The following is a 107,574-nucleotide window of genomic DNA, read 5'->3' on the forward strand; positions in this document are numbered from 1 at the left end:
TGCACCCATGGCGGGAGCTACACAGATGCAACACGAAAACCATCCCAAATACAAGGGGTGGTCATTTCACATGTGGAGCCCAGGTGGGACCACTTGTGAAGTAACTACCTTACCCCTGTTTTTGCTGTCGTGCTGCACAGGTGCAGCTCCCACCACGGCTGCACAAGATCTTTTTCCCATATGGCGGAGGGCCCATCATCACCGGCGTTATACCGTTAAACTTTCGACTTTGAAATCTTCAGTACTCACCTTCAAAGCCTCGGTGAAGGGGAAAAAAAAAGATGGAAATGGAATAGTACTCACCTTCTCCATTGCCAGCCTCGCTCGAATCTCTATCAGCCGCATTAGCTGCTGCAGAGACGAAATAATCTCTGAAACTGGGGGATCCAGGGGCAAAATCACGACCATCCTCAACGGAAGAACCTCTTTCTCCTCCACCGTTGTCATCATCGGCACCGCCACCGCCACCATTGTCTTCTTCTTTTTCTTCCTGGTGGTCCTCATCTTCTCCCTCTCTATTATCCTTCTCCACGGCTGGTCTCTCTGTTTTCTCTGCCTCCATCTTCGACTTATTATCGGATTCTGGAGAATTCTTCTTGTCTTTTTCATCGTTTCCGGGTGTGGACTGCCCCTTGTCCGACCCTACACTGTTGTTCTCAGGCGCCGAAGACACGCTCTTCCGGTTTTGGCTGTAGTGGGTGTCGGTGTGATAATTATGGGCATCTTCTCCTTGGTCGTTGAGAAGTAGTTTAGAAGAGAGGGCGGCGTCATCCTTTACTATGGTACGACCATTCCTACGCTGCCTGATCTCATCGAACCTGCGGCGGAAGGGTCGAAGCCCTATGGGAGCATTATCGTCGTCAACCTCGAGCTTCGAACTCCCACAACCCATGGAGACCAAGGAAAACGGAGAGATGGAGTGGTTGGAGGAGGAGGAGGAGGAGGGTAGGAGGTGAAGAGATTCAGAGTTGATTTTAGGGTTTAAAACGACGTGGGGACGACGAAGGTAGGTTATCATGAGTGAAGATTGAGACGACCACGAATGAAAGCTGGATTCCATGTTGGATTCTCTGTAATTTTGGTTTACAGTTAAACTCGGTTATTTTTAGGGTTTTTTGAGGTGTGAGGCTGGTTTTCATTGGCGGGTGAGAACGCGTGGGAATCCATTCAAAGTCTGTTTTCCTGATTAGCAATTAGATGGTAAGGTAGTTTAGAAACTCGACAACCTGTTTATGCATTTCTTCTTGAATTTTTATCCTCTCAATTACACTCCCTGTACTTGACGGCAAGTATATCTAATAGAGGGAGGTAGATCCCTCTATTAAATCCCTCTATTACATAGATATATTTGACGTCAAGTATGGACAGTGTAATTGAGAGGATAAAGATCTGAATCATAGATTTAAAAATAGAACTGGGATCGGGCTAAGATTCGAATCGAAATCAGAATCGGTTGAGCCCAATCTTGATTCTCTCACTTTGGAAGTGGGTAATCCATTATGGGTTTCTAAGGTTCATGCAGAATCTTCTTAATTTTGGCCAATTCTCGATTGATTCCAACAGATCTGAAACGAAATCGGATCAAAGTCGATCGGTGAACCTATCCATATTGTCCTCTAATATACATGTTGTTGTCGTTTGATAATGCAAAATCAACCTATAATGCATACCAAGCACAGTCCTGATAACAAAGAAAATAATTCCCAAAATCAACAAACTTTCCAACGTATGTGACAAAACAAATGTGTCTTAGGATGCCAAATGTCCCTCGATGAATGGCTGTTGTAGATAATTTCTTCTTCTACCCAAGTCTTTTTGTTATATGAAGTTACTATAAATCCACTAGAATAGGCCAATGCAAACTTTGAGTTGTGAGATTTTTCCTTCCCCACCCCCGGCCCCGGCCCATTTTCTAAAGTTTAAAATTAGTTTTGAAAAAAGTTTTCCCATGAGAGTACCATTTCCCTCTCGCATGGGAATCTTTATTATTTTTTCTCTCAGATTATGTGGGTCTCATGTATATGAATCTGTCATCCGTACCACCATTGGTGTGGTGTTACTGGTGTATAGATTCCCTTTCCTTCAATTTTATTATTAGAGATTAAACAAAAAATGAACTAACTAGAATAGAAAACTAAAGGAGATGATGGATTCACTCCTACAAGCTGCAAAAATGGGATCATAAAATGACAGTATTTCTTATGTCCCTTAAATATGGGAATGTCCTTGGCATCATTGTTTGGTTGACTCAGTAAGATCCTTTACTAGTTCTCGATTTGGGCCGGGGGGGGGGGGTTCTTTACTGTAGGTTAGTTCAAAACAAGCGGGAAAACCATCCCAAATAGTTCTGTGACCATGCCAAGCATCAGTAGAGTTAAAGCTAAGTTTTTCTTCACCTAAGGTGAAAGAGGAATCTGTTTACAAATGGCTACTATAGCACTTCGATGAGTGTCTAAGAATACTGAAGGGCATTTTGGTTTTCCAACATAAGGGCAGATAATTATGACGATAGATTCATGGATGAATCTTTCTTTTGTGGGTAAAGTAAAACTTCCCCTTAAATCAGATATGAAAATTGTTTCTTCATAATTTCCTTTTTCATTCTAAAAATCTTCTTCATCTACTATTGAGTTATGGATAAATTCTCAAGGAGACAATTTCCCTTCGACCATGGTGCACGGATAATCCCTCACCCATGGATTTGGGTGTCTTGGGATAGGTATTTGAAACAATTGTGACGGCATTATCAACTTCATATAGTACGGAACAGAGCAATGATGACCCTAAATGGGTGGTAGAACCCTATATTCTATAGGTTGAGGAAAACTTTCTCCAATTCTCACGTTTGGTCTAGGTTTTCAATACTATAGCCTGGGACACCAATACTAATGGCAAAAAAATGGGAGACGACTAACTCTTAATGTCTCAGGTGTTGAAGGCAAACAAATAAAGGTAACACTAAAAACTAAATAGGATGTTTAATATAAGGGTGTCAATTGGTTTGATTTTAGTTTCGATTCAGTTCAAGATGTAATATGAACAAACCGAAATAGAATAATTTTCATAACATCAAAATCAAAACTATTTGATTCGTATATGGTTTAGAATATTCAGTTCAAGTGAAAATAACCTGTAAACACAAATAAGGTTGATAAGAAAATTAAAACTTTATGAAAATACAGTCCTACAATATCAAATCTGATATCTTTTGTGTTTTGTCCAGTTTGGATTTATATGAGTTATATTGTATTTGGTTCGGTTAAAAAAGATGGTTTTCAATTTAGAACCAAAGCATACCCAAATATTTTTTTTTTGGGGGTTCGATTTGATTCAATTTCAAGCGGTCGGTTTCGATTTTTGGTTTCAATTATAAATTGTCACCCATATTAATATGAAAATACAGTCCTACAATGTCATCTTCGCTATGTCAATTAACCTATGCAATTGTCCATTGTATTCCTCACATGCGTTTAGAGTTCATAACCTCATCCAAGGTTTCAAAAATGTGTTTTTCTCCTCTCAGGTTCCCTGCCCGGTCAGGTTCGTAGGTTCCTCTCATAGGGAGGGCAGAAATGATGACCTCACCCCAGTCGGATAGTGTGTTCAGGCAGGGGGTGAGGTCGTCATTTTTGATCCCCTATGAGAGGAAACTATGAACCTATCCGGACAAAGAACCTAAGAGGGGTTAAGTCCTTCAAAAATCAGGATCAGATGGAACAAATCGGCATTTTGGCATATCCCTTCAAAACTGGGTTAGGGCATATTTAGGGATGTAAATGGAAAAATCAGGATCAGATGGAACAAATCGGCATTTTGGCATATCCCTTCAAAACTGGGTTAGGGCATATTTAGACCGATTCTATGACCTATCCGGTTCCCGATTCATGGTTCTTAAAGCCTGCCATCATCTGCGCGGGAAATTAATTCTTTGGAGTAAATTTGCAAGGATTCCCCGAGTAAGATGCAGCACTTTTTTTTGAACCCCGTTTGGTTCAAAAACTTCGGAGTGTAAAGTTTGTAAACAATGTTGAGCGAGTCATCCTCGACCTCGCGAGTCACGAATCCTTTCCTCCTAACATCGATCTCTGGATTCTGGAATACATCTGCCATAGCGCACCGAATACACCGAAGAAGACCTAACTCACTTGCAACGCCCGGTGGCCGTCTTCTACTCAGGTAACGACCGACCGCATACACACTCGCTTGCTCCTTCTCTTTCTGGTCCTATTTACTGTGTTGTGTTCAAATCTGTTTCTCACCCTCTCTCTCTTCAGCCAACACTCCAGTTTATCGGGAATGAGTCTTTGGCGACATTTTTATTTTCCAATCCTATCCCTCTCTCTCTGACTGTGTTTCTACAGTTGTCTCTCGAACAGGTGAACTCCTCACGGTGTCCGCAAGGAGATCATCACCCCACCTTCCAACCAGGTGAACTTCTCATAGGCAAATCTTGAAAGAATTTTTCTCTCTCTCTCTCTCTCTCTTTTCCTGGGGTTAGGGTGGGGATGGGGGAGGGGTTTAGTTAACGGATAAATATGCTCGCGCAAGATTGTCTTGCCTATTTTCTCTGGATATTAACCGCTGTGTGTAGTCTATGTTTATGTGGGCGGCTTTTCTCTTCGTGTTTTGCGGATGTTAAAACAGAATGCTCGTTCATGCTAACCTGATATGGATTTTCCCCTCTCTTTTTACTGTTCTCTAGGAAAAGCACAACCATTAGTCTTGCTATCCACCCGAACCTTTGGCCTTTTCATGGGTTGTGAATTGTTAGTTGGTTCTGCATTTTATAGGTCCACCTATAACTCTATGTCTGTAATGTTGAAGAAAACAATTGCTGCTGATGGCTTTTTCTCTTGCTATCTGTATCACCCATTACTGAAGTTATGCCCGTACCTCTACCTGTGCTATCTCAAAATTTTTTAGCATTTCATTTGCAATGTGGGATGGAGTACAAATTGGTTCCTGTTTATTGTGGGTGTTGTTGTACAGCGCAGGGAATACAGAAGCTAGGTGGAGATTAGGACCAGAGTGAAGAAGCATGAGTTCATGACTTGGAAGGACTGGTGTGGAAGACGATAAAACTTACCTCCACCAGAAATGCTAATGCCAAGAAGTGGCTTATCAAGGTGTAGCAAGTAATCTGCCTCTCAAAACCATTCTATTTTGTTTCTCTGGATTAAAACTGCAAAACTGGTTAGATCTTGTTATTCCTATTCTTGTTTTGTTTTCCTTTTGATGCATTATTTGAGCTTGTCTCAAACAAACAGAGAAAAACACAATGAAGCTAAATTGTTTTCCCGTTCAATTATGTTGATTAATCGAATTATCTTTTACTTTTTTCCTTTCTCTCTTCTGATTAAAAAATTGTGTTCCTTAACAAGTTCTGGTTGATCAATTAATTTATTATCAAGAATGGCGGTTACATGTAAGATATGTTTTTAAAAGAGTACAAGTGGTTCAAAATTGATATGAAGATTAGATAGATATATTCCGAGTGGTTTTTATTAGTTGAGGCAGTATAAGTAGGGCCTCCTGTGTTCAGTTGTGAGTGATTGTAGTGGGGTGAGGAAAATAAGTGGTAATGAATTGAAGAGTTGAAGTTGAAAGCTGAGTTCAGTTTGTGGACTGTGAAGTTGAAACTATTCTTGTGTGTTCAATTGCGAGTTTGATATGTGTACTGTGAAATTGGAAGTGTTATTGTTTGTTCAATTGCAGCTAGCTAAACAAACAAGTAGCCTTAGATTTTTGCAGAGAAATTTCAAGCTTATGGAAAAGTCTTGTTGTTGGGAAGTGTGGGTAGTTGAATGAATCAAAGAATCCTCCATGAGAATCTGCTATGGCACAACCCTTTGGAAAGCTATCATGAAAAACTAGGGACATTTTCTTTAAGCTGTTAGAAACTTAGAATGCTGTTGGTTTGTGGAGCATGTAATCCATTTGGGGGCATTTGGTGCATGGTCTCAACTTCTTAAGGTTGTGTTTTCTCAACTACTCAATGTTGCAAACAAGAAGGAGATTCTGGCAGCAGATTATTTGGTTATGTGTGAGAACCAAGGGTGGCTAGATGTTGGGCTCCTACGTATGAGAGAAATTTTAATGACTTGGAAGTATATCTTGTTCTGCATCAGTGGAGATTTTGGAGAGGGCTATCTGGAGGGAAGGGGAGGATATAAGAGAATATGCTGCTTGGAAAAATTATCACTATCCATTTTCAATGTCAGTTAATTCTGATGAGCCCAACATCCATCATTAAGCACAAATTTGACTACAGGGTTCATAACGAAGAGTTACATTTTCCTTCGAACCAGAATTCTGCATCACATTCTAATGATATACCTTTATCATCATTCAGTGGCATTGTCTTTTAAATGTTTGTCTTCTTTCCCTTGGAGATATTTAACTTGTTTCCAACTATTTGTTTGCTAATGGAGTGTGGTTGGCTCATGGAGAGAGGTGCAGGTGCATCGGAATATTTTTTTTGGATGGTGCTATGGTTGAATGTAGGTTTGGTGTTGTATGTTATAATGGTCCAGTTCATGGTAAATAGAGGATTTACAACTGATGTTCAAATGGCTTATTGTTGAGAAAAACAATCCATTTCCCACCTGTGTGTAAATTAATGGAGAAAAATATCGACCAAATAAGCACAAAACCAATAACACAAATAAATAAATCAAACCAACCACAAAAGAACACACCAATTTTTAACGTGGAAAACCCTTCTAAGGTGAAAGGGAAAACCACGGGACATAGTCATAACTAAAATTTCCACTATACTATACCTGCGGACTACTCGACCTTGAATTTTGTCTTGATCTGTATTGTGGATTGGCTGCTATTGCTTTTCTCATACTGCTGGTTTCTTGTACTGCATATTTTTTCGCTGCTTGTTGTGTTTGGTCACTTTTGGTTATATGTGTGACCTCTACTACTAATTATTAGTTGTTTTAGTATCTTGTTGGTAATCTGAAGGATTGTTGCTGATATCTTACATCATCTATTGTTGGTTTGGTATATTGCTTGCGATTTGCTTACTAGAGTGTTCCTTTCGCATCTGCGGTTGGCATTGTGATCTCCATACTTGTTACTTGTTACTATATTGTTGTGTCACTTGCTTTATATATTTATTGCGTCATTCAAAGTCTTCTATTGACTCTATTAATATCCAATTCACTGCCATTAAACTTAATGGTGAATCCAATTACCTTCTCTGGGCACAACCGTAAATGTATATATCAATGTAAAAGGGAAATGGAAATACTTAATGTCAGAACCTGCCTCTTCTGACTCCATAGTTGTCAAGGCGTCGCCTACACGTCCAGGCACTTTGGTCGACTTGGGCGGCTTGGATGCCTTCTTGGTGTCACCTTGATTTTTTACCCTCTCCAACGCCTTGGGTTGCCTAACCGCCGTGCCAACTATGGCTGACTCCAAAGAATATGAGGAGTGGATGCGTGAGGATAATACACTTCTGATGTGTATGACTTTTATAAAAGCTCTTTTCTTTCAAACAAGGTGATAAGTCTGTAGGTGAACATTACAGTACCCTAAAGGGCATGTGGGAAAGACTCAACGTTTATCATCCTTTCATTACAGACTCACATTTATTGAACACCCAACAAATTGAGTTTCAAGTAGCAAAATTTCTACCTGGTTTAAATTCTGACCTCCAACTTATTAAAGGTCAAATATTTCGTGGCGAAAGAGTTTTCTCCATGAATGAAGCATTCTATCGTATTCAATGGATTGCATCTCCCTCTTTCACTAAGTCTGACTAATCTTCCTCTTCTAAGGACAACTACAATTTTGTTGTGGGTGGTTGTGGTTGTGGTTTTAATGGAAGATGTCGTGGGTCAGGGGGAGGTTGAGGATGTGGCATTGGTGGTGGTAGAGGACAGCAAGCTGACCAAGCCTTACATCAGTGTTCGCATTGTGGCAAGGTCAATCATACAGTTGGCAAGTGTTGGGTTAAATATGGCAAACGTTGGTAGGCACAACAACTAGGTAATACTTCAGTGATAGAGGGAAGTTCTAATATGGTGTCATGACTGTCATCAAATGACACTAATGCTGCTTCATCCGGAAGTGGTCAATCTGCATCTGTGTCTTGTGAAGATTTAGTCACCCAATTACTTAAACGTATCTAACAGTTTGAGTTCTAATACGGTGTCATCAAATGACACTAATGCTGCTCCATCTGGAAGTAGTCAGTCTGCATTTGTGTCTTGTAATGATTTGGTCTACCCAATTACTTGAACGTGTCCAACAGTTTGAGTCATCCACCTCATCTACTGCTACTTTAGCCCATATAGTTACTACAACGTTACTTGCTTCTTTGTCTCCTACTTCTTGGGTTATTGATTTTGAGGCTACTTCTCATATGACTAGTTAGTCAAATGTGTTCTCCTCCTTTCATAAAACTAGTCATCCTTCTCAAGTTATTCTTGCTAACGGGACTTCTACTCCCATATCTGGTCATGGTATTGTTTCTTCCACTTCAGCTTTATCCTTGTCTTCTGTATTCTATGTGCCTCAGTGGCCTTTGAGTCTTCTTTCTGTGAGTCAAATTACTAGTCTTTAAATTGTTCAGTTACGTTTTTCCATCATCTTGTGTGCTTTAGCATCTGCAGCAAGGAAGACGATTGATGGAGGGCATAAGAAGGATGGTCTTTACTATCTTGATGATTTTTTGTATTCTACAATCGCTCTTGCTTTTTCCAGCAGTATTTTCCCTCTTTATTGGCATTATTGGTTAGGGCATATTTCTCTCTCTAAGCTTTAGTAGATGAGCCCTACTTGCAAGTCCATTTTCTGTATTGAGTGTGAAGCTTGTGAGCTGGCAAGCATCATTGTCTAGTGTTTGACTGTTTCCCTTTTGTGATGAAAAGTTTGGAGTCATTATAAGTTGTTTTACTTGAATTACATGTGTTATAGAACTAAACATTGTGTGGCATCATTGTATAGTGTTTTAGCCTATTACATGTGTTTTAGTGGTAAGCATCACTGTTTAGTGTTTCCCTCTTGTAGCATCTTTGTAAGTTGTTTTACTTGAATTACATGTGTTTTAGTACTAAACATTGTATGGAATAGGCCATGTTAGAGAATGTATACAACGTACACTACCAACCTAGGGTCTGAAGTCAAACTATCATTTTGGGTGTGTTTTTTTAAAATCTTAGTGTTCCACTCTGTTTGGAGGGCCTAAAATAGGGTGTCCTAGAAGTTTTAAGACCTAATTTGGCCATTTAGGCCTTGAAACCAACCATTGAAAAAGTACAAGTTTTAATTGAAATTTCGGTTTTGGTCGAAATATTTCGGTTTCGAGCCTGGTCAAAACCGGACTTGAAACCAAAACCTGGAACCTTGCTTAAACATGACAACATTTTCACTCGTCAGTTACTAATATGATGTTATTGTCTTAGTGTGGAATGAACATTTCAGTCCCCAGATGTTTCCCTATCTTAACCTTTTATTGTTTTACAATCTTCAATTAAATTTAACCTTTTGTTTTCCTACATAGAAACTCCTTGCAAGTTGTTTATTTATGTCTGATATTTCTATTTATTTGTAGTCTGGTTGAGGTGTAATCCAATTTCCATGGTCTAGGTGAATTTGTTGGATTTCTTTTCAATTTCGCTTCTTTTTTTGGGTTTTTTTGTTCTGCTTCTTCTTTGCCCACTCTCTCTCTTTTTTGTTTTTTGTTGAGGGGGGGGGGGGGTTACAAAGTTACCTAATCCTCCTCAAAAAAGTCCATGCCTGTGTTTCCTGTTAAGGTGGTGGGTTTAATGTGCAAAACCTCAAAGGGTCTGTTTGCTGGATCTGGAAGACATAAAACTAGGTTTTAGTATCACAATATTGAATTTGACCACTCAGGCTAGTTTGAGAAACTGAGATTCCCCCTTCCATTCATTCATTAATTTTTCAAGTAAGAAATCCTTGATGCTGTCGGGGTCCAGAGAATTGGCGAGAGATGAAAAGACAATCCCTATAGTGTGAGGTCCTCTGGAGATCCTTTCATGAACTACCAAATTTGCCCCTCAATGGGTTTATTGGCACTGCTGGAAAACTGTGGGGCATTCTTAAGTTGAATAGGCTATAGTTTTGGGCGGGAACTCAATCATTTTGGGTATCATGGATTATGGTCAGCTAAGAACTCATCTTTCATTGTTGGGAATCTTTGCTACTTCCAGATTCAGTCAAAAAGAAGGATAATACTGAAATTTATGATATGATGTTGGGCCATTCTGGTATGGAAAATTGAAATTTAAAAAGCTGAGTAATAAAAACTATAGAAAAGGCCGACAAACTTCATCTTTCATTGTTGGGAATCTTTGTTACTTCCAGATTCAGTAAGAAAAAGGATAATACTGAAATTTATGATTTGATGTTGGGCCATTTTGTTATGGAAAGTTGAAATTTAAAAAGCTGAGTCATAAAAACTATAGAAAAGGTCGACAAATTGCAAGCCCTCAGCTGAAACCAGAAGATGGACATTCTTGAAGAAGAATTCAAAGAAAATATAATTATTTTCCCAATCTACATACCTTGATAATCCATGAACTAATAACTTAATCTTGTAACCTTTTCTGTTCTGTAAATGCACGTCAAGATACCACAAATGTCTCATCTGTTCTGTATCCTGTATCAAACTCTATTGTTTCTGTTTGAGAAGTGTGCATTGTGCATGTTGACCTCTACCACATGGTGTTACTTCAATCTATTGTATCAGTTGTCATAATTTTTTCATTACATGAGATCTCTAAGGGATGAAGATTTAAAAAAAATAAAAAATAAAAAACCGCATCAACAATGTTCATATTGATTAGAGGTTGAATTGCTCTTCTTTTTTTTTTGGTGATGAAAGCGTAATCACACAAACCACACCAATCCCAAAAGGTTAACCGACTTTTAGGACCGTCGAATGGTGGATATGAATTGTTCTTTTTTGACCATGTTTCTGTGGTTCTATTGAGACATCAATACTGGCTTTATAATCAAGTAGTACAGAACTGTTAAAATATGAGTTTCTGGAAGAGGGTAAATTCTAGTTGTAAACAAGCAACAATATAGACTGAGACACTTAAGACAGCTGGCAGCCTGCGATTGATAGTTTCTGGCCTTTCCCCAGTGATCTGTTCATGAGCTCATCAAACCGACTTCGATAGGCATGAGATGGAGCAGCATCTTGAATGAGCAGGAGCCCAATTGCTGTTGACCAATTAACAGTTCAAGCAACTCATACGGTCAACTGGCATACCTAAAGCCACTGAACATGAGCTTGATTGGCTGATGGTAGAGTATCTTACATCAGGCTTGATTGGTTGATGTAGAGCATCTTATATCTGAAGTGATCATTTTGATCCTTAGCTTACCTACTTAGTTCACCATTAGACTGAAATATTTTAGCTGACTGATTTGAAGATATACTCTTTGTAGGATCCCTGATGATTATGGATATGGTGGTTGGTGCATGGGGAGGCTTGGAATATCCATCACCTGTGACGATTGAAGACCCTCCCCAGGCCTTATTTCATCAGAAAGGCAGGCATGAGTAAGTAAAAACATATCAGTTCAGTTCTTAGTTAGTAAATACGTATTATATGCGTACCCGAATTTTTAAATGTATAATACTCCCATCCCTGTATTTTCCCGTATTTTTATAAAAAAATGTATTTTTTAATCGATTGAGTATTATATTAGTATAATACGCATATTATACATTTAAAAAAAAAAAAAAAAAAACCCAAAAGATTAGAATTTAGGAAACGATTTCACTTTCCCTTTCGTCCCTTTCGATTTGCGTTGAACATCCAACTGTAGCAGGCAACAGTAGCCGCCCTCCATCTCCAATCATCCTCCCCATCTCCGTTCAACAAAGCGGCACTTAAGTCTTGTACTCTACTCTTGTTTCTCTGGTCTTTGAACTTTGATGGTGGTAGTGAAGCAAATGAATCTGGTGTGATATTGGCGAGAACGGCTCAATCTCTATTCTATTTTATTCTTGTTTTTTTGTCTCTTGTAGCTAATGTGTACAGTGGAGATCCATATCTGGAACTCTCCTTCTTGTCTTGTGTTGGTTAAGTAGTGGGAACTCATCCCCCTTCACAAGAACACATCTGGTTAAAAATATATGGTTATCTCATTATAGATAGAAAGAAATGTAATGTTGGAAGAATGATTTAATGATAAGCTAATCAACTTGCTCATCTCATTTTTAGACAATCTGCATTCATTTCTTGTAGATTATTGATATTTTGGTATGTTAAATGATAATCTTAGAGATGTTATATAACATATTATATTATTGTGTTTATTTTAGTTCATAAAATCATGATATTATTTTGTTTATTAGATGGTGAATACATGTTATATAATGAATATATGTCCGTTTTTTTTAAAGTATTATTGCCGTCTATGTCGTATTATATCCGTATTAAATGCATACCGTATTATTACCGTATGTATTTTATGAAGCCGAATTTTTGAAAAGTATTATTATCGTCTAGTCCGTTTAATTTTCGTACGTATTCGTTCCCGTTCAATTGCCGTTCCCGAACTTACTAACTAAGGTTCATTTACATTTTGTTAAGAATAGATATGTCCTTGTTACATAGTTTTCAATCTCTTTTTCTGGTTAGTTCAAACGCTTCTTTCTTCTTTCCTTTTTAAATGTACAGGGTGCATACAAGTATTAGGTGGTTTTGGAACTGGTCAACATACATTCCCCGACTGGAAGCTAATGTTTTTGAAATTCCAATAATGCCCCCACATGATCATAAAAATGACCATATTGTTCATTTTTTGTTTTTCAAAATAAAATCTTCTTCCCTGTGTAAGAAACCTAATTGGGATTTCTTTTTATGCGGATTGACCCGCTCAAGTGATGCTACAAAAAAGTCCAATTATAAGTGTTAAGTGTGGTCTACCACGACGGCCAACCCACGTGATTGACGAAGGCAAACCTTAGGTCCATAACCCAAATCATTAAAAAATGTAATCCCCATCACTTTCATTCTCTCTCTCTCTCTCTGTCTCTCTCCCTCTCACATCGCCCTCTTGTCTCTGAACATGAAAGTGAAATGTAATTAAAAAGGGTGACGTGAAGAACTCCAACACAGCCTTACATGATTCTTAAACCACCATCACAAGAAACTCTGGTCGGCAATGATTTTCCTAATTTTCCTCTTCTTTTTTATTTTTTGTTTGTTATTATATATATATATATATATATATATATTTTAAGGTCAAGTACTTAAAATCCATACACTGGTCAGATGGATTGATTACTTGAAAATATAGCTTTCATATTAGTGAAATGCCGTCCCTACCCTTGTTTTGTCATACACGTGGCACCCTTATAAGGGGGGTTTTGTATTGTGATTCTTCAATTAATTGGGTCACCAGGAAGTCAGATGATTGTGACGATCTAATAAACTGTTTAAAGTTTTTTCAAGCTGACCCCTCCTAAAGGATCTGAAGGAGGTTAGTGTTCATATGATTGTATATTAAATAGGTTATAGTTTTGAAATTGTTTCCTTTTCGTAAAAAAGAAGGGATATGGAAGCTAGTTTGGTTTTATGGTGTTTTTTGAATGTGGTATTCATAAGAAGATAAGTCAGAGAGCCAATGGCCGGTGTGGGTCATGACCCATTTCATGTCATCCTCCAACATTTGAATCAAAACTTGAAAAAAAAAACCAATAATATACAGATAAAAACAAACGAGTCTAGAGAGATTGGCATGATTAATTATGCTGTCAATCAACTAGTACATATCATGAGAGAATCATATCTGCTTCCCCTAAGAGCAGGGTTTCAAGTATCGGATGAGGCCAATTCCAATTCTGGTCTTTCTTGCTTGGCCGATCATTGTACGGATTCTAGGGTTAGGGTATGTTTTGGCTGATTCTGACCCATTTTTTTCACCAATCCTTATCAATTCTGATACGATCTAGATAAGAATATGTCTAAGGCATATGTAGTGGACATGTTGCAACCTTAGGTTATAAGAATAGAGATTAACCATAAAAAAGTTAACGTCTAAGGAGTCGTTCCACTTGGCTCAGGGGTTTAAAATCTAAAACTGGCCTCCGAATCGGGTCCAATCGATTCGGACTCAGCTGGATCTATCTGGAGCTGTCGGAATTGGCTAGGTTCAGGCGAAACCCAAGAACAGCTGAACGGAGAGGTAGATTTGAAGTAGCTTGAATCCAGATGGACTTAGCATATTCTGATTCAAATAGGCCGAATTGCCTGATCAGATTTCATTTTTAAAAACCCTAACCTGGCTAGGATCATGAAGATGATCTGATTATAACCACTTATTAGGGTTAATGTGGTGCACGTTTTCTAGAGGTTTGAAAGAATGTGAGTGTCTAAGTTGAGGAGTGAGGACAACACACACAACCCCGTCAAATTCTTGCTGGCCCAGAGGCCCACTGTGATGGTAGGTGTATAGGACATACGGAATGGTGGTTTTCTTCTCACCCTGTTGCATGGAAACATATATAAACCTAACTCACGGACTTCTGCTACTTTCAAATCCGTAGTACCAAGTAGTCTTCTATACTAATCTGTCAATTTTCGTTTCTTAATAAGAATTGCTGCTAAATGTCTCTGTTTTTAAGTTTATAAAAACCAAATTTAGTATAACCTATTTTGACCATTTCTATGAACATTGCTGATTAGACGAAATAAGATGGAATATTGCTGTTTGTCATCAACGAAAGGATTTAGTCTGTAACAGAATTTTGTGCAGATATGGGACCTTTTGGTTGGGAAGAAAACAGGGGAAGGGTTGTGTGTTACTTGGAGATCCGATCTTGATAAGAGAATTATTCTGTGATTGGGTTCTTATGAGGAATTTCACCTTTTTATTTTTTTTCCCCAATGTGAAAGATGGGAGAAAGAAACCCCATGTGCAGAGATTCTTGCTTCCACAAAAGAGATCTGTTTTTGACATAGTTGGGAACTTTGGATATGTGCTTGCCCCCTCTTTCTTCCTATTTCTTACGCTTTTCCCCTACTTACTTTCTCCCTGTTTCCTTACGCTTTCCCTACTTTCTTTCTCCCTACTTTGGATAAAACTCTTGTTCTAAGAAAATGGTTTGCCTTTGCATAAAAAAGGCTCTTTGATTCTATGGCATAAGTAACCCTCTCTCTCTATACGTATAACGGCCTTAAGAAGTTAAGAGACATATGGGGATATCAGATTAACAGTCTCGGTTAATGGGTTTGATTGCAGAAGTACCCAGTTCTTTCACATGACATCAATGGGGTTTCGGATTTCGGAAGAACCTCTGCAAAGTACTTCTTAGATTATTTTAATTAGAAGAAAGGAAAATGTAGGTAGACTGTGGAGAGATCCAGGTAATACCCAATTGTAATAGGATCTTAGTAATACTTCTTCATTGAGACTGGCAATTGCTCCACGACTCTACTGGTTAATTTTGTTCTTTCATTTGTCCATTTTGTAAGTGGTTATAATCAGATCATCTTCATGACCCTAGCCAGATTAGTGTTTTTAAAAATGAAATCTGAGCAGATTGGGAAAATTGATGGAAGTAAAATTTTGAGATGATTTACTTTGATTGTTATTTTCATTGCGAGGTGGAAAATAAAACCTCAATTTCTGGTACAGGACCAACCAAAAAGAGCTTTCATGAATCTCTTCTACAATAAGATGAAGAAAAACTGTTGCAACAGCTGTTGCTTTCTTCATGATCAGATCCACTGGAACAGACTTCTGTGATGCCACTCGAATCGGAACATGAGGAAGAAGATGGAGGAGGAGGAACTGGTTCATTCTTGTCTGTGACTCTCATGAAATCAATGAAACTAGGCCGACCCATCCCGAGATTCTCAACTCTGTTCTCCTTCCAGGGTTTGGAGAAGTTCTCTTCTTCATTTTTAGTACTCCTTTTCTTCAAAAATATGCGGCAGAGAACCCAATTTTCCACTTGCACAGTAGAATTCTGCATGATTTAAATTCCAGAAAAAAAAATTAAGAAAGAAGAGATTTGGAATTAATTGTAGAATCAAGAGTAACCCCGCAAATGGGTTCTCTTCCAATTAAAGAACGAAATATATTATAGGGATAGAAACAAAAGGAGCACGGCACTGTTCCATTCTCTGGTTGCACAGAATTGAATAACTCACTTGGGTTGGGTTATTCTTTTGTGCGAAAACGGGAGATGCGGTCATGGTAGAAGTAAGTCTGTATTCATGCATGATCCAATCGGTTCTAGACCCATGAGGTGGCTTTCCTCTGTAGAAAACCAGAGTTTTCTTCATCCCCACTACTTGGTTGGTTTTTGAAGCTATGATTTTCCTGTCCATTCCAGTAGCCTTCCAGTAACCAGAACCTGTTGCTCTGTTGCATCTGTTCCCATTGGGATACTTGGCTTCTTTGGTGCTGAAAAAGTACCTCTCTTGCTCTAAATCACCTGAACATGAAGAAAAAGGAAGAAACCCCCCATTTAGAGAAAAAGAAATTCACCAAAATAACAACTCGTGAAACCACTCCCAGCAAAGCCCATTCGAGTTCATTCTGGAATGCAAAAACTCAACCCATTTGCAGGCTTCATGGTCTTTTTGATTCAGTTAGCCAGAAAGTTTATAGTGGCTTAGAACCATACTGGAATGGCATTGTTAAAGCTCTGTTTCGTTATTATTTGAAATTGGGGAGCATTGATTATACAGATTTTTTTCCCCACCCTCTTTTTATGTGTGTGAAGGAGCTAACCTGGCAAATCCCATGGATCGTGCTTGCAGATATCGACCTCAGGGATGATTGAAGCGGGCAATGGGAAAGAAAACACCTTGCGCTTCAAATACTGAACCACGAGCTCTTCGTCAGTTGGATGGAATCTGAAACCTGGAGGTAGTTTAACTACTCCGTTCTTAACAAAATTACGTTTCTCCATGTTGATAGATAAAACCAAATACTCTCTATATTAAAGATTGCAGACTCACTCACCCACCCTAGAGAACTGGACCTCTCAACTCAGCTCAGTTTGGGCGGTGGAGTCAGTTGATTTCTTACAATCTTAACATAATCAGATTCAGAGAAACACAAAAGCAGAGAGACACACAGAGAGAAGAATTATAAATGATAAGAACAAGAAGATGGGGAAAAGGGAAGAGACAGAGAGTGAGAGAAAGAAAGGAGAGGTTGGGTTTATAAGGAAAAGGGTTGATTCTTTATAGTAATGGCGTTGGAGGGGTGGAGAATGGAATAGGACGACGACGACCTATTTGGCGTAAACGAGACTCAAAACCTTCCTTTTGACGCCTCTTAACAACAAACGTTTTCTATGGAGTATGGAGAGAGAGAGAGAGAGAGAGTGAGTGACAGGGAGATTAAAAAATAAAAATTCTTAAGGGGGGTGTCTTGTTTCCCTCGCCAATCAAAAGTGGTTAAAACACCGTTTTTATAAGCTTAAAACGCAACTGAAGCAGCTTAGTCCATGTGTGTTCTCTCGACGTGTTCTTCTCCGCTTCTTCTTCTTTTTCGTCTTTTTCATATAAAGAAAGAAAAGAAAACCGGCACCACTAGTGGGTTCTGCTACTGTTTGTTTTGCGGCTCTTAAAAACCTTCTTAATCTCTTTTTAATGAGCCTTCCAAAATGATCTTTAAGAATTTACAGAGACCTCCTTACTTATCAGCTTCAACAAACAGTACATCTCTGCAGTTTGGGCCTTGTGGGGGGTTTTTTTTTGACTTTTAACAGGTAAGGTAAATAACGAAATTTTTGGACGGTGGAAGGGGTATTTTTGTCTTCTAAAGTGTATATCTTATCGCTGAGGTCACCTTTTGTCATGCTTACAGGTGGGAGTTTCGGGCAATCTTTCCTTATCAAATAAAGTACGTAATTACCCCTACAGCTTTCTCCTCTCTCTCTCTCCCCGGCCTCCTCTGTGTATTTAATACAATCTCTTCTTTGGTGGTGCTGACTGCTGACTGCTGAGCACGTATGCCCAAGACGTCCTTTTTGAAATTAGTTTACCCTTTTTGTTCCTTTTCTTCCTTTTTATTCCCTTTATAAGAAATAAGAGTCCGTGAAGAAATTGGGAAGGAAAGAAGACAAGGTTGAAAAACTTAGAATCGGATAAATCATATTCGAAATCAACACTTAAATCTGTCGGATGTGATTGGACTCAGTCTAACTCAATCTGTTAGGAAGCAAGGTTAATAGGGATCAACATAACATAGGTTAATTCTGATGATTTTGATCTGATTTTTAAAACCATAAACTAGGGTGAATTTTGTGTTTTTTTTTAATCATATATGATATAAAATATATTTGTGTATGATCACTAAGAAATTGCAATTTTATTATAATATTTTACATCACTTATGTTAATAATTAAAATTAATAAATATAATGTGTATAAATATATAAAATTTTAAGTATAATACAAAAATGAAAAATGTCATAATATGACTCAGTTGTAAAAAAAAATCAATATTTTGAAAAAAAAATAAAAAATTCACTACTTGTTATCTAAAATTTGATTATAACTCGCATATGATTCTATATGATCATTGAAAAAAAGAAAACATGTAAAACTTAGGGAAATAGTTTTCTGTATAGGAGTGTGGGCTACACCAGCATTCCCATGAGTCTATCTCTCTCCTCTAAATATGAAAAGATATCTCTATCCCTTGTTTTGAGGAGGAGAGAGATAGACACAAAGGAGCGTTGGCGTAGGCCACACTCCCGTACAGAGAACTTTCTTCCTAAAACTTATTATGTAAGTGAATAAATATAACTTAACTACTTGTGTTCTTTACAACCAAAGTTAAAAAAGTTTTCTGCACTATTCAAATGTAAGGGTGATATGGTACTTCCATTTGTTGGATACATAGGGCGTGATGCAGATTCTAGACTAATGATTTGATGAATTTTATTGTCAAATCCAATCATTTTTTTTTTGACAAAAGGTTTCGTGCATGGCCATGCATGGTGCACAATTGTACTTGCAACCATTAGAAAGGAATGAAGGATCGTGTACTGTACATGATTATGTCTATCCAACAGTAGAAAACATGATTGTGCACCATGTACTTCCGTGTACGAAACCTCTCCCTGTATTGTTGTTGTGACTATTTCTTTAATAAACACTGTTGTTGGTAGATTTTTAAAGCTTTCTTACACCACATGAGCTGAAACTTAGACATATGATTTCAGCATCTTAAGCCCTATTAACCGAAGGATTTGGGCTCCATCTGATATGTTATGTACAAGATTGCAGAGCTGTACGTAAAAACACTTCTTATAAATCATAGATCCCACAAAAAAAAAGGAGAAATTTCAAGCCTGTCCAGCAACAAAGTGACTTGCAAGGTGTGGAATGATATGGTGCAACTACGGTGCAGCCTTGTTCCCTACGTCAGCACAATGACGGAGGATGCAAGCCGGCAATTGCTGCCAATGGAGTTTGCTGTTCTCTTCTCACCAAGGTCTCTCTTTCCTTCTTGCCCCTTTTCCTTCCCTCTTCGATCCCCAGGTTCCCTAGAGGAGTTCTATGTTTCTATTCCCTCTGTGGCTCTGTAGTATTGTACTCCTCTTTATACATCACCCCTCAACCCTTGAAAAAAAAAAAAAAAAAAAAAAAAAAAAAAATTCCAGGATTTGATGCCTACATTATCATGTTATTATATGGTAAGAAGATATGGGGGGAGAGGGAGATTTTGATTGTTTTCTATGGATTATATATGGTCGTTTGAAGTAGATGCCCTAACGTTGAGGTGCGTTCCTCCAAATTGACAAATGCGCTGTACAAGGGCTTGGTTTACTCTCTATCTTATGGTCCAGGTTCTTTTAAGAAAGGGCATGTGGGGTATTTTTGTAATTTCGAATGGTATATATTGAGTGGGTTGGAACCTTGGGTGGGGAATTAAAAAGGGTGAGTCCCACCTGCACCCAAAACGACAGACACCACGTTGGACTTTGGTTAAGTGACAAAATGCCACCCTCATGGGATGCCCCTTCCAAGATTTCCTCATTCCTCTATTTTAAACAGTACCCGATTTTTCTATTCAGACTTGGAGGAGGAAAGAATCTTTTTCTTTGATGGGCACTTACATATCCTGTATTTACATATCTAACCTTCTATTTAAATAGAGTTTGCGTGAATTAAACTAAAATTTTATACATGGTTAATCTAAATTTTAAATGATTCTCTACATATCCAACGGTAGGATGTAACATATCAGTGATGGTGAAGAGAGAATCTCCTCACCTTAGAGATTTGACCCTTTAATTACCATGTAAAAGGGTATTTTCACCTATGTACAATAAAAAATGGGAATTACAACTGACATAGAAGTTCAAATTTGTTTTTTTTTTTTTTGATTGGTAAAACATAGAAGTTCAATCACAAGATTAGATCACTAGTGGTGAAGGATTCTTCCTTCTCCAAAGTGAAGAAAAACTCACTCTTAAATATTTCCTTTCTGTGTTACATACATTTTCCCCTCTATTATGGGGGATTGGAGAAATTTTCATAACTCCCCAATCATTAAAGTGCCTTTCTTTACCAAAAAAAAAATCATTAAAGTGCCCTTTGAAGATGCCGTACCAGACTTGCCTGACGTCCTACCATCAGTAATTGATAATTGAACAAACGAAATAAGAATTGGTTTGAGTCCAGGTGCAACATGGAACCAATGCCCTTACGTCCTACCATCACTAATTGATAATTGAATAAACGAAATAAGAATTGGTTGGAGTCCAGGTGAAACATAGAACCAATGCCCTCAAAAAAAGAAGGGGTGTGGGGATTTAGTCTTATATCGGGTGTGTGAGTGTGGTGTGTTGTGTATATTTGTCATTTTACGGTCCTAAAAGTTGGTGAACCTTTTAAGATTGATGTGTAATTTGTGTGATTTCACTTTCATATAATAAAAAAAAATTTAAAAAAAAAAAAAAAAAAAACCATGGAACCAATGCCCAATTCCAATATAAAACGGTCTCATTCCCAAATAGCTACTGAGCATTGCCTATGTGAACGTACTAGGTGGGGTTTGTGAATCCTGGGATGGTGGATGAACCGTCCTCTATGGGTGGAGGAAAATTTTGCCTTAATTTTTTTAATAAAGGTAAAAAAATTCTATTATTTCACATGTGTACTCGAAAAAATGTTCAAGACATTTTAAAAATCCTATTTTATCTTTGATAGAAACAATTTTTGGAAATAAAACAAGGAACAATTAAAAGAAAGTGTTAAGTTCTAAATACACCTAAGAGGTGATATTTAGGCTGCCGCTATTAAAATTAAGAAAAAATGATCGCTATGCAGCCGGTGTCATGCATTCACTCACAGTCTCTTCTTCTTGATACACACGTACTCTTTCCTCCTTAACATATGGGTCCTCCTGTATTCAACCATGTGGCGTTGTCCCCTTCCATACTCCCATTAACTGAGCATGGAGGATTCCATTCCATGTTGCGGGTGTGTTGACCCCTTGTTCTATTATTAATGTCTTATTTGTTCTTTGCAAATAAATGTCCTCTAATTAGAAAAAAAAATTGACGCATAGCAATTAACTTTTTTTTGTTAGAGGGTTCCCATGATGCCCGTATGGGGAGAAATTTACATACCACACCAATGGCCATGCTAGTGTGGGGGAGGAATCTCTCTTTTTTTTTGGGATTAAAAAAGTGGACCTTAATTTGGATGTTCAAGATAAAATCCATATTAGCTCTCACATGGCATAAAACATCTAGTCAAAAGATCTTCTGCACTTGGTTTAAACGAAGGGAGGCAATTTCTCTTCACCCACGGTGTAGGAAAAAACTCTTCTGCCAATGGTTTGGATGTCTTGGGATGGGTATTGGGAACAATAAAAAGGTCATTATTGACTTTATACAATAAAAGGGCAGCGTAATTATGATCCTAGATAGGTGTATTTTTCCTTCACCTAGGGTGGAGGAAAATTTTCTCTTAGATGATGGCTTGGGACGAAAGATACTGCACAAATACTCTATGAAGAGTCAAGTAGGAAGGTGAGATGGACCACATATCATTTTCATTTCAATTGGGAATTCGAATTTTGCCTCTAAATTGGTTTTGAAATATCACAGTTGCCATAAACTCCTAATAAATAATCCTTTCTAGAATTTCTGAACCACACTTAAATGCAGCCTTTTGTATATTCCTGTATATTTTGTCCAAGTGACTCTGAAGTCTGAACCACTTGCATGGTTTCCAGGATCGGGATTGAGATCCCGATTCCGGTTGATTTGGTTCTTCTAATCTTTATATTAAAAAACCCTAAATGTCAAGAACTTATGATTTCGAAACCAATCCAGGCCGATTCTGATCTGATCTAGATTGGAATTGCGTGTTTTGAATTCCTGACCCCTTGAGAGGTTATTATTGCCATTGCGTGCCATACTGAGCCATAAGCCGTCTTGCCTGACTATTGATAGGTCAACCATGTCAACACATCATCAATAAATGAAGGTTGGTTCAGTTTTGGATGATGAGAGCCCAGAATCCAAGTAGGAATGATTTGGCTTGGATTCACATTAATATTTGGTGTGACAATGATTGGTTCCTTACAAATTCTTGCATCTCAATAGCAACTTCACTTCATAACTTGGTCTCAATTCATAATGGTCCTGAGAATTGAATTATGGATCAGATCAATCTCACTACTAGAACAACTGAGTCTTATGGATTTACTTATTGGTCTTTGTGTTTCGGTAATTATCGATACGGATTAGTGGCCCATAGAATAGGATAGCGTAAGTATAAAAAAAAGTCTTCGGTTAATAATCATGAATTTTAAGAATAAAAAATTGGATTGGTAAATCGATGATCAAGCAGATTCCCATCGATTCTACTCCCGACTCTGATCAATTTTGATCGCTTTAGATCGGAATCAATGCTGATCGATTCATTTTTTTTTTTTTTTTTTTTTTTTTTTGTTCTAAAAACTTGTTGATTGTACATCATGATAAAGGCCACTTGGATGGACATCGAGGTAAAGTATTCGACATTATATCAATATTGATGGTAACATGATTTGCTATTGATTCAGGGAGTTTCACTGTCGACTCCAGGGTTTCAAATCTGATTTGTTTCATTTTTGAAATGTTCAATTACGAGATTAAGGATGAATCGTAATTTTGTAATGAATGAGATTTTAAAGGGCATCAGAGGAAAGAAGGAAAGGAAGAAGAGAAAGTGTAACGTGGGGCGGTTGAGGGGTTTGGTTAAACTAGGGGTGCCTCTATCCTCCACTCCACCACCATTGTTGACAAATAACAAATCCAAAAAAAAAATGCCCTGATTTCGTATGGAGAAGGTAAACCCCTCCTCCGTGAATTTGTTTATGATCCTTTATAAGGACAAATACGATTTTGCCCAAGAAAATGGCAAAAAAATTCAAAAGAGAAGATAGAAGAAGAATTAAGAGATTCTGGTCTCTCTCTACCACTTGATAGTGTAGAAAGAAAGTCGGCGCCAAATTGCGGCTGCTTTTGATTCTTTTGCTTTCCTTTCATGTTTTTTGTTGGGTTAGGTTGGGTAGTCAAAGTAGTTTGCGTGTGGGTGTTGAAGAAGGTTTTAAGGGACAGAAGGAGAAACGTCAAAGATTGCAATTATTGCGTTTTGAGTAAAAAATGTTTTTAAGTGGACCAATTTCTTTCTAAATCTGCCTCTTATGGATACCAAGATAAATAAATATTGGGGAAGAGTTTTCTATTAAAGAGTGGGGTCTTTGTGTTGGGGGTCAATAAGATCATACATAAGAGCATCAATAAGGGTAGGATTTTTATTTTTCATGGGGCCGAACAGTCATTTGGCCATATCATGCGTCTAGGTACAAGAGCCATGCTCTAAAACAGTTTTTTTTCTATAAATATTTTTCTAAAGGTTTTTATTTCAATTTAGATCGTTTTTTTTTCTGTTTTCTTTCTCGTTTTTTAAATTAAAGATTTTAAAAGCTTTTAATCGAGATCGGGGTCTAGGGTTTCAAGAATTGGGATCAGGTCGCCAAGATTAACATTCGTCGGAGCCCGATCCTTGTACAGAAACTAGGATTAGATCACGTTTTGGCTAATGCTAACAAATTCCCATCAAAATTAGATGGAACCAATATGGATCCTAATTCTAGATTTTAAACTTTACCCCAAGTCTGCAATAGCTAGGGGTGAGAGGAGTCACCCATCACTCAGCAAAAAGACTCAATCGGGGTCTGGATTAGTCGATTCCAATCCAATCCAGATTGGAATTAGTGGAAATCAATCTAAACCTAGTTTCCATACAAGATCGATCCGGTTCAAATCAATTAGAATTGAGATTAACCTCTGACGATTTCGATCCAGATTGGCCGATTTGAGCCAATCCAATCCAATTTTGCAAAACTTTGCTTGAAGCCTCTAGAATGCACATCACATGGAATACCCCTCCTGTCTCCCAAAAAAAATATTCTCTTACAACCAATAATAAATTAACCAACTAATGCAAAAGTGAGAGAACTTCTCAACCATCTCAATGCTTTTTTCACATTCCACTAAGTCATTCAAGAGTTTCTTTTCTCAACGGAGTTGTTTGGTTGTCTAAGACCGTTGCTTGTCTATTTGGTGAATCCAACATATGAGATGATAGAGAATAAGATGGAAGGTCAAAGTCTTTCTTCCCTTCAATAAGCTGCCTCTCTCTCTCTCTCTTTTTGAATTCAAATTCTTAGTACCCCACCAAAAACAAATTACCTTTACTAGAGAGTTTAATGCGTATTGCTTTCATTTAATTCTGTTTTTGGATTATTTACCTTTTTCTTTTTATAGGATTACCTTTCTTTGAAGGCATTTATTTTATTTTGAATGTGACGGAAGGCGGTGACGAATGTGGTCCAAACCCACATCATATAGTGTGTGACTGGTTTTCCAAGGGTTGAATTTCTATTTTTTTTTTCGTGGTTGTTTTGGAGATTTCGATTTCAAAGGAATCCCACAAACGTAATTTTTAATTGAAAAAAATAAAATTTAGAAGGATGTTGAGTTAATTTCCGATTTTTTTTTTTAATAGAAATTGCCGATTTTGAAACTTTAGTTTCTAATAGGTTCGTTCAAGAGCATAGAGCTGGAATTTTGTAAGCATGTGGAGTTTGCAAAGTGGTAAAAATTTTTATTTTTTTTTTGATTGAAAAAATGGTAAAATAAAGTATTAAAAATTTTAAGATTATTAAAAAAATAAATACGGATATATATGAGGGTATGCCATTACATAGGAGAGTATATGATCGAAATTGAGTTTAAACCTTGACACGCAGTCTATCCAAATCCCTACCCGAAATATCCAACAATCAGATTTTCCACATCATCTTTTCACATGGCATATATAAGTGTGAAACATTAGAAATTTTTTCTATAATTGCTTGATTATTGTTAAGTTTGATATCATTTTAAATCGATAATGCATTTCAAGTAATCATACCAAATGCAGCCTTAATTTAAAAATTCTCAAGATATTGGCTCGTAAGGATTTGCAATATGGGACTCTCAATGACCGTAAAATAAAGAGTGCCCAACTGAATCTTGCTATGGTAAGGCTGTGTTAAATACAGGTTGAGTTGTCAGCATAGCTTCACCTATATTAATTACCTTTTTCTTTTCATCAAAATAAAAAAAAAAAAAAATCCCACTTTACTAGTCCATATACTTTCAACGTTTAATTGTATAGTTCATTCTCTTTAATCACAATTTAGGGTTGAGATCTTAATGGGATGGGGTGATTGGGATCCAAAAAATGTTATGATTGAGAAGATGAGACGACAAATACATGTTAAGGGAGAAAGAAAAGAACGCCATCCAATTGTGAGTTTTATAAATTTTTAAATTTGTTTTGATATGAATTTGATCCAACGAATTTCTTTAATAAGAACATATAATTTCTTTTCTCTTCTACCTCGAATTTAGATTGAAAATTGTTTCTTAAAAGACAATATTATAAAAGCGATGCACTCGCAAAACTAAGGAGAATTCTTTTGATTGTTTAATTATCAAGAGGAGATTCGTCCAATAAATATGTATACAAAGGCAACCAACAGGGATAGGATTCTTCATTTAAGAGGGTGGGGGCGGGGGATCGGTAAATGAATTCACTTGGGGCCCAACTTCCGTGATTCTAATATGCCCGTTTCAGGAGGCATTCTCATGTTCTCATGGTCCCCAATTTGAGTTATGAGGAACACCCCCAACAAGGAGTTTGCTCAGGTCATACTCTCATGTAGATGCGGTCTAGACTAGATCCCTACAGCAATGAAGGTGATGCAAATGATGTTCCAAGCATGACATTCATTGCAAGGCGTAGACATGTTTCACCTCCGAATGGGATCCTGCCTTGCTCTCCCCCCTTGACCACCCTTGAAACTTTATTCAAGTTAATTAAGTGGAAGGAATAATGCATGAACCATGGCTATTGTATTTCCTATTCAATAAAGCCCAATTGATATTGTCATCTCCCCCCCCCCCCCCTCCTCTTTTAGTTGTAGTCCAAGACTATTGTATTTCCTATCTAAGACCCCTCGCAAAAAAAAAGAAAAAGGAAATAGGTTCTTTGAGCTGCTGAGGTCGATAACGTTAGCGCCTCTATTTTCATTTCTCCTCTTCTCATTGGTGTCTTCCCCCATATCATTTGCTCAAAATACTTTCTTACAAAAAATTATATATATATAATCCAACAAAAAGGAAGTAGCTTCTGCCAGATGGTATGAATATCATTAGGTTACACTGATGTACATAAAATTGTCCACCAAGTAAATAGGCGATACGTGGACGAAGGCTAGTCATGAGACACAACTGAAAAGGACCTGACAAGCAGTTCCTTGTGCAACACGATTTCAAACAAACCCGAAACTTGTCCAGTAACTAATTCCAAGTAACTGACACACCACTACAGTGAATATTCCCCAAATCAAGGGATACATGTTTCCCACTCTGCACACACACAGAAATACACGATTCAAGGAAGACGCCAACTGCCACGATCTAGCAACTGTCTCTGCCGCTATTTCATTAATCGCCCCTTCCTCTTTTAAATAGAAAAGGGAGACCTAGGTACAAGGGCATCATTTTTTCACTGACTTATTGTTCTCTTTGTACTTCCTCTACAAATTTATTATTGTACGGATTTGACTTAGGCATCAGAGAATCCTTTCTCAGAATCCACTCCAAACCTCTTTTGTGTTTTTTTTCTTCTTGCAAGTCATCCACATCTTTGAATCCGTTTCCGACGACAACAATTACTTAAACTTTTTTTTATTTTTTTGGAGGGGGGGGGGTGAAAATTAGCTTACTTACAAGGTTATGATGAGGAGCTACAAAGATTCAGGATGAGGGTTGACACAAAAATATTATATCATCATTCTAGGGAAAAGGAAGTTGGGAAAAGAAAAGGCAGGAAAATTGACATAAGGATGTGTGAAACACGACGCAAGAGCACTATGAGATTTTCTTCAAAAAATGGCCATCCAATACTAAAAAGCATTGTTTCTAAAATAGTTTTTATAGTCTCTGTCAAGAAAGAAGCAACAACAACACTTTGAGTAAAACTCTGCAAAAGTGGGTTTATATGTATATATGTGTTTCCATCAAAAGGATACAAAATGGATATCATAATGCCTAACTTTATCTTTCATACAAAACAATTAAATACGCATGCGCCTCTGCTTGCTTGGTGATGATTGGGTTAAAAAAGAAATGCTAGCTAGTTGTTGCAAATAATTGTTTGGTCTGGTCTGGTAAATCCCAATCTCATTTTTTATATCATCATATATACTCTCGATCACTCCCTTTTCTATGATTCTATGTTCCATAATTTTTGAGGGGATTGTTTGGAGTTTAAGAATTTGAGATGAAAGATTTATAATATTAAGAGGATTACTAGAGGAACATTGTTGTCTTTATTGCAAATGAAGTTTTAAGTACTAATATGTTTTTTTAAAAAGACTTTGATTGTTGTATCTTCCACACGATTTGAACCCATGACCTCTCTAATATTGCTTTTAGTAAAGCAAAGGAGTATGAATATTTTAGTCCCACACAATGCTTATAGAAAAGCTAAGAGTGAAATATATATTGTATAATGGGAACTACAAGGGGGTGGTTATTTGGTAGAAAAACTCGCAATACGCCAATACTCTCGTCTCTGGGGCTGGGGGTTTGGGGGTTTTTTTACACAATAGTCTTTAATGTGTGAAGTGTCTTTTTGCTTATTGGACAACACTTGTATCTGTTTTTTTTTTCCCAACACCGGGTAGGTATTTTCGACACCGATTGTGGTTTTCCTGACGTCAGTATGTGGTTTGTTGTTATATGTCGATTAGAGAATGTTCAAAGTCAGGATTTGTTAGGAACCTTAATGAAATATATTACTCTTTGTCCGATGTTCGACGTTGATTGCATCTTTTCCGATGTTAGATGAGTGCCGTCTGACACGTTGCTAGTGCCGGCGATCATATGTTACTTGCTGTCCATAAAGTTTTGGATGCCAACATTGGTTATTTATTTATTTTATGTTTTCTCTCTTAGAGAAACACATCCTTTGGGCTCATTTTGGACATGTGTTTCAAGGGGCATCTCTCCTCTGTAAATAGAGGATGTCCTATATAGACTTTAGAGTATGATTACAAGTGTTTTAGCTTCTCTCTCAAACCCCTACTCTATATTTTTGCCTTCAGTTTCACTGTTTTTGAGAAGTGTTATTATACTCTTGTTCTAGTTGATTGAGTACAACCTGAGTGTGTCATGACAGGGCCCAATAAGTGTGTGTAATAACTATTGAAAGGGCCGGTTGTGACTATTTCATCTTGGAGGTTGATTTGAATTACCTGGATTGCACCATAAGACATCTCCAATTTTATGGAAGGTGACTGGTGGCACGACTCAACCTCACAGTTCATCGTATAGAGCTATATATCCAATCCTTGATTCCCAACTCTCACATGGAAGGGATGACCTAGTATCAGATTGAAGCCACTAAGAAAATGACTACCTGCTGCCAAATAGAGACCTTGGATCAGAGTGAAGCCACTTGTGAATGGCTACTTGATCTGGAGTGGGATACCATGGATGTCGATTTGAAAGCGTATGATCTGTTATGATCCCACATCAGTCATACGGGAGGTTAATCCCACGGCAATGTTCAACAAGAGATTTGGTGTGGGTTAATGCCACTCATTTGTCATCTCATCCATCACAATTTAACATTGGAATTTTCTTCTACCTTCGAGTCATCACATCACTTCACCATGGCCACCTCTAAACCTTGAGTTAACTAGAACCCTCATCTCTACCTCGATAAAAATGTTCTCACCAACCTTGAACAACTGAGTTCCTGATCATTTGAGGCTCTATCCACAGCAGATCCAATTTTAACCATTTTTTCCCCAATTCTTTTCCAATATTTTGTAAACATATATGGATCAAATTCAGATGCTTGACCTCTCTTTAGGTAATATTCCGTTATCCACACCTTGGACCACCGAATTAATTGGTGTTTGAATTTCCATAATTCGATGAATCTGTATGATATATTTGTATTAATGTATTAAACCTTGTCAATAATTTTATAACTAATAACTTTATCTAATAGCAATTTGAGGACTACCACGCTTCAATCAATAGTACTTCTCGTTATCATATGTTTTAATAATTATATGGGAAGCAGTTTTCTGTCCGGGAGTGTGGCCAACACCAGCACTCCCATGTGTCTATCTCTCTCCTCCTTAAAACAAGCGGACAGATGTGTCTTTTCAAATGGGGAGGAGAGAGATAGACTCATGGAAGTGTTGGCATAGGCCACACTCCCGGACAGAGAACTTTCTCCCTAACTTATATAGGGTAGTTATCTATGTAACAATGGAAGGTGATGGTTTCGAAAATCACAAGTTAAATATGAGGTTCTATTTTTGAGGGTTTTATTTTAGGCTGCATTTGATATGCATTTTTCAGGTCGATTTCACATTCTCAAACGATAAAAACAACTATTTTTATCGTCCAAGAATGCGAAATTGACTTAGAATGCATACTAAACATAACCTTAATCTAAACAGTCAATTTTCACTGAAAGTTGGGAGAGTGCATAGTAATCCCAAGAGTACCAGTACACATGCATGGACATACACGAAAAATGTGCTAATATAAAAATGTGGTATTTGATTGAATTGGACTTTGAAAATTGACATGTAACTAATAAGCAATGTCCTAAGCTCTCTATCTAACCGTTGAAATGGTCATATCATCTATCCACGTGGTAAAATAGATATCTCGTGGCATTTGGTAAAATAATAGATTTTTATAATAATAATAATTCACCTACTATTACACACAAGTCATTAGAAAAATTTTCTAATCGCTTCGGTCCAGCCCAATCTCACCTGGGGGTTTGGGCTGGGCCGCGGGGGTACATTTTTTCTTAATCTGTTTAAGATAAAAATAGAAAATTGATGCTCTATTTCCTATACACCTTAATTAACCTTCCTTTGCCGGTCTTAATCATATGGAATCATAGTCCCATACAGCGATTTAGATATTGGGATCGTATCGATCGATATTATTTCTAATGGTAGTGACCGATATTAGTGGTATCAGCAGAAAACTGATACGTATCAATTGATACGGTAAAAAAAGTTGGGTTTTTGTTCCCGCAAGAAAATAGGGAGAAAGAACACTAACAGGAATATGTACGGTGTGATGCACTGTCCCTGTGCCCAGACACAAGAGTGTGCGGAAATGTTTGAAAAAAAATGCTTTTGAAAAAAAATATATATAATTTGTTACTTGAAAAAGATGTAGAAAAGATCGTGACTACATCAACTTTGCACCTGATCATAAATTTCTTTAGTTGGGTTTGTCCTGGTAGAGAGGAGAGAGTATACAGTGACTGCTGGTATTGAATACTGTGGGTACAGTTTGCCATGAAACCTTAACCTTTAAGGCTAACTAAGAAACCCTTGTGAACTTGGTGGCCAGACTTGAAACCCCATTCTGACATGAAGAGAGTCAGGGGGTGGAGAGATATATCCTTGAAGAAAATACCAATTTCTCTCGTTTATGGCCACATTTTTTTTCCCCCTCTCTTGAGAATGAGACTTATGGGGGTAAAAATGTGGTTTTTAAGACGTTTGGTCTATAAAAACCAAATCAAAACCGATAACTATCATGCTTCGGTCCTCAGTTTCTTCTACTTGTCCCTTATCGATCTGGTTTTCGATTTTTCATATATACAAAAGAACATAAGTGTAAACTAATATTGAATTGTATTGAATTTACAGTTTCTTCTAATTTTGATCTAAATGGTTTTTCCATATATTTTATTGTAGCCTATATTTTATTGGTTGTGAACAAATGTCTAGCACACTTGGTAGTTTGTGGTGTGTAAAAAACCCCATAGCGATCTGGAAGCCCATAGCTATCTGAAGGTCGGTTAGTTTTAGTCGTACAATGGTTCCAAAATGATACAGATTTTAATAGATCAGTTTCGGTCGATTAAATCGCATCGATATGCTTTTTGACACCCTACATCGGAAGCATGAGTTTTGCACATTAATTGGGAGGATCTAGGGGTGTAAGTTTGGCCCTATTACCCCAAGCCCGCCTTAAGCCTGAACTGGGCATGAACTGGATTTTTCAACCATGAGGGTGGGTTAGGGTTGAAATTTTCAGGCCCCGGATCAAGGGTGGGCTGGGTCAGGATTGAGGTCTCGATTAAGCCCAGCCCGGCTATGCTTTACTATATATTTTTACATTTTACAATTTTTGTTTAGTATTTGATTATCTGTTGGTTGACCAAAAAAAAAAAAGGTAATTATCTATTGATAAAAAATATTTACAAATTTAAGAATGGATTAAGTTTTGGGAAAATTATAGTGTGACCCTTTGAAGTTTATCTTAAATATAGAGCGAACCCTTGTGTTTTCAAATTATACAATCGCACCCCTTGAGTTTAGGTTAATTGTTATAGTCAGCCCCACTCCGTTACTTAGGTGTTACGATGTTAGTTAAGTTTACTTTCAAATGACTAATATAGTCCCGAATGAGGTGTGAGCTTACCATTTTGGCCATAGGTATCCCTAAAACTTCACACCCCCTTCCCTGCTACTCTTCGTATCAGTCATCCATACCTGCGATGATAGGAAGGTAATTCTACTCGAATCAGTCACCTCCTTCTTTCAATTCTCGTTTGGTTCCAGTTTCGCCATTAATTATTCCTCGACGGATTTGAGATATCTATGGTTGCAGGTGAATGTCGAATCTTCCCAGATCTATGGTTCCAATTTCTCGGTTTTCTTTTCAGGGAACGGCGACGATCTCTTCTTTGTTTTGGATTTCTCGCTTAGCTCAGGTAATTCTTCTCTCTCTTAAGGGTTTGATCCCTGATTCTAATCTCTCTGTTCAACACGATGCGCAACAATTTGAAAAGAAATAATGGAAACCATTTAATTTTTTATTTAATTCCTCTTTTCTTGTTCTGAGTTTAATTTGTGGATCAGTTATGGGGGACGAGTGCTGCTCAACGCAACTGATCGACGGGAATAGCAAATTTAATGTTGCTAGACTTGAGAATTTCGTGAAAACAGTAAAGCTTAGTGAATACCCCAGAAGCAGAGACACTGGAGACCTCAAACAGAATCAAAATGGAGAGCCCACATATCCATCTTCTAACATCCATTCCTCCGTTTTTTCTTGTTCTTTTTCCAAACGATGCTTTCCCCCATTTTCCTCTGTTCCCTTTTCGTTCTTCAGCCCTTAAAAGCCCAAATCACTATTTTTCATGGAATTGCAGTTACTTCACAGGAAAATCTGAATAGACCATTGACATCCGAAAGGCCGTAAAATTTGATTACTCTTTCTCTTAGTCCCTTCATTCGATATTAAAAACCCCAATTTCTAGTGACATCTGCAACCTACCAGAACCGAAGCTAAGCCTGCAGTTACCGCTGATTTCAATTTCAGAAATCTGTAGTCCAAAGACCACTTGATTTCTAGAGCTGTGGTGTTTTGGATTGTTCCAACAGACCTAGGCGACACCAAATCTAGAGATTTCAAGCTGTTTGAGACGATTCCAGAGGCTACAATTCGATTTCCCCTCTTGTGCCTTACCGTGACCAATTCCAAAAGTTGAAGATGATTCTTCAACCATTCGTTACTCACGCCCATATTCTTTGTCTTTTTCCAAGTTAAGTTACTAAAAACTTCAATATTGCCATTCCATTAATTACCATTCAGCCGGCAGGAGCAGTGGAGATGTAGCCGGAAGCGAAGGGATCAAGAACAACTGCCATTGTTTCAACGTAACAACCACAACGGCTCAACTAAAACGAAAATAAGTTTTCACTTGTTTTCTGAGGTTTGAATAGGTTTTTGGTATTAAATGTTAGAAGGGTAAAGTTGGCATTTTATATTTTATTATTAACACCGTCCACTTAAAGGTGCTGACTGTATAATTTAAAAAACACAGGGGGTCGTACTCTATTTAAGACAAACCTCAGGGGATCGCAGTGTAATTTACCCTTAAGTTTTTTAACTCAAAGAACAGTCTAATACTCAAATATTTTTATGGTGAAAAGTCTAATACTCAATTGAGTGTGAAATAAACCAATACCCAATCACATGTGTCCCATTTTTTTGATGCATAGGATGATGTAAATGGCAAAAATTAGGGTCAATCAGGACCAACTTGACCAGCTCAACTTGATCAAGGTCAATCAGGGTCGGGCTGGTTTGAGCCTAAAAGGGTTGGGATATCTCAGCCTGAGTTAGGACCGGGTTGGGCTTGGGTTGAGCTAAGAGGACTCGGTTAAAACCCTGCCCAACCCTGCCCTATTTCACCCGTAGATGGATCACAATAACGAGAAGTGAATAATAATGCAACAAGAACAATTATCTTAACTCAAATTTGAAAGATCATTCTAATATTTTCTTCCCCGAAACTGTGCTTTTCAAAAGATTTAAAAAAAAAAAAAAAAAAAAACACAAGATACAATACATCATTGTTTTTGGTACAACCATTTTTGTTCTTACAAGACAAAGAAGATCACCTCTACATTGCACGAAGGAGGATGAATTAAGTACAATACTCGGTATAGCAACTGTGATTATACATAAAAAAAAAAAAAAAAAACAATTCCAAAATCAAAATATAAAGCCCCGTAAGTATAAGTAAGTAGTATGGATTTAATAATTATTGACGGGGTGAAAAAGATAAGAATACTATACACTCTTTCCCTTGGGTGATGGATGGGTTATCCTGTTTTTGTTTCTCTAGAATGTAACTTGTATCAACTGAGGCATCAACTTGAGTAGAAATGAGAGTTCACGCTGTGAGAAGTTGGGCCTTGTTGCGGTTTGGATCTGCCCATCTGCCCCTTCATGAGATGAGAGGCTGCTATTATCTTCGTACTCACCCTCCTTAACTGGCTTGATGTAAACCGACACTCTTTCTGAAATCTCTTGAACCAGATCCACGATCACCCCATCCACCCCCATTAGATGTTGCATGTAAATCGCTTCTGGCACAATACTGAAAACAAATGAATATATAGCAGCCCCATTAGTTACATTATAACATTTGAAAACAACCTACCTCGATCTTTCTTATAAATTAATCACCGGCCAGAACCCCATATTAGATGTGAAGACTTACAAGGACTAGCTCATCATCTTCTTAATAACTAGTTTTTAACGGTGAGTTTTGTTGCTGTTCCACGTGAAAGACCGGAAAAAATATTCTCACATCGGATATTAATGGAGAATGTATAGGGGTTTAATAAGTATTTTGATATCTCTTCTACTGGAATCTTTATCCTCTCAATTTGTCTGCCCGTACTTGACGTCAAGTACATAAAATAGAGGGAGGTGGATCTTCGGGCAGTGTATTCGAGCAAGGGGTAGGATAGTCATTTCTGCCCCCCCTCTGTTAGATGTACTTGCCGTCAAGAATTTGACAAGCAAAGTGAGAGGATAAAGATCCTACTAACTAACAAATGGTATCAGAACCAACCAAGGTTGTGTTAGAGCCAAATAAACTTGGGGGAAAGCAGCTTACTTCAGTTGGCCATAGGTTAGGAGTGAAAGATTCGCTTCTCTGATCGTGTTAATGGCGCCTGGATTTCTGAAGACGGCTTTAACTTCTGATACAATCCCTTGCAAACCACATGACGAGCAAAGCTTGACAGCCTCCTCCAAGGAATTCCTTCTCACATCCTTGTAAATTTCAGATCCTCCATTTGTAAGGAAGAACACCTGGTTTTGTATTACCAATTAATAATGAACGTACATTATAACTCATTTCTAGCTGTTTTAACAATAATAGAATTCCTATTTTCCATTCTCTTACATAAAAGGGATGAGTTCTTACAGGATAGATGCTCTGCAACATACTGGTTAACCGTGCTGCATCAGGCTGGAAGGTTGAAAAGACAATGGGTCTCTCCTTGGCGTGTTCAAAGACCACCTATGTATATATATCATATCCACCACCACCACCACCACCCAGTTGAGAGCAAAACCCAATGAGAAAGAGATCATTAATTATGTTCAAAAGGGACGAAAAAGACCTACGTACCTTTAAGATTGCTTGAAGGACATGGATGAGTTCTTCATCTCGATAGACTATGTGGTCATCAAACTTCAGCTCGATATTGAAACCCAAAGTAGGGTTTACCTTCTGGAATGCCACTTCAAGTGTACAGGAGGCGTCATCTTCTTCAACTTTCCAGTTGTAAATCTTCCCGTCTCCATAACCCTTTCTTAACAATGGTTTCCCAACCTGAAATATGCAATTAATTAATTAATAATATAAGAATTAGAGGCCAATCTCAGTTCATCGAATAAAGGAGAACCGAAGAAATACAAAAAAAATCAATTATTACATTTCCAGGCTCTGTTTGGGGTCCATAAGAAAGGAATTCAGCCAAAGTTAACTCCGTGAGTCTTCTCTCAGATATCTCACTCTCACCCTGAAAATCAAATAGCACAAGAAATTAAATCCAAAGAAGAAATTGCAATTAGTAAGAGAACACAAAATAATAAAGGCAAAAACAGGGATTATTTAGTGTGTATGTAGATCATGCATCTTACATTTTCTATCGTGAGGATGAAGTTGTCGTGGAAAATGACCGGACAGTCATCTTTAGTCACCTACAAAAATTACATTCATTACCCAAATTACAATTTTGTTTCAAGACAAGACTCGTATATGCTTCTACTTTTGGACCTTCTCAATCCACACCCAAATATCTTAAGAAACTCTAAACCAACAAGCAAATATGCGCTTCAACAGGTTGAGGGCCGGGGTTCTATACTTCTATTAGCTGTGCCATCAGGCGGACTGGGCCAGGTTTTTCAAAACCATAACCCAACCCTGGATCCCCTTAACTTAGCCCAGGCCCAGGCCCAGGCCCAGCCCAAGGTTCAATGGGGATAATACCTCAGCCCAGGCTTAATTCTATCGGGCCCAAGGTTCAGTGGGTATATAGTAAATTAAATATACTATATTCAGATCAACTATTCAATTATCAATCATGACACAAAAAAAAAAAAAGAAAAAAAGGAGAACAATAGAGGAAGAAGACAAAGGGAAAAATTAAAATAAAAAATAAAAAATTAACTGAGTTTTGTATACCAATGTAAAGAGAGAATTTCTTCTTTTTTTAGGGGGTAAGAAAAGAGAGGATTTCTTAATTCACGGGTTTTGGTGGTTTAGATAATTAAAAAAAAAAAAAAAAAACTAAGACAATATTCATCAGCTATGTTTTATTGGTAAATATGCATCAACCGTGAAAGAAGTGAAACAACCCCACAATTTTCATGACCAGTAAAATAGAAACTAGATTTAGGGAAGGTGGTGTGTTGACTAAAAGTTGATTTCCAAATAATTCCATTCCTATGTCAGAGCCTGTTAGACTTTGACTGCAAACTCTAGAAGATCGTCAACAAGATGGACGACCCAGATCGGAAGTTGTGAATAATCAGGATTCCATAACACATCGGAGAAAGGGAAAGAGGATAATACTGCGGTAGAACAGCGGCGAGACGCGACAAAATTGCAGTTTTCCTACATCGTACACGGCGGTGGAGTGATGTGAGGAGAGGCACATCACCAAAGGCCAAACCACGTGGACCTAAGAAGAAGAAGAAGAAGACGACCATCTGTATTGTTTGTTACGAAGGACAAACAATACTCGTCGGTCGGACTCAGAACTCGGAATCCATCATCATTGCAGACACAGAATAAAAAGGGAAATTGAATAACAATTGTTGAGAATTAATTCTAAGATTAAGGAGAAAACAGAAATCTCACCTGAACGTCGAATTCAACGAAATCAACACCGAACTTTGCGGCAGTATTAAAGGATAGAATGGAGTTCTCTTTGATGGCTTTCAACCTCCGGTCAGGCAATTGTAAGACGTTCATACCACTCCCTCTGTGTCCTATAACCAGAAACTTTGGCCATTTCAACGATGCTTTGCCTCCATCTTTACCTGTAAATTAATTATTAACCAAAATTAAGAAAAAAGGAGACAGAAGAAGACAAGGAATGTTAAACGAAAGCAAAGACTTAACGAATTAAGAATGATCTATCTAGTAGTTAATCATTCGGTGAACTAACCATTAGAGAACCGACCGGAATTAAGAGCAGTGGAAGCATTCTCCGGCACCTGATCCAGACAGGGAACGTCGGAGATATTAACGGCTTTAAGAGCCATTCCAAAGTAGAAGAAAAAGAGAAAAGAATTCGGTATTAGATCAGACGGGATACAATGGTAATTGTAAGATTTGTTTGAGCTCTGAATGTAGAGGGAAGTAATCCCCTACATATATATATTTAAGGGAGGCATTGGGGAATTAACGGAAGGGAAACGGGGATATTGACGGAATAATATTTTGATTGTTGGATTATGCTTCCGGATATTCCGATTTTTTTAATGCATTTTCGACCTGTCGCTGTCCGCGGGGAGAAGTTGTTTTGAGTTCCAAACTTCCAATGTCTGTGGGAAGAATTAAAGAAGAAGAAGAAGAAGATTAAAATAAAAAGGAAATTGTATGTGGGGTTCCTTCTTTGGATGGTTCTACTAACCGGTATCTGATCTGGTTGACCCGAATGGGTATCATCAGCCTTTGCTGGGGTTGATCCATCTTGAAATCGTATCCGTATCGGATGAGACAGAAACCAATACCGTAAACATAAACCATGGTTCGGTCAATTTTTTATGTGCTCACCCCACGCCCGTTAAGTCTGGTAAAAATCAATTCTCTCTAGAAAGAGATTTTTTGGAGGGTTTGGACTTTGGAGTGTACGCGAGGACGCGATCTCATGCCCCCTGTTCCCTCTGCTCTCTCTCTCTCTCTCTCTCTCTGGATATTTGTTACACGTCATGCATTACGGCGTACGCTTGGAATTTAGCGGTGAGGCTCCAACTGTTCTTCTTAGGCAGCCAGTGTGAGTGGAATCTTTAGCCTTGCTCTAAACTTAGAATTTGGAAATGGTTTTTCAATAAATAAAAGGTTTAGATGGTCACTGGTTAAGGAGGAGAGAGAGTGTATCAGTGCGAGATTCACATGGTTAAAGGGTGTGGATTTTATTTTTTATATTTTTAAGTCTACGTTATTTAGGAACGTATCACTACATCGAAACAAATAGGTGGTGGTTAGCCAAAAAAAAGATGGTTTTATTTTTGTTTTTGTTTTTTTGTTCTTTAAATTTCAAGTGGAGCTGTGTGACCAATCAGATCTTTGCAGATATATTTTATTTTTAAAAAGAAATAAATCTTTTTTTTTTTTTTTAGGTAGAATGGAAAAATGTAAATCATCAGAGATAGGAAAGGAACATTTATGGGCATAAATAAAAGTTAGAACACCAGCCAACCCAAGTTAAAAACTTGGAACTTTGGAAATGAGCATGGAACCGGTCTCAATGGATTTCTATTCAATTTGTCTTAAAATCGGTGGACTTGGTCTAGCTTTGTCGGACCCAATATACGTAAATTTGGGATTGGATTAATTAGAATCAATCTCCATCAATTCTGAATCAAATTTGACCCTTTGTGTTTTTAAAGCCTGAGAACACTCATATATATTGTTTCTATGTCAAAATCATGCATCAATGGATTGCAGTGGATTTAATCGCTTTTGGATTTTGAGTCATTAAATTAATAGAGGGTTGGTTTTAATAATTAATTCTAACCATTGGATGGATGTGTCTTCTTTATTGATCAGTAATCTATCAAATTTGAAGTCAAAACTTAATTATACACTAGTAAACCATCATATGATGATCAAATTAATTTGTCCTATTGCATGACTTGATATAAAAAAGTATTAAGAGAGAGACATAGTAGAAAACAATATGAAAAAAAGAATGCTATTTGATCACATGATTTCTACATCGAGACACATGATCACATGAAAATTACCGTTTAATCTCTAGTGGAATAAAATATCTAATTCAGATAGATCCCTCTACGCATGATCTTATTGACCCCTCACTGATACAGATACTATATATATGACAAGATTATGATTTCTTGTCCAAACAATATTAAGGAAATCATGGGTTCAAATTTAATGGGAGACACAAACAAGGAGACCAGAAGAGATATTTTAAAACTTAATTTTCTTTTTAAAAATCATTTAATACAACAAATATCAATAACAACTAGGCTACCATGTGATTTCCCAACTGAAATACACAAGAGAAGGTTGGTATCTATCCAATTGGAACTGGAATACACAAGAGGGCAGGACGGAACTGGCCTTAAGCTGTTCCATAATAAATGATTCTAACGTGTAGAAGGGATGAAGTATGATCGTGCATGGTACTCCTTACTCTTATAAATCTAAACTAGAACGTTTGGATTGTGTTATCGTGTTCTATCCAAATTGTTTTATTTATTAACATTATTGATCCCCCATGCAATGCATGTGGGTCCACAACGCTATGCCCACCTATGCGAATCTTCGGTTTTTGATAGGCTGATGCATGTATGATGTGTCTCACGTTCTCACATTAATCTTCTTCATTGAAGAAAATGAATGGATGCAACCTGTCTCACATGATCCAAATCATAAGAAAAGGAACTAGATAGTCTTTTCTCTTTCTCTTCATTAAATATGTGGGTTTCCCTTGTCTTTTCATTAAATTTACCAGTTTTTATTTTATATTATTACTTAACATGTAAGATTCTAATTTAAAATGGACAGCGTCTAGATCCATCTCCCATAAACTATAAATGTCTTTTCTTTTATTTTTATACAAACAAACACAAATTAAGGCAGTGTTTGGTATACATTTTAGATCGGTTTCGCATTCTTGGACAATAGAAACATTATGTTAGCAATTCAATTTTTTTTTTTTAAGATGATAGAAAACAAATAGGACTCCTGTGTTATTCCCGATTGTCCTACTTCTCCCTCTTATATATATATATATATATATATATATATATATATACATAAGGGGGTGTTTTAGAAACACATTGATTTGTGTATTTTTATTTGCTTTATTTCCTGTCCGTTTCATTTTCCCAAGTTCCTCTAATAGAGGGGGATGGACCCCACCCGGGCCGACAAGGGTAGGGTGCTCATTTTTGCCCCCTCTATTAGAAGAACTTGGAAAAATTGATCTGCCTAAGAAATGAAGCAGATAAAGGTCCATTTTGGATTCGTGGTTGACTCCCAACATGGATTTAGCACATGGAAACCAATACATATGTTGGTTCCATACACTAAGATATGTATTGGTTTCCAAGATACAAATTAGGTATCACCTATCTTGAAAACCAATACATATCTAGGAAATCGATACAATACCAATGCAAACCAACCTGTATCAAACAGTTTCACCTATGATGTTTTCTTAACAAATTGGAATTTTTGACAGTTTTAAACTTGGTTGTACCATTCACCGATACAGTATCGAAGGTTACCAATACCAATACCGGGCAATCTGATGCCAATATCTCAAACCATGACTCTCACACCCTATTGTTCATTATCACAAATAACTTTTTCTGTGTTCAAACGAAGGATTTAGCTTTTTATGCCTTTTCTTCAGAGCTCCTCTTTTATTAATTTATCCATAAAGCAATTGTATTCCACCCAAAAATAATAATAATAATAATAATAATAATAATAAAGCAACTGTAAAAAAAAATAAGTTGAATTCGCTACTAGCGGCCGGAGACATCATATTCCAGAAATGTACAAAGATTCTGATCGAATATATTACTAGTAGTGATGTTTCTTGATCTAATGGTAGAGGAGGACATTTGCATGACGAGCTAAATCCATCCAAGCTGGACCGATCAATATTTGGCTCCTCCCTCTAGTGTAGGACCAAATAAAGAAACAATCCCAAACGAAATCTATCACTCTTTTTCCTTGTCGAGAATCCCTTTAAATTTTGTGGGGGCCGGCGGGGTTTATTTGAGGGTCTTCTAGGACGAATCAATATCAATATTGTATCGGGTCACATCGGACCATTTTGTCTCTCAAAATAAGTGATACTTAGGTTTTTTATACCATTTTATTCTCCTTTTTTTTTTTTTTTCGATACCACCAATATGGTATTAATTCGACTCACCTTTATTTTTCTTTTTCTCATTTTCTAATTGAGGAGGGAAGAGGCTATGATGACTTCGCAAGTGAGAATAACAATAAGGATTAACACGAGCAAAAACATCGAATCAATGAAAACTCAGATTGACTTGTGATTTATTTGGTCATTTCTTAAACATGGGTGAGTCTTAATTCGTGACTCTCCATCAAGTTTCTTGTCTTTTTTATTCGATTGATTGATTCGCCCAAGTCAAAACCTATTTTATCAACTATGTAACTGAAACCATGGTGATTCTCCCTCAGGCGTACGAGAAGCTGATCCAGCCTCAACCTCAGCCTCAGTCTCAGCCTCGAGAGAATTTATCGAGTGAATTTGACTTTAAATATCCAATAATTATAATCACCACATCTCATCACCATTCTACATGGGATGGATCTCGTGACAGATGGGCTCTCTCTATATAAGGAACTTTTTTTACCTTGCTTCTTCTTATAATTAAGCACAAGTTTTTATCTTGTTTCTTCTTACAAGCAGAGTGTCTTTTGGAAATGAAAGCACACCGGAATGAGTCATGTTGGCAGACAGCATCTAATTCAACCTCCCTAGCTAACACAAGCTAGCTCAGGAATATCATTAATCACGGCTCCTCATCTCACTAATCATGAGTGACTCATGAGTAATGATAATAATGTTTAGCAGTTCTCACCCTAGTTTTAAAAAATTGGTACCGGATCAGACTTATCGGTAGATATGTGTCGGTATTCCTAGTGCCTGCTGATACCGATACCTGGTGGAGAAGGGAAGGGAAGGGAAGGACCCTTTTGCATGCTGGCCTAACAAACATGCTGAAAGGGTTGGTGCTCGATCATCAGTGCCCGCATCAGAGCCGATTTACATTTACATGAACAGACCAGTGACACCACTCATATCATACATACTCTGATGAGATCGATTCCAATTCGACTGTCTTAAAACACGGTTTTTGGTAGCTCTTCTCGATCTGTAGATTAGTAGTATACCTTTCTGTGCGGCAAAGCCATCCAATTAAAACAGTTCTGCACAGCAGCCTTAGCGCAAGGTATAACAAATGGATGGATCACATGAACAAAGAAGAGTTGCAGAAGCTCATCGATCGATGTAAGACTTCTCTGTTTTTTTTTTTTTTTTTTTTAAATCTCTTCCACCCTAGTTGTGAATTGTGATTGTGTTTTTTGCTATCGGAGATATGAACTATGTAATCCCATGTGAAAGAACGGCGTTTAGCTAGGGGACTATTATGTTAAGTCTGTTTCCGGATTTCTAAATTATTTACCGGAGTCCGGAGTGGTTGAACCATTATTCTCGATCAATGTTTCAAATAACGACGACATTGAAACAACATTAATCAAACAGCCGTCATATTCTTCACCTCCGGTGCTGCTCTCCATTTTGGTCCCTTTGTCTCTCGATCACAAGCATTGAAGGAGGGAAAATGAAAATTTGTTTGGTTTAGTTTAGTATAATGGGCTTTAACATGCAATTCATGACATGTAATATTTACCGGTTCATAAAAAATGTATTTTCCCTTAAAAAAAAAAAAAAAAAAAAACTGATATAAATTGCTTAATGTTGCATTTTATTTCATACAACTTAGTGCTTCCTTAGGAGCCCCTTGCTTTCCATGGAGAGATCACAAAAGTTATCCATGGAGAATCTATTGATTAAATGGTTGAAAGAACTTCCTTACCCCTTAAAAGGAGGAAGTTAGAGAAAGATAGACAGGGTATAAAGCATACCCAGTCTTTTCTTACTTTTCAATAAAGATAAATCTTGTCATTTCACATTCCTACTCAAAAAATGTCTAGGTTTTGGGTGCCTATTTAAGCCTGTAAAATTTCTATCAAAACAAAGAAAAGAGATTTTAAAAACCTTAAGTTAGAGTAAAACATTTAATGTATTATCATGTGGCTAATAAACGTTACTCTTCACTAAGCATAGTGACGGGAAATAAAACCCTTAAATAATATCATCAGAAATAGAATGCAAAGTGGACTTATATCAGTAACTACGACCACCAATTTTGATATGTGTCAATCCATATCTATTTAACCAATGAGAATGGTCTTGTGGCTCCTCCATAGTTTTCTTTTTCTTCTATAGGGGAGAAGAAGATCTCTCTCTCTCTCTCTCTGGTGGCCAAACTCACTGAAACGGAATTTGGAGCCAGCTCGCATCAGTCGGCTGGATCACCTCCATTTTTATAAAAGAGAGGATTCAATTACCAAAAGGTATAGAAGAACACACCAATGAAGTGTGATAGAACAGCTTCATATACTGGAGGAAGGTGGCAAGGTTATTTTCCCCGAGGAGAGAGAGAATGAGTCCAGATCTCCTCCCTACAAGTAACCACCCCACATCATCTTACATTGTCCATGGCCTATGGGGATCACATCACATTGATGGTGTGAGATGAGGTGGGATGGTCACCTGTGTAAGGGAGGAGATCCAAATTCAGAGAGGACTTACTTTCCCTTTGAATGAAAATTAAGAACCAATCAAGATTTTAGGAATTGATATTGGATCAGCCATATTGGTTTTAGCTCATATCGATGCCGATCACAACCGATACTAAGACCTGACCGGGACAATATGAATATGATTTTTCAAATAAAAAAATTATTGTTTTGACTTGGAGTGGTGGACTAAACCCATGTATTTTAAAACCCCAAATCGTCCAATACTATAATGCAACTTCTAATTTGACTTGCTTCAAAGTATACCCTTATCCTTGTGCCCCCATCTATTTCATATTTCTTGTTGTCATGTACCGAGGAGACACTGTAGGGAGTAGTATCTATGGACACGCACCACCATTTCTCCCTTTGTTCTATTTTCTATGACCAAATCTCCCCAGTGTTTGTTTGTAACGGCTATTCTGTCATTTTCAAACACTTCCCCTTACAACAAGGCAATGGTTTGAGTGTTTGACCAAAACCCAATGAGAGTGAAACGGGAAGAACAGATCGATGCACTGGCCACTGGCCACTGAGAGATCATAAAATAATTTAAACAATACAGGAGCAAATTAAGAATTAAAGTATAAGTAATCTTCCCTATCTCATCTCTTTCTCTGGTCTTCTTCTCTTTCTTACATGAGCATTAATGGAGAAGACAAGAACCATTAATTTTTCTGACCCCAACTTAATGCTCTCTCGTTTCATCACTGTATTTGTTTGCTCTTGAGCAGTTGAGCCCCTCATTCAATGCCCCTACGCATCTGCCCACTCCCTCCCTTTAATCTTTTCCCTTACCTCTCTCTCTCCTCAGATCTCAATTAATGTCTCTTCTTTTTCAGTTTCTTTATTCATTATCATCATCAATGGACTCTGGTATAAGCCTCACCCACCTCCTCTCTCTCACTCTCTCTCACTTTCCCCCCTCCCTTTTCCCCTGGTAAAAGTATATTGAGATTAAAAATTTACAAAATCTTCTCAAAACCCATGGAAGAAAATCATGGATTCAAAAGTAGGGAGAAAAAAAAAGAAAAAAGAGTCATAAAGCATAGATTTGAACAATATGATAACTATGGGTAGAAAATAACCTATTAGATATTATAGTATCTTGGCATTCATTCATGTTCATAGCCGTAACCTGTGGAGTTCTTCTATTGTTTGTGCAGAGACTGCGGCTGAGGATTGGTGTGATTTTGAGGCTTCTTTCATCTGTGGTGTTGGAGGATTCGATGATGGAGGTCTCCCAGGTGGGGCTGCGCACACTGGGATTACTGTTCGAATATGAACTGCTGGAGCCAATCCCTGAGCGTGGAATCTTCCCCTTTTTAGGATATTCAGAAGACAGGGAGCTGCTGCAATTGGAGCAGAAACAGGTCCGAAGGTGGTGGTGGTGGTGGTTCTCATCTGGGTTCGTTGGCCACAGTAATGGGTCAATGGGAATGGCCGTTGATAACTTGGACTTTGCCTGAGAACCTTCTCAATGGGTTTCTCTGTGCTCTCTGATTTCACATTGAGCGACTCATCTTCATCCTTTTGGTGTTCTTCCAGCGGAGGTAGAAGTTCCTGTATGTTAACCTGGGATCTGCTCTTAACTTCTACCTTAATTGCTCTGTTTGATGGGTATGGTGATGCCTTATTCTTCTCTCTGGTAGAATTCGGCTTTAAGATCTTTGAAGCTGTGGGAAGAGGGAAAAGAACAGAGTAACAATTCTGGTTCTGGTTCTGGTTCTGATTCTGCCTTTGGTTTGGATAGATTGAGGTGAAATCAGATAGTAGATCCATTGATCTCCATTGCTGATACTGTAAGATTGTGTCATGGCAGGAAGAGCTGGAGCCATTATTGTTATCTCTGTAACTCGGAACCACTCTTCTTCTCGACTGGCTTTGGTCCCTGTGTCTCGCAGTCTTGTTTTCATCCTTGGGCTTGAAATCTGATAGAACCCTTGTGACAACTACCTGCTCCTGTTCTTCACTGCCCTCACTATCTCTGTTTGTCTGAGATGAAGAACCCAAGTTTGGCACTAGAAAGACACAAACATAATCATGCTCATAATACATGTGAAAAGAGAGATCAAATTCATATCTATGGAGCAGAACAGATGAGAGAGTTTTTTTTTCCTTTTAAAAAAAAAAAAAGAAGAAAAAAATTACTTTGTTTTAAAGCGGACCAGGCAGCCATGGCAGCATTCTTCTCTGCTTGCTTCTTCGTTTTTCCTGATTCTCCCGTAAAATTTATACCCGCAAGCTCAACAGTGCAAGTGAAGATAGGTAGATGGCCAGGTCCTGATCTCACGGTAGTGTAAACTGGGAGGTTCAGACCAGCTCTGTGAGCAGTTTCTTGGAGAAGATTCTTATAGACTCCAGTTTCATCCTATAAGCCATTAAAAGATGGAAAGAATAAACAACAAAAACTTAAATCTCTTCAACCATTCAAGTAATTAAACAAGAAAAATCTGATCATTTGTGGGTTTAGTATTTTTTTTTTTTTTAAAGGTACTCACAAGAACTCTTGCAGCTAGAGACCTTGAAGGACCCCTTGTTGATAGGGTGTTGAGTGCTACTTCAGCAGCTGCATGCTCTGCTTGTCTGAGTGTGGTACAATAGCTAGAGCCTTCAAATATCTCACCATTGAAGTTCACAGAAGCCTTGAACCGAGGTGCATGATCAGGTCCTTCCCTGATACATGCATAACAAGGGAGGGTGAAGCAGCTTCTCTGTGCTAGTTCTTGTAGCTGGTTCTTAAACATAACTGCCATGAAAACAATACTCATTTAAAAAAAAAGAAAACTCAACACAAACCTGAAAACCAAGAAAAGCCCATCACTTAAAAATGGTAAAAAAAAGTTAGCAGGATTATACAAGAAGAGAAACCTCAATACCTGCGAAACTCTGAAATAAACTACTAGATTTTGAGAAAGAATGAAGAATCCACCTACTCCACCAGCTATGTCACTCTTGAATGTGTCTATGCTCTTATTATGGCTCAGGAAACAAGTATTGAAATGAGATCTCAACAAGTTCAAAACGTAACAGAGGGAAAAGAAAAGAGGGAGGAGGAGAAAGAAATAGAAATAGAAGGGGAAAGAGGTGAAAATTTCATCGTGGGCCTCTTATCTCTGTAACAGTAAATATGTTTATGCTTTTGGAGAGGAAAATTGGATTTTGGATTCTGGGGATTCCTTGGCTCCTCCTCCATTTAACGCTGGGTTCACTAATACAGCTCGATTATCTAGTATTCCAGAGGTGAGAAACCAAAAAAGAGCCATTATTATCAGCTCTGGACATTAATGGGGAGGCATTAATGGCATTTTGGTTTTCTTTCTCTGAAATGTGTGACTGGGGGACCCAAGATTCCTAATCGAGAGAAGAGAAAATAAATGCTTACAAACTGGTCTGTGATTTAGAAATTGGCCATCCCCCTTGGGGAGATTATCTTATCTAAGTCAACGGTCTTCTTCCGAATTTGCAATCAAGAGCCTGGGAGAGCCAATTCAATTCAAAGTGGCATGAATGGGGAATAGCTCGGCTGATCCGATTCCGATTCAAATAGGTCAATTTGCCTTGTCTGACTCCGTTTTTCAAAACCCTAAAAAGCTACCTGGATTGTCAGTAAAGATCAAAGGTAAGCATTTGGTCTTGGAACTTACTCCTTGCTTAAAGCAATGCTTTGATTGATCTGGATCCCTGTCCTACAGCTCTAGGCTGTAGCCACTCCTTCAAGAATCGGATCTGGATCGGAATCAAGAGTAATCATCCCCTGTTCTCGTCGATTCTTGGTCCGAAACCCTAGAATCGCTGGATTTTCAGATTTAAAGGTTGATTCTATGAATTTTGTCGGACGGGTTTTAATTCGCTTCAGATTGAAATTGGTGGGATCGGTCCCAAAAAATAATCCTAGAAACGGCCTTCAGAAAGCTCAACGATTCTAGGGTTTTAGACTAAGCATCGGATTGAAATCAACAAGACTAATTTGATTCTGATTTCATGTTTGGAATCCTTGGCATAGGTGTAGCAGGCAGCGTGTCAGTAATAAGTGTCTCTTTGAATACTATGATTTAAAAATACCCACATTTTGAAATTGGTTGTGACGATGAACACCCCTCCCCCCCCCTCCCCCCACATTTGAATCCTCTATTGTCGAGTTGTCTGGCAAGACCCTACTACCAAGACACAGCAAGGCGAGGAATGACTGCCTTAACCCTGCCCAAACGCCTTGTCGAGTGAGGGTAAGGTGGTCATTTACTGCCTTGTTGTGTCTTGGTAGTAGGGTCCTATTAGGCAGCTCGGCAGTAGAGGATCTGAATCCCCCCAAAAAAAGGGATTTTGACAAATGCCCCCTAAAAATACCCATTTTTCTAAATACCTTCCTACAACTTTTTTAATTGCAAACTCTTCCTTACTTTCAAAACATTGTAGCATTCTGGTCCTTACTGTTAATTTGGAGCGTTAAATGTTAGTTTTAAGAAATCTAATGACCAAAATACCCTTTTGATAAAAACTATCAAAGAAAATGATCAAATTGCCCTCATTTTCTCCAAATCGTTTAAGATTGAAACTGAAAATTTAGGACGCATGTTATGGCAGTCGTCAAACAAAGTTATAAAATAGACATTAATGGTTGGTCAGTTGGTGGGAACTTGCTTTGCTTTTAAAATTAGGAGAAAGAAGGTAGCAAAAGCTGCTCTATCATGCTTCATGAACAAATTGGACAAACGAATTGTTTAATTTGCAAGTAAGGGATTGTCCATATCCATTAATGAATCAATGAAAGATAACCCCTTTGAAAATCATTCTATCTTTATGCATTCAAACTATCCCTGTCTAAGTGGGATTATTGGCTTTTGGCCATTAGCCAGAAGCCACCGATATGCATTATTAATGCCTAAAAACTGCAAGATCTCATCTTTTGATTATATTGTGTAAATACACAGAAACTGTTCTTAGTTTTTCCTTATCAATTCGATGGATTTTATATTAGTGTGAAGAGAATCAAGAGATGCAACTAGAAATTTGGGATAACAGAGAAATACAGAAGAAGAAGAGGATTTGAGGAGATTTAAAATGCAAAGTATTGATTTGAGGAAGATGAGGGCATTTGGGGAAATTTTTTTCAATTTCAACCCTAATTGATTTGGGGAAGATGAGGGTATTTTGGTAGGTTATTATCAGAAGGGCATTTTGATCATTACATCGCGTTTGGTTGTGTAAATTTGTGGGAGCATGTATTGATTTTGAATGGGGATCTCTAGATGGACTTTCTGTGGATTCGTATTTTGGAAAAAATAAATTGTTTGGTTCCCCTGATTATTTTGTGAATCTGAAGATACATGCCCTTTTATAGCTTGTCTCAAATTTTTGTTTTAATATGGATTTCACCTCATGAGGTGAAATCTTAAGATTTCATTTTTACACTAAAATGATGAATCTCTAGATTTTGTAAATCCTTGGAAGGTAATTCGCTTTTTTCAACCAAACAGTTTTTTAAAATAAGATTCATGTGTCTGAAAAATTACATCCCATAGAATCAGGCAACCAAACACGGTTTAACATCTAACGTCTCAAATTAACGGCATGGACCAAAGTATTACAATGTTTTGAAAATAGAAGAGAGATTGCAATTAGAAAAGGTGTAGAAGGACATTTTCAAGGGGGGCATATATAAAAAACCCAAAAAAAAACAAAAAACAAAAAACCAAGGAGCTATGGGTTTGGACTTCTCCAACATGAGAGAATCCCATGTTTCAACAGAATTCAAACTCCACAATCTTTTTTTTAGTTCGCTGTGGGAATTGAATTAGCTTCCCATAATTCCCCAATTCTGCACCATTATAGTAAAAGTGAATTTTAGAAATCAGAAGAGAACCAAATAATTCTGGAAATGAATCTACAAACTTGTAAATTAAGATGGATAAACTGTTTTGAATATCTATAAACTTGTAAACGAGATATTTATTGGACAAGATTCCTCAAACAACCAGAAAAGTACCAATAAAATTTAATTAAATAAAAAAACGATCCTTCTACACTATTCTATAGTTCAAAACTTTAATTCAGAATGAATAAATGGAAGAATAGGGATCTCTCTCTCTCTTGGTTGCTATTTATAATTACGTAAAAATCATGAATCGATGTTCTCTGTAACCTATTGCACGCTGTGCCCAGTATACGGGGTGGTATTTTTGATCTTCAAGGGCGGGATAATCATTTCGCACACCCCATGTGTTTGAGTATAGCCTGCGCCCCTAACGCAGAAAACATTTTCCCAAAAATCATATTCGTATAAAATAATAGAATACTTAACGTCAAGTGATAGAATCTTTATGAGTCTATAACGAATGTATGAGCATACATAGAATCCGTGTAAGACAACCGTAATCCATGGGAACAACTTATAATTCTTAAAAACTTTTATAAGTTTCAAATATAGCTACTAAATAATAGGGAGAAAGAAGCACCACATGTAAATAATTTACAAAACTACCGTCAAATTTGGAATTTTGTCGAATTACCTTCATATGTATCAAATTGGTTCGGTTAGTTTTTCTTCGATTCAATCAGTCCAACCGGTTCGGATAGATATTTTTGACACCCTTGATCCTCCTTAAAGATGAAGCCCCAAATACACCCATTACTACACAACTACCACCACTCCACCAACCTACAGAATGAAGTACTGACTAATCTGTTAAAATGACCTACAAGATCTCTCTGTAACTTACTTGAGGAATTTGACTTTGGGGAAACGGAAGCCTTACCTTGAGCAACTCCGAGGAAGCAGCTTCTAGCAATCCTGTGGATCTTCTTTAAATTTGTAAATTAACATCGCTTCAATGGTGTATATCTGTCCCTGCACTACAACTAGTGCTTCATCTTTAGGTCTTCTGAGTTGAATTTGTTGAAGGGAGATCTCAGAATTCAGCTACGCTTTCAGAGTTTTACTCATGCACTGAAAGCTAGTACTTTATCGCTCCCAGTACTGGGGGGTCCTGTGCTCATCGTGCGGTTGGGCACAGCCCATGTGTGCACAATGGGCGGTGCTTAACCACACGATGCGTACTGGGGGGGTCCTGTGCGTATCGTGCGGTTGGGCATTGCCCATGTGTGCATAATGGGGCTCACTGTGCACACATGGACGGTACTTAACCGCACGATGCGTACTGGACCGCCCCCAATACTGGGGCGATAATTTTCCATAGGAAATCAATCAAATATATCACCACATGGTGTCCTGCCACTACAGTTTATGCAATTTTTTTTTATTTTAATATTATTATATTTTAAGGCAATAGTTTTCATGCACTGCCTGTATGGAGTACTTTATGCCCATACGAAATGACTAAACCCACCCTGCCTCCCTATAAAGATAGGCTTACTTGATGAGAGAATCTCTCGTGCACGAGTCTTAGTCCCCATATTTTAATAATCCATGCACATCAATGATCATAATTTATATCTAAATTTAGATTTGGGAAAATGTGTTTATAACCAAAATAGTTACAGCAGATTTTTGTAACCTCTTAATCTTTGCCTTTGGCCACATTATTTACACTTATCTTTTAATGAGGTTATTTTTGTAATTTGCTTAGCTCTTTCTTTCAAAATTAGACCCTCCACAACCCACCTCCCCTATCTCCGGCTATCCTTGCAACAAGAAGCAAGGCTTTTTTTTTTTTTCATTGTATCGACACCGTCCCTGTTTTTTTTTTTGGTCACAAACTCAGGTAAAAAATATGACCAAAATCCCCAATGGACTGACACAAGAATTTCAGAACGAGACATTGAAATGAGAAGATCATTATTAAATTTACATCACTAATAACACGTAACAGAGAATCCAAAATCACACGCACAAAACGCACCCCAAAAAAAAAAGAAGAAAAATGAACAATCTTTACAACTGCAGCACAACCAAGACAGGGTGATGAAAAGTAAAAGCTCGTCGTGGCACACGATTCCTTCCCAGAAATACAATTGTGGTGATTCTAACCTTCATTGATCCCAACCATGAGAGTTCCACACCAAAAGCCAACACAACAATAATATGAAAATTGATAAAAGGGATATGGATCTCCACACTTTAACCTTTCCTCTCAATATCTTAAACCAACGAATTTCAAGTCGGGCATGCGAGTTCCAGACAGTGAAGTAGCCATCAGCAGTCACTATTAACTGGGATTACTGAATGCTGGTGGCCGAGAAACCATTACACATTCAAAACACCCACACTCCACACCCACTGCACACCCTTTACTGTTTCTTTGTCCATGTTGTGTTTTACATATTCCTTTACCAGAGCCTAGAACCTATTTAAGCATGCCATTTTCCGGCTGTTTGGCTGCCAATGTTGTCACCACCAACCCGATTAGACTCACCAATGCCTGCTGCCACAGCAAGAACTTCAGACGATATATCCCAGCTCCCACTTTTCCTGCCCCAACTAGAGCGCCTGGGATGTAGTGCATGCCCCTCTGTACCAGCTGCTGGAAGAGTCCTACTTAAGTCTGAGGATACATCATCAAACCCACCATCCTTGCTGTCCAAGCCACTGTTGCGGCTGAGTGACCCATCAAAATCACCAAACCCAGCAGCAGGTTCTCCCCAGATTGGCTTCCTACCCATTTCTATATCTCCTACAGCTTTACCCATGTTTGGACTAATAAAACCACCACCTCCGGAACGTGGTGGCAATACCGGCTCCTGTGGAACCTTGGCCCTGAAATGGTTCTTAGATGGACGAATGCTTGTGCAGAATATTTCCTTGAAATTTTCCACCAATCCCTTGTGATATGGGTTGTCTCGCTGATCATACCGGTATCTGAAATTCTCATAAGTGGTCTGCCACAGCACAGTGAACCTTGTATCATCAAATGGACTATTTGGGAGTTCATAAAAAGAATTTTAACTATTATGATTTTATCAGAAGAGAATGTCTCTTACCTGGTTTGTACTAATGAGATACAAATGGAACACACTAAGGCCACCAACAAACCAGACACATATGAATGTGTATATTATCAGCACAATGGATGCAGGGGTCTTTAACATTGCTTTCCAGATTGATGTGTTATCAGCATCCATAATCTTCACAATGTAGACCCAGCAGAAACCAAATACATATATGCAAAGAAGAGTCGTGGAGAAGACAAACATGAAGAAGAACCTATAGTTTCGCTGCAAATGCAATCATAATACTGTTTAGATTCATGGATGTAGGCTGCAAATGACCACAAAATAAAGTCCTAATAAGGAAGGTAATAGGGGTTGAGGCAGACTGACAGCAAGAGAACTATCAAATTCCTCCAATCAAATAAATAAATAAACTCCATACCAACTATCATCCCTGTTCCCACTTTTATTGCATAGAGCAACGTCATCACTAATGCCACCCATAACAACTTGATTCTATTTGAATTTCTCACGAGTTTTATTTTCACCTATCAATCCCACATGCATGCTTATTATTTTGTAACATCTCACATGGAAATCCTAAGAGCTTTATCATGCTCAAGATGATAAACCACTTAAAGAAAGCACCATGGTGGCCTTCCACTCGTATTTGGAAAAGGATGCTCTACAGATGCTGGCCTGCTAGGAGTGGAGATGGATTACAGAAAATTCAGTGGGAAGTATTGCTATAATTCAATGGCCAAGCTTGACTTTGTGCAACTATCTGTCATGTTTGGATGGAGAGTGATTTTAGAAGACAGGACTAGGAAGTCTAGATCTAATCAGCAGATCTAGGATACGATATCCTTTGACATCTGGGGCAAACTTGAGAAGTCTCACCAATTGTAATCATAGTTGTCATGGCGTCACGGCGATCCAAGTCGGTGGAGGGGTGTTTGATCGATATATCGACACGTCGCCTTCCATAGCGTTGCCATGGCAATCATGTCGACCATGGCAGAATTGTAAGTAAATTCAAAGTTGAATGACAAACTAATAGATAAATCAAGATTTATAAGAGCACTGGCAGAATTGTAATTAATCTGAAGTTGTAAAGGAGTGACAGAACTGTAATTTACTGGAGTTAAAGAGAAAACTGAACGGGCTAAACAGAATAGCAATAGAGAATATAGGGGGTTTAATTTAAATAATATAAGTTGTCCTTACTTGCAATTTTAAAGACTTAATATGTCTTCTTCAACCTTGCAATAACACGATAGAAAGAAAAAACTCAGAAACCAAGGCTAAAATAGGAGATTTAGGGAAACAGGGAGTGGGTCTAAGGTTGGGGAAGAAACAAAAAATTAAAGAAGAAGAAATCGACGAGGGAATGAGAGACAGGACGCCATAGCGGAGGTCAATATGCACATTTCTCCAGCGCCAGGACGCCATGGCGACGCCATGACAACTATGATTGTAATTAAAATAATGATTTTCCATTAACTGATGGGCTTGGACTTGGGTAAAATTCAGAGCATTTTATATGTCATCCTGTAATATAAATGAAACATATCACAGTGCACCATCCCTTACCAGCCCAATACACTGTCCAACCCAGGGACAGTGGTGGTCAAATCTTTCAACACAGTTATTGCAGATTGAACAGTGTGAACAGCGAGGAGGCCTATAAAGCATGCATGTGTCGCAGTACTTGATCTTAACAATGATACCATTAACAACAACATCCTTCGTGCGAGGCAAACGTAACTGCGGAGTCTGGCCACCGCCAACTTCAGCATTCCCATCATAGACTTCTGGTTCTGGAGGGTATGGATTACGAGGTATAATACCAGGATCTCGTCCAGAGGTTAGCAGAAGAAGAACTAAAACCTGAGGAATCAAATGCATTCATCAGTTCTCATTACCATCTCAATTAGTAATCTTCAACCTTTAAACTCAACCCCCCCCCCCCCCCCCTTTTTTTTTAAGAAAAAGAACCCTCAAATAAGTTCATTTTATTTTATTAATCTGAGGATAAGAAATCAATTGCAGAGTACATTTTCCAATCTACAGATTTGCAAAGAGTATACATCAGATATCCATTTTTTAGGTTTCTTTTTCAGTTTGACAAGTTCATTATTCTACTTGTAGCAGTTTGTAAAATAAAATCATACCAATTAGCAAGCAATGTCATACACAATAAGGCAAGACAACGCCACAACAAATGCAAGTAAAAACTTCCTAACCTGGATAAAATAAAAGAGCTGATCATTTCTTTTTAAACATTAAGGTGTGAAAGCAATGACAGGGATTGATTTTCCAAAATGATCAGATTAAAATTTCGGTTCAAGGCACATGACCAATGAATCAATGCAAGTAAACATGTCTGCAAAAGGGAAGAAATTAGGGTTAGCAGCATTCAGAATATATCCAAATTTGCCAACATGGGAAGAAATTAGGGTGACTCCGTAAAAATTGGATGGTGGAGAGTACATAAAGGACTTAAGCATGTCAGGATCATTTATAATGGCCAAAATAGGGAAAAGGCAGAGGCACATTTTGAGCAAGACCACCATAAAAGGTGCACAACCAATAGACCTAACCTGTTTATTGGTAAAACATCCAAAAGACACTACGGGCTAATGTAATTAAATGGTTCAACAGAATGCTATATCATGTCCCATGCCCAATAAAGGAACCTTATTCGAAAATTGAATACCACTAATTGTTGTTATATCAAATTACATATTTAATCAACATAGCAGTTCTTCTCTGAGTCAGAAAAAACAGGTTGCACAGTCAAAAGATTATACCATCAGCAAACATTTGCTAACCATAGTCCAACATTATAGAACATTAAATGCACATGAAAGAAGAAAATGTAGTCAAGAACATGTAATATATAAAAAGAATTGACAGTAAATTCAGAGCAAAACAATACTCACATAAAATGTGAATGCAGCAGCAACAACAATTATTGATATTCCCAAGTAATCAATCAGTTCTCTGGCTACAAAGACGCAGAAAACTATGGCAGGAGCAGCAATAAGGAATACGGTTAACAACAGTGACCTGACATCTGGACCAAATACAAACCTTCCTCGAAGAAAGAAAATCTGCATAAAAAAATACGGCGTCTTGATGAATATGATGAGCAAAAAAAAAACCATTGAGGCACTCCACAATAAGAAATCCAAGCTTAATTACACATCATCTTGAAATACTTGGAAAAACACACTTGGGCAATTGCCATAGGCACGATATAGCTGACATATACAAGTTCAAGGATAGGACGATCAGCAACAAACATGATTCCCAATGAGAAATACTGCTTAAAATATGGTACAAATTCAGCAACCTGGCTGGTAGCATTTCATAACCAAAAAAGACTTCACAATATGAAATAAATGGTAATCATAAAGTAATCAAGTTAATGTTGGCTTAAAGCAAGATTGGTGAAGAACATACTTAGATGGCACTAACAACCTTACATGTCACTTTAAATCACCCAGAATAAAATGGGAACTAGACTAGAAAAAATCTCATCTAACAGAACATTTGATTCACAAAAAGAAGTTGTAAATATTGAAAATGTTTACCGTTGGAAAACAAAAATACATGTCCCATTATAATATATTTGGTGTTGGGGATGTATCATGTCTTCACCCTCCAGAATCATTTAAAACATGTGGCATTACAGAAAACAAAATGCCAAATGCTTTAGACTTTTGATTTGAATATATTCAAAATCTCCCTCCCTCCCACCCCCTTCTCTCTCCCTACCCAGTACATCAGTATCTTACAAAACAACATGTGGCGGCATTTAGTACCATGCTTTGGTTTCCCTTTCTCTTTCGTCACTCGCAGGCAAGAACTACTTTAATTATGAATAGTTATTTTCTATTTTGTTCATTTCAATCTACTCCTATCAAATCGTATTTACTTGAGGCCTGAAACTTAAAAGTATAGTAGTTTTACGCTAGCTTAATGGAGGCATGTCTCTCTTCTTTTCCTTTTTAGTCCAGAACTTAGTGTAGAGTGTAGGAGCATTTCAATAGCCCAGTTGAGTAGTTTAGATACGTCCCACAGAGCATTAGATTAGCTTTTGGTGATTAAGAACATTGCATTACAGAAAAATGGGTTATTTCTGTTCTTTTTAAGGGGCTTATTTAATGAAGGTTAAAACTTATTTGTTTTGCATGACATTAGGTTCGTTCGAAAGGTTATTTAGTTACCTATCCAACAAAACCAAGACTTGTAACTCCAGGTTGTATCGGGAAAGTTATGACCAATTTATTGATGAGCCATTGATCTGTGACGGGATTCTATTTTAGGAAGTGTAATTAGAGTAGGAATTCAATTTCAAGTATTTTTCCTTAATAAGTACTTTTAATTAATTTGGAAATGAATGATAACTCACGGGAGTTGGTACGCTGTAAATAGATTTATATTAGGGGACTTTATTATTGAAGATAATTTCCTAGTTGTTTAAGGATTTTCCTTTAAAGCCATACTTATTTGGGGTGAGTAGTCTATATAGGGCTGTAAACAACATTATTTGGTGTGTTGAGTTAATCAAATTGAGCCATAGGGTATTCATTTCGCTGGTTTGGTTTTTTAGTTACTTCTTTTTTCTGCTACTCTCTCTCATTCTCTCTGTTGGTCCTTTTTCTTTTTTCGATTAATACATCTTCTGTAGATCTTTTCAAAAAATTTCTCTCAGAATTCCTTTGGTCCCAGTAACTGCAGGATAATCAGGATTTTCGAATCCCTTGCCTGCCCACAACTTGTTTGAATTGGTTAACCAATCCAGCCAATGCTGACTGACCCCAGCAATCTTCCCCAAAGATTGGCTGGTATACTGATACTTAAATCCTAATCTAATTCCTAATTTGCAAATGCCACAACCTTATATCTTGGTCACTTGAACTAAAGAGTTAAATCTTCTACTTTTTCTCTCCAAAACCCATAAACTAAATTTCCCAACCTAAATCCTTAGGGCACATAAATCTAGCAGAACAAGATTAGCTCAGGAATATCTCGTCATTCACATGATGTGACAATGCTTGTTAAACCACCCATAAAAGAATCAAGTTTGAGTTTACATATTAAATCTCCAACATCAAGAAAATCTTTTGGCTGTTGCCATCCATCCGTACGATGGTAAACCAGTTAAAGAAAATTATCGTCACTAATTAATCATCACATATAGTGATTCTCAATGGCAATATTTGATTTCTCCCTCTACCCTCTAAAGATGAGATAGATCCCCTTTTATTCCATACACTTCACGTCTAGTTCCCACACCAGGTCTTTAGTTCCAAAAACCTCATCATGTAAATTGCAAAGACATTAGCTGTCCTACAAATCCTGCACATACTCCAATGGAATCAGGATGCCCTAATACCAAGTGATGTACAAATAGCAAAGAGAAACTACAAAAAGCATCTATACTCGATCTTGAACTATAACTGCTATAAGCCAACATCACTTGCTGTTATGTAAGAGACAATACTAGAAAGAGGGAAAACATTAAATCCATGTCTAGTTATTTAAGGCTAGAGAGAGAAGAGAAGTCCCACTGCATAAAAAAAAAAAATCACCCACTTCCAATTTTCAAAGATCTGAAAAACACAAACCCAAACCCAAACAGAAAGTTTTAAAATAACAACTGTTCAGGCCAAGCGTACAAAATATTCAGTCAAAAAGATGTTTATCCTATCCCATACTACTTCGGAAAATCCAACCAATCTCTTTGATGCACTAACTAGATTTTGTGGAACCTGCTCTATATTGATACAGAAAGAGGGTACAAAAGCCCCTGATCTAAGGGCTTTTATGCACTAACTAGAATTTGTGGAACCTGCTCTATATTGATACAGAAGAGGCCACCAAAGCCCCCAGTCTTAAGGACACTTCAATTGACACATGGTCATGAAGAAAATATCAACCTCGGTAGCATCAAAGATGAAATCTTTCTAAAACGCCAAACTGAAGCCAAGCTGACTGATGTAACAGCAAAGAATAACTACATCCACCAACCTCTCCCCTACTCCAAAAAAAAATCGACCTGTGCTGCATATGCACTAAGTTCTCACTCCCCAGTCTTACCGTGCAAACCGAATAAGCAACAAATTGACCCAACTTCTGAAGCCATGTTCCGTAACAAACAAATTGAAGGAAACGATGAAATTAGGGTTACCACCGGAAGAACAAGATCTTTCGTGGTTCGCAATTGCAGTGACACAAAACACCCCAAACCTCGAATTCAATTGACAATAAAATTGGATGAGAAATATTTAAGCAAATCCCTAGTGTTCTATAAACAGGAATAAAGGGGAAAGAAATATGGGCACTTACATTGCTGCCTTTCCAGGTTTGGTAAGTCCTGAGAGTCTGGGAGCCATCGCCTCCAGCGGCGGCGTTCGGATCGGAATCCTGAGGTGGAGGAACCACATACATTTTCTTGCCCTTATTCTCGCTAACAAGATCCCTCAATATTATTATTAACGATAAAAGAGAGAGAGAGAGAAAAACTAATACAAAGGAAACTAAGTAAGGAAAGGCAGCTGGCTCAATCAGGGTCTCCACTTTACCACCATTGCTGCGTCAGATAACGGCAATCTCCGTTGTCGAGGAATAGTCGCCGGCGGCCATGGAAGAAGACCTTACTTCGTATGGCCAATCCGCCAATGGTTTGGTTGCGTAAGGAAGGTGATTCAACATCAGCGGTAGCTGCAGCCGTCTTTTTTACTTTTCTTTTTAGCGAGATGATCAAGGGAAGGGATTCAGGAGGAGTAGGAGAGGTCGTCGTGACTCATGAAGCATGTCACATTGAGACTTGAGAGGAGGAGTAACCAAACAAGGCTTTTGGTTGCGTACGGGCGGCGATTCAACAGCAGCGTTTCTCTTCTCCGGATCTCTTTTTTAGTGAGATAAGAGATACTCAGGTGGACACGTCGCGAGTCGCGACCCATGACTCATGACTCATGAGAGTAACCAAACGAGGTTCACTACTTTGACTCTTGCTCCGCCCATCGTTGACTATTTGACATTTGATCTTTGACACTTTCTCCCATGGATTAGTGAACGGTATCGGAACGGGTATCGGTAACACCCAACACCGATACGATAGCATTACGGTATCGACCTGAATTGGCTGTATCGGACAACATTACCCTGAATTTCCTTTTAAAAATGAGTTTTTTGATCATTTTACTCCTTATCTGTATCGTGCTATCGGCATGGTATCGGTATCATTGACTAGTAAAATCGATACGTATCGCTCATAAGCGATAGGATACCAATACTTAGAACCATGCTTTCTCCAGAAATCTTTACATAGTACTACAGAAGGCCAGAGAGGAGGAGACGGAAAGGTTGGGGGTGAGGGGGTTTGAGAACACAGATCAAGGAATCGGTTTGCATCGTCAACATCATCCGATCTGTATCGGTATCGATGGTCCACGATATCAATTCTAGGCGATCCTGTAACGGTGGAGCAATACAAATCAAGGGCAACAAAGTAAAAAATAACTGTTTTTATTAAAATCTACAGACAAATCTGTCTGATACGAGCCAACCAGATTGGTATCAGATCGATATTGGGCAATAGACCGATCCCATGTCCGATATCGATCGCTAAAATTGAGGTTGATAGTGACATTATATCTCATTTGCAGAGCAGTTTAGTGCATAGTTTTAAAAACGGTGTGATATCTCTATCGAACTGATATCTGTAACGGTGGAATGATTCTAGTTGAGGTGAAACCATCCGATTTGGCCCAATACAACCGAGCAAACAGCCCTGGCTACGTGTGAAGAAGTCCAAACTCCAAAATCCCAAATAGGGATGTAAAAGGATTGAATATCGATTGGATGTGAACAGGACCAGATACCAATACCTTTAATCGAATACTTATGCAAATTGAATTTAGATTGTTGACTATCAATTTACATTAATGACTTGCGTAACCTAGACCTTCCTCCCCTCAACGAATTTGATTTGCTCTCAATCCATGTCTCTTAGTCATCTCAACTATTTTCTTTATTCTCAAGAATCTGTAAAACCTTCGAGAGCCTCAATATTAGTAGATATTTAATTTTTTATTTATTAGTTGATATCTATTTGAATCGGTTAAACAAAAAAAAAAATAAAATTGTAAGATTACTCAAGAGAGGGTTTGAGTTTTTTTTTTTTTTTTTTGGGTAGGATTAGTCATATTTATTTATGGCCAAATGTTTTTTGTGTCGGAGGCATAGGATGTGTCCAGACACATGGAGGTGGGCAAAATGACAGCCCTGCCCCCTTGAATGGTCGCTCCATAGCCTACGCTCTCAGGCAGAGAACAATCACCCTTTATTTATTTAAGGTGTAGAACACACGAATGGAGAAGAACCTAACTCCACAATCTATGGATCGGAATTAGGTCAAACTATCATACATGTTACCGACATTGCCTTCCTTGAGTTTAAACAACAAAAAGAACTAAAAAGATAAAGAGGGGGATTCTTGAATGGGCAATTCTGTCTTCTCAAATCAACAATAGGAAAAAAGCTTCATGTAGCAGGTCTCATGTGGATGATAACATTTTCCGCTCCACCATTGGTGTGGTATCGATGGCATGGGAAACCAAGATTGACATCTTGTGGCGCGGTACCATAGCTTGCCACGTGTACGAGCTCCTCTTTGGACGACCTGGATTGAATTAGGAAAGCTGAGTGTGGTGCACATGCGATGTACTGGAGGATTTCTAGATTTTGAAATCCGGATTTCCAGCTCAATCCAAACCGTCCAAAGGGGAGTTCATCCACATGGCAAGCTATGGTGCAGCGCAACCCTACATTGTAGAGGAGCTCGATCTGAGAAACCATCTCCTTTATTAATAATAGTAATCCTTTAAAATTTGGGAGATTACACATTAGTTGCATGGAGGAACTTTTCCCTGTACAAACCTACGGAAAAAAGATCCCTGGCAGGTTGTGAGCAATTTTTACCCACACACAAGATCACGTTGAATGACACCTAATTCCTTTTGAAAAAAAAAAAAAAAACTCACCCTGTTGTTTCCCCTACGCATGCTCTCAGTGACCCCCACACTTGTGTAGGGGCCACTCACCTGGTAGCAATCTTCTACCCTAAACTTGTTAAGGGAAACCCTCTCTCTCTCTCTCTCCATGAAATAACCCCTCTATTCCATATATGAGAGGGAGAACATTCTCTGTGGTGAGCACAGGGACCACATACAAGCGACAACCATTGAGAATGCACGTTGTGGCATCTGGGGATAGAATTTTCGCCTTTGAAAAGTGGTGTAGTCACCCCCAACGCCCCACCCCCACCCTCACCCTCACCCTCACCCTCACCCTCACCCTAGAGAACATTCCCTATGGGGCTAGCACCCTCTAAGCCTCTGCTACCATTTAGTAAACAAGGGCAAAGAGTGCAGTGGCGGTTGAGATTAGGAAGAGTTGATGAGGCCGGTCGGCCGGCCGTCGAATTATATTTTATATCCCCTGAAACAGTCGTCAGTCCCCACTCCCCACACGGCGTGCCAGTTTTATTGTCCAATTTTGATTTTAGTTGGAGAAGTTACTATTCATTATAGTAGTTGACTAGTTGGCAATTATGTCACTAGGCAATGTTATGTGTCACATGCAGCAATTCATTTCCCCCCCGTTTGAACCCTTTATTATGGAAATGCTGTACATTTGACTTCCTACGTGGTAAACTTTTCATCCACTGGAACCACACCACGTGGCACTATCAATCTTAGTTGATGAGGAATTAAACCATTAATGATTAAAAATACTTGATCACCCAATTAATTGACTTAAGCTTTGTTCGGTAGTCTGAGGAATTGGTCTATATCGGCTCATCTGACAATAATCGATACCTAATTGATACCGGTATAGAAATAGAACATAAAATGGTATATGCGCATCAAAATACATTTGGATCGATATTGGTATATTTGAATTTAGGGAAAAAGATATTTGTCCAGGAGTGTCTCTTTCTTAAAACAAAGGGGCAGATGTGTCTTTTCACATGGAGAGGAGAGAGATAGACTCATGAGAGTGCTGGCATAGACCACACTCCTGGACAGAAAACTACTTCCCCTTTAAAACCATCTTATATGACTTATACGATATTGGATCGGACCCAATACTTGATACCTCAAATGACATTTTGTATACATTCTCAAAATAGATTTGAGGTCTAGACCGTATTCTGAAGCCAGAAAATAGAGAAGAATTAGATGTTACATGCAATATGTCCTATAGCCAGAATATATACCAAGAATGCATAAAGCTACAACATTTGGTTTTTATGTCTAGGTTGGCAGAACTTATATAATAGTTAATTGTGCTTTGCACTTGCACGCGTAGATTTTAGTCAAATATTCATTATTTGTCTAATTGATTAGTTCAAAGCCATGACTGTTTCTTGCCTTGATTCACATCTACCCTTACATCCAGCGACATGTTTTTTTAAAAAAAAAATATCATTGGAACAATAAATATGTTAATTTTTTTTATTTTTCAAGATATTAATGAATGGCCAACACTATTTTCAGACTGTGACCTAATTGGAATGCCTAGATGTTTTTTAGGTCTAACCTAACTAATGGTGTCCCATGGGACTTTGACTACAGCTATGAGAGATATGGGGGGAAATTGAGGACGAGGGGGTGCGTTAAAGCACAATTTGAAATTAAGAAAGTCGAATGTGTGACCTCCTACTCCTCTTAGGATGCCTCTATTATATTTATAAGTTTCTAACCAATTATGCTAGCAATTGTCTTCCACTCATGGTAATTGATATTGCAAAAATTTTCGTTAAAACATATCTTTAGAAAGCTGCACCATTAGCATATGAAATTGCCAAATAAGAAAGTAATAATACTGAGCCATTGCAAAAAAAGAGTCCATAAATCTATTGTATAAGGAAAAAATTTTGTTGCAACACTTGCATCAGGAATGTTCCTGCTACAAGTCTAGTAGCCAAATAAATGTAATAATTCACTTTCCCTTTGGGTTCAGAAACACCCTCCTAGGTTTTAGTATTTTCTAAAATACCCTTTTAGATCTCATTTCCTTGGCTGCCAGCCTTGTAGCAGGAACATTCCTACTACTAGTACAGTAACAAATTTTCGTCTATTGTATTCCACGGTCTCAAAAGTCCGGTTAACCTTTTGGGATTGGTGTGTGATTTGTGTGATTACACTTTGGTTCATCAAAAAAAAAAAATCGTCTATTGTATAATAGTTTAATGTGGAAGTAAATTTAGGCATAATCCTCAAATTTAGAATCTTGGCTTCTTCACACCCAAAACGGAAAATGAAACCCTCTTATATCAACATAAGAAACAAAAACCCCTCCTCTTTTTGTTTCACTATAAAAATTCAACAAAATTTATTAACATATATTATTAAAGATTCAATTTATTACAACATGGAGAAGACATTAGGTATTTAGGTATAATAATACTTCCCTTTCTCACTAACTCTTTCTCTCTCCCCCCTTTGAGTTGAAATTTGATTTTCCAGTTTACATAAAGGTCAAGTTTGGATGCCACCAAACATTCCCTATTGTCGATCTCTGTTAGACTTATTTTTGAATAGCCAAGCTGAATGATCCAAATATCATTCCACTTTTAAAAACAATATTACAACATAAACAAGAGCCTATATAAATAAACAAGTTGCTCAATTAATAAAAGTTCGAAACTAAATATTGGGTTGAGACATGAGACAACAAATTGCTATATTTTGGATCTCGTAGCTAAAAAAATTTCCTCCATAGAAGCCAACTAGATCATGATTTACTATAAATCTTTTTATTATTAATCTATTAAGGTTATGTTTAGAAGCCAAGTAAAGAAAAGAAAAAACATAAAAAGACAACAATCATGATATAACAATGATTGATTTATGTATCTATCTCTCTCCTAAAATTCAAAATTTTTTAAAGTTTTTCTTTTCTTTTCTTGGCTTCCAAGCATAGCTTAAGGAAAGAAAAATGTTCTTTATATTTATGTTCTTGTTCAGAGAAAATTATTAAGAGTTGCTTGACTTGAAATTTTCCCTGCAAATTACCTAATGGTTGAAAAATGGCTCATACTTGTCTGCTTTTTCACCTTGCAATTTTTTTTTTTAACACAACACCACTAAAATAAAAATATGTTAAGCCACATTGGGCAATAAAAAAACAAGTTGGGAAAAAATATTTCTGGATCACCCACTAACCCACCTAGATGTATTCATGTAGTACGTGATGATGGATACTCGCGTTGAAGGTTCATAACTTGGCTTTTAGATTCTCTTTAAGTCAGTCTTTGCTGAAATCTCATATGTGCACGATCCACATCATACCTAAGCTTTTCCACTATAAGCAGAACTTTGCTCTCAAGTTTTAACAATTATATAAGGATTAAGTTTTCCTCTATACGTAGAGAAGGAAGAATTCCTTCATCATTGGTGATGTAACCATGTGATTCCCACCCTAATTTTCATACTAATCAAGGGTCAGATCTTCAACCTCAATTGACAACCTTCCACACCCGGACCAGGGTTCTCTGCAGTACCGGCGGGATGGTAGTGCACATCCGACGACACGGCAGAGGCCAGGTGGCACACATGGCACACATGGCCTCTGCTGTGCCGTCGGATGTGCACTGCCGCCCCGCCGGTACTTCAGAGGATTTTAATCCTCCCACACCCCCCCAAAAAAAAATAATTTTTTTTTGGCTTGTTGGGGTGGAAAAGATTCCAAGTCGATGCATTTAATTGGATCTAGTCTCTTTCCTCCTTGAAACTTGCTAGACGCACAAGGCGGATAAGAAATAGGGAAAAAAGACAGTGTTTGGAGTGTGGCTCTTGTGCTAGTCAAATGATAGGATGAAATAATCGCCCTGCCCCCATGAAAGGCAGAAACTCCACACCAATTGATGCTTTCTCATGTTCTCCCATTAGCCCTCGCTCTGGTGCAGGGCCAAGCTCTGGGACAAAATCCCTTCCCCTAAGAAATATTATGTGAATTCTATCTATTAGCATTTATGCCCAGATAGGCAGGCCCATCCTGAACCCAGTTTTATTAAATTCAGGCCCATGAACATCACCTCTTGATGAACCAACTCATCCATACAGTAATCCAATTGAATTGGTTCACATTATGAAAGCATAAATTTCGAAACCCACGACCTATGACCTTTATTTAAAAGAAAAAAACAAAAAACAAAAAACCTAGAACCTATCACAAGTGTCACAACGAAAGATATATGCGACTGATTTGGCATTCCTTAGAGAATCAAGATACTCGAACAGGCACTCTTGGGGCCCATTTGACAATGCTTGGAAATTGGAAACGGTTCTCGATCGATATTGAAAGCAAAATGTATCTTGGACTAATGATGAATTAGCTCTTAGTAAAGAACAAAATATTAATAAAGGTCCTACCGGGAGTCGAACCCAGGTCGCTGGATTCAAAGTCCAGAGTGCTAACCACTACACCATAGAACCTTCTGTTATATTGGTTTTACCCTAAACAATAATATAACTTTTAAAAAAGGGAGACTTACGACATGGATTCTAAATGAACGATATGAGTTTTAAATCATAGTTTTCAAAAAACAGATCCAAAAAACCCAACAAGATACTCATATAAATTGAGAGATTATAACCTAAATACCTCCATCTAATGTTCAAAAGAACTAAACACATCCAACATTAATGCATATATATTACACAATCTATTATAAGTTTTGAGAAAAAAATAATAATAAGGAATAAACATGAAATGAAAAAATGGTTGTAGTTTTTGCATAGAGATTTGTTTAGCATAAGCAAATGATTCGATATGATTATATTTTAATTAGCATACGTGTCGATGATGTTAGAAATCAGAAGAAGGCGAGTCGACGAAATCGTGTCCAAGGCATTTGCACCCTCCTAATCCCCAAAGGGTGCACTCGCTCCCAAGATAAAATGAGAGAATTCGTGGCCATTTATAGCCCACAAGGCGTCGGATGGGTCACACCCATTGGCTCATATGGCTGACGCGGTCATGACTATTGGGCGGCTCCTTGGCTGTTCGTGTGGGCTGCAACTCTGGGGTCAATGTTAAACCAAGGGTTGCACTCCTCTTGATCACCACCGATCCACAGTCGGATCGATCCTAAGCACCTTGATCGTACACGCGATCCGAAAAGATTAAGGCGAAGTGCAAAGTGCAAATGCGCCATCAAAGCGCCACATTGCGCTCACGCACGTGCACGCGTACCTCCTCGCCGCAAGTGCACCGTAATCTCTTCTAGCATTACATGTGATAATAATAACTACTTACTACTAACACATATAAACCCAATGAGCTTTCCTTTCATATTGGGACTAAAAGTCCACATCAATATTTTGAAAAATTCCAACAGATGACAATAGTAAGAGTTTTATGATAATGCCACATTTTTTCAAAGATATAATGATGTCATTTTCAACTTGTTTTTGAAAACCCTTTTATACCTCCATTTTTAAGTACTTTTGGAAATAAAACATAGACAATTAAAATAAGGAATCAAATACAATATGCACCTTTAGAGGTGTCAATCAGATAATCCCTATATATAGTATGTTGTTTTATGCACGAAAGATGTTGCATTTGCGCATTTACATGTACTTTCAAATGAATATTTTCCCACTCCCACTATGGTGAGCCAAGAACATTTCTTATTCAAACTCCTAATTAATGATTCCCTTACATATATAGTATATTTTTTAGACCAAGAAGCTAATCAAAGATTAATCTTCAATTCCTTCTTCTCAGATCAACAACCTAATCAAAGACTAATTACCAAAAAAAAAAAAAAAACAAAAAACCTAATCAAAGAGCTAGCACTCATCAAAGATATATCATTCACTGTCTCTACCATTTCTTAACAAATCGAGAAGAATAAAAGGAAAACTATCGTCCTACAACAAGAGATGCATGGACTACCCCTATTGGCCTATACCCAACACAATCATTCATCGATTATGAGGAGGTCAGCTCTTTCATCTATGGGAGAGGACACTTCACCTGTAAAGGTGCATGCATTTTGTGACCACATTAGTGATCTTCAATGACTGCTCATATGAATTTGGTTTGAGTTGAGATTCATGATCAATGTAACAGTAGTTCCCTAAGAAGTAATATGTATCATCTCCCCAAACAAAGATGAATCTGAAGCTGGTTGAAATATTGCAACATTTCCATATACCAATTAATTCTATAAAGAATAGGCAGATTGGCTTTATCATACCCTAGAATTCCCAAAGAGGGAAAATGTATCAAGAACCGTTCATTTTATCGATCCATTTGAGTATGAAGAAAACAAAAAATGTGAGAAAATGGTTGTCAACTTTTCATTGAAAGGTCACTGGCCTTCATTTCTTTCATTAAACACATGAGTGACCAATTATTTGAGAGAAAAGGACCATAAAACTTGTAACATTGACCATCGAAAACAACCACATTAGGAAATAGGGGAAGGGTTCTATGAGCCCCGCCAAGGGAAGGTACGGTAGCGCGCTCCCTCTCTCTCTCTTGGGGGTGAAAGTTTGGCCCTATTGACCCAAACCACCCGTGCTCAGTCTGAATAGGGCCTAGGTTGAGATACTTGGCTTTGAGGGCGGGTCAAGGTTGATATTTTTTTACTCTAAGCCAGGGTTAAGGCCTCGAGTTGAGCCGGTCCGGCCCATAATATATATATTATAAACTTTAATTGTCACACATATTTGGTTGTGCAATATAATATATATAAAGATAATAAGTGATAATATATTTTATTATAGTGTTATTATTTGTAAATTTGATAGTTCTCTTCCCGACCCAGCCAAACTCAGTCCAGTCCATGTATCTCTCCCTTCACCCACTCCAAGATTAGGGCCAATCAGGATCAGCCCGACCTGACCCTAAAGGTGGGTCAATGTTGGATTTTTCAGGCCTTGAGTCAAGGTTGGGCCGGGCCTAAGCCCAACTAAGGGGACTCAGGGTTGGGCTAGAGTTTTAAAAAGCTCAACCCAACCTGACCCTGTTATAGCCCTACTCTCTCTCTCTCTCTCTCTCTCTATCTATAAATATATATATCCTATGTGTCTGTCTCTCTCTTCCTCCCTTTAAGGGTTAAGGGAGTCATTTCAAAGGATGAAAGAGAGGAGTCACATAGGGTGCTAGCTTACAGTATATTGCTAGCATGCCCATCCTTCTCCCTATATATATGTGTGTGTGTGAGAGAGAGAGAGAGTGTGTGTGTGTGTGTGTGTTTGTGTGTGAATAATACCTTGAGGGGTGTCGTGTGTGATGAATGTGTGTGAGCGGGATGTTTGAATGATATGTTGAGGGTTGGGGCATTGTGTGTGTATGTATGTGAAATGACCTTGCTGCCCTCAAGTGTGTGAAATTGTTAACCGTTCCATCAAACATCATTGCTTATGCACTCCTCTATGTCGCTTGCTCATAACAAAAAGAAATAGAGGTAATTAAAGTAAGTGATAAAAAGACAAAGCAATATGTGCTTGCATCTACTTTGACAATCTAATTAATTACAGCTCACTATAATATCTATCCAAAAGATTATCAAGAAATCACCATTTTGTACACAAGAAGAAATCAATTCCCAGAATGGCTAGTAAAAGCATCAAATTAAACCATTTTAAACCTAATAATCGGGACCTAATTAAAATAGGCAAAATATTTAGTGGGTAACACATAGAAAATCCACCTATTTTGGCCATAATTAGAAATACTTGGCTTGAAAAAATAACAAATGGATATATAGAAGAAGAAACTTAACTGTGCAACTTCTTAGGAGTTCCTAATCTTCTTCTATCTCTTCTTGTGTTTGTATGTACGTGTATACTCATTAGATTAAGTCACATTCCCATAGAGTCTCTCTCTTTGCAATTCCTTCCTTCCCTTGACGAGTTATAAGAAGAAGAAGAAGAAATAAAGAGAACCTGTTTTTTTCGACTTTAGCGCACGTTTTAGTGTTTCGTTAGAGGTAAAGTGAATACTGTCCCTCCCTCCTTTGTGTTTTGTTTACTTTTAATTTTATCTGTTTATAAGTTGGTTTCGATGTTCTCTAATTGGTTTCACGTACACCAATGTTCATGATGGGATTTATGCATGCTTGAATTGCTTTGTTTGTTCTTAATTATGATCTATTTTTTTTTATTCATGATGGGACCGGGTTTATTTTAATGAATAGACAAGAAAGAGAAATGTGTATAAAGCAGTCAGGGGCCCACCTTTATCTCATATATATTCCTCAATTTTTCGAATGGTGGAAATAGAAATGAAAATGAAAATGGTGGTCCATGAAACCCCCTTGTATTGGTTGGACTATTTGGCCAGAAAACCATAAGATGGTTTCTTTAATTTCCTCTGAGAGGGCTATTTTAACACAATTAAAGTTCTGGGCTACGTGAGCTCAGTCTAGGACTTCCATTTTAACTATAATTAAGAGTGGCAAGAACACTTCTTGTTATAATATCATTATTGATGGAGGCTTTATTATTAAGGACAGAGGTGTACGGGCCTTCGGATTTATCATCCTTCGTATCCTTAGAAGGAACAATTTGTAGTGTGTAGGTGGAGATTGGAAAAGACTACATATTCGACTAAACAGAGATATGATTTTAATTCTCTCCATTTCACAATCTGTAATTTCTTGTTACATCATTAATTATGCAACCCCCATGCAGTGAGAAAACAGCGGATAACCATCTAATCCATCCATTGACTCTTCTACTATCAGGCACATTTGCCAATTCAATTTGGTGTTGCCATTAGGGCCCACAGCCCAAATGAGTGAGTGCCCCCTGTATCCAGCTATTCCGATGTTAATACTGAAATTAGACATCACTTCAAGATCATCAAACCAGGCAAAAAGCTAGGAACCTAAGTTTTGGCAATTCTATATATATATATATATATATATATATATATATAGTCCAGTTATCAGTGGCTTACGTGCCCATGCAACAAGGTTCTCTTCTCCACCATGGGCTTGGGTACTATCAATTGCATGCTCTACGTCTAGTAATTAACTCCATCCCAATAAGACAACCCCAAAACTGTAGACATACATCAGACTTAATTCACTGTCAGTTGTCCACTCATGGCATACTCAGGAGCACAATAACCATACCTACACTATCTCCACTGAATTGAACTCATCACTAACTTATGTCAACTTTGAAGAAGTCATTTCGTCGATCACTTTTCTTTTTTTTTTTTTTTCTGCAGGTGATCAGGTCGGGTTACGGCATAATACCAGGTAACACTGCTAGTGTTAACGGTGAACAAGGAAAATTTTGGAACATTTATATGTTGGTGCTGTTAGTCATCTGCGCATGTGTAACAATAGCATTTGTCTGCTATTGGTGGAGGGCTTGGATGAAGAGGCGTGTTACTGCAGCCATAGTAGCTCCACTGCCTTGATCATGGGAGGCTGTAATATCCTGATTTTCTTTGGGATATTTTATTATTACAGAGTTTGTTATGCAGCTGTATGTAAAGACAAATTATAACAATAGAGGAATCTCAAAGTGGGAAATAATATTTGGGTGTGACATGTCATTTAGATTGAATGGCTCATCCTTGTATGAGTGATATGGCATTGACTTGATTGTGATGTGACATTACTGTGTTTATCAATTATATTAATTGGAAAATTGGATTTTTTTTTTTTGGTAAGAATTAGAAAACTCAGATTTTGATTACAGTTTTTTTTTGATTGTTGCATTCTACAGCTCTCAAATTAAAAACCATAGCTACCCCGATTTCAATTGAGGGTCAAGGGCAGAATTAGCACATGCCTTATAGCTCCAACGGCAAAAAAACCAACATAGCTGCCCTTAGTTCCCCAAATCTTGGAGAAGGCCTACATGAATCGTTATCGTCTCCTCGTTAAAGACGGTGTTTGTAACACATCGTCGGTGATACTACAACCATGTGGCACAGCAGGCCCCACATAGTGCACATGGTCTATGCAGCTGTCGCACGATACGTTACAGTACCGTGCTATAACAGGAGAGGATAAAAATTCATCCTACACTCTAGCTTAATTTTGCCATATGGATTGATAATTTGTTGATTCTAATTATTGTATGAGATTGAGTTCATTCCCTATCTAGCTATGTCGTGCATGCTATAAAATTTTTGTACGTATCTCTATCATCCCACAATAAAGGGCAGATATGCCATTTTATAAGAGGAAAAAGATAGAAACAAGAAGGTGCTAGTGTACGCCATGCAACGTTCTTTTCCCCTTATTGTATCTTGTATGGCCTATTATGTTTGGTTTTTTTTAAAGGGGCACAAATCATGCTCAAAAAAACCTTGCTTTTTCGAAAAATTAAAGGGCTGGGCTGGGCTAGATTAGGGTTGTGACATCGGGCTTATTGAGTCCGAGTTACATGCAATTAATGCCAATTTAGAATATTAGTTTGGGCTGGGCTTGGAATAGGTAGAAATAACTTTGAGGTGAGGCTTGGGTTTAAAAAAAAAAGACAGACCCAACCCACATGCATAAAATAAAGCACAGAATCAAATCTGAGGTGAGTGTTTTTTTTTGAGTAAATCTATCAATTACATTGTTGAAACTCTATGAGAACTGGTAAAATGGAGCTATACCTTGAACCGTTCAGCACGAAATAGTCCAAACTTTTGAAAATTCCCAAAAATCGACAACGGATTGATTCAGCTCCTCTCTTTGAAGGGCATCGCCCAATGAGTACGGAGTGTCCAATGAGGCATCCAAAGACTGTGCTATGCAACACACATCTCAATGGCTGATTGGGCACGCACTAAGATTTGTATAGCTAGCCGAATCATTGGATGCTTCGTTGGGCACTCATTGGGTAATGCCCTCCAAAGAGAGGAGTCCAATCCCATCAGATGGGCTTTGTCTAACATCCAATGAAGGATTGTCGCAGTAGAATATGTATTGGCAAAGCTGCATCTGACATTGATTCTGCCCTCCAAAAAGAGGAGTCCAATCCGGTCTGATGGGCTTCGTCTAACATCCAATGAAGGATTGTCGCAGTAGAATATGTATTGGCAAAGCTGCATCTGACATTGATTCTGCCCTCTAAAGAGAGGAGTCCAATCCCGTCAGATGGGCTTTGTCTAACATCCAATGAAGGATTGTCGCAGTAGAATATGTATTGGCAAAGCTGCATCTGACATTGATTCTTGATCATTTGGCGTTGGATGAGGCTGATTACTCGAATAGGGTTTATTCGGGTCAGACTCATGCTTGGACCAGGTCGGATCTAGGTCAAATAAAAAATCATTTATTTAAATAGTTACTTTAAAATCTTTGAAAATAACTTTCAAATCATAAATCTGAATTTATTGATTCAAAATGCATAGGAAAGCTCTTTCTGAGTACTTCATAATGGAATGAAGATTTAAAAAAAAAAACCCATTTTTAGCCAAGATAATTTGAAAGTGGTTTTGAAGGCCAAAACGCGAAACCCACTTTCTCAAGCAAAACCCTTCTCACACAAAACGCGAAACCCACTTTCTCAAGCAAAACCTTTCTCTCTCACGCTATACCTTTCTCTCACGCCTGAAAGTCTGAAACCCTCTGCAACTCCACGGCTGAGCTCCTCTCTCTCTCTCTCTCTCTCTCTCTGTGTGTAACGAACAGCAGACGATAACCTGCAAATCCCCTCTGCTCGATTGAGATCCTCTGTAATTTTTTTCGATCTCCAATACAAAGACTGCATATTTTCTTCTTCTTCTTCTTCTTTTCTGGTAGCTATTTTGGTGGTAGGCCCCTCTGCTTGTGAAGAACGACATTAATTTGTACCTTTTTTTTAAGATGACTGCCCCCAATCCGTTGTTTCAAGTTTCAAACACATTGCACAGATGATTGGTTGGTTGGTGGTTTTGCAGCTTCGAGCAACCCAATACCCTCACTCCTCACTAGACTTGACTTGGATCTACTCCGAGGCCACTCCACCAACTGCACTATGATTGGGACTCTTCGATATCCATTTAATTTATTGTTTTCCTTTCTGTTAGCTGTCTATATTGAAACGCAGCTGTATATATTGGAGTGTAGGGCTGTCTTCATTAGATAAGATTGGTGTTGACTCATTGTACATATCCGTTGAGTTATTTTAGGAATTAGAATAGGATTCTTTGATTTAATTATGGAGATAATTGCTCCACCTTTGTGTATTTATCCCATTCCGTATCATTGGAAAGATTATCGGAGTTTATAGAATCTCTATTTTATCATGGTATCAGCCTAACGAGATCCTTCTTCTTTCTCACTGTTCTATGGCTCCACCCACCCCCTCCGTCTCTGACCCAACTTCTCCCTATTACTTGCATAATAGCGATCACCCTGGCACCCCTCTTGTCACCCAACTTCTTAATGGTGACAACTTTCCGACTTGGAGTCGTGCCATTACTATGGCTCTCCAAGCAAAGAACAAGGTTGGCTTCATTGACGGCACCCTCAAGAAACCTGCTGATGACTCCACTGATTTGTCTGCTTGGAGTCGATGCAACTCCATGGTTACATCTTGGTTGATCCACTCTACAATTCCCTCTATTGCCAACAGTATTTTATGGACCACCAACGCTCATGATGTCTGGATCGACCTTAGTGACCGCTTCTCTCAACAAAATGCTCCTCGTATCTTCGAGATACGACGTTTCATCTATAACCACAGTCAAGGAACAGATTCGATCTCTGCTTACTATACAGCCTTGAAGGCCTATCGAGACGAGTTGTCATCATATCGAACTCTTCCCACTTGCACTTGTGGCGCTATGACAAGCCTCAATGGCTTCATTGAAACTGACGCTCTCATCGATTTCCTTCAAGGTTTGAATGACTCGTTCTCTGCTGTCCGGAGTCAAATACTCCTTATGGATCCACTGCCCTCTATGGCCAAGGCCTATTCTTTACTGCTGCAGGAGGAACGCCAACGCTCTCTTCACGATGCTCGGCCCATTCCTCTCGACCAAGCTGCCTTGGCTGCCCAACACTCCTCCACCAGCCGTGATTCCAAAGGTCGTTCTCGTCCCCGATATCATTGCAACTATTGCGATATGGACGGGCATTCTGACTCTCGCTGTTTCAAGCAACATGGCTACCCACCCAATTGGACGCCTCGCAATGGAGATGGTACTAAGTCTAAGCCCCGCAACAACAATGTTCACGCTGCCAATCTTACAGCAACCAACGCACCTCTTGCATCTGCGATTGCTCCCACCATCTCTGCCGAACAGATTCAGCAACTTTTAACTCTTCTTCCCACTGGTAATACCCACCCTCTTGCTAATATGTCAGGTACAGTTTCATTCCCTCCTTCCTTTGTTTGGATTGTCGTTACTGGTGCTACAGATCATATGGTCTGTTCACCTACTTTATTTTCCTCCTCTAAACTTTGTCATTCCCCTTCCTCCATCCGTCTTCCTAATGGTTCCACTACACCTGTGACCCATATTGGACATGCGTGTTTATTTCCTAACATTTCAATTTTTGATGTCCTCTTTGTTCCCTCCTTCAAATATAACCTCTTGTCTGTTAGCAAATTTATTTCTCAAACCCAATGTGTTATTACCTTTTCTCATGATGCTTGTTTTTTTCAGGACCCACGGACGAAGACGATTTTTGCGACGGGTAGACGCCATGGTGGTCTTTACCTCTTGGACACCTCACCTCCACTTGCATCTGCTGCCACCACCACATCCTCGTTCGATCTCTGGCATTGGCGACTTGGTCATCCCTCCCATTCTCTTTCTTCTAAATTAAGACAATTTGATTCTACCATTTCTTGTTCTAATAAGGATTTTAGCACTGTCTGTCCACTTGCCAAACAAACACGTTTACCATTCCCTTCTAGTTTGATATCCACTACACGATGTTTTGCTTTAATTCATGTCGATATTTGGGGTCCGTATCATGTCCCCTCTCTCTCAAGAGCACGTTTTTCTTACTATTGTCGATGACTATTCACGCTCTACATGGGTTTATTTAATGAACCACAAATCTGAAACTTTTTCCCTAATACGTATTTTTTTAACATGGTGAAAACACAGTTTAATACCTCTATTTGTCGTATTCGTTCGGACAATGGTAAGGAATTTTTAATAAGAATACCTCTCCATTTCTTCACCATCTTGGGGTTTTACAGAATCTAGTTGTGTTTCCACCCCACAACAGTATGGCGTGGTTGAGCGTAAGCACCGCCACCTCCTTACCGTAGCTCGTGCTCTTCGTTTTCAAGCAAACCTACCCCTCTATTTTTGGAGGATGTGTGCTCACCGCTTGTTACCTAATTAATCGCCTTCCCACCCCGGTGCTAAAAGGGAAAACACCTCATGAGGTTCTTTATAACAAAATTCCAATATTTTCTCACCTAAAGGTTTTTGGTTGCCTTTGTTTTGGTCGCCAACCGAATATCAAACACAAATTTGACCAACGCGCCCTCCTGGCATTTTCATTGGTTACCCGTACGCCGAAGGGTTACAAGGTCTATGATCTCACCACTAGGACAACTTACGCCTCCGTGATGTTGTTTTTCAAGAACACATCTTCCCTTTTCAATTATATAAAGACCCATCACCCCTTCCCTCATATGTTTTCCCCATTCCCCCTGTTGATCTTGATGACCCTTGCCGCCAATCCCATTCCACCACCCTCTACACCGACACCCCCTACCCCTACACAACCACAACCCCACCCCTCCTCCTACACCACCCTCCCCCCTCCACCTTCACCTACACCTCCACCTCCCTCCTTAACACGACCATCTCGTGTCACCAAACCGCCAAGATATTTAAAAGACTACCATGTATCTCTTCCCCAAGCAAAGGTTTCTTCCTCCAAAGGGTCACGGTACGTCTCACCCCTTGCTCATTTTTAAGTTATCATCGTTTCTCACCACCCCATATGTCTTTTTCTTACCGCTTCTTCATGATACTATGAACCACACACATTCATCGAAGCCATAAAGCACCTGCTTGGCGTGATGCAATGCAACTTGAGATTAATGCGTTAAACATCAACAAAACTTGGTCCTTGGTCCCGCTCCTTCCTCCGCAAAAGGCAATTGGGTCCAAATGGGTGTACAAAATTAAACGACATGCCGATGGATCTCGACCGATACAAAGCTCGCCTTGTGGCCAAAGGGTACACTCACTTGAGGGGATTGATTTCCATGAAACATTTGCTCCTGTGGCTAAGCTCGTTACGAGTTCGAGTCCTTCTCACCATCGCCATTGCCTCTAGCTGGGCCATTTCCCAATTGGACGTGAATAATGCCTTTCTCCATGGTGACCTTGACGAAGATGTTTACATGACCCCCCCACCTGGGTATCGCCGCAAGGGGGAGAACATCGTTTGTAAATTGCAGAAATCTTTGTATGGCCTCAAACAAGCCTCTCGCAATTGGTTTGCCAAATTGTCATCGGCCCTTGTCGCCTTCGGGTTCACCGCTTCCAAGCCGATCATTCTCTCTTCACCCTTCATCGGGATGGTGCCTCCATTTTTGTCCTTGTATACGTGGGACGACATCATCATTCGCGCTCGGATTCTCGCTATCATCCAGGATGTCAAAGCTAGCATTTGCCACACATTTCATACTAAGGACATTGGTTCCCTTAAATACTTTCTTGGCATTGAGGTCGCCCGCTCTACCAAGGGTCTCTATCTTTGCCAACGAAAGTATACCTTGGACATTCTCAATGATTGTGGTCTTACCGGTTCTCGACGGATTTTCCCATGGAACAAGATCTCAAGCTCTCTCGACTCGCCGGATCTATCCTCCAGGATCCCTCCGCTTATCGACGCTTAGTAGGCCGCTTGATTTACCTTACGGTCACCCGCCCGACATTGTGCACTCTATAAATATTTTAAGTCAATTTATGCACGAGCCTCATCAACCTCACTTGGATGCTGCCCATCGTCTCCTTAGATACTTGAAGAGCACTCCGGTCGGGTCTTTTCCTTCCCGCCTCGAATTCTCTTCGCTTATCCGGCTTCGCGACTCAGATTGGGCCACTGCCCTATGACTAGACGTTCCACTACAGGGTATTGCATTCTTCTAGGGCCCACTCCGATTTCTTGGAAGACAAAGAAGCAACCTATCTCCCGTTCTTCTACTGAAGTGAGTATCGCGCAATGGTGGTTGCCACTTGGGAACTTACTTGGCTCTCTTATCTATTCCGCGATCTTGGTTTGCCCGCTCAACACCATATCCCCTTGTCTTGTGATAACCAAGCCGCTCTTCATATCGCAGCCAACCCAGTTTATCACTTAACGCACCAAGCATATTGAAATAGACTCGCCATGTCGTTCGTGAGAAAATCCAACAGGGTCTCGATTCGCACAAAGAAAGATACCTTCTTCCGACCAACTCGCGGATCTTTTCACCAAATCCCTTGGACGAGCTCAATTTCAAAATCTCAAGTCCAAGTTGGGCATTCGTGACCTTCATGCTCCACCTTGAGGGGGAGTGTTAGCTGTCTATATTGAAACGCAGCTGTATATATTGGAGTGTAGGGCTGTCTTCATTAGATAAGATTGGTGTTGACTCATTGTACATATCCGTTGAGTTATTTTAGGAATTAGAATAGGATTCTTTGATTTAATTATGGAGATAATTGCTCCACCTTTGTGTATTTATCCCATTCAGTATCATTGGAAAGATCATCGGAGTTTATAGAATCTCTATTTTATCACTTTCCAAACAAATCAGCAGGTTTTTTCATGTTTGGTGGCCTGGCCTAGGGGTCTGAAATATATATAACTCTGTATCAGTAAAGGCCGGATTATTTCATTCATAGTAAACAGTCTCAATGAGACGGATACATATATACAAGAATTACAAACCGTGCTTGAAAGGGAACCCTAGGGAATACGGTTTCCAATATAAGAGAAGATGGCATAGGACTCTATATTGTATGTGAGGGGGTTTCTAAGGATACACGTGATTAGATTGCCGTAGATAGGGAGTTGAGTTTCAATGGAAAACTAAACCATAACAGCATATTGTGTGTGAATCGGTTTCCACTAATACACGTGAGTGGGTTGCCTTGGTTTTTGTGGTTCTGGCGGGTCCGCATCTCCTCCCTTCTTCACCCTGTCATTCCCAAATAACATTCTTATATAGCTTACCAAATTAATTTATTAATTTCTGTTGTCTTCCCACTTTGACCACTACACACAAATCTGATTATCTGTCAAATTCATAATCACAAAAGTTTCTCCTACTATTTAAATTTAAATTTAAATTTTCAATCTCTGTAGTCTCAAGTTACAAAACCACTAAAAAAAGCTAAATGTGGATTAATTATGTCAGATAATTAGTATAACTAAATCAAATGCCTTTTGTCCACCTACACTATCTCCACTTAATTGAACTCACTACTAACTAACTTTTGTCTTTATTGCATAATTTCCGTTTGTCTTTACTTTCCAATTCCATATCGTCAGAACATCGATACGTCAACTTTGAAGAAGTCATTTCGTCGATCACTTTTCCCTTTTTTCTTTTTTCTTTTTTTTTTCCTGCAGGTGATCCTGTCCGGTTACGGCAGAATACCAGACAACACTGCTACTGTTAACCGTGAACAAGGATAATTTTGGAACATTTATACGTTGGTGCTGTTAGTCATCTGCGCATGTGAAACAATAGCATTTGTATCCTATCGGTAGAGGTCTTGGATGAAGAGGCGCGTTACTGCAACCACAGTAGCTCCAATGCCTTGATCAAGGGAGACTGTAATACCCCGATTTTTCCTTAGAAATCTTAAGACATGTTTGTTGCAATCGTCGGGTGTTGATCGTTTTAATCCGTTTTTCACCAAAAGGAAGTTTTACTTATAAAACCTTCTATGAACTTTAAATAATTTGTAAATCTCCTTTTGAAAATGTGTTAGATGATACATATAATAAAGTAATTTAGTTGTGAGAATTTAACCAATGTTTATTATTTTACCTCTACATATAAGAGGTCTTATGTTCAAGCCCCATTAATAGCATTTTATGTAAAGAAATTTGAGAATATTTTATTTGTCACATATATGTGGGTCCCACCTGATGATGTGGGTGACACATGTCATTATGGGAGGCAAGGGCAAAGAAGGAAAGCAAAATGCATGAAATGTGATTGAGGCATGTGTCATCCTAGGTGGATTGTGCATGTATGACACATGGAGTGGAGGAGGTGATGTGGATGTCTTATGTGATAGTGGGGGTATCACTTGGAAGGATAGATTCCAATTGAAGGGTGGATTATAGGTTGGTATACATGTAAATAGAGGGTGAGTCAAAGGGTATTAAAGTAAACTCACCTTAGTCAACTTGGTTGCATGGGAATAAATGGGTTAAGGTAGGGCTAGGACTGTAATTTGAGTAGGGAAGGGTACCCTAGTCAAATTAAATGCATGTGAATGGATTGGTCCAGGAGGGAGGTGATCAAGGGTTAAATTGGAATTTCACCTTCAACCGATTGAGTCTATACCCATTTCTGGTTTTGTTTATACACCTTGCTCACAACTCCCAAGCTCCAAGGGGAGGAGAAAACGTTGATGAAAGAGGAGAAAAGTTGGATGGCTGTGTGAACTGTGAATACCTTGGAAGATGATAGATTTCTTACATGGGGTAGGTCTTCATTACCTTTTTAATTTCTGTTTTCTTTTGAGTTTGCAAATCTTCAAATCTGAGAAAAGAAAGGGATAATGGAGAGAAAATAGGGAGAGAGAAGGGAAAACTGTCTGTGTCTGTGTCTGTGAGAGAGAGTGTGAGACAAGAGGGAGAGAAAATAGGTGAGGAGAGGAGGAGCCGAGAGGGTGAGAGGAAGAGAGAAAACAGGAGAGGAAAGAGAAAAACAAGGAGAGAGAGAGAGGAGAGAGAGAGAGAGAGAGAGAGAGAGAGGGTTCGGTCAAGGAGGCCGAAAACAACCCCCTCCCTGTGCTGTGTGTGATATTGAGGTGACATGTGCTGCACTGCTGCTGATGTGGTTTTTGTCCTCTGTTTAAAAATAAAAGAGAGAGAGGGACGAAGAAGATGATCGTGTACACCCATGTTGTACCAAATCAAGGGGGGCTGAGTTTAATCTCATGGGCCCCTTTATGGGCCTAGTTTATATTTAGGTAAACCCCAATAATTAGTTGTCTATGCTATTGTTATGGGTCCTATAACTTGCATTGTGTTGCTTTGGGGGGGGATCATATAGTATGGTGTTAGGTATACCAAGATTCTTTTAGAAATGCATAATAATATTTATAGTTTTATAGTCTGCTAATTGTGGATCTACATAGTAATTACGGTACTATTTTGAGTTCTTGAATCATGCAAACGGGCTCATAAAGATCATGCTGTTTTGGGCTTTACATCTTGGCTAATGTATTGTTAAGGACTATGGGCTCCATTTATGATTAGTATGACTAATTGAGATGTAATGGAAATGGACTGGAAGGATTCTTTATGACTTAAAATGTTAAATGGAATATATCATGATTATATTGGACTAGTTAAGTAAATCAAACCGAAATGGAACTTAACATGTACAAATGAAATTTATCACATGATTATAGACTAATGTAATGGATCAAGGGACTGGTTATGTCATTAATTAAAATAGTAAATAAAGGGTTGTTCTAATGAAATAAAACCATGAACTCAATATAGACTATTATAGCCCAACAAGGAATGAAATAAAGGTGGACTAGTTTATAGGCCCTCCTATGGGCTAACAAGACAAGTAATACAAAGGAAAATAAAAGAGAACAAAGAGATGGGATAAGAAGGAAAAGAAAAGAAAAGAGATGAAGAAAATAAATAAATTAAAAGACTTGAGGTTTTTGTTAGGCATTCTTATAGGCCTAAACGTATATTTATAAAGTCATAAGGTGTTAAATTATATCCTAAATATTTAAAAGGATCCTAATATAACCTTAGGACTTAAAAGGAGCTCCAACGAAGTTATTATTGATTATCAGGGCCAAAAAGGGATTGCTAAGTACTTGATTGATATGCCAAAAATTCCAAAATTGATGGAACACGTTAAATCAAGCCCTTTAACCTATCTCATACTAGGCTGGCCTAATTAAGTGCCCATACACTAAAGTGGGCCCCATTAGGCACATAACAGGGATCTAAGAGTTTTCATCAGTAGTTACCTTTATCCGGATTCCATCTAACTTTTGGAATGGAACAAAATATAGTTTCATCGTCGTAGCAGACACAAAAGGTTCCATTCTTTTCACACTGATGACATAGTTGGGGAGGGCTCCAGAGAAGACAAAACCCACCAATGAATAATTGGGAGATAGGATCAATCGGCCCATATTGGAATGTGGAAGGTAGCATATCCACGAGAAGATGAACCAGTTTGCAGTCATATGAAGAGCTATGATAATCGAGAGTAGTAGGTGGAGGAGCCGGTGGATCTACTGTTACAGATTATGGTACCAGTGCCTCAACTTTGCAATAATCCTTAATGTAATTGACACCAACAGGAGGATCATGGTGCTTATTGCATACTCTTAGTGTAGTCAATTTGATGAACCTCATACATATTACTTACATCATTCTCCGCCGCCCTGGCATGGATCACTGGTGTGGAAACATTTAAACAATGAAGGCGTTCTAATCTGGGTGAGCTCCTTTCATCTTTTACAGCATTGCAACAAGGAAAACAGGTGTTGTTGCTTAGATCTATTAATTTAGATTGAACAATTAATAAGTTTTCAAAGGACATGAGAGCTTGCAACTCATCTTCCCTTTTTTTTTCTTTTGCAAGGGTAATTTTGTCACTTTCATCCCTTGTTTTTAACGATGTTAGTCCTACCTAAACTAACGGAATGGGGGCATGTGTTAATCTTGAAAGAACCCCAAGGGGGCACACAAAATTTCCTAAAACTGAGGGAAGGTACCTAAAAATTTCCCTTTAATATTTTCCAAATACATCCTTCCTGATTCCAAGTGCACGTTTATGATTAGGGCAGCAGGAACATTGCCGCAACTCAGGCAACAGCCAAATTTTGTCCGTATATTCCTCTCTAAAAAAATATAGGATATGTATTCTTTATTTAAATAGAAATCATGAGAGAGAGAGAGAGAGAGAGAGAGAGAGAGAGAGAATACAGAAATTATGAAAGAGAGTTTACTCGGTAATTAAACTTTATTAGAAGTTGAGAAATTGTGATTAACATGGATATGTCTAGTCACAATAGTATTATTAATGATGGATCATTAGCAACCTGAACCCCCATAGAAGAAAGTATGCCTATAATAGTCATCCATGTAGGGAAAATCGTGCACTTGATAGCAATTTTTACCATCTCTGACGAGTTGAAGACTCTTATCATTGGGACCTCTTCCAATGTTATCTTCTCCGACAACTCGGACTGCTCTGAAAAACGCAGTAGTTCTGGCATCTGGATAACGATAAAATGAACTTTTATATCTGTACCGTCCCGTCCCCATTGGTGGAGTTTTTTCACCTTGGAGAGCATAAACCTCCCCTCTCCAACCAACCACAGGAGCGGATTCTTTTATAGTATTGAATAATTCTCTTGGCCAATACCCAACATTACTCATATTTTGTCCAATTGATACCCACCAATTTCCACTGTTATGATCCTATTTAAGAAAATGCAACAAATTAAGAAATATAAAGTTAGTTACCGACCCATAATTCATTCACCAATTAATTAGAGAAAATTTAATAACCATTATAATAAATAATAATAATAATAATAATAAACGAACTTTCTCTCACCTGGAAAAGATAGGTTGCCTCTTCACATATTTCACCACCATAGGTAGAAGTTTTGGTAAAAGGTGCACCAATGGGTATTTCTCTGTTAACTTGGATAAAACCATTGCATATAACATTGAAGCAGCCAGTCCTTTGAGAGTCATCTGCCTGTTTCATTGAAATATATACATATATATTAAGAAATAATATTATATATATATATATACGATAACCCCCTCCCTCCGCCCCCCCACCCTCCCCAAAAAAAAAAATAAAATAGAATGAATGCTGAGGCAAATTGGCAATAGAACTTCGCTTGACTTACAGTCCAATATCCAAAAAAATGGGTCTTGTTATCACCATATAACCTAGGATTCACCTGATGATCACAAAATTTATTTTCGTCAGTTTAGATGCTAGAGATTGCCAAATAATTGTAACTCAAATAAAAATGTTTGAAATCATTTATTTATTGTCTTAAAAGTGTAGAAACAAAAGATAAACAAACAAGGGTATAGAGATAGAACTGACATGCCATCCAACTTGTACTTGGTCTTGTCCACCTTGAACCCACATAAAAGCTCCACTGTATTGATTAGTGGAGACTGGGGGATTATGTATACTCATGCACGTTGAACCTCCATGGTACTTCAAGTTTTCATCTTTCAGTGCAAAACCTTCATACTGAATGAAGTGTGTTAATACCAATTTTTATAACCTTTCATGTATGCAATTTTGCTTGTGAAATAATCCACACATGGATAGTGTGTGAATCTTTAACCCTATTGTTATTTATTAGGGTAAATTATAGATCACCCCCTGGTTTTTGAAAAAAACTCAAATCAGCCCCTCTACAGTAATGGTGTTAGTCTACTATTACTTATTGGTGTGAAAGGACTATTTTATCCTTGTACTATAACATTAGAATTAAATTTTCAATACTACCCTTCCTTCATCTTCAACCTAAATGGACAGCTTCTTTTGGGTTAAAATCAAAGCTTTCCGCCATCTATAATGGCGGTTCTTTAAAATAAAATAAAAAAATCTCTGTAGGATGCAAGTTTAAAACTTGATGGAATGGACGGAGAAGGGGCGAAGTGATTCGTGAAACCCTAAGATGAAAGCAAGAAGGTTGGGTTTAGTGGGAATTCCACATAACTTTTGCAAAAGATAAGATTTTTAATAGCTGGATCCGTGGAGGAAATTAGAAACAAAAACAGGAAATAAAACATAGAGAAATTTAAAGCATATATAGAAAAAATTGAAGTGGGAAAAAAATGTAAGGAAAGAGACTTCCGGCGACTCCCTGAAATATACAAGCACAAGCACAATTTGTGGAGAGAGGAAGTAACAGAGATGTTCACGTTGTGAATTTGTTCTCGAGAACGATGAACTACATGTACAGGCCTCAACCACCCCCTCGCCCCCCGCAGAGTGAGAGTGTTGATGGATAGGTATAGATATACCAAATGCATAATCTAAGTGAACAAAAAACAACTGATGAGGCAGAAGAACATAAAAAAAACAGGTTTTGACTCTTGAGTGTTTACTCCAACAACGAAAAAGAAAAAAAAAAACAGAGAAGGGAAACAGAAAGCTTAAGAAAAATTAAATCAGACACAGTCTCTGGGAATTGGGTAGTAGCATGAGATCAGACACAATCTCCCCATTGTTGGCTGAGAACAATGGCATTTTTTTTTTTTGAAACCCTTATAACCCGCAAGGGTTTTCAGATTACAGCGATAGCAGTTATTTTTTCCGGTATCCTTCGTCGGCATACTGGTCGCCATATGAGTTTTTCCCTTTGTCGGGAGTTGTAGAGCAGGTGGGCACTCCGATAACCGTGATTTGTAGGTTTCTAACTGCAATTTTAAAACCCTATATCGATTCTTATTTTTTGCATCTAGGAATGGAGTTTTTGAGGGCGGAGACGGCGGTGGAGTTGGAGGATGCATCTTGTAATTTCTTCTCTTTCTTCTCTATCCGGTGAAAACCTGAGATTGAGTTGCCAGTGTGAGGAAGATGATGGAATTTGGGGTTTTTAGTTTCAAGGGTAAAATCGTAGATCAACACTGATCAAGGGTAGTTTAGGGATTTAAATTTATTTAACTGGCTGACATCATCACTTAATAGCATAAAACTAACGGTAGGGACTAATTTGTCATTTTGTGGTCTAAACCAGGGGGTAATTCGAGTTTTTTCAAAAATCAGGGGGTGATCTGTAATTTACCCTATTTGTTATTATTTGGGTTAATTTCACGGACGGCCCCCTGTAAGTATATAATATATCACGGACATCCCAAACTTTGGAAAAATATCACAGACTACCCTTACTTTATGTTTTAATTTCAACTTAGTCCACTCTGTTAGGTCTGTGCAGTTAAGTTGCTGTTAATTCTTTTATAATGGTGAAATTACCCTTACCACAGGTGAACTTCCCATAATACCCTTAATGTATTAAACAATGGGTTCTCCTATCAAACCAACACGGACTGGTTCGATCAGACCAAAAGGACTGAACCGATCTTGAATTCCAACACATCGTCTTCTTCCTCTCAAATCTCCCCTTTACTCTGCTTCCATATCTCGTCTCCGTGAAAGGCCGCTGCTGCAACCAAACCCTAAATTGAGATATGTAGATGAGTAGATATTCGATCGTAGATGGCGATCCGAAGGCGAGAATGGTGTCTGTAGATCACACGAGGCTTGATTCGATAACGAATGAAATTAGGGTGAAGATTTGAGGGTGGGAAATTTAGGGGAAAACGAAGCACTTTTTCTAGCCATAAGACTTGCAAACCTCTCACACTGCATTTGTAAAACTGTTAGCCAGCGTTGTGCCCCAAATGCCATTCCACTAGTTACATATTGATTGAAAACCTGATGAACTGGTTTATTCTCTATCTCTACATGTTCTACCCATTTAACCTGTGTTGAAATGGTTCCATTAAATCATCAACTTGAAACTAAGAAGAAATGCCATTTAAAAAGCCAAATAAATTAAGCACATATCAATCCATACCCTCGAATATCCATTAGGCATATCTTCAATAATGTAACTAGATGGCCTTCTTATGTATATAGGGAATGAAAATTGGTGATTGTCATGTAAGATATCAATTGGTAAATCAACAATTGTCCAAGTTCCTTCTTCTTCAATGATGCAACGAAGCTTTTTTTCGTTGTAGAGGAGTGAAGATTAAGAGGAAAAAGAGTTCAGGAGTTCCAAACAGTAAAACAAGTCTGAAATTTTAGGGTTTCAAATCCTTCGTTCAATGACTCTGTTTTAGAAAACCAAAACGGCGGTGGTGGTGGTTGGAGTTTGGAGTAGGACTAACCTTAATAAGGCACCTACAACGTCATTTTTCAAAGTTAGGATACCTCAAATGTTACTTTTCCAAACTTAAGGCACCTTAGATGTAATTTATCTATTTTTTATTTAAATAACTAAGGGGTAAAATGAACATTTAAACTTTGAGTGCTAACTGTGCTTAATGTCATGGGGAAGGTTGATATTTTGACAAGGTTTGGCATGTCCGTGATATATTGTATACTTACAGGGTGGTTCGTGAAATTTTCCCTTATTGTTTTTGTGGGTCGAGGGAGAGTTTAGGGGAGACTTACTTTGGTACCAGGGGCCACATTTAAGAATTGGTGAAAATTTCCAGAAGATTTTGAGTAGGATTTCCACCTTATTAGATCTTCTTTTGTTGTCCTCCTAATTGGAACTGTTCCTAATGGGCAACCCCCTCCATCGAGTCGGAGATCCGGCTGTTCTGCTCCAGAAAAAGCTTCTTTAGGAGTCTCTCTTTGAACCGAAGAACTCATCTGCAATTTTGATCCAATCATATCATGTTAAGTCCTCTCGTCAAGTATGTGATTGAAAAAAAAAAGACACATAAGTTGAATGTGATCATGACACAGATCAAGAATACCTCGGGTATGTGGTTCTCGAGTAATGGGTTGTCGAAGGCTGGTTGTTTGTAGAAATCAACACAATCATATGTTTCGCCATTATCTGTCTGTATAAATTAACAAATCATCTTCCATTGATCATTCAATGTATGTTTTCAATAATAATAAAAATAATGAAACATTTCATCATCTATAAATCAAGAGAAGGAATAGTAGTGAGTGATCTATATATACATACCTTGATACTCTTGACTGCAGGCTTGTTCATACGTTTGAGTTGTCTCTCCAACTCAACATCTTCTTCTTCCATGGTGAGGGTAGTTCCTCCTCCGTAAACTCCATTGTAACTTAGAATGATTGAAGAAGTTGCTAACAAAGCTACAAGCGTGACCATCCTTAACGCCATTATAATAAACAAAGGATCTGAAATCTCTATGATTTCCTTGGTAGCATGTAAATGGTCTCTACTATATATTGGCTATCTATCATCAGATCTTGAGTTGTCTCTCTTGAAGAGCGTACCATATCTGTTGCATTGGACAATAAATATTTGGTTGTCTCCCAAAATTTAAGGCATATTTCAATTACTCAATCTTAATGACCAATTAAGTTTAGTTTTCTCAGTCCTTGGAACTTCTAAACAAATGGGTATAACGCCATGACCACAGCTCATTCTAATGAACGTTACTTTGGTTGCTTACTGGTGCATTTTTCATGCAGGTAGTAACCGCCAGTAACGCCATTATAAGTTACTATTAGGATTCGGCTCGTCCACAGCCTGGCTTTGACCGGCCAACCTGCTGCGCAGAGCTCGCCACGTGGCATAATGGCAATTCAATGGTAGTTTTAACATTAAATTCAAATTTGAATTTTAAAACGGGTTAAGGGAGAGAACCAAAACCGAATTACACCCACCCAACCGGTTTGGCTAACTAAAATAAACCAAACCCCCATAATGCACAATTTTCCTTTCTTCATTCTTCATTCTTCATTCTTCTTCTTCGTCGCTTTGCGACCACTGCAACCACAAATCGTTGAATCATTTGTTAATGGTGCCCTGCCATCTACCTTGCATAATCCTGAAAAGCTATTTTATGACTCTGGTCCCTTGTTCCTACAGATGGAAAAATAACAACCCAAGCAAGGAATTGAATCTGAACCCATCGCAAAAAGGCACTCAAATCTCTATTACTAACAAAAATAGAAGAAGAAAATTATTCATCGTTGTTCTTCTCAAGTCGTTGCATCAGAATTTTACATACAATAATATACAAGAGAAGTCAGAGTGAGACTGTGAGAGAGGGGGAGGATGAAAATGCCAAGTAGAGATTGCAATTTCTCTTTCTCATTCATTGATTTATTATTTCTATGTTCTTTTGTACAATAAAAAAGAGGGAAATTTATGAATACACCCCTGAGGTATGGGCTTATTGCTAATGCATCCATCTATATGCACTATTTATACTTACCTCCCTACCTTTCATATTAATTGATAAGTCAATCCAAGTCGTTAGTTTTTCCCGTTAGTCACAAACAGGATGTGTTTTATGGAAACTTTTGGACCAAAATACCTTTGATAGGGTAAAATTACATTAATGACCTCTTTTTCTTGCTACGTCACACCTGCGATCATCCATAACTTGCAACCACAGAACCTGTGCTCCATATAGTCTGTTCTAGCAGAGTGCATCATGACCAACTACACATCACCTGACGGGAGATTGCTTTTGAAGCTTGTGCATTTTAATTACTTAATTATACATATACCCTGATCATGATTTATCCATTAAAATTTTCAAAGTTGGATCGTAATTAATATACTTAATTTTTAATACCCCTTGTGTGTTAGGGGACGAAATAAGCTAGGAACATACAAATGGGATTAGAGAATCCACCCTAACTACCTGCCCATTTAGCCACTTAATTACTTTTTATTTAGCTTTAATTTTCCTTTCTATATAAAACCTCTCTGGGATTTTTCTCAATGCATGGTTAGAAGTTTTCCCAAACAACTATCAATGAAGGAATTGCTGGTCAAACAATGGTCCAGGGATAAAACCATGGTTCCCTAGGGAAACCAATTAACTGAAAATTAGGGTTTTGCATGCCCTGGGTTATCCCATGGTGTCCCATGGTGCCCCATTAAATTTTAGGGTTTTCCATGGTCGCCTATGGGAACTCTGGTGCATCCCTATTAGGGTTTCTCCTTCCCTATTACGTCCCATAAAATTAATTATCACAATAGGGACGGAGAAATTCATCTCTAGTCCATTACATGGCAAGAGGGATCCATCTCATACTCGAATGCGTAATGGAAATTAATCAATTCGAGTTTCGTACGCATCCCATAAATATTAATAATCAATAAACTGAAGGAATTAATAAAGAACTGCTAACCTGGTGAGCCTCAAGTGTTGCTCCTCCAATAGACAGTGGTTTTTCTTCTAGTGAGTGCTCCAAGCAAACAGATCTGAACCTCCAATGGTGCTACCAAGGTTCTTCAAGCCAATCTCAGATGCTCTCGAACTCTTCAGCATAGATCTAGGGTTTCTCAAACCCTAACTCTCAAACACAGATGAGAGAAGCAAGAAGAAGAAGAGAGATCACAAGAGGGAGAGAGAGAGACCTAAAATGTAGGAGAGAGAGTGTCTGCCAAAAACGTGGAGAGCTTCTTCTCCCTTCTGCGTTTTGGTCCCTTATTTATAATAATAGGGTTTAATTAAATCCTAGATAGATTTAATAAAGCCCTAGTGAGAGTCAGACTCTCTCTTTCTCAGTCTGACAGTTCTGTTTAAACTCAGAGTACTCCACAGGTGAAGAAGCAGAATCTAATAGAGAAAGTATTAATTAATTACTTTATTTAATATTTAATGGATAATTACAATTAGCACCATATCCATTAATTAAATAAAGTACTAATTAAAATAGCAAATTTCAAATAACTCCCTATATGATAACTATTGATCATATACAACCGCCCCACTAATCAACACCATCATTATGGAATCTAGGGCATGTACACATATACTGTCAAACCCCAATTCATAGTACATGTCCATATAAGAGAGTCTGTGCATCTGATCGGGTCCCGTAAAACTTGATTAAACACTTTATTTAAATAACTATTTATAATGTATCATTTTATGTAAAATAGATTTTTTGCAAAACCATTTCCAAAACGGCACTGGATCTAGATTCTGATCCGACCATGCACAAACAATCTCTATCTTGGTGTTCCCCAATCGGGCAGTGGTTGCCAGGTTGGATAACTCCTTCACTCACAAAGTGTTCACGCATTCCCAGAACATCGGCTTTGGCTCGCTTGAGTCTCAGTCATTGATGAACCAAAGAATGCGATCACACTTTGTAGTGACAGGGTTTCCTCAGGCATAGGGTGTCATTGACACATGTCTATCCCTTCCTACATCTGGCAGTAATACATGAGGGAATCGACAAAGTAGATTCTTCGCCAATGCACACATCAAACATGTGAGCACTCGTATTCGTACCCTGACATCACATGTCTAGACATACCCAATACGACGACCATATGATAAGGGTGCCCAGCCCAAACCCTAGTCGTGACCATCATTTTAAGTAAAACTTAGGGACACATAATGCTCAAAAAGTTTATATCGCATGTGACAATATCAAAATAAAATGTATAAATATTCAATACAAATGTGAACCAGGTTGAACCGGACCAAACTGGGTTTGATGGACACACACTTGTCCAACAATCTCCCAATTGTACATGAAAGCCAATTCCTCATACATTTTAAACCCATGCCCTCCATGTGTATCTCAAACACTCCTGCTGACAAGCCATTTGTCATGGCATCGGACACATTTTCAGTTGTGTCCACTTTGGAGATACTCACGTCGTCCTGCTGGATAATCTCTCTAATGAGGTGATACTTCCGCTGCTCGTGCTTGTTCCTCTGATGAGCCCTAGGCTCCTTAGCTTGTGCAATGGCCCCTCTGTTGTCACATAACAGGGAAATGGGCCCCTTGACAAGGTCAGGGACTACCTCCAAATCTGATAGGAATTTCCTCAGCCAAACACCTTTTGCTGCATCACAAGTTGCAAGGTATTTTGCTTCGGCAGTAGAATCGGCTGTAGAATTTTGTTTCTCACTCCGCCACACAATGGCACCCCCACCCATTAGATATACCATCCCGGACGTGGATTTTCTATCATCCTTTTCAGTTTGGAAATTCGAATCTGTGTATCCCAATACTGACAACTGATCAGATCCAAAAACCAAGAAATATTCCTTAGTCCTTCTCAGGTACTTAAGGATATTCTTGACAGCACTGCAATGCTTGCGTCCAGGGTTAGATTGATAACGACTTACCATATCTACTGCATAGCAAATGTTCGGCCTCGTACACAACATAGCATACATAAGACTCCCTACTACTGAGGCATAGGGAATCCTCTTCATCTCTTCAATGTCTGTCTGAGACTGAGGACATTGAGATTTGGAAAGACTGACTCCATGTCTGAAGGGAACACTTCCCCTCTTAGAGTTCTCCATACTAAATCTGGCCAGGACTTTGTTTATATAGATAGCCTGTGACAAGCCTAGCATCTTTTTCTGGCGATCTCTCACGAGTTTGATCCCAAAGATATAGCTAGCTTCACTAAGGTCTTTTATTGAAAACGTTGTGGATAACCACTGTTTTACTAATGACAGAAAACCTACATCGTTACCAATCAGCAATATGTCATCTACGTATAAAATAAAAAAACATACTGCCCTCCCACTGATCTTCTTGTAAACGCATGGTTCATCCATATTTTGATCAAAACCAAACGATTTGATTGATTAATTGATCAAACCTGATGTTCCAGCTCCTAGAAGCCTGCTTCAGCCCATAAATGGACTTCTGCATTTTGCACACCTTTCTTTCTTCCTCCAAGGAAGAGAACTCCTCTGGCTGTTCCATGTAGATTTTCTCTTGTAGGAACCCATTCAGGAATGCAGTCTGCACATCCATCTGCCAGATTTCATGAAGTGTGCGGCGATAGCCAATAAAATCCTGATGGATTTCATCATCGCCACTGGTGAAAAGGTTTCCTCATAGTCTATACCCTCTTTCTGGGTATAGCCCTTTGCCATCAGTCTCGCTTTGAATCTCTCGACCTTTTCATCTGCGCCCTTCTTCCTCTTGAAGATCCATTTACATCCGATTGGCTTGACGCCAAGTGGTGGATCGACTAGAGTCCAGACCTTGTTGGAATGCATTGAATCGATTTCAGAGCGCATTGCCTCTAGCCACCTAGTGGCATCAACATCCTTTAGAGCCTCAGAGTATGTCATCGGATCATCATCCGATTCAACTAATACCATGTGGAACTCTTCCACTATTTCCTCTTCGATTAGAAGAGTAAGCCTGGTGGGTGGTCTAATAGTCCTCCCATTGCGTCGAGGTTCTTCAGGTGTTGGTATTTCAGCTGGAATGTCAATTGGTCTCTGTAAGTATCGCGGTCCTCCGGGACGAAGGTTTCCTCAGCCCTTCTTTCTGGTGTCTTGGTGACATAGGGTTTTGGGAGATACATGTGTGTGTGTATGGATGTGGATAACATTGTCAATATATGATAAATAGGGGATTGGGATCATGCATTAAAATATGTTAACCTAATGAGAAGTCGCCACCTAGGGTTAGGGCCTAGGACCCATTAAGTGTAGCCCTACCCGTGGTGAGCGGAATCGGCCACGTGACTCCATATGGTCCAACCAAAGGTTCGGGTAAGGGGTCAAGTTATGAGTGTGGGAAGGTGTTAGGCACCCACCTCGCCCGGAAGCTTCGGTCTCTCGTGTTAGATGCTACGTAAGGACGAATGTTGTTTCTCTCTTATTACGGGGATGGGGGATATTATGAACTACATTCAGGTGCTATGAATTAAACTAAAGTACAATAAACTACATTATATATGTGAAAAGTGCAGACTAAAGCGGTAAAATATGAAAGGACTACATTGGATCGACAAAAATGTAATAATTATACCTATATGGTTGTATGCCCCTGGCTCAGGGAGATGGACGAATGGTGACGTTGCTTCTTTCTCGGCGAATAACTGGCTCTTTTGAGTGATTTGGAAAAGAGTAAACGCAGACGAGAATAACGCTCGTAACAAGGAGTTTCGATGGTTATCCGTGCACGGATGGGATACCAAAGCTAAGGAGCCAAAGCGCTCTATACTCGGAGGGACAATCGAAGGATCCGTCCACCCTGGGGAAACTCACATACTCACACACTCATGAGAGAAGGAGGAGAAATGAGGGTGAAAAGGGGGAAAAGATGCTAGGAATCACTTGGGAAGGGTCTCTCTACCCAAAATTCCTTGGAAAATGTGGGAGGGGACCCTCCTATTTATAGGGAGGGACCTTTTCTCTCTCCTTGCCGAAAAGTCCTCCACGGCGCCGTGGGTGACGTTAGCAGGCTGATGTCACACCCCCTCATGGCACCGTGGAAATCCGGTACACCTCCCCACAGTGTCGTGGGAAGGTGTCCACGGTGCCGTGGGAATAGTCCACGGCGCGTGGCGCTTGATGCCATTTTTCCTTGTTTTTGGGCCTAAAATGGGCCATTTTGTGCTCGGCATGGTTCTTGGTCCTATGGGCCAGGTATCTTTGGGTCTGAAAAGAGGGGGGGTGCATCGTCCATCGTCCATGTCCCGTTGTCATCATCGCCAATTAGGGGTGACAAAAATCGAGTGTCTACGAGTCTCACTTCAGGAAGTGACATTTTCAGGCTATCGATAGCTCCTTAATGACTCTTGGTTCGGACCTCGGGTCATCATTTCTTCCTCTAGAAATGTGACATGTTTACTTACAATGACCTTTTGGTCAACCGGATCATAGAAATAATATCCAATCGTGCCTTTGGGGTAGCCTAAGAAATAAAATCTTGAAGTCCTGGATTCCAACTTATCTGTCTGTTGCTTTCGCACATGTGCTATGCAACCCCATTACCTAAGGTGTTGAATACTGGGTTTTTGCCCTTTTCACAACTCAAAGGGTGTCTTAGCTACAGACTTAGATGGAACCCTATTCAAGATATATATCGCCGTCTCTAAAGCGTACCCCCAGAAAGAAAGAGGCAGCTCGCTATACGTGAGCATCGTCCGAACCATATCCAATAGGGTCCGATTGCGTCGTTCGGATACACCATTTTTTTGTGGTGTACCAGGATTAGTTTGTTGACTAACTATCCCTTGTGATATGAGATAATCTTTAAATTCATCCGATAGATACTACCCTCCATGATCTGATCGTAAGGACTTGATGCGTTTATCGAGCTATCTTTCGACCTTGGCTTGAAATTCTTTGAATTTATCAAAGGCTTCTGATTTCCTAAACATCAAGTATATGTAACCATATCTAGAGTAATCATCGGTGAATGTGATAAAGTACTCATATACATACCTCGCTTGTATGTTTATGGGTCCACACACGTCAGTGTGTATCAACTCCAACAGATCTGTGGCTCTAGCACTTTTATTGCTAAAGGGTTTCTTGGTCATTTTTCCCTGAAGGCATGACTCACATGTGGGGAATGGTTCCACCCTCAGACTCTCTAAGGGCCCATCCCTTACTAATCTACTGATTCGGTCCACTTTAATGTGACCTAATCTCAGATGCCACAGGTATGTTGAGTTCACTGGAGTTGTTTTCCTTTTCAAATCAACATTTGAAACAACATTCATTCTAATAGGGGAATCTAGAAAATACAAACCACTTTGCATATATCCAGATGCCACAAAGGAATTATTAAAATGAATAATTAACTTAGAATTAAAGGAGAAACCATATCCATCCAAAACAAGTTTTGAAACTGAAATTATCTTCCTCTTGAAAGAGCGTACATAATAACAATCCTTTAAAACTAAACTAACAGAACTAAAATTTAAAATAAAAGTTCCCACAGTCATTGCCATGGTCTCAGCCCCAGTGCCCATCCGAAAATGCACCTCATTTCTTTTTAGGTTCCTTGTCTCCTTGAACCCCTGCAAATCATTGTAAATGTGAACAGTGGAACCACTATCCACCAACCAACAATTGGTCGGTTCAAAAGACAAATTAGACTCATAAAGAATATGAACATCACATGTACCTTCTTTAGCAGCCTCTGTTTCATCCGACTTCTTGTCTTTCAAAGTCACCAGGTATGCACGACAGTTCCTTTTCCAGTGACCCTCTTTCTTGCAATAGAAGCACTTGCCTTTGCCTTTATTTCTAGACTTTTCACCCTTGGTTTTCAGGGTCTTACCCTTACTTTCTTTTTTCTTCTTCTTCCCACTTGAAGAAGGCTTTGCCTCAGTTGCATTGACCTCAGCCTTATCTTTTTTCAAAGACACCTTAGCCTCTACCAGTGCATTAGCAAGCTCTGTGAGCTCCATCTCCTTGTTAGACATCTTGTAGGATATCCTAAAGGTTGCATAGGCAGGGGTGAGTGATGCTAAGATCATATCGAGTCTTGTATCGCAGGCTGAAATCGGTACCCATGGATTCCAATTTTTCAAAAGCAGTTGATCAACTTCATTGCATGATCCATCACCGGAGTCCCCCAGGACATCTTGTAATTGTGGATTTAACTCACCACATCAGAATGGGCATGTGTCAATTGCTGTTGAACAATTCAACAAGCTTATCCATCTTACTCCCGTAGTACGTATATCCTTGACCGAGTCAGAAGCGATTTCTCTAACGATCCTAGGATATAAAATGATGCCTTGGAATCCCTCATAACGAAATCCTGCATCTCTTCATTTGCCTCAAAATCATTTGGGTCGGGTTGAGGAGGAATTTGTTCATCTAGAAGCGTATACGGTCCTTCACAGATCGGAGCAACTTAATGCTCCGGTACCAATCGACATAGTTTGTATCGTTAAGTTTGTATTCGCTAATGAGTATTAACAAGTTGGAATTAACGGCAGCCATTGTATAATTATCTTTCCATAATAATAAAGAAACCCCGCATGGAGAAATCAACCCACCATTTGGGCTGCCCATGGGTTGGAGTACATTTGTTTATAAAAAAGATAGGGGGAGAGAGAGAAAGAGAGAGAAGCATCACATCCACCCATAACCCCATTTATCACATACATAAACAATCCATCCATTTATTAGAATGTCATTCCCATAATCACATCATAATATAATTTCATGCATGGGCATTAAAGCAAGTAAACTAATAAAAAATTACATGGATTCCTTCAATTATTGAACCACCACATCACATGTGATAACATGCATCCAAGCCCATAAATCAAAATCACATTTTAATTGCAAGTGGGTGGAGGGAGGAATCCTTTCACCCATCTTCATCCTCCAAAAACAAAACAAAAGAAAAATTCTGTTTTGAAAAATTCCTTTTTTTATTATTATTTTTAATTAAAACTGGAGGGGATTCAATGGGAGGTGCATGCAGCCCACATGCGCAGGCTGCAGGCACTCCCTGCGCAGCCCAAGGACCCAAGGCCCATGGGCAGCAGCCCATGGGCAAGCCCGTAGGCCTACTGCCCATAGGCTACTACTGCCCACGGACAGCAGCTTGTAGGCTTGCTGCCCGCAAGCAGCAGCTCGCAAGGGAGATGCGCACAAGGGCAGGGTCAAGGAGGGAGGGGATGCGCAGTGGCTTGGCAGCGTGCGTCCCCCCCCCCCACATATAAACCATGATTACAAAATTTTAAACAAAAATTAATAATCACACCCCACATAGATGCATGCTTCAATAATTGGAATAAATAAATAACAACCAAATCCATCATCACATGGGTAGGTTGTTACACTAACAACCTTGTAACTACCCATGTGCACATGGGAAGGTTGTTACAACAACCATAATTTTAACCACCCATGTGCAACTTGCATCCCACTCATAACAATCATATTAATCCATTAATTATTCAATATTCATGGGTGGGAAAGGTGGCTCTGATACCACACTGTTGGTCAAACAACGGTCCAGGGATAAAACCATGGTTCCCTAGGAAAACCAATTAATTGAAAATTAGGGTTTTGCACGCCCTGGGTTATCCCATGGTGTCCCATGGGTGCCCCATTAAATTTTAGGGTTTCCCATGGTCGCCCATGGGAACTCTAGTGCATCCCTATTAGGGTTTCTCCTTCCCTATTGCGTCCCATAAAATTAATTATCACAATAGGGACGGAGAAATTCATCTCTAGTCCATCACATAGTAAGAGGGATTCATCCCATACTTGAATGTGCAGCAAAAATTAATCGATTCGAGTTTCGTTCGCATCCCATAAATATTAATAATCAATAAACTGAAGGAATTAATAAAGAACTGCTAACCTAGTGAGCCTTAAGTGTTGCTCCTCCAATAGACAGTGGTTCTTCCTCCAGTGAGCGCTCCAAGCAAACAGATCTGAACCTCCAATGGTGCTACCAAGGTTCTTTAAGCCAATCCCAGATGCTCTTGAACTCTTCAGCACAGATCTAGGGTTTCTCAAACCCTAACTCTCAAATACAGATGAGAGAAGCAAGAAGAAGAAGAGAGATCACAAGAGGGAGAGAGAGAGACCAAAAACACAGGAGAGAGAGTGTTTGCCAAAAACATGGAGAGCTTCTTCTCCCTTCTGCGTTTTGGTCCCCTATTTATAATAATAGGGTTTAATTAAATCCTAGATAGATTTAATAAAGCCCTAGTGAGAGTTAGACTCTCTCTCTCTCAGTCTGGCAGTTCTGTTTAAACTCAGAGTGCTCCACAGGTGAAGAAGCAGAATCTAATAGGGAAAGTATTAATTAATTAATTTATTTAATATTTAATGGATAATTATAATTAGCACCATATCCATTAATTAAATAAAGTACAAATTAAAATAGCAAATTCCAAATAACTCCCTATATGATAACTATTTATCATATACAACCCCCCCACTAATCAACACCATCATTATGGAATCTAGAGCATGTACACATATACTGTCAAACTCCAATCCATAGTACATGTCCATATAAGAGAGTCTGTGCATCTGATCGGATCCCGCAAAACTCGATTAAACACTTTGTTTAAATAACTATTTATAATGTATCATTTTATGTAAAATAGATTTTTTGCAAAATCATTTCCAAAACGGCATTGGATCCAGATTTTGATCCGACCATGCACAAACAATCTCTATCTTGGTGTTCCCCAATTGGGCAGTGGTGACCATGTTGGATAACTCCTTCACTCACAAAGTGTTCACGCATTCCCAGAACATCGGCTTTGACTCGCTTGAGTCTCAATCATTGATGAACCAAAGAATGTGATCACACTTTGCTGACAGGGTTTCCTCAGGCATAGGGTATCGGTGACATATGTCTATCCCTTCCTACATCTGGCAGTAATACATGAGGGAATCGACAAAGTAGATTCTTCGCCAATGCACACATCAAACATGTGAGCACTCACATTCGTACCCTGACATCACATGTCTAGGCATACCCAATGCGACGACCATATGATAAGGGTGCCCAGCCCAAACCCTAGTCGTGACCACCATTTTAAGTAAAACTTAGGGACACATAATGCTCAAAAAGTTTATATCGCATGTGACAATATCAAACTAAAATGTATAAATATTCAATACAAAGGTGAACCGGGTTGAACCGAACCGAATCGGGTTTGATGGACACACACTTGTCCAAAAGAAATTTCTTTCACGATCCACCTATTTATGCCACATAGAAGGAGGATGTGTGAAATTTTGGTCATTGGATGTTTGTGGAATGATCTCTAACAGATACCAAAAATGGAAGGCTTAGATTAGATAATATGATCGATAGATATAGATCATACGATGTGATCAATTGTAATTAGAGACAAAGATATGCCGAGCCATAGAGGTACACGCTTGGCGTAGTAGGATCTATGATGATACTATCCTTAGCACTTTTGAGGAATTCGTGGGACCCACAAATGATGAAGTCCATGTCATCATTGTGTGCCGCCAAGACTGATGACTTGGACTTCATCATTTGTGGGTCCCACGAGTTCCTCAAAAGTGCTAGGGATAGTAGGAGCTCAGTATGGTAACGTTCTTTTTTAGTGTTTTTGGTGTTTTTTCGTTTTTTTGAAACAAAAACATGCTAAAATCTGAATGGTATGTTCGGTTCGAGTTTTTGTTTTTTTTAAACGAACCGGACACTTGACACACTTATAGCACACATTTGCAAAACACCAAATTGGTGTTTCTCACCTGGGAGAAGCACTTATTCAAATTTTCAGAGAAACCAGAGTTTCACTTAAGTTAATGAGGGCAAAATTGTAAAATGTCATCTAAACATAACAAATAGGGGTTTTTTGTCCTCACATTTCACAATCGTCACCTGCAAGAACGGAGCATATCAATTAACCTCAAATTATGTCATCCGATCATCATCCGATTCAGCCGATACCATGTGGAACTCTTTCACTATTTCCTCTTCGATTAGAAGAGTAAGCCTGGTGGGTGGTCTAATAGTCCTCCCACTGCGTCGAGGTTCTTCATGTGTTGGTATTTCAGCGGGTTTGTCAATTGGTCTCACTTCAGGAAGTGACGTTTCTGAGCTATCTGATAGCTCCTTAATGACTACTGGTTTGGACCTCTGGGTCATCATTTCTTCCACCAGAAATGTGACATGTTTACTTACAATGACCTTTTGGTCAACCGGGTCATAGAAATAATATCCAATCGTGCCTTTGGGGTAGCCTAAGAAATAGAATCTCGAAGTCCTAGATTCCAAGTTGTTTGTCTGTTGCTTTCGCACATGTGCTATGCAACCCTATACCCTAAGGTGTTAAATACTGGGTTTTCACCCTTTTCACAACTCAAAGGGTGTCTTGGCTACAGACTTAGATGGAATCCTATTCAAGATATATATCGCCGTCTCTAAAGCGTACCCCCAGAAAGAAAGAAGCAGCTCACTATAAGTGAGCATCGTCCGGACCATATCCAATAGGGTCCAATTGCGTCGTTCGGATACACCATTTTTTTGTGGTGTACCAGGATTAGTTAGTTGACTAACTATCCCTTGTGATATGAGATAATCTTTAAATTTATCCGATAGATACTCCCCTCCACGATTTGATAGTAAGGACTTGACTTGTTTATCGAGCTGTCTTTTAACCTCTGTTTGGAATTCTTTGAATTGATCAAAGGCTTTCGATTTCCTACGCATCAAGTATATGTAACCATATCTAGAGTAATCATCGGTGAATGTGATAAAGTACTCATATCCATACCTCGCTTGTATGTTTATGGGTCCACACACATCAGTGTGTATCAACTCCAACAGATCTATGGCTCTAGCACCTTTATTGCTAAAGGGTTTCTTGGTCATTTTGGCCTGAAGGCATGACTCACATGTGGGGAATGGTTCTACCCTTAGACTCTCTAAGGGCCCATCCCTCACTAATCTACTCATTCGGTCCACATTAATGTGACCTAATCTCAGATGCCACATGTATGTTGAGTTCACTAGAGCTGCTTTCTTTTTCAAATCAACATTTGAAACAACATTCGTTCTAATAGGGGAATCTAGAAAATACAAACCACTTTGCATATATCCGGATGCCAAAAAGGAATTATTAAAACGAATAATTAACTTAGAATTAAAGGAGAAACTATATCCGTTCAAAACAAGTTTTGAAACTGAAATTATCTTCCTCTTGAAAGAGGGTACATAATAGCAATCCTTTAAAACTAAACTAGCAGAACTAAAATTCAAAATAAAAGTTCCCATAGCCATTGCCATGGTCTCAGCTCCAGTGCCTATTCGAAGACGCACCTCATTTCTTTTCAGGTTCCTAGTCTCCTTTATCCCCTGCAAATCATTGCAAATGTGAACAGTGGAACCACTATCCACCAACCAACAATTGGTCGGTTCAAAAGATAAATTAGACTCATAAAGAACGTGAACATCACATGTATCTTCTTTAGTAGCCTATGTTTCATCCGGCTTCTTGTCTTTCAAAGTCACCAAGTATGCAGGACAGTTTCTTTTCCAATGACCCTCTTTCTTGCAATAGAAGCACTTGCCTTTGCCTTTATTTCCAGACTTCCCACCCTTGATTTTCAGGGTCTTACCCTTACTTTCCTTTTTCTTCTTCTTCCCACTTAAAGAAGGCTTTGCCTCAGTTGCATTGATCTCAGCCTTGTCCTTTTTCAAGGATACTTCAGCCTCTACCAGTGCATTAGCAAGCTCGGTGAGCTCCATATCCTTGTCAGACATCTTGTAAGACATCCTAAAGGTTGCATAGGCAGGGGTGAATGACGCTAAGATCATATCAGTCTTGTATCGCAGGCTAAAATCAGTCCCCATGGATTCTAGTTTTTCAAACAGATTGATCAACTTCATTGCATGATCCATCACTGGAGTCCCCTGGGACATCTTATAATTGTGGATTTGACTCACCACATCAGAATGGGCGTGTGTCAATTGCCTATTGAATAATTCAGCAAGCTTATCCATCTTACTCCCAGCAGTACGTATATCCTTGACCGAGTCCAGAACTGATTTCTCCAACGATCCTAGGATATGAAATGATGCCTTGGAATCCCTCATAAGGAAATCCTGCATCTCTTCATTTGCCTCAAAATCGTTTGGGTCGGGTTGAGGAGGAACTTGTTCATCTAGAATTGTATACAGTCCTTCAGTAGTCAGGAGCAACTTAATGCTCTGATACCAATCGACATAGTTTGTACCGTTAAGTTTGTATTCGCTAATGAGTGTTAACAGGTTGGAATTAACGGCAGCCATTGTATAATTATCTACACATGTACAAGTAAAAACCACATGCTAATTAACAACCATTGAGATTAAAATTAAGCACACACACATCAATGGTCTTTCATGATTTGGGTTTCCCTCATAACCCAAAAGATGAATTGGATACCTACAACCCTTGCATGTATAACTTAACCTGTCGGGAGTCATATACACACCGTGGTAGTGTGGACTAAGCTATCCGCCTCATGGGCTTCCAATATTTTTGGCCACCTGGGTGTCATGTCCAGATCCTGTCGGTTGACATACACCCAAGTCATGTACTTACCTATTGCATTAGTTAGAATCATGGAATCATGAAAGATGGCCCACTGTCGTAGTGCCCTCTCACTATCCATACCCTAAAGTATCTAAATAGAGGTAAATATAGATACATGTGTGACAGAGGTTCTGGCAATGTCCTGTCGGCTTATGCGGGGTCATGTCACACACTTTCTACATTTATCTTCAATAGGAGGCCATGGACATGTCTACCGATTAAGACTAGTCCATATCATACATGTATTATCAATTAAGAGGGATTAATCAACTCTCACATATCATGGACAGATTTAAACATTCATAATTAATCAATATTAATTAATAGTGATTATGGGATGGCGGCATTTTTATTTAGAAGCAATTTAAAAAACCCTCCCAAATAAAAATAAACTAATAACTTGGGTGCATCAACCATGCCATGGATGCCACCCCTCGATCATCTCCTCCGCCCGATCACGTCTTCAAAGTAGGTGATTTGCATCTCCATAAGCTTTGAGCGCCACATGTGGATCATCATCAACATGCCCTGGGAGTCCTAACTCCTCTAAAATTACAATGGTAACCTAGGAAAAATTCTATACACTTTCCTTTCCATAATAATAAAGAAACCTCACATGGAGAAACCAACCCACCATTTGGGCTGCCCATGGGGTGGAGTACATTTGTTTATAAAAAGGATAGGGGGAGAGAGAGAAAGAGAGAGAAGCATCACATCCACCCATAACCCCATGTATCACATACATAAACAATCCATCCATTTATTAGAATGTCATTCCCATAATCACATCATAATATAATTTCATGCATGGTCATTAAAGCAAGTAAACTAATAAAAAATTACATGGATTCCTTCAATTATTGAACCACCACATCACATGTGATAAAATGCATCCAAGCCCATAAATCAAAATCGTATTTTAATTGCAAGTGGGTGGAGGGAGGAATCCTTTCACCCATCTTCATCCTCCAAAAACAAAACAAAATAAAAAATTCTGTTTTGAAAAATTCCTTTTTATTTTTTATTAAAACTGGAGGGGATTCAATGGGGGGGTGCATGCAGCCCACATGCGCAGGCTGCAAGCACTCCCTGCGCAGCCCAAGGACCCAAGGCCCACGGGCAGCAGCCCATGGGCAAGCCCGCAGGCCTACTGCCCATAGGCTACTGCCCACGGACAGCAGCTTGTAGGCTTGCTACCCGTAAGCAGCAGCCCGCAAGGGAGATACGCACAAGGGCAGGGTCAAGGGGGGAGGGGATGCATAGTGGCTTGGCAGCGTGCGTCTCCCCCCCCCCCCCCACCACATATAAATCATGATTAAAAAATTTTAAACAAAAAAAAATAATCACACCCCACATAGATGCATGCTTCAATAATTGGAATAAATAAATAGCAACCAAATCCATCATCACATGGGTAGGTTGTTACACTAACAACCTTGTAACTACCCATGTGCACATGGGAAGGTTGTTACAACAACCATAATTTTAACCACCCATGTGCAACTTACATCCTACTCATAACAATCATATTAATCCATTAATTATTCAATATTCATGGGTGGGAAAGGTGGCTCTGATACCACACTGTTGGTCAAACAACGGTCCAGGGATAAAACCATGGTTCCCTAAGGCAACCAATTAACTGAAAATTAGGATTTTTCACGCCCTGGGTTATCCTATGGTGTCCCATGGGTGCTCCATTAAATTTTAGGGTTTCGTATGGTCGCCCATGGGAACTCTGGTGCATCCCTATTAGGGTTTCTCCTTCCCTATTGCGTCCCATAAAATTAATTATCACAATAGGGACGGAGAAATTCATCTCTAGTCCATCACATGGCAAGAGGGATCCATCCTATACTCGAATGCGCAGCGGAAATTAATCGATTCAAGTTTCGTGCGCATCCCATAAATATTAATAATCAATAAACTGAAGGAATTAATAAAGAACTGCTAACCTGGTGAGCCTCAAGTGTTGCTCCTCCAATAGATAGTGGTTCTTCCTCCAGTGAGTGCTCCAAGTAAACAGATCTGAACCTCCAATGGTTTCCAAGATTTTTCAAGCCAATTCAAGATGCTCTCGAACTCTTCAGCACAGATCTAGGGTTTCTCAAACCCTAACTCTCAAACACAGGTGAGAGAAGCAAGAAGAAGAAGAGAGATCACAAGAGGGAGAGAGACCAAAAACGTAAGAGAGAGAGTGTCGGCCAAAAACGTGGAGGTCTCCCTTCTGCGTTTTGGTCTCCTATTTATAATAATAGGGTTTAATTAAATCCTAGATAGATTTAATAAAGCCCTAGTGAGAGTCAGACTCTCTCTCTCTCTCTCAGTCTGGCAGTTCTGTTTAAACTCAGAGTGCTCCACAGGTGACGCAGAATCTAATAGGGAAAGTATTAATTAATTACTTTATTTAATATTTAATGGATAATTACAATTAGCATCATATTCATTAATTAAATATAGTACTAATTAAAATAGAAAATTCCAAATAACTCCCTATATGATAACTATTTATCATATACAACCCCCCCACTAATCAACACCATCATTATGGAATCTAGGGCATGTACACATGTACTGCCAAACCCCAATCCATAGTACATGTCCAAATAAGAGAGTCTGTGTATCTGATCGGGTCCCGCAAAACTTGATTAAATACTTTATTTAAATAACTATTTATAATGTATCATTTTATGTAAAATAGATTTTTTGCAAAAGCATTTCCAAAATGGCACTGGATCTAGATTCTGATCCGACCATGCACAAACAATCTCTATCTTGGTGTTCCCCAATCGGGCAGTGGTGACCATGTTGGATAACTCCTTCACTCACAAAGTGTGCACGCATTCCCAGAACATCGGCTTTGACTCGCTTGAGTCTCAGTCATTGATGAACCAAAGAATGCGATCACACTTTGCAGTAACATGGTTTCCTCAGGCATAGGGTGTCGGTGACACATGTCTATCCCTTCCTACATCTGGCAGTAATACATGAGAGAATCGACAAAGTAGATTCTTTGCCAATGCACACATCAAACATGTGAGCACTCGCATTCGTACCCTGGCATCACATGTCTAGGCATACCCAATGCGACGACCATATGATAAGGGTGCCCAGCCCAAACCCTAGTCGTGACTACCATTTTAAGTAAAACTTAGGGACACATAATGCTCAAAAAGTTTATATCGCATGTGACATTATCAAACTAAAATGTATAAATGTTCAATACAAAAGTGAACTGGGTTGAACCGGACCGAACCGGGTTTGATGGACACACACTTGTCCAACAGGAATTTCTTTCACGATCCACCTATTTATGCCACATAGAAGGAGGATGTGTGAAATTTTGGTCATTAGATGTTTGTGGAATGATCTCTAACAGATACCAAAAATGGAAGGCTTAGATTAGATAATATGATCGATAGATATAGATCATACGATGTGATCGATTGTAATTAGAGACAAAGATATGCCGAGCCATAGAGGTGCACGCTCGGCGTAATAGTATCTATGATGATACTATCCTTAGCACTTTTGAGGAATTCGTGGGACCCACAAATGATGAAGTCCATGTCATCATTGTGTGCCGCCAAGACTTATGACCTGGACTTCATCATTTGTGGGTCCCACGAGTTCCTCAAAAGTGCTAGGGATTGTAGGAGCTCAGTATGGTAACGATTTTTTTAGTGTTTTTGGTGTTTTTTCTTTTTTTTTTGGAACAAAAACATGCTAAAATCTGAATGGTATGTTCGGTTCGATTTTTTGTTTTTTTTAAACGAACCGTACACTTGACACACTTATAACACACATTTGCAAAACACCAAATTGGTGTTTGCCACCTGAGACAAACACTTTTTCAAATTTTCAGAGAAACAAGAGTTTCACTTAAGTTAATGAGGGCAAAATTGTAAAGTGTCATCTAAACATAACAAATAGGGGTTTTTTGTGCTCACATTTCACAATCGTCACCTGCAAGAACGGAGCATATCAATTAACCTCTGATTACAAAGAGAAGCACTGCTCTGTTCGTTGCGAGAGTGAACATTGCCAGTCTCCGCTGCAACTCTTCATTCTTCCTCTTCTTTTCCTTCGTTCTTCTTGTCTCTTCTCGATTAAACCGTCCTCCATCGTCGAAAGATCCAAGCAATACCTGAAGATTTCGGATCCCAATGTGATGATTTCAATGCCCCTATAAACGAATTTGTTGACGAATTTTAAAGCAAAAGGACTTTGTTCCAAGCGGTCTATGAACTGAAGTTTGAAATTGTTTGTTTCAGTTTTTAATTTATGTGGCTTTCCCTAGATTTTATACCACTTCCTATTTTGACATCGATGTTGTTAAAAAAAACATTAAAATTGACCATCTTGGTAGGAAGGACCTTGCAGATACAAATTCAGGGCTTACGGCGATGATTAAGGCTACATTCTATTTACCTTTTCTTTGATCTCCCTTCCTCTCATATTTTTTCTAATAAAAATCCCTTCCTGTCTGCACTGCTTTTCTCTCGCTCTCTCTGATTTTTCTGAAAACCTCCTTTTCTCCACTCACTTCTAAAACCCCCTTTCTAAAATGATGATTCCCCACACTATCAAATGGAGTGTGTTTTGTGTTTCTCGTGTTTGTGATATGTGATCTGAGTGCTTGACTTCTATTATCTATTGACTACAAATGAAGATTACAATAATGAAGGATCTGAGTGCTTGACTTCGGGATCACCAATTGCTGTGGTACTTTTTTCAAAATAAAAATGCCTAATATGCTCTAAAGCTTCAAGCTATTTTATATCCCTATAGGATTTTTATAGTGTTCAATCCTGAAATAGCCAAAGGAAATTATAGTGTGACTCTATTTTTACTATTCTTCTGATGCTAGTGTGATCATCTACCATCA

The 107,574-nt window shown here is 38.6% G+C and overlaps 7 protein-coding genes, 3 long non-coding RNA genes and 1 other non-coding gene across 12 annotated transcripts; 3 read left to right on the forward strand and 8 right to left on the reverse strand.

Moving 5' to 3' along the window:
* Positions 1-11,012: 11,012 nt before the first annotated feature.
* Positions 11,013-12,785, forward strand: LOC122656462. Its single transcript, XR_006332110.1, has 3 exons — positions 11,013-11,292; positions 11,437-11,569; positions 12,570-12,785. It is a non-coding gene; the product is annotated as an uncharacterized LOC122656462 (long non-coding RNA).
* Positions 12,786-15,553: 2,768 nt separating this feature from the next.
* On the reverse strand, positions 15,554-17,330 carry LOC122656538 (NAC domain-containing protein 83-like). Its single transcript, XM_043851098.1, has 3 exons — positions 16,744-17,330; positions 16,158-16,444; positions 15,554-15,973 (listed from the first exon to the last, which is right to left on the reverse strand). The coding sequence occupies exons 1-3, from the start codon at positions 16,922-16,924 to the stop codon at positions 15,659-15,661; spliced, it is 783 nt and encodes a 260-aa protein (XP_043707033.1). The 5' UTR covers positions 16,925-17,330; the 3' UTR covers positions 15,554-15,658.
* A 3,438-nt stretch (positions 17,331-20,768) lies between these two features.
* LOC122656039 lies at positions 20,769-37,457 on the forward strand. Its single transcript, XR_006332032.1, has 3 exons — positions 20,769-20,780; positions 23,187-23,200; positions 37,301-37,457. It is a non-coding gene; the product is annotated as an uncharacterized LOC122656039 (long non-coding RNA).
* On the reverse strand, positions 34,275-37,726 carry LOC122656037 (glycerophosphodiester phosphodiesterase GDPD1, chloroplastic-like). 2 transcript variants are annotated; one of them, XM_043850465.1, is made up of 8 exons: positions 37,630-37,726; positions 37,320-37,501; positions 36,098-36,157; positions 35,890-35,970; positions 35,583-35,786; positions 35,376-35,471; positions 35,064-35,260; positions 34,275-34,527 (listed from the first exon to the last, which is right to left on the reverse strand). In XM_043850465.1, exons 1-8 carry the CDS (start codon positions 37,724-37,726, stop codon positions 34,428-34,430), a joined length of 1,017 nt encoding a protein of 338 aa, XP_043706400.1. In that variant the 3' UTR covers positions 34,275-34,427. The 2 variants fall into 2 exon arrangements, with proteins under 2 accessions (XP_043706400.1, XP_043706399.1); XM_043850464.1 differs by having other exon boundaries at positions 34,275-34,538.
* A 7,462-nt stretch (positions 37,727-45,188) lies between these two features.
* Positions 45,189-47,055, reverse strand: LOC122656036 (double-stranded RNA-binding protein 3-like). Its single transcript, XM_043850463.1, has 5 exons — positions 47,002-47,055; positions 46,571-46,818; positions 46,221-46,440; positions 45,674-46,090; positions 45,189-45,628 (listed from the first exon to the last, which is right to left on the reverse strand). The coding sequence occupies exons 2-5, from the start codon at positions 46,814-46,816 to the stop codon at positions 45,195-45,197; spliced, it is 1,317 nt and encodes a 438-aa protein (XP_043706398.1). The 5' UTR covers positions 46,817-46,818; positions 47,002-47,055; the 3' UTR covers positions 45,189-45,194.
* Positions 47,056-51,818: 4,763 nt separating this feature from the next.
* LOC122656038 lies at positions 51,819-67,604 on the reverse strand. Its single transcript, XR_006332031.1, has 3 exons — positions 67,594-67,604; positions 60,009-60,015; positions 51,819-52,238 (listed from the first exon to the last, which is right to left on the reverse strand). It is a non-coding gene; the product is annotated as an uncharacterized LOC122656038 (long non-coding RNA).
* On the reverse strand, positions 52,359-59,455 carry LOC122656035 (probable protein S-acyltransferase 7). The gene is made up of 5 exons (XM_043850462.1): positions 59,316-59,455; positions 55,901-56,071; positions 54,549-54,845; positions 53,007-53,240; positions 52,359-52,904 (listed from the first exon to the last, which is right to left on the reverse strand). The coding sequence occupies exons 1-5, from the start codon at positions 59,415-59,417 to the stop codon at positions 52,377-52,379; spliced, it is 1,332 nt and encodes a 443-aa protein (XP_043706397.1). The 5' UTR covers positions 59,418-59,455; the 3' UTR covers positions 52,359-52,376.
* TRNAQ-UUG lies at positions 66,404-66,475 on the reverse strand. The gene has a single exon. It is a non-coding gene; the product is annotated as a tRNA-Gln (tRNA).
* A 6,678-nt stretch (positions 67,605-74,282) lies between the features above and the next one.
* Positions 74,283-79,599, forward strand: LOC122653872. The gene is made up of 3 exons (XM_043847827.1): positions 74,283-75,365; positions 75,606-75,815; positions 79,534-79,599. Exons 1-3 carry the CDS (start codon positions 74,283-74,285, stop codon positions 79,597-79,599), a joined length of 1,359 nt encoding a protein of 452 aa, XP_043703762.1.
* Positions 79,600-83,217: 3,618 nt separating this feature from the next.
* Positions 83,218-84,352, reverse strand: LOC122653874. The gene is made up of 4 exons (XM_043847831.1): positions 84,257-84,352; positions 84,051-84,104; positions 83,747-83,893; positions 83,218-83,607 (listed from the first exon to the last, which is right to left on the reverse strand). Exons 1-4 carry the CDS (start codon positions 84,350-84,352, stop codon positions 83,218-83,220), a joined length of 687 nt encoding a protein of 228 aa, XP_043703766.1.
* A 2,982-nt stretch (positions 84,353-87,334) lies between these two features.
* Positions 87,335-88,076, reverse strand: LOC122653878. The gene is made up of 3 exons (XM_043847835.1): positions 87,879-88,076; positions 87,661-87,747; positions 87,335-87,553 (listed from the first exon to the last, which is right to left on the reverse strand). Exons 1-3 carry the CDS (start codon positions 88,044-88,046, stop codon positions 87,335-87,337), a joined length of 474 nt encoding a protein of 157 aa, XP_043703770.1. The 5' UTR covers positions 88,047-88,076.
* Between the last annotated feature and the right edge of the window lie 19,498 nt (positions 88,077-107,574).

The sequence above is a fragment of the Telopea speciosissima genome, chromosome 3 (assembly GCF_018873765.1).
Source record: "Telopea speciosissima isolate NSW1024214 ecotype Mountain lineage chromosome 3, Tspe_v1, whole genome shotgun sequence".
Taxonomy (NCBI): Eukaryota; Viridiplantae; Streptophyta; class Magnoliopsida; order Proteales; family Proteaceae; genus Telopea; species Telopea speciosissima.

What these genes read in the sequence shown, in the direction of transcription:
- LOC122656538 (XM_043851098.1), bottom strand. Translation starts at nt 16,924, where the DNA reads ATGGAGAAACGTAATTTTGTTAAGAACGGAGTAGTTAAACTACCTCCA. An exon ending in CGATCCATGGGATTTGCCAG is followed by an intron (nt 16,445 to 16,743) that starts GTTAGCTCCTTC and finishes CTTCATGTTCAG; the next exon opens with GTGATTTAGAGCAAGAGAGG. An exon ending in AAAAGAATAACCCAACCCAA is followed by an intron (nt 15,974 to 16,157) that starts GTGAGTTATTCA and finishes TAAATCATGCAG; the next exon opens with AATTCTACTGTGCAAGTGGA.
- LOC122656037 (XM_043850464.1), bottom strand. Translation starts at nt 37,726, where the DNA reads ATGGCTCTTAAAGCCGTTAATATCTCCGACGTTCCCTGTCTGGATCAG. An exon ending in TTCCGGTCGGTTCTCTAATG is followed by an intron (nt 37,502 to 37,629) that starts GTTAGTTCACCG and finishes ATTAATTTACAG; the next exon opens with GTAAAGATGGAGGCAAAGCA. An exon ending in CTAACCTATGGCCAACTGAA is followed by an intron (nt 34,539 to 35,063) that starts GTAAGCTGCTTT and finishes ATTTGTTTTCAG; the next exon opens with TATTGTGCCAGAAGCGATTT.
- LOC122656036 (XM_043850463.1), bottom strand. Translation starts at nt 46,816, where the DNA reads ATGTTTAAGAACCAGCTACAAGAACTAGCACAGAGAAGCTGCTTCACC. An exon ending in CTCTAGCTGCAAGAGTTCTT is followed by an intron (nt 46,441 to 46,570) that starts GTGAGTACCTTT and finishes AATGGCTTATAG; the next exon opens with GATGAAACTGGAGTCTATAA. An exon ending in CTGGTCCGCTTTAAAACAAA is followed by an intron (nt 46,091 to 46,220) that starts GTAATTTTTTTC and finishes GTGTCTTTCTAG; the next exon opens with TGCCAAACTTGGGTTCTTCA.
- LOC122656035 (XM_043850462.1), bottom strand. Translation starts at nt 59,417, where the DNA reads ATGTATGTGGTTCCTCCACCTCAGGATTCCGATCCGAACGCCGCCGCT. An exon ending in CTGCTGCATTCACATTTTAT is followed by an intron (nt 54,846 to 55,900) that starts GTGAGTATTGTT and finishes TTGATTCCTCAG; the next exon opens with GTTTTAGTTCTTCTTCTGCT. An exon ending in ATCTCATTAGTACAAACCAG is followed by an intron (nt 52,905 to 53,006) that starts GTAAGAGACATT and finishes GTGCTGTGGCAG; the next exon opens with ACCACTTATGAGAATTTCAG.
- LOC122653872 (XM_043847827.1), top strand. Translation starts at nt 74,283, where the DNA reads ATGGCTCCACCCACCCCCTCCGTCTCTGACCCAACTTCTCCCTATTAC. An exon ending in CTGGTGCTACAGATCATATG is followed by an intron (nt 75,366 to 75,605) that starts GTCTGTTCACCT and finishes TGTTTTTTTCAG; the next exon opens with GACCCACGGACGAAGACGAT. An exon ending in CTAATAAGGATTTTAGCACT is followed by an intron (nt 75,816 to 79,533) that starts GTCTGTCCACTT and finishes TTTTTCCTGCAG; the next exon opens with GTGATCCTGTCCGGTTACGG.
- LOC122653874 (XM_043847831.1), bottom strand. Translation starts at nt 84,352, where the DNA reads ATGAGTATACATAATCCCCCAGTCTCCACTAATCAATACAGTGGAGCT. An exon ending in AAGTACAAGTTGGATGGCAT is followed by an intron (nt 84,105 to 84,256) that starts GTCAGTTCTATC and finishes TGTGATCATCAG; the next exon opens with GTGAATCCTAGGTTATATGG. An exon ending in ATTTTTTTGGATATTGGACT is followed by an intron (nt 83,894 to 84,050) that starts GTAAGTCAAGCG and finishes TCAATGAAACAG; the next exon opens with GCAGATGACTCTCAAAGGAC.
- LOC122653878 (XM_043847835.1), bottom strand. Translation starts at nt 88,046, where the DNA reads ATGGCGTTAAGGATGGTCACGCTTGTAGCTTTGTTAGCAACTTCTTCA. An exon ending in CTGCAGTCAAGAGTATCAAG is followed by an intron (nt 87,748 to 87,878) that starts GTATGTATATAT and finishes TAATTTATACAG; the next exon opens with ACAGATAATGGCGAAACATA. An exon ending in TCGAGAACCACATACCCGAG is followed by an intron (nt 87,554 to 87,660) that starts GTATTCTTGATC and finishes TCAAAATTGCAG; the next exon opens with ATGAGTTCTTCGGTTCAAAG.